Below are 144,179 nucleotides of genomic sequence, written 5' to 3'. Positions count from 1 at the left end.
TATATGATACATTATTAACATCTGGATTCATATTGGAACAGTAGCAACCTTAAATATTAAAGAAGTGTATACTTAAAAAAAAGGTTACACATCGATTTTTGTTCTCGGTGTCACAATTTTACTTGGTAGAACATAACCATTAACCTGTACAAATCTCAACCTAATATAGTTTCAATATAAGTTCAAAATAGGTGAACTCGTAACCTTAAAACTTCATATGAGTGAAATAAAAAACCCTAATAGTTTCCTCCTCTACACCAACCTTAAATTTAATGATCTACCTTGTAACAATTATGGTCATGGTGTTTGGCTCCAACACCATTAGCAGAACTATAGGGTAAATCATGAAGGAATAGTGAGAATATTTTGGGACCTAGAAATTTGAATTGAAGAGCAAGCATTGGAAGGAGACCCTTATGTTATTTTCATACCAAAGTAACAATGGATGTTACACACACAGTCCCTAATTCGTTAGCAACTATGTTATCCAAATTTGTAAAATGAAGGTAAACCTTTGTAAAGAAGAAAGAAATGAGAGTATCCTAACTTGTAAGGAATTTACCTGTGACGATGCTCCAAACTTCTCCACATAATGAGAAAATGAAAACTACCCCATGCATAATACAATGGTCCAATTAGAATAAGGGCCTTGAAATACTATATTGTGGATTAGGAAAATACTGTTGGAAGTAAGTCTATTGAGAAAAAATATGCTCACGGAGATGAAACCCTAGAAAGGTAGCCACGACAGAAACCGGATAACTCCATCATACCCTCTTCTTCTACACCATAACCCTACAATATCGAGGAGAGGGACAATATTAGGAGTTAGAAACCATAAACAAAACAATAGAGTTTGGGAGGAAATAAAAACCTTTGTCAAGGAAGCAAACTCTAGAAGAGGAAAAATTACCTGGTAATGATTATGCACTCAAGAAAATGCCTAGACAAGAAGTTCTGCTAAATTGAAATGTTGGGAAGTAACCTCAAGATGGTTTAGAAATTCATAATAGGTGGAATGCAAAAGAGAAGAGCCTCCTCTCCTTCCCTGTGGCGTAACAATGAATTTCCAAACCAAGGCTATTCCCCGAATACAGTTACACATGACTTAGGGAAAGTTATGTACACCTGTTGGATATTCTTCCCCAAAGATATAGAGCCAAGATCATTGGTCATATTTCCTTACAATTAATTATTCACCAAATTAATCTATCTTCTTGGCAAAGAAATAATAAACCTGGTTCTAGATAATTCGATTCCTGGAGTTAAAGCATGAGTCGTAAAGATTATCAAGTGACCAATGCATGACTAAGGTATAGTTAGCAAGGTTATGTATGGTGGTTAAGAAAAAACACTGAGAATCTCCAATGTTATCTCACATACACTATAATTGTAATGATAGAGAAACAAAGTATAGTCAAAGTGAATTACCCACAACAATATCATTAATGAACTGGACCAACGTGGCAACTTGGATATGAACATACCACCGAGAGGGATTTACAAACATAGGTTAAGAGTTTTCATGGAATGTCTCAATTAAAAAAAAAAGGTTTAATCGACGATAGTCAGTTATAATCTCATCAAACTTTACTTTATAAGTGAAAAAGTATGAGTCAACAAGGGTGAGAGAAGCCACCATCAACTTCCATAATAAGTGGTGGTAACGTTGATAATACATATACTATAGAAGTAGCAATAAAGAAAACACGAGAACACCTCACTTCACACCAAACATAGGAATATGATAACAATTTCGTACATCAAGGCGACCCACTTCTTTAGTAGTAAGATAGTATGTTGATGTTTTTGTGTTCATGGTATAGTTTTCACGAAAATCATTATTATAGTTACCATCATAATTTTAATTATCTTTTAAAACAAATTATGGTGATTAGTAGAAAAACTTGGTGATGTAACAAAGATAGTTTAATATTCCACATTCTACATATGTGGAAAATAAGATCAATAGCACCTTATAGTACAGTTACGTTCATTATAGAGGACCAATTCTTTTCATGTATGATATATATATATATATATATATATATATATATATATATATATATCTATATATATAGATATATATATATATATATATATGAAAAGAATGTATATGTGAATCTTTTTTTCATGGCATAGTCTTTTTGAGAACCATTATCATAGTTTTAATCATGATGTTTAATTTAATGATGAAAAAAAATTGGAAGTGGTAAAGAAGAATTGGTGATGTGAAAATTGGTATCAGCACTATAGGTTTAACTTTGAGGCTTAAGGGTCTTTCCTGAGTTGAAAGTTTAACACAATTATTGTTGATATTACACTAAATTAAGAGGTAAAAAGAATAGTAAGGGGAAGAGCCCCTGCTAGACCTTCTAGGGAAGGAGAGTAGACCAAGGTACACTTTGGAGAAGAGGTGTCACCTGTTATATCATAATTTCTAGAATTTGTAAAAGATGAAAAAAAAAAAGGTGAGCTGTCAGAGCATCCAGTAACCCCTTCCAAGAAAAAAGTTCATAAGTGGAACATGAATAATAAGTAATGATTGTATAAATGTGAATATATTTAGGATATATATAGTAAACGAGAGTGGAATCACTCAAAGTTATAACAATTCTTTTATTAGAACTTTGTAATCAGAGAGCTAATCCTCTAGGAGGGGGAGAAAATTTTCCTAAGGGAAGTAGTCCCTTAGAGGTTTGGTTTAAATCCTGTATATGGAATGATAATTATCAATGAAGTAATGATAAGTAGATATAGTGGTCCAAAAATAAGTTGTGTGTTAACAAAAGAGAAACTACTAGTAAAAAATACTATGAAAATCATTGGGCAGTGGTACTGAAGATGGATTATGTAATTATATTCAGCAAGTTCAATAAAATGTCATCAAAACAATAGAGTGTGGATAAATTTATATTATAAATGATTAATTGAGTAAACTACCATGGCCATCATGAGCATGTTTGGTCTTCAAAACTAATAATATTGTGGGAAGGTTAATAATATATTTGCCTAGAAAAGAGATAAAATCTTCGGAGAATTAAAAAAGGACTCTTTTGTGACCTACTTAATTGATAAATGTTAGGAAGTGACTCACTTACAATCTAAACTTTCAGTTCCATAAAATCGGAACAACCTAAAGACTAATGGCACAAACATGGCCAATAATATTTTTATTTTTCAAGGGAAGAAGAAGTGTGTGAAAGCAGGTATTTGCATGGTACAGAAGAAATCCTAGCTTAAAGACCCCGATAAAATTGTAGAAGTGTTGGTAAGATGGGATAGAATATCATGATAATTTATTGAGATAAAAGACTATATATATATATATATATATATATATATATATATATATATATATATATATATTGAGACTCTCCAATCAAAGGTGAGTAATAATATTATGTTGACTATGCTCAGAGAGTGAAAAGAAAAGAGGCATATGGAAGTAGTGCTAAATATAAGTAGAGGTGATGCTAGTGGGAATCAACTTAGATATTAACCTAACAAGAACCACATAACAATATATGCAGTAGACTACTTTTAACATGAGATTCATGATACATGTTAATAACCACATTAAAGGCTAATAAGTGGTAATGTCTACTTAATAATTTGTTAATGACATTTGAAGCTTTATCTGGAAATTTTAAAATGAAAATTACCTATATAGGAGATGTTAGTTATGAAATTTTTGCCAAATTTACTTTTACAAATTATGGGACCCACATTGAGGGTCATGTGTGAACGTATTATGTACAAAAAAATTCCTTTTGCTTTAATGGTAAGGTGCATATAGCTAGTTGTGTAAATTACAATGCGAAGAGGGTATTAAAGAGAATTTCACATACCAAACAATTATGGGTAGTTGTGAAGGCCAAGAGGCCCAAAGAGTGAGTTGTTGAGCTTTAAATTCCTTACAGGCTAGAGATAAATGATTAGAGATAAATGTCATGAGTTTAGATTTGGTTGGAATTACTATGGGAGAGAATTACATTAATTTCCAAACAACACAAGTGCGAGATAAACACTCGTGGAACCCTCAAATAAAACATAGGACGTTGGGGGAATAGGCAAGACCCTGCTAAGAGGAGTTTTCTATTAGACCAAATGTAATCACTCTCATAGAACTATCCTCAATGTGAAAATAGCTCAATCTGGTTGTAGAAAATAGTTCCCAATGGTTGGAAGGAGCATTCTTCTTCCCATTGTGGTTCTCATAGAAAAAAAAAAACTAACTAATTAAATAAATGATGTGCTAAAAATGAATTTTCTATGTGTTTGTGTAATAATTTCATGTACATCTTGACAAGAAAAGAGCCTAGTGTTTAAAAAGGAATTACTAGAAGTATATTTCCTTTATTATCTTACCAATCTTGTGAATGTCTCAGCAGAGGCTAAGACAATATGCATTTGATGCAGTTTTTTATCATTTTGAATATTGAAGAGCTAGGTGCTCTCTAAGTACTTGTAGAAGTACTATTATAAAAAATATCACTAGACATTACATGAATGATTGACATTTATGACTATTTCATTTTATTGTGAATGATGTGAATAAAAGAAATGTGGTTGTGGTTCTTGTGGTTATATGAAAATTTTGTATCACACATTACAGAGTGCTTGCCATGGAGGTTGATAAACCACTCTAGGAGCTTGTTGTTGGGTTGTTTAACCACTCTTATAGTGTTTTCCACATATGAGAAAACACTTATAGTTAAAAAAAAAAAACAACATAAAGTGACCATGATATCATTAGGCCGATATAGAGATTTGGTTTTTTTTTTTTTTTGAATAATAGCTAATTGATGAAAAGTAGAAATTGCATGAAAGAAAAACTATTGAGCTAGATTTATTTAAAAGAATACATGATTCTTTTTATTATTTTATTGAAAGAATAACATGAACTTATATACACAAAGTTATGTTGCTATGTTGTTAGGATATAATATGTGTGAGACGTACCAAAACAATAGTCACCATGTTAATGTTTCAAGGGATTCCTTGTCGGTCTACTACACAATCAATCAGGCCCAAATTATTTTCCCAAACAATATTTATTGTGCATGTGTGTATGAGTAATATTATATTTTTCTTTGTGTACATGACATTATGAATTAGACAGTTAAATAAAAAATGTGTTAACCTAGGATGGAATTAAGTTGATGCCACAAGATGGAGTGTTAGATGGTACATCCACAACTATGAAGAGGAATGTCTAAACCTAGTTTTTGTTAGTTAAAGTTTTCAGTTTGTTGAATATTATAAATCATGAAAAAGTGTCAAAAAATGACGAGGACCACAATAATATATTAACACAATATATGTGAGACAACCATTGTGTGTTTGAGTGCGAAAAGGGACAAATCCCATAGTTGTACACAAAAGTACAATAGTGTATAACCTTCATCAACAATATGCAATGCAAGGGGTATAAAGAAAAAAAAACAGGGGGTGCAAAATTGAAAAAAATGTTACAATGCAGACTCTCAGTTTTGCGCTAAAAGAGAATAGCAAGGAAACCAAGATGAATATAGCTAAGTCCACTTGGAAAAAATAGGTGGCAATACGATAATCATGAAAATGACACAAAAGGATATAATGCTAAACTTTACTAATGCATAACTAAGGCATACACAACATCTTAAAATTAAGATAAAAGTATAAATAATGTTATCTATGAGTTAAGACACTAGATGTTATTTTCATAAAAGGAAAGAAAAATAAATGATTCTTAGAATGTTATTATCACTATGTATATGGTGAAAATTGGAATATTATTTCTATACCTTGAAAACTTATAGTGGAACCACACGGTGGGGCCCATATCAGTTGGGATATCCATTGGACAAGTACACTAAAAAGGAGAAAAAAAAATTGCCACGGTTATTGTGTTTACACTAATGTTGCTAACCCTTATTAAAGGTAAACTACCAACCATTGTTGGGTTATATGCTTGTGGGTGACCCTATGGATGCACATTGTTGACCCTTGTTGGGTACATAAATAACATCTAATCGTTCTCGTCCAACATGGATGAAGACATACTATAAATGGAAGGTGGAATAAAAAAGGAGTCAATTTTACTCTGGAAATTAAGTCATTCCTAGAAAAATAAAGCGTTATGAAAGCACTTTTGGCCTGAAGTGGATACTCAGGAACGGGAGGAAGAAATAAAAAAGATTTCCCAAAATTATTCCAAAGAAGAAAGGAATGTCAAAACACCAAGGACGGTGTTCTTTCAAAGGGGGGAAGATGTAACATCCCCAATCATATTACTCTACTGATTTAAATAATCATTAAATTTGATTGCAATTAAATCTAGAATTAGAATTTTTTAATTTATTTATAGCAAGTATTTAAAATTCTTGCTATTTTATGATGAGAAATGATGACTGGGGTGATGGATCACGAAATTGTAAAGTTTAGTTGTGTTTATGTTGAATTTATACAAATTTAAATTATATACTACTTATTTGTTCAGAAAATAATTAAATGATATTCATATATAGTATTTTATAATATATATGTTTGTGTGTGGGTGTGTGTGTGTGATGTCAACAACAATAATTTATATGATTATGATAAGGCATACTTGGAGAGTTCAAAGTACCTTCTGTCACAAACAATTAAGAAAGTTAGTTAAGTCCCAAGGAAAGGGAATAACAAAAGAAAAATAATTTCCTCATTTCGACCACCAACTCACAAAAAGAAAAAAAAAAAAAAAAAAGAGGAAAAGAGGACATGATTCTAGAAGATGGTAGGAGAGAAATGCCAGTATTCTGGAAGAGGAAGAAATTAGAATAACCAAGACATAAACAATAAGAATACAACTGGAGATAAATGATGATAATTTGGTACTCTTGAAGGAAGTTACTATGAGAGGGAGAAAGACAGTGATTGCTTGGCACCAGTGGGAGATAAAGACTAGTGAGGCCCTAGAAAGAGAAGTTTATGCTCTAAAGAAAGAAGAAAAACCCTTGGTCTAGCTAATATTGTTATTATGACTAAAGGGACAACATCTCGGGGGTAGCCAAACAAGATATTTGGATTAAGATCAAGAGGACTGAATAGGCCTTGCATATATTTTTTTTGGAATTTGAGATCAGTTTTGCTAATTTTTGTGGCTTTGGATAAAAGAAATATATATTTAATTTGAATAAAATAGTAAACAAATCAGAATAAAAATCTACCCTATTTAGGAAAGAAGTGTAGAGACATTTACTTTCTTCCTTTCATTGAAAGAATTTGTGGAATAAATATGGATGATGTTACCTTCTTTTATTTATATAGTTACCAAAGGAAAAGGTTTTATGGAATAAGTGTAAATACAAGGTTGTAAAATAAGTGTAAAATTATGATATGCATGTTAACCAAATGAGAACCTATGACCATGAAAGGTAGGAACAATGTTCTTCATGGAGTAATGAAAGACAAAAATTGGGAACGGGAGGAGAGATTCTTCAAGAAAATTTGACTATGTAATCATTCGTTAATAGTGTTATACATATAGGAAAAGGTGAAAAGAGTAAATTAGGAGAAAAGTAGGAAATGAAAGTTGTTTTATAAAGGAATATTTTGTCATCAAATATCTAGATCTTCATAGGTAGAGTAGTAACAAGATTTGTGAAAAGAGAAAATAAGAAACTTTCTTAAATTGGTTAGGGTTAACACCAAACAATCAGGTAAAACTGAAAACCCTACCATCTGGCATTGTCCCTTAGGTAAAGGGTGAGGAAAACTAGGTAGTCTTTATAGAAATTTAGGAATGAAAAATAAAGATAGTTAAATGAAATATTTACGTTATCTAGGTTCATTGTCATCAGTTTTAATAGGAGGAGGGATCAAAGAACCCTTAGTTCTTGAATTTATAGATATATGGTTAAAAACTTAGAACATAGAAGATTAAGCATTATACTTCGAGTAGAAGAAATAACAAGATAATCAATTGAAAAATTTAACTCATTACAAGTCAATACATATGGCATATTTTTCTTTGCATACAATAAGAAGTAAGTATGATACGCTATTAACATTTAGAACCATCTTCGAAAAGTACCAACCTTAAATATTAAAGAAGTGCATACTTAAAAAAAAGTTGAGATACCAAGTTTTTTTCTTGGTGTCAAAGTTTTACTTGATATAACAAAACCATTAACCTGTACAAATCTCAATCTAATACAATTTGTATACAAGTTTGGCCAACTCATAACCTTAACCCTGCATATTAGTGAAATTGAAAACCCTTTAAAGGGTTTTTCTTTGCTAAATCAACCTTAATTTTAATGATCTATATTCTAACCGTTTATGGTCACAATGTTTGGCTTCGACATCATTAGCAGACCTGTAAGGTAAAAAATGAAGGAACAGTGAGAAGATTTTGGCACCTCAAAATTTTAATTGAAGAGAAAATGTTGGAAGGAATCCCTTCTATTATTTGCATACCAGAGTGATTAGGAATCCTTCATATACAATCTCCAATTTGTTAGCAACATCACTAGCCAAATTTATAAAGAGGAAGATAAATCTTTGTAAAGAAGAAAGAAATGAGAGTATCCTAACTTGTAAGGAATTTACCAATGACAATGCTCCAAATTTCTCCACGATATGTGAAAATGAAAACTAGCCAGTACATAATACAACAATCAACTTAGAAATAAGGGCCTTGAAAGACTATATGGTGGTTGAGGGAAATATTGTTGGAAGTAAGTAGATTGAGAAAAAATATGCTCATCGAGTCGAAACCCTAGAAAGGTAGTGTTATGAAACCAGCTCATAAAAAGATAGAAAAGATAGATCAACAACTTAAAAATCAGCGTCTTCAAGGGGCTAGCATCTTTACATTACACAAATGAACAATTTGTGGATGATACAAATGAAAATACCTCCTTTCTATATATAGGAGTCTAAGTGGTCCTAATATAATCAGAGCTTACATAACAATAATATTGTAGGGGCAAAACAATAAAAATAGTGGACTTCTATGGGGCACAAAAATAACAACATGGGGACTACATGGGCACACCAATACCAAAAGGGGGTTGCACTAATAACAATAAGGGGCTACACTAGTAGTATAGGGACCTAACATGCCCCTCTCCTTAAAAAAGTGTTGTCCTCAACGTTTGAGTAGTTCTGGATGCTTATGTATAAAATTCTCGTCCTCTCATGTGGAATATCCAACGGGTAAGTTCTTCCACTTGATGAGATAATATGAAATTTATTGATTTCATAACTGTCGAGTTCTTGTTTCTGTGACTACTTCAAGTTCAAATATGATTTTTCCTTCCTCTTGAATTTCCGACGATATTGTTTGAACTGGGACCTTGTCACCCATAACATTCTTTAAGCATGAAACATGGAAAACTGGGGGCACTCGGGAAGATATAAGAAGCTCCAATTTGTACACCATATTACCAATCTTTTGCAGCACTTTTTAAGGACCATAGTACTTTGGTGATAATTTATTATCCTTCTTAGCTTGCTTGAGTGGCATTTGTTTGTATGGTTGTAGTCGTAAAACTACCCGGTCACCTATGTCAAAACTTCTTTCGCTGTGATGTTCATATGCCTATTGTTTCATTCGATTCTGTGTGAAAGTGAGGTTATCCTTTTTATTCTTGATATGTCCTTCTATCTTGAGATTTTTAGGAGTGGTAATTCCTGCCAATGCATTACAATATATGGTTGGATTCATTTCTTCTTTCTCTGGGGTTGGTTCCTAGTGTATATCCTCTTCTTTTGATGTTTCTTGATCCTTTTCTTCCTCCTCTTCACAATTAATGTAAAATAATTTATTCTTAGCACACTTATGACCTTTAGTGTATTTTCTATCACAACTGTAACAAATGTGATTTTCTCCTTTTTCTTCCAATTGTTGTGGTGTCAAACTTGTAGGTTGTGGAAGGCTAGGAGCAATAACATTTCCATCCTTATAATTGTGAGTGGTAGGATTTCTTGTTGCCATAATTTTTCTTTCATTTTTTCTTTCCAACCTGAATGCCTTCTCCAATTAATCAGGTTCCCAAAGACGAACCTAATGTTGAATCTTATCCTTTAAAGTCCCTATGAAGACATCAATCCTCTATTTCTCTGGAATATCATTTACCATTATATTCAATTTTTGGATGTTCTCAATGTGCTCTGCCATTGAACCCTTTTGTTTCATATTTATCAATTAGCTAAAGAAGGTGTTTTTCTTTGTATCCTCATAATGTGTTATCATTTCCTTTGTTAAAATTGACTAGGTGACAAGTGGTTCACGAGAACAAATCCCTTTATACCATAAAAATTGATTCGGTTATAAATATAAAGATGCAATAGGTACCTTTTGTAACAGTTGCACGTCATGTAGATCAAAATATTTCTCCATCTATAGTATCCATGTTATGGGATCCTTGCCATCAAACATCCTCATATCGATCTTTGGAATGTGGTGGGTCTTCAATCCAATGTTAGATTCTATGAAATCATGATTAACATTTATTTTTTTCTCATAATGAGTTTCCTCTACTACCTTTTCGTCATTAGGAGGTCTTTCTTGTAGCAGCTTTGTCCCACCTTCCTTCAAACCTCCCATGTTTTTCTTCAAATATTCCATGTCTTTCTTCAAATATGCTTCCATACTATTAGCTTCCATGGCACATATAAAACTATTTATCTTAGCTTTGATTGCATTCTTCAAATCATCCATCCAATTTTTCATACTAGGTGTTTATATTTTCTTTATTCGAGTCATTCATTTTCTTTTTTTAGCAACTCGATCTTGGATCTTTTGTATCTTCGAAATTTCAAATCCGTAAGGTCTAAAATTTTGACTTGAATTATCCCTCTGGGTCCTCTTTCCAATGGCACTGGTCTAATCGAAATTGGATTCTCCAAGAAAGAGTTATGCCCAATCTCCAAAGATGACCTGATTATATACGTTTTCAGTAGATTAAAATTGTATGACGTGACACATGTCACAGTTTCAACCTTTGGACTTGAAAACAATAAACAATAAAGTACAGTCCATCCTCTTTCGATAGATTCTTACGGAATTTCAATCTGGTGCTCAAATAGAAATTTATGATGATTTTATAAAGGTCACCTTTTGGGATGTAATTCGGCAGCCTGCAGAAACCTTTAATGTCTTGGACCATATCTCCAAAAATATATGGAAACAAGATCTGAAATTTAGTTCTAGGCTTCATCGCGATTTTGGCTCAAATGGGTTTTAATTTTTGAGTCTCAACCTTTGTAGAAACAAAATTAGAGCGAAAATTCCATGATGACATGTTTGGGATGGAATTTTAGAGCTTGCAAAAACTCTAACTTCCACAGATCATATCTCCGAAAATATAGCGAGACAAGATTTGAAATTTCAACCCATGGTTCAGAACGATTTTGGCTCAAATGGGTTTTTTGTTTGAGCTTCTGAAACTTCACATAGAAAAAATTATATTGAAAAATCCACGATGACTTGTTCGGAGCAGTGAAACCCTAGAATCCAAAGCTCTGATACCAAGTGTTATGAAACCAATTCACAAAAAGATAGAAAAGATAGATCAACGACTTAAAAATCAACCTCTTCGAGGGGGAAACCTCCTTTAAATTACACAAATTAACAATTCGTGGATGATACAAATGACAATGCCTCCTTTCTATATATAGGAGTCTAAGTGGTCCCCATATAGTAAGAGCCTACATACCAATAATATTATAGGGGCACAAAAATAACAATAGTGGGCTATTATGGGGCACAATAATAACAACATGGGGACTACATGAGCATAACAATACCATAAGGGGGTTGCACTAATAACAATAATGGGCTAAACTAGTAGTATAGGAGCGCAACAGGTAGTCACGTCAAAAACTTGATAGCTCCATCATACCCTCTTCTTCTACATTATAACCTTGTAATATCGAGGAGAGGGACAATATATGGAGTTAGATGCCATAAACAAACCAATAGAGTTTGGGAGAAAAGGAAAACCTTTCTCAAGATAACAAACTCTGGAAGAGGAAAAATTACTTGGTGATGATTGTGCGCCCAAGAAAATGCCTCGAGAAGAAGGTCTGGTAAATTGAAACGTTGGCAAGTAACCTTAAGAAGGTATATAAACTCATAATTGATGGAACGTAAAACAACATATCCTCCTATCCTCTCTTGTAGCATAACAATGAATTTCCAAACCAAGACTATTCCCCGAGGATAGTTAAACATGACCTAGGAAAAGTGATGTACAACCATTGGATATTCTTCCCCACAGATGTAGGGCCAAGATCGTTGGTCGTATTTCCTTACAATTAATTATTCACCAAATTAATCTATCTCCTCGGCATTGGCGAAGAAATAATAAACCTAGTTCCAGAGAATTCAATTCTTCGAGTTAAACCATGAGTTACAAAGGTTATCACTAAGGTATAGTTAGTAAGGTTATGTTGGCAGTTAAGAAAAATTATTGAGAATTCCACTGTTATCTCACACACACTATTGCAATGATAGAGAAACAAACTATAATCAAAGTGCATTACCCATGGAGATATCATTAATGAACTAGACCAATGTGGCAGTGCGAATATGAATGTATTTCCAACAGGGCTTTACAAACATAGGTTAAGAATTTTCATGGAATGTGTCAATTAAAAACAAAGGTATAATCGATGGTCAGTTATAATCTCATCAAACTTTATTTTATAAGTAAAAAGGTATAAGTAGTTAAGAAGGGTGACAAGCTCCCAACAACATCCACAATAAGTGGTGATAGCATTAATAATCTATATAATACAGAAGTAGTAATAAAAGAAACCCAAGAACACCTCATAAAATTCCAAACATCGAAATATGATAACAATTTTGTACATCAAGGGGGCCCACTTCTCTATTAGTAAGCTAGTATGTTGATGTTTTTGTTTTCATGATATATTTTTCATGAAAATCATTATAATAGTTACCCTGTAATGTTAGCTCTCTTTTAAGAAGATATATGGTGATTAGTAAAAAAAACTTGGTGATGTGGCAAAGATAGTTTAATATTCCACATTCTATCATGAAAATCATTATAATAGTTACCCTGTAATGTTAATTCTCTTTTAAGAAGATATATGGTGATTAGTAAAAAAAACTTGGTGATGTGGCAAAGATAGTTTAATATTCCACATTCTACAGATGTGACAAATAAGCTCAAGAGCACCTTATAGTACACCCAACATCTAGAGGTGATAAGTTTTGTTCATTATATAGGACCAATTGCTTTAATAAAAAAGAAATATAATAGTGAAAATATAAGTGATGAATGTAAATCAGTATTGCAATCTTTTTTTCATGGCATAGTCTTTTTTAGAACCATTATCATAGTTTTTAATTATGTTGTTTAATTTAATGGGAAAAAATGGAACAGGTCAACTAGAATGGGTGATGTGATAGAGCAGGTGAAGAGTTTTGACCAAAAGAATATTGGAATTAATCGAGAAAGCTAAACTTAGATTACTATTATGATATGATAGGATTGAGACTCTAATCTTAGATCTCAGATCCTGTTATCTAGGGAGTGGTTGAAACCACCCTATTAGTGTAAAAGCCTATATGTACTAGGTTGTTCTCCTGATTGAGGATATAGTGTATTGTGTGTAGTGCTTGGGTACTCTCTAGGTATCTCACCTAGAGAGCCATTTAACTAATAAACTATGTTTTTATCATGGTATTAGAGCTTCAGGATTGTTGATCTTATAAGTTGAGTGAGGGCGCGACTATAGCAGAGCCGTCATGAGATTTTGGTGTACAGTTGCGAAGAGCTTCGCAACTTCCCTGTGAATTAAAGCGCCAACTATGGACAGTGCAAAAAGGCTGCGTGGTGACTGAAGGACTATGGTGGTCATGGAGAAAAACATTCCGTGGTGCTAGAGGAGCTGCGGAAACGATCGCTAAGCAGAGGAGCCTGCCCAACAGAGGAGCATATCGTGGCATTTGGCAGTCGCCCAACAAAGGAGCTGGAGCCTGCCCGTCATCGCCGGTCGGTGGCCCTGCGTGGCTGAATCGCACTAGGCGCACAACATGTGGTTGACCTACTTCAATGCAGAGTAAAGGTTGCTAATTTAAGGGTTGTGTGAGTCGAGTAAATCCTGGTGATGGCTCCATTTATATCTGGGAGGTCACGATTCCCTTCTAGAGGTTGCACAGTGGCCGAGATCCACAAATCGGTAGTAGTGGACAAAGCTTGACAGCGTGAAGGCGTGGCTCTGGCATGACTAGAGAGGGTTGTGTGGTGGCTTCCTATCTACTTGAGGGAGGAGCGTGGACGTGAGGTGTGGTGGTCGGTTGGCCCTGCATCGAGAAGGAGGCTTGATCGCCAGAGGAGGCCAACGAAGCTACGCGGAGAGTGAATTTTGGTTGTTGGTTGTGTGGAAGCCTACGTGCTTTGACCTCTAGAGTGTTGATTGAGAGAAGCTCGGTGGTTGTGGCAGCGTCGAGTGATTTAGGCTGCAAACCGGTGGAAATAAACTAGAGGACTGGTGCCGTCTGCGTGTTGGGCTGCCGTCTGAGAGGTTTACACATCAGAGGGGTCGTGAAATAAGAAAATTATGTGGAGGCAGTGTGGCCAGCAGATGCGTGTTGGACATTGGTCCAAGCTGGTGCCTATGCAAATAGGAATCTCCTTCTGCTTCGAGAGGAAGAATTCACTTAGATTTCCCAGAGGTTGCAAGAGTCGATGTTGTCGCATGCCTGAGAACTGTGAAGAGAAGAGCGGATCAATGCATAGTTTCGTGACTGACGAGTGGCATTGAAGTGGCGAGCATGACTGATCGGATGTCTTCTCATGGTGTAGTGAGCAAAGAATAGTCGAGTTGTGCTCATAGAAGATGTTTGATCCATCAAAGGCCAAATTATTTCACTAAGAAGGCCGAGTTATTGAAGGAAGAGTCTCCGAATTATTATGTCAGACTTGCTCATTGAAGTAGGGTGAAAGCACAAGGAGACCGAGTTTATTCCTACAGAAAGATCGAGTCTGTATTGCTAATCCTAAAAGAATTCGAATAGTGTAACTAAAGGAGGTTGAGTTTAAATCCTTGAAGGGCCAAGTTCTGTTACCCCTAGCAAACTGAATTCATTATCGTTTCTAGAGGACAAGTCAAACAATTGTTGGCAGGCCGAGATCCACTGAGAAATTATTCTATTCCTGAGAGGGGGCCGAGCTTAGAAGCATAACTCCAACTTGAAGAGGATGAGTTTCCTGTGCCAAATAGTCATTCCCGAGTCACATAAATTGCCATAGTCAGATCATAGGTTGAGTTGCCTTATCTTCACACAAGGCCGAATTTTATGAAGAAAAAGGGCTGAATCATTAGCTCAAAAGGAGGCTGAAACTGTCAATAAAGGAGAGGCCAAATTGGAATCATCATAAATCTCTGTTATTTATAGAGGCCGAATTGTGGAGTCTAAGTTCAATTTGGCGAGGGGGTCGTATCATCTCGTTTGCCAGAACGAGATTCTATTTGAACTGAGTTTGGAATATTTGGGAGTTGAATTATTGAGCTACGCCGAGAACTCTTGGAGGACAAATTTGCTGAAGATCATATTCATTGGTTGGACCGAGATTATTTCTTCCTTCAGACCATGTTATTCTATTTGTTGCTAGTGTTGTGACGCGATCTTAATCTTGTTGGCACATAATTGTTGCCATTGTTGCCATATCAGGTGTGTGTGGATTCTCTCACAGGAATTTGGAGTGAAATAAATGGTGTTATCAATATTGATCTTTTCGATGATGTTTTTTTCATGTGGCCATTTGGAGGCATTAGTATGAGTAGTATGTTCGAATCAGAAGAAATTTCAGAAAAATGTGGTTCTGTTGATGACCATGAGAATCAAGAGGCACAGTCTGTTGTGCAAGATTCACGAGTTGATCTTCAAGAAGGGTGTGAAGAGGAACAAAGTGTTGAAGAACAATTGGACGAACCACATGACGTTGATTGAAAAGACGTGGCAAAAGAAGACAAAGCTGGAGAGAATTTAAATTTAAATTTTGATGATCTCATTAATATTTCTGTGTGCAGACGTTACATCAATGAATGATGAAGACATCATAGCTGACTTTGAGATGGATGACACCCAGAATAGTGAGAGGAAAAATTCTTCTATCCAACCTGTCATAATCTTGACAAGGGCAAGAATAAGAATTCAAGCTTTCCATCATTGGGTAACATATGAGGTGAAGATACATCACTACCTCATGGCGAGGAAAGTGAAAATGAAGCCTCAGCTCAAGATGAACAAGTATGGGCTCTGTTGCAAGAAGACAAAAATGAAAACCTTTGTTTCCAAGTTGTTTCATGTTTTAATTGTAAGCCTCGCTAAGATTGAGACCAGCAGGCGTATGTTATTGTTCAGTACCCTTTCTCCATTAAGTAGGGGTGTTGGAATTAACAGAGAAAGCTAAAATTAGATTACTGTTATGATATGATAGGATTGAGACTCTAATCTTAAATCTCAGATCCTGTTATCTAGGGAGTGGTTGAAACCACCCTGTTAGTGTAAAAGTCTATATGTACTAGGTTGTTCTCCTGATTGAGGATATAGTGTATTGTGTGTAGTGCTTGGGTACTCTCCAGGTATCTCACCTGGAGAGCCATTTAACTAATAAACTCTGGTTTTACAAAGAAAAATATATGTCAAAATCATGCACCTTACCGAATTTGAATTCGTTGAATTATCACGGAATGTGAATTTGCGATTTATTTTTACAAGAAAAACTTAGTAACTATAATCTATATGCCTCCTTGGATTAGATTTTCATCTATTCGTATAAAAGTAAACCACATTAATTAAAATATTAATTTGAATAATTTCAAAATTTAATAAATTGTATAATTTCCAAAATAAAAAAAATCAAATCTCCCAAAATAAGATGTTGAATTCACTACTTATAATTATCCACTCAAATTCACAACTCTACACCGAATTCTATGCCCAATGACCAAATATACGTCAGAAATCGAAATACAAATATGGTCCATTTAAGTGGTATTGGAAAAATTAATTACTTCAGTATGAAGATCTATCAAAATCTAAGTCTAGTGATGTATGAAAAGTTAAGTATAGTCTCTAGTTAGAGTGTGACTTAATTGAATTAAGTGCGAGTCAAGTTGAGTTTACTCTAAATTTGGAGAAGTCCAAATTTAGTATGTGTATGTCAAATTATTTTAAGCCAGTAGCTAATCCAAAAAAGTTTAAAATGCCTTTCACCAAGTTCATTGTAATCAATCAAATTTTTGTGTGATGAATAAAAAAAAACTGCAACTCATATCATATTTTGTGTAATATTTTAGTTTTCTTCCTCTCTATCTTACCAACACATTGGTATCAAAGCCAATTTACAAAAATCAAAGCAAAAGTATCTTTAAAAGTAAATAATCTACAACCACATCTTGCAGAGCTGACAGTAACCTCTTAGCGCTTCACGAACAATAAGCTTTAGCGTGAGGGACGAAGCCGTAAGTACTTAAACCCGTTCGAGCGGAGGTGAGAGTCACCCTGTAAGGCCTCCGAGCGATGGTGCGACGGGCGCCGGGCGAGTCGCCGTGCACGAGGGCGCGCGCGGGCGCACGATGAGCGCGCGACGAACTGAAGTGCGACGAGAGTGCGAAAGAAATGCGATGATAAGTGTGACGATAGGAGAGCGACTTGCGACACTTGCGAAATGAGCGTGGAACGAAAGGTGACTTATACCCAATGATGCGTGGGCGTTCATAGGGGCTGGCCGATGGTACCATGGCAAGTTTGTGGGTGTGCAAGCCACATGTTAGGGGGTCGGCTTAATAAGCAACCACCCTTCACCCATGCGTATATATGGATGGCGCTTGGGATCATTTGATCATCAATTCGAACTCACTCATCACTTCTACGCATAGCTTGAGAGGTAAAAGAGTGCGCAGTTTTGGGTAGAGCTGCACATAGCTCATGCGCACTACTTGGAGGTGCACTTGGAGGTTGTCTTAAGCCGGTAGAGGTGTGGGCAAGGTGTGTCCGGGGTTCGGTGGATGTGCAGAATTGTGTAGGACTTGGCAAGGGGATTTAAGTGGCTCGAGTGAGCACTACCGTTCGTGCAAGAGGTGCACACGGTTGTAAAAGGCACGGTTGCCTCTCTTTGTAATATTTGGCTAAGTGTGAGACTTGGTTTGGCAAGACACACTTGTATGTTGTAAACTGATATTCTTAATATATTGTCGGGCAGACTCACATTACGGGGAGTTGCCCCTCCCCTTTATACTTGTTGCAATTGTTGATGTTCTTGTTATAATTGCTATGGATAATGAATGAGTATGGGCTTCATTAAGTATAAAGGATAATTGCATGTTTACTTGGTTGCGAAACACAAGCTAAGTAATGTTAATGTGAAAGTAGGCGTAGTCCATGAATGTTAGTATTGGTGAAAAGAAAGCATTCGGTGGTGCCGCACCTTGCTACAAGCGGTTGGAAGACTACCGCAGGTGTAGGGGCGTGACAGGTGGTATCAGAGCAGCCGATCCAGGTATTGAAGGGTGAAGCTGTTGGATGGTGGAGACTAGATCGCAAAGGAAGAAGAAGCTGTTAGAGATGGCAGCTGGGTCTCATGTTGGGTCTGGCCATGAAACCGAGACTTTATCACTTATGGAGAAGATGCTGTTGAGAATGGAAGCCATGGAGTCTTCCTGGGATACGAAGGTGGATTTGCTCACTAAGGAGCAAGAGGCCAACTCGAAGCTAAGGGAAGAATTTGATGAGCTCCGGACACAGCATGAGTACACTGATCTTATGTGTACACAACTTGAGATAAGGGTCAAGGAGGTTGAAGAAGCAAGGGATCAGGGTCTTGCAGAGATCGTGAACTTGAAGGAATCTCTTGACAAAGCAAACAAATCTCTTGATGAAGCCAAGGATGAGATCGCGGTGTTGAAGAAGGCCGTGAGGCATAACTCAGGTGGAGGAGTGCCTCATGTGAAGGTCAAGGAACCGGAATCTTATGATGGCACAAGGAATGCAAAAACTCTTGGAAACTTTTTATGGGACATGGAGCAGTACTTGGAACGGTTGAGTCTATCTGATGGTGAGACACAAGTCAAGGTGGCTGCTTAGTTCTTAACGAAGGATGCTAAGATGTGGTGGCGAAGGAGGGTGGACCAGATTGTCAATGGCAGTGCTGATGACATCACTTCGTGGGATGACATGAAGAAGGCTTTGCAGACCCATTTCAGTCCTCAGGATGAAACGTGGGAAGCAAGGACAAAGATTAAGTACATAAAGCAGACCAGGAGCCTACAGGCATATCAGCGAGAGTTTGCAAGTGCAGCTCTGGAACTTCCTGACATGGCAGAGAGGGACAAGGTGTTCAACTTCATCATTGGGTTGAAGCCTCGGGCACGCAATGAGGTGAAGAGGCAGAAGATTAGGACACTTGAGGAGGCTTTTGCTGCGGTTGATAGGTTGGTGGATCATTATGATGAGACTTCTGATGAGAAAAAGAAGTCCGACAAGCCGAAAGAAAAGAAGAAGGATGATGCTTCGAAATCGGATGATGGTTCGAAGACGAAGAAACCTTTGAAGTGTTGGATATGTGTAGGACCACACATGGTGAAGAATTGTCCCTCTAAACCAAAGGTGGCCGCTATTGCACAGTCTGATGGAAAGAATGAAGATGCTTCTGTGGGGATGATGCAGATACTTGGTGCTTCTGCTAATACGGAGGTGGCCTCTAAGAGGGATCCTGAAAGGAACAAGTTGGAGTATGTTCGAATGAAGGTTGGAGGTGTTGATGTGCTCACTATGGTGGATAGTGGGCTTCTCACAACTTCATGGGCGAAGATACTGCGAGAAGGATTGGGCTGAAATTTGTATCGGAAAAGGCACAAATGAAGACAATGAATTCTCCTCCTATTGAGATTCTTGGTATAGCTGAAAGGGTGGACACTACACTTGGTGAATGGACCGGGAAAGTGGACTTCACTATAGTGCGGATTGATGACTATGAAGTTGTATTGGGGATGGAGTTCATGAAACAATTTGATGCTATGATTTTTCCACATTTGAAGAAGCTCTACATTTATGATGGAAGGGAAGACGTACCCATTGGTGTTCCAACCATTGGTGTGACAAGGCCTGATTGTAAATTGGGAGTGATGCAAATGGAGGATAAGGAGAAGGTGAACAAGCGATTGTCTACTGTTGAGACAAAGCTTGTGGAGCAGTCATTGGTCATCAAGACACTTTCAGATAACATCTTGGATTTGACAAGAAGGCTAGAGTTGGTGGAGGATGATGATGATGATGATGAGGTATATGTGAGGCCGGATGTCCAGAGGGAAGACCAGGCTGCTTATCTACAAAGGATGGAGATTGAGGATCCTGATAGGTGGATCGAGTTGATTAGTGAGGGAGAGCCTTCAGGCTCTACTCCCTCTACATCTTCTTAGATGGATGAAGAAGATGGGGCTCATTGTTAGCTGCTCATGGCAGTGAGTCCTTAAACATGTTTGAGTAGGTATGACTGATGGTGCAGGGATAGCTTGGCATCAAGCATCATGACATGTTGCAGATGAGATGGATGGAGTTTCCATGGACCTGAGCATGGATTATGGAGGTAGATTCTTGATGATGTGGTAGATGTTTGAGCAACAGGTGATGATGGCATGAGGATGTTCACTCTCATGGATTAAGCGTGATGGTTGGATTAGCTACCCAACTAGTTCAGACATGGGGTCCGGAAGTGTGCAGAGATATGTTAGCATTGTGCTGAGTATCATGACAGAGGTTCACATGCGGACACATGATGAGGTCGACACGAGATGTTGCAGTGGAGATTGTGGCAGAGGGGTCGATGATCATGGGTCAAGATGATATCTGATGGAGAGAATACCGTTGAGGTGCATACCTTGGTATGGTGAGCTTGGTGGCAGTTGGTCACTAAGTCGAGACATGGTGGAGATGAGGCTCTACATATGTTGCAGGGATGTTTGCCTTATGTGGAGAGGTCGACATCATGGATGATGATGATCTTGGTGGATGGCTACCGAGATGGTATGTTGTCGAGGATGACAACGATTTCAGGTGGAGGAGGATGTAGGGCCTCCGAGTGATGGTGCGACGGGCGTCGGGCGAGTCGCCGTGCACGAGGGCGCAAGCGAGCGCACGAGCGCACGACGGGCGCGCGATGAACCGAAGTGCGACGGGAGTGCGGAAGAAATGCGACGATAGGAGAGCGACTTGAGACACTTGCGAAATGAGCGTGGAACAAAAGGTGACTTATACCCAATGATGCGTGGGCGTTCATAGGGGCTGGCCGACGGTACCATGGCAAGTTTGTGGGTGTGCAAGCCACATGTTAGGGGGTCGGCTTAACAAGCAACCACCCTTCACCCATGCGTATATATGGATGGCGCTTGGGATCATTTGATCATCAATTTGGACTCACTCATCACTTCTACGCATAGCTTGAGAGGTAAAAGAGTGCGCAGTTTTGGGTAGAGCTGTGCATAGCTCATGCGCACTACTTGGAGGTGGACTTGGAGGTTGTCTTAAGCCGGTAGAGGTGTGGGCAAGGTGTGCCCGGGGTTCGGTGGATGTGCAAAATTGTGTAGGACTTGGCAAGGGGATTTAAGTGGCTCGGGTGAGCACTACCCTTCATGCAAGAGGTGCACACGGTTGTAAAAGGCAGGGTTGCCTCTCTTTGTAATATTTGGCTAAGTGTGAGACTTGGTTTGGCAAGACACACTTGTATGTTGTAAACTGATATTCTTAATATATTGTCAGGCAGACTCACATTACGGGGAGTTGCCCCTCCCCTTTATACTTGTTGCAATTGTTGATGTTCTTGTTATAATTGCTATGGATAATGAATGAGTATGGGCTTCATTAAGTATAAAGGATAATTTCATGTTTACTTGGTTGTGAAACACAAGCTAAGTAATGTTAATGTGAAAGTAGGCGTAGTCCATGAATGTTAGTATTGGTGAAAAGAAAGCATTCGGTGGTGCCGCACCTTGCTACAAGCGGTTGGAAGACTACCGCAGGTGTAGGGGCGTGACACGCCCCGTCGAGACCCGTAGTTCTTGCTGCTGCTACAGCCGCATGTGATTTTTTTTGGGTCGAATGTGAAATCAACATCCAGGGTAAATTAAAAAAAATCAAGCATAAATTCAGTTTGAAAAGTCCACCGAGAGTTTGTGATGGTAAACGGTTTGTTCAGCATAAATTATAAAAAGCAATGCTAAAATTATTTACGCATTTATTAATTTCTTGAATGCCTTCGATCCATGAAGTCCCATGGTATTATGTTTTTTGAAGGGGCGTATTTAATGGCTATTAACTAGATTTTAAAAGAGTTTAAAAGGGTTCATAAAGTTTAAAGACCTTTTGACATATAAAAAAAGAATTATAAAGCTTTTACCTAAGGTGTTCTAAAGGGTTTTGAAGCATAACGGTTGTGAAAAGGGATTTTTATCAAATATTATAAAAAGGGTTTTGTTGAAATTTTTTAATTGGAAAGAAAGTTTAAGGTTTTGCAAAGTTCGTGAGTTTATAAAAAAATTTGGTGTTTTGTTAAGAATGTTATTTTTGGGTGAAGATTGTGCCTTACGAGGGTGTATATTAAAAATCATATTTTTTTCGGAGGTGATATGGAAGATAGCCTCATGCAATTAGTAAAGCATCTATAAGATAGAGGAAAGACAACAGTCATGGGTCGCAAATCATGACCTAAGAATAATAAGAAAATGGCTAAAAAAGAAGAGGCAGAGATTGTTGTTGTGTTTAGAGAGGTTCAAGCCACAGCTAAGGAACTGAGAAGTCTAGCAGAAGACAAAGAAGAAATCAAGTTTGATTGGAGTAGCATGGATCTACTACCACCTTTTATGTTTACTGGTGCCATAGTTTTGAGTTTCATTCAACAAGCAATGGATGAAGCAGTTATGTGTAAGGTAGCAATAACTATAGCTTCGAAGGAAGCATGGAAGATCTTGGAATAAGATTTTGGTGTAAGGGGGAGTGACATGTAGCAGCAAGTTATGTCACAAGTAGAGAAGGTGGCAGGATATATGAGAGTAGATGAACAAGACTTTGAGAGGACAACAATGCTTGGAGAATCTCACTCAAAAGTGGATGATGTTTGTCAAACCATAAAATTGAAACCCATTATACAAACATGCATATGGATGAAGAAGATGCAACAAAGATTGCAGAGAGAGAAGTTGAAGCCTCTGTGTGTGAAACAGAGCAAGAGCATATAAATGCTCAAGGACTCCACTGTAACGTGGATGGTGCAGATGATGGTGAATCCCACTATGATGAAACACATGTGGATGATGACTGCAAAGTGAGATGTGAATTGGTGAATCCACTCGCAACTGATGAATTTGGTGAAGCTGAAATTGTTAATGAGCACATGCATACTCGGATATCCCACAATAGAGTGGATGGAAATTATGTTGATGTTAAATTTGATGAAGAACCATTAACTGGTGATAAGTGGTTGCATATGATGCAACAAAAAGCTCTTATTGATATGTTGTTATTTGGTGAGAGAAACCCACTTGTTTCAAGAAGCCAAGTGAAAGACAACATGTTTGCACTAGCAGAGGTTTGTGAAGAAGTAGAGAAGGCAGAGAAAGAAGAGGTAAAGCAGGAAGCTCTCACTGAGGAGCATAATGAAGATGTTTTTAACTTTGATTTTTAGTGTGTAGAGTATATGAAAGAAGCAGCACTTCCTGATGATGAAAAGAAGGATATGGAAATTTCTGAAAATGGAGTCAACAAGAGATAATATTCTTGTATCAACAAATATGTAAAAAAGAAAGACAGGTATATGAAGCGCAAGAAGTAGATAAAATAAGATAGTTTGAAGATGCAATGTTGTGGAAGCAGTGCATGGTTGAACGAATATTTGAAGAGGAAGGTGTAGAAGACAATATTAGATTGTGTTTCAACACAAATTCAAGAAATTTCAAGAAAAATTGCAGTTATAAAAAGTAAAGAAATATGGAGCCTACAACAAGAAAGCCAACTAAGAGTGAAGCACTTTTGAGGATATAGAATATGGAAGCAGAGAAAAAGAAAATGCAAAATTGTAAAAATTTTGAGTCATTGTATGCCTAGTTGAGACATAGACCAACATGCATGTTTCAATGATAATTGAGTTAGTTTCTATTGTAAGCCTAGCAGGCATAGTTGATTCATGTTGAGTCATGCGTGAGTTATGTTGAGTCATACAGTCATAATTAAGGCGGATTGTTGGAAATAATAATTACTCTTGCATGAAGATCTATCAAGATCCAATTCGAGTGATGCATCTAGAGTTAAGTGCAATCCATATTTAGAGTGTGAGTTAAGTGACTTAAGTGTGAGTCGTTGAGTTCTGTCTATATTTGGAGAAGTGAAAATTTAATGTGAGTTAAGTGTGAGTCAGGTTGAGTTCCGTCTATATTTGGAGAAGTGCAAATTTAATGTGAGTTAAGTGTGAGTCAGGTTGAGTTCTGTCTATATATGGAGAAGTCCAAATTTAGTGTGTGCGTGTGCATGTCAAGTTATTTTAGGTGAGTCGCTAGTTGAAAAAGGTTTAAATACCCCTCACCAAGTTCATTGTAATCAATAAAGTTTTTGTATGATCAATAGAAAAACCGCAATACATATTGTGTTTTGTGTGATATTTTGGATTTCCTCCTCTGTGTTGTAGCATCAAGTGGCACTAATATAAGTGGAACTAATATTTTTCTGTGAGCATTAACCCAAGTGTACAACCTTTATCTTGAAAAGTCTTTGGCTAAGCTCTGTTATTCAACACCCTAGGAGGGGACACTTTGGCAGTGTAAGGCCAAAATTGGAAGAGTCATTCTTGACGCACATTAATTCCCAAAACTAATTATTTAGATGGACTTTAATATTTTTTTGTTGCCGCAATTGAATTGCTCCTCATGGACTTGACTTTAATAAATTTTATTTTTACTAGAAGATAAACCATATACATATATATTTCTTATAATATATTCAAAAATATGATTTAAGTGATGAATATTATAATTTTATAAAATATTTATATATTTTTAAAAGTAAAATTTAAAATATTTATATAATATTTTTGATAAATTAAATAAATAATAAAAAATTAAATACTATATATATATAGATATAAAATTCAATCATTTTTAATATTTAATAAATTTTAATTAAATTGAATTTAGGCGATTAACAATTATATGGGCTGATTTACTTATATTGATTTAATAATGTCAAATATTTACTAAATCCAAATGAGAATGAATCTCTAATAAGTAACTATCGAGCACTACCTATCTGAAACTGGTTAATATGCATATATTAGTTTAACTATTAATAAGTTGTAAATTTTCAAAATTCAAAAATTCAAATATCTCATATTTTAAATCAATAAAGTTCACTTCTTTCACACAAAATTGTATGTCAATGGTCAAACATATATCGAATATGATTAGTTAAACTAATAATCCGGAAAACTGTCCAAAACATATAACGATTAAACTTGATCTTTATATTGAAAGTTGGTTTCCCAATTCTGTTATTTAGCGGCCTAAGTGGGACACCATGGTAGTGTAATGACTGAATCTGCTATTTAGCGGCCTAGGTGAGACACCGTGGTTCCGGAAGAGTCTTTACTAACACATATTTCTTTTTATTATAATAATAATAATAATAATAATAAATCATGTTATTTTTATTTAAAAAATAAATATATACAAAAACAAAATTTTTATTTTATATTATATTTTACTTTATAATTTAAAAAAATATATAATATTTCTAAATACATTCAAAAATATAATTTAATTCACAAAATATTACACTTTAATAAAAAAATTGACTTATACCATTTTAATTAAAAAACCAAAACTTACATTAATTATACAACATGTTTTGACAGTATAATGCTACGAACACTTTAGACAGTTGTTTCGATCTAATAAACTTTTTTACAATCAATGATCGACTACATCTTCCCTCTCGCCATCAGATTCTGCACATCCAGTTTCTTGGAGTACGAGCCTCTCGTCATCAGATTCTGCATATCCAGTTTCTTGGAGTACAGTATTGCCTTTTGTCGAGCTAGGCGGTTTTTGGTTATTACTGCTGATTAGTTCAGAACAGCGTTTTGTACAGCTATCACTTTGTTCTTCTGGTTATATAGATATATTTACTTCTTGTAACTATGTCAATGTTAGATCTTTATGTAATTCTCACGTTTACTACTTTCTGGCTTTGTCTGCCAGTATGACTTAAGTTTTTGGTTTTAATCGGCTTGCCAGGATACTACTTTTGCTTAATGAAAATGATGATCTTTCTTTTCTCAAAAAAGAATCAATGATCTCTCTGCACTCTGTCTGAGAGTACTTATTATTCTGTTGTACACACGGTATTTACTATTTACACACCCAAGTTGCCCACCACAGACACAATGACGGTTATGGACTTCACATCCACAATTATTACTTTGCCATGAAGTAATTGAAGCTCGCCTTGAATTTCCAACCCGGGTTCTCACATATTATTTGGGCTGTGTGATGTTCATGACCAATAGAACATGCCAATATATAAAATGTTATATGACCATTAATGTGGGAGGCAGTATATATTATCCGATATAAGATTTTTCTAAATATAACCCTATGCATTGATAGCACTATAACATTGTATACATGGGCTGCCCGTTCATGAGTGTCCTGAGTTCCTTGGTTGTGACAGTAAAAAATCATTTGACCAAGACCATGGTTTGTTGGGTCATAGTAGTAGGATGATTGCATTATTTGGTTGTGTGAATGTCTGTATTTCGGAGAATTTCACACGCTTAGGAAAATAGTTGGTGGTGTTAGTAGGCCAGTTAGAAGTAGATCCACCACCCTTGTGGAAAGGGTTGCTTCAGGGGTCTTAAAAGAATGAGGTAGGGGTGAAGTAGGTTTGGGGCGGCAGGGGCACTAGGTTGACGTTGTGCAGAAAAGACAAGGAAATCTTATCACGAGGGGAATATGATGCCGATAGGTTGGCCACTTTGATTCAATGACCTGGCGCGTTGGTAGACAAAATTTTCCAAAAAGTATGTTGGCAGTAGCCACAATTATTTGCCGGCCATGTGGAGGTGGTGATGGGATGGGTAGTGTCACACCCCTACACTGGGAGTGATCTTTCAACCACACTATAGGAGGTGCGGCACCACCGACCCTTTTCTTTTTAACAATACTAATGATCGTGGACTACGCCTTACTTCTATACCTAAAATATTTTTCAACAGCAAAGTACAATCTTTCATTAAACACACAGCGGAAACTTTCACATCATAAACATATTATCACCATTAACATTCAAATGCACAACGGAATATCATGGGAGGGGCAACTCCCTGTAAGTATGAGTCTGCCCGTATCAATAATAACTTTCAGATTTATACATAAACTTTACAATGGAGGGAAACCCCAAGTTTCTCCTCTTACTTGCAAAATCTAACTTTCCTGCACTGTCGTGCAGCCTCGCCCAACCATCGGGCAAAGTCACACGAGTTGTTGCCCAACTCGTGCACCTGTCACACTTCGTCGTTTTTTCACGCCCGTCGTCGTTCACCCATACCTGGTTCATCCGCGCCTTCGCCCATCGCACGAACTCTTGTTTCGTTCGTGCGCGCCCACTGTGACCGCCCAAAACTCGTTCACTGTGCCAGAGATCGTCCACCAGACTCACCCTTTGTCGGCACATTCACCAGTCGTTCCATCGTGCCCAGGCGCGCTCACCCTGCTCGCCCTTCACCGCATTCACCAACTCTCATTCATCGTCGACCATTTCGTGTCGTCGCATCGGGCGCACCCGCCCTTCACCCGGTGCCCTTGTTTGGTTCCACCGCTCGACGTTCCTCCCGTTCAGCTCGCGCATGAGTGCTCGCTCGAGCTCACCTTACCTAGCTCGCCCGCTCCACCATTTACTCGCACTGCCAAACGACCTGTCGGTCACCAACTCGGCTGCCTACCGACAATGCCCATGTGCACCCACTTGCCTGCTGCCTGACTCACGCTATGACTGACCCACCGCCCTGTTCATCATTTCGTGTCTGCGCCTTGCGGCCTGCACGCTCCGTGGCCACCCACAGCTCGTCTTGACCTGTGGCTTAGGTGCTACGGCCCTATGTCCGACTTCACAGTTCGCCAAGATTTCAGAACACCAAGCTCGCACTTCCTATGAAGGCTTGTTCGCTTACTTGATTACTTGTTGGTTGAATTCATGATGAAGCTCCTCCCCATCACCATATACTTATACCGTTTGCCCGACTTTGTGGTCACGTCGGCCCTGCCAGCCTACCCACCAATTCAGCGTTATAACATTCCCCTGCACGTTGGCTTTGTGGCTGGGCACCCCCACCCGAGACCACCTCACCGTATAAACCTCCGTTCAGTGAAACACTTAGTCATTTTACTCATGACCTTGCATTTTCCATCTGTGGGTGCCCAGCTCACCCGTGCTCCTCTGTCGTGCACTCTCACCCAAACCATCCACAGCTCAGGGGCCTTACATCCTCCCCCACTCGAATTCATTGTCACCCTCGACAATTCTTCGTTCGAACAACCATCCGTCACCAAGATAACCATCCACACAACTATGTATATGGGTAATTCAGATGTCCACTACTCACCCTGCTTCACGCCTTAGATATGCCACTGTTATGTAAGGAATCATGTGTTGGTACCCCTGATGTCCGTGATTAGTTGCGTAGCTAATCCAACCATGCATCGCCTCCACAAGAACTCATGCCCCTACATCGTCATGACTGTCCACTGCATGCTACCTGTCAACTTGTGTCATCTCACCCCTAGATGCCTACTCAAAGTGTTTGGAGACTCACTACCATGAGCAGCTAACAATGAGCCTCATCCTCCATGATAGTCTAAGATGATGAGGAGGGAGCAGAGCCTGAAGGCTCTCCCTCACTAATCAACTCAATCCACCTATCTGGATCCTCCACTTCCATTCTCTGCAAGTATGCCTCCCGATCCTCCATCTGAACATTCGACCTCACATACTCTTCGTCATCGTCATCCTCCACTGCTTCCAGCCTCTTAGATAGATCCAAGATGCTATCTGACAATGTCCTGATAACCTGTGATTGCTCCACAAGCTTTGCCTCTGCAACAGACAACTGCTTACAGATCTCTTCATCTCGCTTCCCATTCTCCATATTCATTGTGTTAGCTTACGTTTGGGCTTAGTTATTCCCAAGGTTGGTACACCAATGGGTACATCATTTCGTCTATCGTAAATGTACAGTTTCTTCATATGGGGAACAATCATCACATCAAATTATTTCATGAATTCTATATCCAGTACAACCTCATAGTCATCTATCCGCACTACAATGAAATCGACTTTCCCTGTCCATTCACCAGGTGTCACATCCACTTTCTCAGCTACACCAATCACAGAATCTGGAGGAGAATTAACTGTCTTCATTTGTGCCTACACCGATACAAACTTCAGCTCAATCCTTCTCATAGTATCCTCGCTCATGAAGTTGTGAGTTGCGCCATTATCCACCATAGTAAGCACAGCAGCACTCCCAACCTTCATTTCGACATACTCCAATTTGTTTCTTTTCGGGTCTCTCCCTGAGACAACTTCCATAGCCACCATAGCTCCTAGAATCTGCATAACCCCTACGGAAGCTTCTTCTTTATTCTTCGCATTCGACTGTGCCAAGGCAGCCACCTTTGGTCTTGAAGGACAATTCACCATGTGTGGTTCCTCGCATATCCATCACTTCAACAGTTTCTTCGTCTTCGACTTGTCATTCAATCTCGAAGTCTCCTCTTTTGTATTCTTCTCTTTTGGTTTGTCATACTTCTTCTTCTTCTCATTAGAACCCTCATCATAGTGTTCCACCAAATGATCCACAGCAACAAAAGCCTCCTCAAGTGTTTTAATCTTTTGCCTCTTCACTTCATTCCGCACCCAAGGTTTCAGACCTATGATGAAGTTGAATACCTTGTCTCTTTCCGCCATGTCTGGAAGTTCCAAAACCACACTTGATAACTCTTGCAGATATGGCTACAGACTTCCCGTTTGCTTTATATACTTTATCTTCATCCTTGCATCCCATGTTTCATCTTGTGGACTGAAGTGGGTTTGCAAAGCCTTCTTCATGTCATCCCACGAAGTTATGTCTCCAACATTGCCGTTGACAATCTGATCCATCCTCCTTTGCCACCACATCTTAGCATCCTTCGCCAAGAATTGACCATCTACCTTCACTTTGGTTTCCTCATCGGATAGTTCCAGGTACTATTCCATATCCCATAGAAAATTGCCAAGAGTTTTCGCACTCCTCATTCCATCATAAGAATCTGACTCTTTGACTTTGACACGAGTCAGACCTCCACCTGAGTTATGTCTCACATCCTCCTTCAAAACCGCGATCTCATCCAGAGCATCGTCAAAAGATTGCTGCAATTTCAATATTTTAGCCAAACCTTGATCTCTTGCTTCACCAATCTTCTTGACTTCTTTCTTTTTTTGCGTATACTCCCATTCCGTATACTCGTATCGAATTTTGAGGTCTTCAAGTTCCCCTTTCACCTTCGCATAGCGTTCGTGAACCTACATGTTCTTGGCTTTCATCGAAGTCATATCGGAACCCAATTCTTCCATAGATCTAATACCTTGTCAAGGTAAGACTCTCTAGCATCTTGGCTAGATTCACCTATCATCACCTGAGGTTCTTCCACCATCTCTGCCATTTTATTTCTTTGTGATCTTGTGTAGACCATAAACTACAAACCTGAACCATCCGTCAAGTTTTGAATCACCAAAGCCCATGGAATACGGAGCTCTGATACCACTTGTCATGCCCCTACACTAGCGGTGGTCTTTCAACTGCACTATAGGAGGTGCGGCACCACCGACCCTTTTCTTTATCGTGGACTACGCCTTACTTCTATACTTAGAATATTTTTCAACAACTAAGTACAATCTTTCATTAAACACAGTGGAAACTTTCACATCATAAACATATTATCACCATTAACATTCAAATGCATAACGGAATATCATAGGAGGGGCAACTCCCTGTAAGTATGAGTCTTCCCGTATCAATAATAACTTTCAGATTTATACATTTACTTTACAGTGGAGGGAAACCCCAAGTTTCACCTCTTACTTGCAAAATCTAACTTTCCTACACTGTCGTGCAGCCTTGCCCAACCACCGGGCAAAGTCACATGAGTTGCTGTCCAACTCGTGCACCTGCAGCACTTCATCATTTCTTCGTGCCGCCCATCGTCGTTCACCTGTGCCCAATTCACATGTTCAGACACCCTCGCACGTCCTCGCCCGTTCAGTCGTTCAGCGCGGTGCTGTTAGGCCCCTATACTACTAATGTAACCCCTTATTGTTATTAGTATAACCCACCTATTATATTGATGTACCCATGTAGTGCCCATATTGTTACTATTGTGCCCCATAGAAGCCCACTATTGTTATTATTGTGCCCTTACATTATTATTGTTATGTCGGCTCTGATTATGTTATGACCCCTTAGACTCCTATATATAGAAAGGAGGTCTTTTCATTTGTATCATCCAAGAATTGTTCATTTATGCAATGTAAAGGAGGTTTCCCCCTCGAAGAGGCTGAATTCTAAGGCGTTGATCTATCTTTTCTATCTTTTCTTGAGCTAGTTTCATAACATTTGGTATCAGAGCTTTGGATTCTAGGGTTTCGCTGCTCCAAACAGGTCATCGTGGCATTTTCGCTATAAATTTTTTTATGTGACGTTTCAAAAGTCGCAAAAAAAACCCATTTGAGAAGAAATCGCGTTGAACCTTAGGTCCAAATTTCGGATCTTTTCATGCTATATTTGCGGATATATGATCTGAGGAAGTTGGTCTTTTTGCAGACTCCTGAATTACATTCCAAACAGGTGACCTGGGGAAAATCGTCATAACTTTCTCTCTGGGGATCGGATTGAAATTTCGTAAGAAGGTACAAAAAGAGGACAGACTATAGTTTCTTGTATGCATTTTTCAGATCCAAAGGTTGAAACAGTGACTCGTGGCACGTCATACAAGTTCGCTCTACTAAACTAGTCTATAATCAGGTCATTGTGGGAGATTGTGCATAACTCTTTCTTGAATAATCCAATTTGGATCATACTGGTGGCATTGGAAAGAGGACGCAGAGGGCTACTACAGATCACAATTTCAGAACTTAAAGATCCGAAAGTATAGAGTTACAGTCGTTTCAAGGTCGAGTTCCTAAAATCAAGAAAAATCAAGATGAGGAAGTTTGATGGCAAGGATCCGGTAAATTGGATACTTCAGATGGAGCAATATTTTGATCTACATGGTGTACAACTGTTACAAAAGGTATGTATTGCATCTTCATATTTAGAACCAGATCAATTTTTATGGTACAAAGGGCTTTGTTCTTGTAAACAAATTGTTACGTGGTCAATTTTCGCGGAGGAAATGATAGTACATTATGAGGATACAAAGAGCAACACCTTCTTTAGAGCAACACCACAACAATTGAAAAGAGTAAAAGGGCTTTGTGGCATAGTGGAAAGCAAAATTATGGAAACCAGGAAGCGTACCCCTCACAACTATAAAGATGGAAGTGTTGTTTCTCCTAACCTTCCACAACCTACAAGGGTTACACCACAACAATTGGAAGAAAAAAGAGAAAAAGGGCTTTGTTACAATTGTGATAACAAATGCACTAAAGGTCATAAGTGTGCTGAGAAGAAATTATTTTACATAGAATATGAAGAGGAGGAAGAAAAGGAGCAAGAAACAAGAAAAGAAGAAGATATACGCCAGGACCCCACCCCAGAGAAAGAATAAATGAATCAGACCATATCTTGTAAAGCATTGGCAAGAATTACCAATCATCAAACTCTCAAGATAGAAGGACATATCAAGAAGAAAAAGGTGCAAGAAGTGAAAGATCACAGCGAGAAAGAAGAAATGAATCCAACCATATCTTGTAATTCATTGTTCGAAATTACCACTCCCCAAACTATCAAGATAGAAGGACATACAAAGAAGAAAAATGTTCAAGAAATGAAAGATCACATCGAGCATCAAGAAATGAATCCGACCATATCTTGTAAAGGATTGGAAGAAATTACCACTCCTCAAACTCTAGAGATAGAAGGACATATCAAGAAGAAAAAGGTTCAAGCAGTGAAATATCACATCGAGCATCAACAACAAGTTCTCCAACTTTTAAAGGATAACGCCACTTCGGTGCAAAATCAAACGAAACAACAGGTAGATCAACATTGTAGTGAAAAATGTTTTGATGTAGGTGATTGGGTATTTTTACTGCTACATCTCAAGCAAGCTATTTATGAGAAGGAAATGTTGGCAATACTACATGCACTTAAAAAATGGCGACCTTACCGAATGGGAAGACTCTTCAAGAATGAGGATGTGGAAGCATTGTTTTGTGCTATTTATATTATCCAACCAGATTGGATAAACGAAGCAAGGGATGAATGGAAGAAGGAAGAAGAAGTATGGCCACTTATTCAAAAGTTGCAAAAGATCCCAATTCAAACAATATTTCCAGAAATTAAAGAGGAAGGAAAAATCATATTGGAACCTGGAGCAGTCACAGAAACAAGAACCCGACAGCTACGAAAGCGATCAATTTCAGAGTATCTCATCAAGTGGAAGAACTTACCTGCTGAATATTCCACATGGGAGGACAAGAATTTTATACAGAAGCATCAAAAACTACTCAAGCGTTGAGGACAACACTTTTTGAAGGAGAGGGGCATGTTAGGCCCCTATACTACTAGTGTAACCCATTATTGTTATTAGTATAACCCACTTATTATATTGATGTACCCATGTAGTGTCCATATTGTTACTATTGTGCCCCACAGAAGCCCACTATTGTTATTATTGTGCCCTTACATTATTATTGTTATGTCGGCTCTGATTATGTTATGACCCCTTAGACTCCTATATATAGAAAGGAGGTCTTTTCATTTGTATCATCCAAGAATTGTTCATTTATGTAATGTAAAGGAGGTTTCCCCTCGAAGAGGCTAAATTCTAAGGCGTTGATCTATCTTTTCTATCTTTTCTTGAGTTGGTTTCATAACATTTGGTATCAGAGCTTTGGATTCTAGGGTTTCGCTGCTCCAAACAGGTCATCATGGAATTTTTGATATAAATTTTTTTATGTGATGTTTCAGAAGTCGCAAAAAAAACCCATTTGAGAATAAATCGCGCTGAACCTTAGGTCCAAATGTCGGAGCTTTTCGCGCTATATTTGCGGAGATATGATCTGAGGAAGTTGGTCTTTTTGCAGACTCCTGAATTACATTCCAAACAGGTGACCTGGGGAAATTCATCATAACTTTCTCTCTGGGGATCGGATTGAAATTTTGTAAGAAGGTACAGAAAGATGACAGAATGTAGTTTCTTGTATGCATTTTTCAAATCCAAAGGTTGAAACAGTGACTCTTGGCACGTTGTACAAGTTCGCTCTACTGAACTAGTCTATAATTAGGTCATTGTGGGAGATTGTGCATAACTCTTTCTTGGAGAATCCAATTTGGATCAGACTGGTGGCAGTGGAAAGAGGACGCAGAGGGCTGCTACAGGTCACAATTGTGGAACTTAAAGATCCGAAAGTACAGAGTTACGGTCGTTTCAAGGTCGAGCTCCTAAAATCAAGAAAAATCAAGATTAGGAAGTTCGATGGCAAGGATCCGGTAAATTGGATACTTCAAATGGAGCAATATTTTGATCTACATGGTGTACAACTGTTACAAAAGGTATGTATTGCATCTTCATATTTAGAACCAGATCAATTTTTATGGTACAAAGGGCTTTGTTCTTGTAAACGACTTGTTACGTGGTCAATTTTCAAGGAGGAAATGATAGCACATTATGAGGATACAAAGAGCAACACCTTCTTTAGAGCAACACCACAACAATTGGAAAGAGTAAAAGGGCTTTGTTACATAGTGGAAAATAAAATTATGGAAACCAGGAAGCATACCCCTCACAACTATAAAGATGGAAGTGTTGTTTCTCCTAGCCTTCCACAACCTACAAGGGTTACACCACAACAATTGGAAGAAAAAAGAGAAAAAGGGCTTTGTTACAATTGTGATAGAAAATGCACTAAAGGTCATAAGTGTGCTGAGAAGAAATTATTTTACATAGAATTTGAAGAGGAGGAAGAAAAGGATCAAGAAACAAGAAAAGAAAAAGATATACGCCAGGACCCCACCCCAGAGAAAGAATAAATGAATCAAACCATATCTTGTAAAGCATTGGCAAGAATTACCAATCCTCAAACTCTCAAGATAGAAGGACATATCAAGAAGAAAAAGCTGCAAGAAGTGAAAGATCACATCGAGAAAGAAGAAATGAATCCAAACATATCTCTTAATTCATTGTTCTAAATTACCACTCCCCAAACTATCAAGATAGAAGGACATATAAAGAAGAAAAATGTTCAAGAAGTGAAAGATCACATCGAGCATCAAGAAATGAATCTGACCATATCTTGTAAAGGATTGGAAGAAATTACCACTCCTCAAACTTTATAGATAGAAGGACATATCAAGAAGAAAAAGGTTCAAGCAGTGAAAGATCACATCGAGCATCAACAACAAGTTCTCCAACTTTTAAAGGATAACGCCACTTCGGTGCAAAATCAAACGAAACAACAGGTAGATCAACATTGTAGTGAAAAATGTTTTGATGTAGGTGATTGGATATTTTTACTGCTACATCTCAAGCAAGCTATTTATGAGAAGGAAATGTTGGGAATACTACATGCACTTAAAAAATGGCGACCTTACCGAATGGGAAGACTCTTCAAGGATGAGGATGTGGAAGCATTATTTTGTGCTATTTATATTATCCAATCAGATTGGATAAACGAAGCAAGGGATGAATGGAAGAAGGAAGAAGAAGTATGGCCACTTATTCAAAAGTTGCAAAAGATCCCAATTCAAACAATATTTCCAGAAATTAAAGAGGAAGGAAAAATCATATTGGAAACTGGAGCAGTCACAGAAACAAGAACCCGACAGCTACGAAAGCGATCAATTTCAGAGTATCTCATCAAGTGGAAGAACTTACCCGCTGAATATTCCACATGGGAGGACAAGAATTTTATACAGAAGCATCAAGAACTACTCAAGCGTTGAGGACAATGCTTTTTGAAGGAGAGGGGCATGCTAGGCCCCTATACTACTAGTGTAACCCCTTATTGTTATTAGTATAACCCACTTATTATATTGATGTACCCATGTAGAGCCCATATTGTTACTATTGTGCCCCATAGAAGCCCACTATTGTTATTATTGTGCCCTTACATTATTATTGTTATGTCGGCTCTGATTATGTTATGACCCCTTAGACTCCTATATATATAAAGGAGGTCTTTTCGTTTGTATCATCCAAGAATTGTTCATTTATGTAATGTAAAGGAGGTTTCCCCCTCGAAGAGGCTGAATTCTAAGGCGTTGATCTATCTTTTCTTGAGCTGGTTCCATAACATTTGGTATCAAAGCTTTGGATTCTAGGGTTTCGCTGCTCCAAACAGGTCATCGTGGAATTTTCGCTATAAATATTTTAATGTGATGTTTCAGAAGTTGCAAAAAAAACCAATTTTAGAAGAAATCGCGCTTAACCTTGGGTCCAAATTTCGGAGCTTTTCGCGCTATATTTGCGGAGATATGATCTGAGGAAGTTGGTCTTTTTGCAGACTCCTGAATTACATTCCAAACAGGTGACCTGGGGAAAATCGTCATAACTTTCTTTCTGGGGATCGGATTGAAATTTCGTAAGAAGGTACAGAAAGAGGACAGACTGTAGTTTCTTGTATGCATTTTTCAGATCCAAAGGTTGAAACAGTGACTCGTGGCACGTCGTACAAGTTCGCTCTACTGAACTAGTCTACAATCAGGTTATTGTGGGAGATTGTACATAACTCTTTCTTGGAGAATCCAATTTGGATCAGAGTAGTGGCATTGGAAAGAGGACGTAGAGGGCTACTACAGGTCACAATTTCAAAACTTAAAGATCTGAAAGTACAGAGTTACATTCGTTTCAAGGTCGAGCTCCTAAAATCAAGAAAAATCAAGATGAGGAAGTTTGATGGCAAGGATCCGGTAAATTGGATACTTCAGATGGAGCAATATTTTGATCTACATGGTGTACAACTGTTACAAAAGGTATGTATTTCATCTTCATATTTAGAACCAGATCAATTTTTATGGTACAAAGGACTTTGTTCTTGTAAACCACTTGTTACGTGGTCAATTTTCACGGAGGAAATGATAGCACATTATGAGGATACAAAGAGCAACACCTTCTTTAGAGCAACACCACAACAATTGGAAAGAGTAAAAGGGCTTTGTGACATAGTGGAAAGAAAAGTTATGGAATCCAGGAAGCGTACCCCTCACAATTGTAAAGATGGAAGTGTTGTTTCTCCTAGCCTTCCACAACCTACAAGGGTTACACCACAACAATTGGAAGAAAAAAGAGAAAAAGGGCTTTGCTACAATTGTGATAGAAAATGCACTAAAGGTCATAAGTGTGCCGAGAACAAATTATTTTACATAGAATATGAAGAGGAGGAATAAAAGGATCAAGAAACAAGAAAAGAAGAAGATATACGCCAGGACCCCACCCCAGAGAAAGAATAAATGAATCAGACCATATCTTGTAAAGCATTGGCAAGAATTACCACTCCTCAAACTCTCAATATAGAAGGACATATCAAGAAGAAAAAGGTGCAAGAAGTGAAAGATCACATCGAGAAAGAAGAAATGAATCCAACCATATCTTGTAATTCATTGTTCGAAATTACCACTCGTTAAACTATCAAGATAGAAGGACATATAAAGAAGAAAAATATTCAAGATCACATCGAGCATCAAGAAATGAATCCGACCATATCTTGTAAAGGATTGGAAGAAATTACCACTCCTCAAACTCTAGAGATAGAAGGACATATCAAGAAGAAAATGGTTCAAGCAGTGAAAGATCACATCGAGCATCAACAACAAGTTCTCCAACTTTTAAAGGATAACGCCACTTCGGTGCAAAATCAAAGGAAACAACAGGTAGATCAACATTGTAGTGAAAAATGTTGTGATGTAGGTGATTGGATATTTTTACTGCTACATCTCAAGCAAGCTATTTATGAGAAGGAAATGTTGGGAATACTACATGCACTTAAAAAATGGCGACCTTACCGAATGGGAAGACTCTTCAAGGATGAGGATGTGGAAGCATTGTTTTGTGCTATTTATATTATCCAACCAGATTGGATAAACGAAGCAAGGGATGAATGGAAGAAGGAAGAAGAAGTATGGCCACTTATTCAAAAGTTGCAAAAGATCCCAATTCAAACAATATTTCCAGAAATTAAAGAGGAAGGAAAAATCATATTGGAACCTGGAGCAGTCACAGAAACAAGAACCCGACAGCTACGAAAGCGATCAATTTCAGAGTATCTCATCAAGTGGAAGAACTTACCTGCTGAAAATTCCACATGGGAGGACAAGAATTTTATACAGAAGCATCAAGAATTACTCAAGCGTTGAGGACAATGCTTTTTGAAGGAGAGGGGCATGTTAGGCCCCTATACTACTAGTGTAACCCCTTATTGTTATTAGTATAACCCACTTATTATATTGATGTACCCATGTAGTGCCCATATTGTTACTATTGTGCCCCATAGAAGCTCACTATTGTTATTATTGTGCCCTTACATTATTATTGTTATGTCGGCTCTGATTATGTTCTGACCCCTTAGACTCCTATATATAGAAAGGAGGTCTTTTCATTTGTATCATCCAAGAATTGTTCATTTATGTAATGTAAAGGAGGTTTCCCCCTCGAAGACGCTGAATTCTAAGGCGTTGATCTATCTTTTCTATCTTTTCTTGAGCTGGTTTCATAACATTTGGTATCCGAGCTTTGGATTCTAGGGTTTCGCTGGTCCAAACAGGTCATCGTGGCATTTTCGCTATAAATATTTTTATGTGACATTTCAGAAGTCGCAAACAAAACCCATTTTAGAAGAAATCGCGCTGAACCTTGGGTCCAAATTTTGGATCTTTTCACACTATATTTGCGGAGATATGATCTGAGGAAGTTGGTCTTTTTGCAGACTCCTGAATTACATTCCAAACAGGTGACCTGGGGAAAATCGTCATAACTTTCTCTCTGGGGATCGGATTGAAATTTCGTAAGAAGGTATAGAAAGAGGACAGAATGTAGTCTCTTGTATGCATTTTTCAAATCCAAAGGTTGAAACAGTGACTCGTGGCACGTCGTACAAGTTCCCTCTACTGAACTAGTCTATAATCAGGTTATTGTGGGAGATTGTGCATAACTCTTTCTTGGGGAATCCAATTTGGATCAGACTGGTGGCATTGGAAAGACGACGCAGAGGGCTACTATAGGTCACAATTTCAGAACTTAAAGATCCGAAAGTACAGAGTTACATTCGTTTCAAGGTCGAGCTCCTAAAATCAAGAAAAGTCAAGATGAGGAAGTTTGATGGCAAGGATCCCGTAAATTGGATACTTCAGATGGAGCAATATTTTGATCTACATGGTGTACAACTGTTACAAAAGGTATGTATTTCGTCTTCATATTTAGAACCAGATCAATTTTTATGGTACAAAGGGCTTTGTTCTTGTAAACAACTTGTTACGTGGTCAATTTTCACGGAGGAAATGATAGCACATTATGAGGATACAAAGAGCAACACCTTCTTTAGAGAAACACCACAACAATTGGAAAGAGTAAAAGGGCTTTGTGACATAGTGGAAAGCAAAATTATGGAATCCAGGAAGCGTACCCCTCACAACTGTAAAGATGGAAGTGTTGTTTCTCCTAGCCTTCCACAACCTACAAGGGTTACACCACAACAATTGGAAGAAAAAAGAGAAAAAGGGCTTTGTTACAATTGTGATAGAAAATGCACTAAAGGTCATAAGTGTGCTAAGAAGAAATTATTTTACATAGAATATGAAGAGAAGGAAGAAAAGGATCAAGAAACAAGAAAAGAAGAAGATATACCCCAAGAACCCACCCCAGAGAAAGAATAAATGAATCAGACCATATCTTGTAAAGCATTGGCAAGAATTACCACTCCTCAAACTCTCAAGATAGAAGGACATATCAAGAAGAAAAAGGTGCAAGAAGTGAAAGATCACATCGAGAAAGAAGAAATGAATCCAACCATATCTTCTAATTCATTGTTCAAAATTACCACTCCCCAAACTATCAAGATAGAAGGACATACAAAGAAGAAAAATGTTCAAGAAATGAAAGATCACATCGAGCATCAAGAAATGAATCCGACCATATCTTGTAAAGGATTGGAAGAAATTACCACTCCTCAAACTCTAGAGATAGAAGGACATATCAAGAAGAAAAAGGTTCAAGCAGTGAAATATCACATCGAGCATCAACAACAAGTTCTCCAACTTTTAAAGGATAACGCCACTTCGGTGCAAAATCAAACGAAACAACAGGTAGATCAACATTGTAGTGAAAAATGTTTTGATGTAGGTGATTGGGTATTTTTACTGCTACATCTCAAGCAAGCTATTTATGAGAAGGAAATGTTGGCAATACTACATGCACTTAAAAAATGGCGACCTTACCGAATGGGAAGGCTCTTCAAGGATGAGGATGTGGAAGCATTTTTTTGTGCTATTTATATTATCCAACCAGATTGGATAAACGAAGCAAGGGATGAATGGAAGAAGGAAGAAGAAGTATGGCCACTTATTCAAAAGTTGCAAAAGATCCCAATTCAAACAATATTTCCAGAAATTAAAGAGGAAGGAAAAATCATTTAGAACCTGGAGCAGTCACAGAAACAAGAACCTGACAGCTACGAAAGCGATCAATTTTAGAGTATCTCATCAAGTGGAAGAACTTACCTGCTGAATATTCCACATGGGAGGACAAGAATTTTATACAGAAGCATCAAGAACTACTCAAGCGTTGAGGACAACGCTTTTTGAAGGAGGGGCATGTTAGGCCCCTATACTACTAGTGTAACCCCTTATTGTTATTAGTATAACCCACTTATTATATTGATGTACCCATGTAGTGCCCATATTGTTACTATTGTGCCCCATAGAAGCCCACTATTGTTATTATTGTGCCCTTACATTATTATTGTTATGTCGGCTCTGATTATGTTATGACCCCTTAGACTCCTATATATAAAAATGAGGTCTTTTCATTTGTATCATCCAAGAATTGTTCATTTATGTAATGTAAAGGAGGTTTCCCCCTCGAAGAGGCTGAATTCTAAGGCGTTGATCTATCTTTTCTATTTTTTCTTGAGCTGGTTTCATAACATTTGGTATCAGAGCTTTGGATTCTAGGGTTTCGCTGCTCCAAACAGGTCATCGTGGAATTTTCGATATAAATTTTTTTATGTGACGTTTCAGAGGTCGCAAAAAAAACCCATTTGAGAAAACATCGCGCTGAACCTTAGGTCCAAATTTTGGAGCTTTTCGCGCTATATTTGCGGAGATATGATCTGAGGAAGTTGGTCTTTTTGTAGACTCCTGAATTACATTCCAAACAGGTGACCTGGGGAAAATCATCATAACTTTCTCTCTGGGGATCAGATTGAAATTTTGTAAGAAGGTACAGAAAGAGGACAGACTGTAGTTTCTTGTATGCATTTTTCGAATCCAAAGGTTGAAACAGTGACTCGTGGCACGTCGTAGAATTTTGCTCTACTGAACTAGTCTATAATCAGGTCATTGTGGGAGATTGTGCATAGCTCTTTCTTGGAGAATCCAATTTGGATCAGACTGGTGGCAGTGGAAAGAGGACGCAGAGGGCTGCTACAGGTCACAATTGCGGAACTTAAAGATTCGAAAGTACAGAGTTACAGTCGTTTCAAGGTCGAGCTCCTAAAATCAAGAAAAATCAAGATGAGGAAGTTCGATGGCAAGGATCCGGTAAATTGGATACTTCAGATGGAGCAATATTTTGATCTACATGGTGTACAACTGTTACAAAAGGTATGTATTGCATCTTCATATTTAGAACCAGATCACTTTTTATGGTACGAAGGGCTTTGTTCTTGTAAACGACTTGTTACATGGTCAATTTTCACGGAGGAAATGATAGCACATTATGAGCATACAAAGAGCAACACCTTCTTTAGAGAAACACCACAACAATTGGAAAGACTAAAAGGGCTTTGTGACATAGTGGAAAGGAAAATTATGGAAACCAGGAAGCGTACCCCTCACAACTATAAAGATGGAAGTGTTGTTTCTCCTAGCCTTCCACAACCTACAAGGGTTACACCACAACAATTGGAAGAAAAAAGAGAAAAAGGGTTTTGTTACAATTGTGATAGCAAATGCACTAAAGGTCATAAGTGTGCTGAGAAGAAATTATTTTACATAGAATATGAAGAGGAGGAAGAAAAGGATCGAGAAACAAGAAAGGAATTAGATATACGCCAGGACCCCACCCAAGAGAAAGAATAAATGAATCAGACCATATCTTGTAAAGCATTGGCAAGAATTACCACTCCTCAAACTCTCAAGATAGAAGGACATATCAAGAAGAAAAAGGTGCAAGAAGTGAAAGATCACATCGAGAAAGAAGAAATGAATCCAACCATATCTTGTAATTCATTGTTCGAAATTACCACTCCCCAAACTATCCAGATAGAAGGACATATAAAGAAGAAAAATGTTCAAGAAGTGAAAGATCACATCGAGCATCAAGAAATGAATCTGACCATATCTTGTAAAGGATTGGAAGAAATTACCACTCCTCAAACTTTATAGGTAGAAGGACATATCAAGAAGAAAAATGTTCAAGCAGTGAACGATCACATCGAGCATCAACAACAAGTTCTCCAACTTTTAAAGGATAACGCCACTTCGGTGCAAAATCAAACGAAACAACAGGTAGATCAACATTGTAGTGAAAAATGTTTTGATGTAGGTGATTGGATATTTTTACTGCTACATCTCAAGCAAGCTATTTATGAGAAAGAAATGTTGGGAATACTACATGCACTTAAAAAATGGCGACCTTACCGAATGGGAAGACTCTTCAAGGATGAGGATGTGGAAGCATTATTTTGTGCTATTTATATTATCCAATCAAATTGGATAAACGAAGCAAGGATGAATGGAAGAAGGAAGAAGAAGTATGGCCACTTATTCAAAAGTTGCAAAAGATCCCAATTCAAACAATATTTCCAGAAATTAAAGAGGAAGGAAAAATCATATTGGAACCTGGAGCAGTCACAGAAACAAGAACCCGACAGCTACGAAAGCGATCAATTTCAGAGTATCTCATCAAGTGGAAGAACTTACCCGCTGAATATTCCACATGGGAGGACAAGAATTTTATACAGAAGCATCAAGAACTACTCAAGCGTTGAGGACAACGCTTTTTGAAGGAGAGGGGCATGCTAGGCCCCTATACTACTAGTGTAACCCCTTATTGTTATTAGTATAACCCACTTATTATATTGATGTACCCATGTAGTGCCCATATTGTTACTATTGTGCCCCATAGAAGCCCACTATTGTTATTATTGTGCCCTTACATTATTATTGTTATGTCGGCTCTGATTATGTTATGACCCCTTAGACTCCTACATATATAAAGGAGGTCTTTTCATTTGTATCATCCAAGAATTGTTCATTTATGTAATGTAAAGGAGGTTTCCCCCTCGAAGAGGCTGAATTCTAAGGCGTTGATCTATCTTTTCTATCTTTTCTTGAGCTGGTTTCATAACACTTGGTATCAAAGATTTGGATTCTAGGGTTTCGCTGCTCCAAACAGGTCATCGTGGCATTTTCGCTATAAATCTTTTTATGTGATGTTTCAGAAGTCACAAAAAAAACCAATTTGAGAAGAAATCACGCTGAACCTTGGGTCTAAATTTCGGAGCTTTTCGCGCTATATTTGCGGAGATATGATCTCAGGAAGTTGGTCTTTTTGCAGACTCTTGAATTACATTTCAAACAGGTGACCTGGGGAAAATCGTCATAACTTTCTCTCTGGGGATCTAATTGAAATTTCATAAGAAGGTACAGAAAGAGGACAGACTGTAGTTTCTTGTATGCATTTTTCAGATCCAAAGGTTGAAACAGTGTCTCGTGGCACGTTGTACAAGTTCGCTCTACTGAACTAGTCTATAATCAGGTTATTGTGGGAGATTGTGCATAACTCTTTCTTGGAGAATCCAATTTGGATCAGACTGGTGGCATTGGAAAGAGGACGCAGAGAGCTACTACAGGTCACAATTTCAGAACTTAAAGATCTGAAAGTACAGAGTTACATTCGTCTCAAGGTCGAGCTTCTAAAATTAAGAAAAATCAAGATGAGGAAGTTTGATGGCAAGGATCCGGTAAAATGGATACTTCAGATGGAGCAATATTTTGATCTACATGGTGTACAACTGTTACAAAAGGTATGTATTTCATCTTCATATTTAGAACCAGATCAATTTTTATGGTACAAAGGGCTTTGTTCTTGTAAACCACTTGTTACGTGGTCAATTTTCACGGAGGAAATGATAGCACATTATGAGGATACAAAGAGCAACACCTTCTTTAGAGCAACACCACAACAATTGGAAAGAGTAAAAGGGCTTTGTGACATAGTGGAAAGCAAAATTATGGAATCCAGGAAGCGTACCCCTCACAACTATAAAGATGGAAGTATTGTTTCTCCTAGCCTTCCACAACCTACAAGGGTTACACCACAACAATCGGAAGAAAAAAGAGAAAACGGGCTTTGTTACAATTGTGATAGCAAATGCACTAAAGGTCATAAGTGTGCCGAGAAGAAATTATTTTACATAGAATATGAAGAGGAGGAAGAAAAGGATCAAGAAACAAAAAAAGAAGAATATATACGCCAGGACCCCACCCCAGAGAAAGAATAAATGAATCAAAACATATCTTGTAAAGCATTGGCAAGAATTACCACTCCTCAAACTCTCAAGATAGAAGGACATATCAAGAAGAAAAAGGTGCAAGAAGTGAAAGATCACATCGAGAAAGAAGAAATGAATCCAACTATCTCTTGTAATTCATTGTTCAAAATTACCACTCCTTAAACTATTAAGATAGAAGGACATATAAAGAAGAAAAATGTTCAAGATCACATCGAGCATCAAGAAATGAATCCGACCATATCTTGTAAAGGATTGGAAGAAATTACCACTCCTCAAACTCTAGAGATAGAAGGAGATATCAAGAAGAAAAAGGTTCAAGCAATGAAAGATCACATCGAGCATCAACAACAAGTTCTCCAACTTTTAAAGGATAACGCCACTTCGGTGCAAAATCAAAGGAAACAACAGGTAGATCAACATTGTAGTGAAAAATGTTGTGATGTAGGTGATTGGATATTTTTACTGCTACATCTCAAGCAAGCTATTTGTGAGAAGGAAATGATGGGAATACTACATGCACTTAAAAAATGGCGACCTTACCGAATCGGAAGACTCTTCAAGGATGAGGATGTGGAAGCATTGTTTTGTGCTATTTATATTATCCAACCAGATTGGATAAACAAAGCAAGGGATGAATGGAAGAAGGAAGAAGAAGTATGGCCACTTATTCAAAAGTTGCAAAAGATCCCAATTCAAACAATATTTCCAGAAATTAAAGAGGAAGGAAAAATCATATTGGAACCTGGAGCAGTCACAGAAACAAGAACCCGACAGCTACGAAAGCGATCAATTTCAGAGTATCTCATCAAGTGGAAGAACTTACCTGCTGAATATTCCACATGGGAGGACACGAATTTTATATAGAAGCATCAAGAACTACTCAAGCGTTGAGGACAACGCTTTTTGAAGGAGAGGGGCATGTTAGGCCCCTATACTAGTAGTGTAACCCCTTATTGTTATTAGTATAACCCACTTATTATTTTGATGTACCCATGTAGTGCCCATATTATTACTATTGTGCCCCATAGAAGCCCACTATTGTTATTATTGTGCCCTTACATTATTATTGTTATGTCGGCTCTGATTATGTTATGACCCCTTAGACTCCTATATATAGAAAGGAGGTCTTTTCATTTGTATCATCCAAGAATTGTTCATTTATGTAATGTAAAGGAGGTTGCCCCCTCGAAGAGGCTGAATTCTAAGGCGTTGATCTATCTTTTCTATCTTTTCTTGAGCTGGTTTCATAACATTTGGTATCAGAGCTTTGGATTCTAGGGTTTCGCTGCTCCAAACAGGTCATCATGACATTTTCGCTATAAATCTTTTTATGTGACGTTTCAGAAGTCGCAAAAAAAACCCATTTTAGAAGAAATCGCGCTAAACCTTGGGTCCAAATTTCGGAGCTTTTCGCGCTATATTTGCGGAGATATGATTTGAGGAATTTGGTCTTTTTGCAGACTCCTGAATTACATGCCGAACAGGTGACCTAGGGAAAATCATCATAACTTTCTCTCTGGGGATCGGATTGAAATTTCGTAAGAAGGTACAGAAAGAGGATAGAATTTAGTTTCTTGTATGTATTTTTCAGATCCAAAGGTTGAAACAATGACTCGTGGCACGTCGTACAAGTTCGCTCTACTGAACTAGTCTATAATCAGGTTATTGTGGGAGATTGTGCATAACTCTTTCTTGGTGAATCCAATTTGGATCAGACTAGTGGCATTTTAAAGAGGACGCAGAGGGCTACTACAGGTCACAATTTTAGAACTTAAAGATCCGAAAGTACAGAGTTACATTCGTTTCAAGGTCGAGCTCCTAAAATCAAGAAAAATCAAGATGAGGAAGTTTGATGGCAAGGATCTGGTAAATTGGATACTTCAGATGGAAAAATATTTTGATCTACATGGTGTACAACTGTTACAAAAGGTATGTATTTCATCTTCATATTTAGAACCAGATCAATTTTTATGGTACAAAGGGCTTTGTTCTTGTAAACAACTTGTTACGTGGTCAATTTTCACGGAGGAAATGATAGCACATTATGAGGATACAAAGAGCAACACCTTCTTTAGAGCAACACCACAACAATTGGAAAGAGTAAAAGGGCTTTGTGACATAGTGGAAAGCAAAATTATGGAATCCAGGAAGCGTACCCCTCACAACTGTAAAGATGGAAGTGTTGTTTCTCCTAGCCTTCCACAACCTACAAGGGTTACACCACAACAATTGGAAGAAAAAAGAGAAAAAGGGCTTTGTTACAATTGTGATAGCAAATGCACTAAAGGTCATAAGTGTGCTGAGAAGAAATTATTTTACATAGAATATGAAGAGGAGGAAGAAAAAGATCAAGAAACAAGAAAAGAAGAAGATATACGCCAGGACCCCACCCCAGAGAAAGAATAAATGAATCAGACCATATCTTGTAAAGCATTGGCAAGAATTACCACTCCTCAAACTCTCAAGATAGAAGGACATATCAAGAAGAAAAAGGTGCAAGAAGTGAAAGATCACATCGAGAAAGAAGAAATGAATCCAACCATATCTTGTAATTCATTGTTCGAAATTACCACTCGTTAAACTATCAAGATAGAAGGACATATAAAGAAGAAAAATGTTCAAGATCACATCGAGCATCAAGAAATGAATCCGACCATATCTTGTAAAGGATTGGAAGAAATTACCACTCCTCAAACTCTAGAGATAGAAGGACATATCAAGAAGAAAAAGGTTCAAGCAGTGAAAGATCACATCGAGCATCAACAACAAGTTCTCCAACTTTTAAAGGATAACGCCACTTCGGTGAAAAATCAAACGAAACAACAGGTAGATCAACATCGTAGTGAAAAATGTTTTGATGTAGGTGATTGGGTATTTTTACTGCTACATTTCAAGCAAGCTATTTATGAGAAGGAAATGTTGGCAATACTACATGCACTTAAAAAATGGCGACCTTACCTAATGGGAAGACTCTTCAAGGATGAGGATGTGGAAGCATTGTTTTGTGCTATTTATATTATCCAACCAGATTGGATAAACGAAGCAAGGGATGAATGGAAGAAGGAAGAAGAAGTATGGCCACTTATTCAAAAGTTGCAAAAGATCCCAATTCAAACAATATTTCCAAAAATTAAAGAGGAAGGAAAAATCATATTGGAACCTGGAGCAGTGACAGAAACAAGAACCCGACAGCTACGAAAGCGATCAATTTTAGAGTATCTCATCAAGTGGAAGAACTTACCAGCTGAATATTCCACATGGGAGGACAAGAATTTTATACAGAAGCATCAACAACTACTCAAGCGTTGAGGACAATGCTTTTTGAAGGAGAGGGGCATGTTAGGCCCCTATACTACTAGTGTAACCCCTTATTGTTATTAGTATAACCCACTTATTATATTGATGTACCCATGTAGTGCCCATATTGTTACTATTGTGCCCCATAGAAGCCCACTATTGTTATTATTGTGCCCTTACATTATTATTGTTATGTCGGCTCTGATTATGTTATGACCCCTTAGACTCCTATATATAGAAAGGAGGTCTTTTCATTTGTATCATCCAAGAACTGTTCATTTATGTAATGTAAAGGAGGTTGCCCCCTCGAAGATGCTGAATTCTAAGGCGTTGATCTATCTTTTCTATCTTTTCTTGAGCTGGTTTCATAACATTTGGTATCAGAGCTTTGGATTCTAGGGTTTCGCTACTCCAAACAGGTCATCGTGGCATTTTTGCTATAAATTTTTTTATGTGATGTTTCAGAAGTCGCAAACAAAACCCATTTGAGAAGAAATCGCGCTGAACTTTGGTTCCAAATTTCGGAGCTTTTCGCGCTATATTTTCGGAGATATTATCTGAGGAATTTGGTCTTTTTGCAGACTCCTGAATTACATTCCAAACAGGTGACCTGGGGAAAATCGTCATAACTTTCGCTCAAGGGATCGGATTGAAATTTCGTAAGAAGGTACAGAAAGAGGATAGACTTTAGTTTCTTGTATGCATTTTTCAGATCCAAAGGTTGAAACAGTGACTCGTGGCAGGTCGTACAAGTTCACTCTATTGAACTAGTCTATAATCAGGTCATTATGGGAGATTGTGCATAACTCTTTCTTGGAGAATCCAATTTGGATCAGACTGGTGGCATTGGAAAGAGGACGCATAGGGCTACTACAGGTCACAATTTCAGAACTTAAAGATCCAAAAGTACAGAGTTACAGTCATTTCAAGGTCGAGCTCCTAAAATCAAGAAAAATCAAGATGAGGAAGTTTGATGGCAAGGATCCGGTAAATTGGATACTTCAGATGGAGCAATATTTTGATCTACATGGTGTACAACTGTTACAAAAGGTATGTATTTCATCTTCATATTTAGAACTAGATCAATTTTTATGGTACAAAGAGCTTTGTTCTTGTAAACAACTTGTTACGTGGTCAATTTTCACGGAGGAAATGATAGCACATTATGAGGATACAAAGAGCATCACCTTCTTTAGAGCAACACCACAACAATTGGAAAGAGTAAAAGGGCTTTGTGACATAGTGGAAAGCAAAATTATGGAAACCAAGAAGCGTACCCATCACAACTATAAAGATGGAAGTGTTGTTTCTCCTAGCCTTCCACAACCTACAAGGGTTACACCACAACAATTGGAAGAAAAAAGAGAAAAAGGGCTTTGTTACAATTGTGATAGCAAATGCACTAAAGGTCATAAGTGTGCTGAGAAGAAATTATTTTACATAGAATATGAAGAGGAGGAAGAAAAGGATCAAGAAACAAGAAAAGAAGAAGATATACGCTAGGACCCCACCCTAGAGAAAGAATAAATGAATCAGACCATATCTTGTAAAGCATTGGCAAGAATTACCACTCCTCAAACTCTCAAGATAGAAGGACATATCAAGAAGAAAAAGGTGCAAGAAGTGAAAGATCACATCGAGAAAGAAGAAATGAATCCAACCATATCTTGTAATTCATTTCTCAAAATTACCACTCCTCAAACTATCAAGATAGAAGGACATACAAAGAAGAAAAATGTTCAAGAAGTGAAAGATCACATCGAACATCAAGAAATGAATCCGACCATATCTTGTAAAGGATTGGAAGAAATTACCACTCCTCAAACTCTAGAGATAGAAGGACATATCAAGAAGAAAAAGATTCAAGCAGTGAAAGATCACATCGAGCATCAACAACAAGTTCTCCAACTTTTAAAGGATAACGCCACTTCGGTTGAAAATCAAAAGAAACAACATGTAGATCAACATTGTAGTGAAAAATGTTTTGATGTAGGTGATTGGGTATTTTTACTGCTACATCTCAAGCAAGCTATTTATGAGAAGGAAATGTTGGCAATACTACATGCACTTAAAAAATGGCGACCTTACCGAATGGGAAGACTCTTCAAGGATGAGGATGTGGAAGCATTGTTTTGTGCTATTTATATTATCCAACCAGATTGGATAAACGAAGCAAGGGATGAATGGAAGAAGGAAGAAGAAGTATGGCCACTTATTCAAAATTTGCAAAAGATCCCAATTCAAACAATATTTCCAGAAATTAAAGAGGAAGGAAAAATCATATTGGAACCTGAAGCAGTCACAGAAACAAGAACCCGACAGCTACGAAAGCGATCAATTTCAGAGTATCTCATCAAGTGGAAGAACTTACCTGCTGAATATTCCACATGGGAGGACAAGAATTTTATACAGAAGCATCAAGAACTACTCAAGCGTTGAGGACAACGCTTTTTGAAGGAGAGGGGCATGTTAGGCCCTTATACTACTAGTGTAACCCCTTATTGTTATTAGTATAACCCACTTATTATATTGATGTACCCATGTAGTGCCCATATTGTTACTATTGTGCCCCATAGAAGCCCACTATTGTTATTATTGTGCCCTTACATTATTATTGTTATGTCGGCTCTGATTATGTTATGACCCCTTAGACTCCTATATATAGAAAGGAGGTCTTTTCATTTGTATCATCCAAGAATTGTTCATTTATGTAATGTAAAGGAGGTTTCCCCCTCGAAGAGGCTGAATTCTAAGGCGTTGATCTATCTTTTCTATCTTTTCTTGAGCTGGTTTCATAACAGGCGCCCTCGCACGCCCTTGCCCGAACAACTTCACACGACTTCGTCCGTTCATTTGTTTGGCACGTGCCCTCGCACGCCCTCGCCAGAACACCTTCGAACAACTTTTCCCGTTCGGTTGTCCGGCTCGGTGCCCTCGCACGCCCTCGCCCGAGCACCTTTGAACGAATTTGCCCGTTCGGTCGTTCGGCCCGGTGCCCTCACACGCCCTCACCCGAACGCCTTCGCACGACCTGCGGCTCCGTTTCCTGGGTTTGCTACGGCTCCGTGTTATGGCCCAAGAGTCCGCCTGCACTCGCCGAATTTCAGTCTTCCCAAGGAGCTCGCCCTCTTAGCTTGCATAAACACTTGGAAACTTTGCTTGAATGATTTTTTCCACCATTCCAATGCTTTACTTATATGGCGGTTGGCCCATTGGTTGGGGCGTCGACTCACTAAGCCGAACCACCGTTTCATCCAACTCGCCCCTCCGTTGCGTCGGCCCATGGTGTGGGTGCCCATGTGCAGGACTGCCCCCACTTATAAACTCACCACCATCCCAAGACTTAGTCATTTTTCAAGATCACTTTCGCGTCTCACGTTGACTCGTTTCCTCCGTTTGGCTCGCTGGTCACACCGTGCAGGCACACCCCAACTTGCTGATTGCCCCAAATCGTCGCACGCTCGCCCGTCGCGTGCCTACCACCAAATGCACCGCAACTCGTGGGCATTACATTCTCCCCCACTCTAAATGGTTGTCATCCTCGACAACATCGTCATACAACATCGCAAAGTGTCGCTAGCTACAACATCAAAAATGCTCATGCTGCCTGCCTCTACTTTGCCATCGCATAAACCATAAAGGCTTATGTCTTCATGGATCGGAAAGTCTCCTCAATCGATGATCATCAACCACATCCGTTGCAGTCCCCACATGCTATCCCATCATGGAAGGTTGGTCCCTCCAACTCAAGCTACATGCTCACTGTAACATATCATGTCGACCTCATCATGTATTGTCATTGTGTGAACTGCTGCCATGATACTCCAATGCAATGCTAACACATCTCTGTACACTGGCGTCCCCCATGACTCGAACTAGTCGGGTGATCAGTCCAACTATCACACTCAAACCATGAGAATGCACATCCTCATGCCATCATCAATCATTTCTCCTAGCCTCCTCTCACAACATCAATTCGATCAAGAATCCATCTCCATCTCCATCAAAATGTAAGCCATGCCTAGGTTCATGAAGTAAACTCCATCTCATCTGCAAATTGCTGCCCATGATGTTTGGTGTCAATGTGTCGCATGAAATCAGCCGCATCTATCCCAACATCATCATCCATATGTGTACAATCCATCTCCTCAAAATGAAGAGATCCTCTCATCAGACTGACTCTCGATGTGCCACATCCAGGTCCATGAAGCAACCTCCATCATATCTGTAATATGCCACCCCTCAAGTTTGCCAAGGAAACAAGTATACACCTGTCTCATCATCCATGTGCTGCCCATGATCATAGACCAATTAGCTCCCATGTGTAAAAAGTGGTTAAGTCTTGGCTCAACTCATGCCCAAGTGTTGCCACCAAGGCATCATCGTCACTGAAATTCCGTCACTCCATAGTGTCTCATATCGATCCTCCACATCAAGTCACTCTCTCAAGCACAACCATACATGTACTCAAAAGTACACACCCCATACTGCATCAAAGTCCCTGACCTCATCTCCTCAATGCAATAGATCCTCCAAGTCCACCATAATATGAAGTCCCCAAAAGTCACAACCTCATGTCATCATGAGCTCCATGAGTCATATCCAACCCACATCTTAGCAAGCATACATGTCTCAGCCCAAAGGTCCCTGCAAGATGCCTCGACTCTCTGTGTAGTAGGAATGCTCCATAATCTGCTCACAATTCCAACCAAGTCCAAGGCCTTGTTGTACAAGAGTGCACAACATCTCCATTGGCTCATAAGTAAAACATCTCCATGTCACATCAGTAAATCCACTTGCACAACATCCCTCCCTTGGCACTCCTCATTTGATGCCCATAAGTGACACCTCTACAAGTGCTCCTGCATAATGTCCCTACGTAAGGCTACTATGCTCCATGTCTCCAACTCGATGTCCATGACTCAAGTTGCCCATGTTGTCCAACTAAGTAGACCCATCACAACAATCGGTCATCCTCATCCAAGTCTGAAATTTGGTTTAGTGAACTCGGTCACCCAAACCATATCATCATCAAGTCATGAGTTTCTTCCATCATAGCTCCCCCACTAAAGGTTCCACCAAGACTTCCACTTGGTCTCGGCCATGAGAAGTCCACCCAAGTATCATCAAACTCAAGCATGTGCCCTTCTCCAATCTGTCCATGAGTCATGCTGGGAACTTAGCCAATTTCTCCATATGGCTAAAGCATGACCCATTCCTCCACAATGATCATCATGTTCCTCCCTTGTCATAGACATTTTCACCTTCTGCCATAAGGTCACAAACAACCCCAACAAGTTCTGCAACAGTCAATGGTCCTTGCTTCTCCATACAAGGTCTCATCGTAGACATCCATGGTAAGATCCTCCATCGCATTGGCAAACTGATTTTTCCCTTCCCTACATATGGCCCATCTACCAAAAGCTCAAATGAAACACAAGTATAAGTAGTACTTACTTCATCATGAGGCTCCTCCATGTGAGTATCCTCATCCACCAATGTCTGCAAATTGCACGATCTTGGTCCAACTTGATCAATTTCAAGTTCATCCTCCATCGTTGTCATATCTGCAACATCCTCAAACATCACGACTTCCTCTTCTTTGTAATCGTAATCTGAAGCTGCAACTTGCTCCATTTCCTAACCAAGTCGAAGAAGTTCGTCTTCAACATTCCTTTCCAAGACATCAAGTTCACCTCGAATTCGTGGGTTCTTCTCTTTCATCAGCTTCAACCTGTATAAGGTCAGCAAGAGCCTCCCTTCACATTCTTCCAAACCTGCCATGCCTTGTCATTCATCTTGGCCCAAGCATGAAGCTTCACCCCTGCTAAACCTGTCACGAAGTATCACACTTCCTTCAGTAAGCCTGATTCAGCTGAATCAAGCTCTGATACCACATGTCACGAAGTGCAGTGGGATCAACTCTTCTAAAAATCCGATTCTCTGAATTAGCCTTTGATACCACCTGTCACACCCCTACCCTGGAGGTACTCTTCCAACCACACGATGAGGGGTGCAGCACCACCACCCACTTTCTTTTTAACAATACTCGTAAGTGTGGACTACACCTACTTTCTATTCTTAGTTTATTTTTCAATTTTACTAAGTATAACATTCACATACATAGCGGAAATATTCAATTAATCATCTTCATTGTTATTACCATTTACACATATGCACATCGGATATTTTAATGAGAGGGGCAACTCCATGAAATATGAGCCTGCTCGATAATAACAATATTTCACAAAATATACAGTTTTACGGTCTTTGCAAGAAACCCCAAGTTTCCTTGGTATAATCTCTGTCACAACTGTGCAACCTGGCCTTCACCTTTAAGACTACCTGAACCACCGTTCGGAGTGGCCACCAGTTCTACTGTTCGTCATAATGCGTTCACCGTCGCATTGTTTAGCATGTCGTTCACTTACAACTTGTTTAGCCGAATGCCCTCAACTCGTTTAGGCGGACGCCCTCACATGCCTTTGCCCATTCAGTCGTTCGGGCGGACACCCTTGTACGCCCTCGTCTGTTCAGACGTTTAGACCAACCTCACCCATTCAGTCGTTTGGTTCGGCGCCTTCGCATGCCCTCACTTGAACACCTTCGCACGACTTCACCCGTTCAATCGTTCGGCCCAGTGCCTTCACATGCCCTCGCAAGAACACCTTTGAATGACTTCACCCGTTTGATCATTCAGCCTGTCACCCTCGCCCGAACACCTTCGAACGACTTTGCTCATTTGGCTGTTCAGCTCGGTGTCCTGGCACGCCCTCGCCTGAACACCTTCGAATGATCGTTCAGACAAACGCCCTCGGACACTCTCACCCATTCGATCGTTCGGCCCAACGCCCTCGCATGCCCTCACTCGAACGCCTTGGCACGACCTTCGGCTCCCTTTCCTGCATTTGTTGCGTCTCTGTGCTACGGCCCGTCCGCCTGCACTTCGCCAAATTTCAGTCTTCCCAAGTAGCTCACCCTCCTAGCTTGCATAAACACTTGGAAGCTTTGCTTGAGAAATTTTTGCCACCATTCCAATGCTTTACTTATATGGCGATTGGCCCATTGGTTGGGGCGTCAACTCACCAAGCCGACCCATTGTTTCGTCCAACTCGCCCCTCCATCACGTCGACCCGTGGTGTGGGCACCCATGTGCGGGACTACCCCCACATATAAACTCACCACCGTCCAAACACTTAATCATTTTTCAAGATGACTTTCGCGTCGCACGTTGGCTTATCTCCTTCGTTTAGCGAGCTCGTCGCATCGTGCGAGTGCACCCCAACTCACCGGTTGCCCCAGCTCATCGCCCACTCACTCGTCGCGTGCCCACCACCAAACGCACTGCAATGCGTGGACATTACAGGTAGTGTAATGTCCCCGAGTTGGAATCGCATGGTGACGGGCGCACGATGGGCGAGGGCAGCTAGCTAGAGCAATTGGCAAGACGACACGCCTGCATGGTGCGATGAGCCGGTTAACCGAAGCAGAAATGTGATTGTCGTTTGATGAAAAAATGACTAAGTGTTGGAGTCTTCGGGTGGTGGACTTATATGGCGGGGTGGTCCTGGGTGTGGGCACCCCTGCCATGGTCGACGTTGGAAAATTAACTAAATATGCCAAACGGTGGGTCGGTTTGACCGTGGGTGGACGCCCCCACATGGTGGCGAGTTGGTATAATCGTAGGTGAAGTGTTGGAGAGGAATTCAATCATTCAAGGCGAATCTTATAAGGAGGATGCAAGCTAGAGAGGTGAGTCTTGGTGCATGAAACAAGAGGCGAGGTGCAGGCAGTGGTCTAGGTTGCAACACTTAGTTGCAACAAAGGCAACGTTCGGTGTGGTGAACCGCAGATGGGCAGGATGCACGACGTAGTGACACGAGCAATTGGATGAGCCGAGCTGAACATTCGAAGGCATGGAGCGAGGGTCAGTTGGGTGAATGCACACGGAGGTGTCGGGTAGACCGCGGGCAGGCCTGAACGAGGGCGCTAGTTGGTGAGTAGGGTGGGTGTGCGGACTTGTGTCGAAACGGTGAGTCGGGCAAGCATGCCCATGCACGATGAAACGACGATGAGTTTGGGTGAGCGTGCGGACAGTTGACGAGTTGACGAGTTTGGGTGAACGCTGGTTGGTGGAGTCGTGCAGATGGTGCGATGACTCGTGCCAAATAGGCAAGTCGGGTGGAGTACACCCGTGCATGACGAAACGACGAACGGTGAACTCGGGTGGAACGCGTTAGCGAGTCAAAAAGAATGGGCGAGTTTGGTGGAACGCGCCCGAGCAGGGTGAAACGGTGCGAGGGTGAACGAAGTGGCATTGGGCGGGCGACACGATCGGTGGGTGAGCTGAATGGGAGTTCGGTGAGCGGGCAAACCGAATGGTGAGCGTGTGTGGTGAATGACACGAGTTTTTTTGAACGAAGTGCGACGGGCGAAAGTATCCTTGGGCACTCCGAACGGTGATTCGGGTGGTCTGAACGGTGCAAGGTGACTTCAGATATTGTACCAAGGATAGTTGGGGTTTCCTACAAAGACTATAAAACTGAATATTTTGTGAAGTATTGATATTATCGGGCAGACTCATATTTCAGGGAGTTGCCCCTCCCGGTTTATTATCCACTGTGCATATATGTTAAAACATAATAATGATGAATGATGTATGAAATTTTCCGCTGTGTTAATGTGAATGTAAACTTAGGAGAGTTGGAAAATAATCTAAGTATAGAAAGTAGGCATAGTCCATGAACGCAAGTATTGTTAAAAAGAAAGTGGTCAGTGGTGCCACACCTCCTATAGTGCGGTTGGAAGGGTACCACCAGTGTAGGGGCGTGACAGGTGGTATCAGAGCTCTGTATTCTGCAGGCTTTGGTGATTCAGAATTGCAGATTGAAGTGCTACACTTTGTGACAAGTTTAGAAGGGGTGAAGCTTCATGCTTGGGCCAAGCTGAACGACAAGACATGGGAGGTTTGGAAGAATGTGAAGGGAAACTCTTGTTGACCTTATACAAGTTGAAGCTGATGAAAGAGGAGAACCCATGGATTCGAGATAAACTTGAAGTCTTGGAAAGGAATGTTGAAGACAAACTTCTTTGACTTGGTTGGGCAATGGAGTAGGATGTAGTTGCATATTGCGATAACGAAGAAGAAGAAGCCGTGATGTTTGAGGATGTTGCAGATATGACAACGATGGAGGATGAACCTGAAATTGTTCAAGTTGGACCAGGATCGTTCAGGTTGCAAACATTGGTGGATGAGGATACCCATATGGAGGAGCCTCATGGTAAAGTAAGTACTACTGATACTTGTGTTTCATTTGAGCTTTTGGTAGATGGGCCATATGCAGGGAAGTGCAAAATCAATTTGTCGATGCAATGGAGGATCTTACCATGGATGTCTGCGATGAGACCTTGTAAGGAGAAGAAAGGACCATTAACTATTGCAGAGCTTGTTGGGGTTGTTTGTGACCTTATGGCAGAAGGTGCAAATTCCTGTGACAAGGGAGGAACACGATTATCATTGCGTAGGAATGGGTCATGCTTTAGCCATATGGAAAAATTGGCTAAGTGCCCGGCATGACTCATGGACAGATTAGAGAAGGGCACACAGTTGATTTTGATGATACTTGGGTGGACTTCTCATGGCCGAGACCAAAAGAAAGTCTTGGTGGAACCTTCAGTGGGGGAGCCATGGTGGAAGAGACTCATGTGATGATGATATGGTTTGGGTGACCGAGTTAACTAGACCGGAGACCAGACTTGGATGACGATGACCGATTGTTGTGATGGGTCTACTTAGTGGGACAACATGGGCAACTTGAGTTATGGACATCAAGTTGGAGACATGGAGCATGGCAGTCTTATGCAGGGACATTATGCAGAAGCACTTATAGAGGTGTCACTTATGGGAATGCAATAAGGAGTGCCAAGGCAAAGATGTTGTGCAGGAGGATTTGCTGATGTGACATGGAGATGTTTTACTTATGTGCCGATGGAGATGTTGTGCACTCTTGTACAACAAGGCCATGGAATTGGTTGGAATTGTGAGCAGACTATGGAGCATTCCTACTACATGGAGAGCTGAGGCATCTTGCAGGGACCTTTGGGCTGAGACAGGTATGCTCACTGAGATGTTTGTTGGAAGTGACTCATGGAGCTCATGATGACACGAGGTTGTGGATTTTTGGACTTCATATTATGGTGGACTTAGAAGATCTGATGCATTGAGGAGCCGAGGTCAGGGACTTTGATGTATTATGGGGTGCATACTTTTGAGTACATGTATGGGTGTGCTTGAGAGAGTGACTTGATGTGGAGGACCGATATGAGACACTTTGGAGTGACGGAGTTGCAGCAATGATGATGCCTTGGTGGCGACAATTGGGCATGGGTTGAGCCAAGACTTAACCACTTTTTACACATGGGAGCTGATTGGTTTCTAACCATGGGCAGCACATGGATGATGAGACAGGTGTATAATTGTTTCCTTGGCAGATTTGAGGAGATGGATTTTACACTTATGGATGATGATGTGGGGATAGATGCAGCTGAATTCATGCAACACATTGATACCAAACATCACGGGCAACATGTTTCAGACGGGATGGAGTTTACTTCATGGACCTGGGCATGGCTTACGTTGATGGAGATGGATTCTTGGTCGAGTTGGTGTTGTGACAGGAGTTTGAGAAATGACTGATGATGGCATGAGGTTGTGCATTCTCATGGTTTGAGCGTGATAGTTGGATTAGCCACCCAACTAGTTTAGATCGTGGGGCTCGAGTAGTGTATAGAGATGTGTCAACATTATGTTGGAGTATCATGGTAGCAGTTCACACGATGACGATACATGATGGGGTTGACACGATATGTTGTAGTGAGCATGTGGCTCTAGATGGAGGGATCAACCTTCTACAGTAGAGCATGTGAAGTTGCAATGGATGTGATTGATGGTCATGGATTGAGGAGACTTTCTGATTGATGGAGACATGAGCCTTTATGGTTTGTGCGATGGTAGAGCAAAGGCAGGTGGCATGGGCATCTTTGGATGTTGGAGCTAGCAACACTTTGCGATGTCATATGACGGTGTTGTCGAGGATGACAATGGATTGAAGTGGGGGAGGATGTAACGCCCCTGAATTAGAATTGCATGGCGACGTGCGCACGATGGGCGAGGGTGACGAGCTGGAGCAACTGGCACGTCCACACGGTGCGATTAGCCAGTTAACGAAAGGAGAAACGCAATGGTCATTTTATGAAAAAACGACTAAGTGTTGGAGTCTTTGGGTGGTGGAATTATATGGCGGGGCAGTCCTGGGTGTGGGTGCCCCCGCCATGGCTGATGTTGGAAAATTAACCAAATATGCCAAATGGTGGGTCGGCTGGGCCATGGGCTAATGTCCCCACACAATGGCGACTTGGTATAAGTAAGCGTAGGCGAAGTGTTGGAGAGGCATTCAATCATTCAAGGCAAATATTCTAAGGAGGATGCGGGCTAGAGAGGCGAGGTGCAAGTGGTGGTCTAGGCTGCAATACTTAGCCACAACAAAGGCAGCATTCAGTGTGGTGAACCGTAGATGGGTAGGCCGCACGACGTAGCGACACGAGCAGTCAGACGAACCGAGCTGAATGGTCGAAGGTGTGGAGCGAGGGTTGGTTGGGTGAACACACACGGAGGTGCCAGTTGGTGAGTTAGGTGGGTGTGTGGACTCATGCCGAACGGGCGAGCCGGGTGAGTGTGCCCGTACATGACGAAACGATGGTGAGTTTGGGTGAGCGTGAGGACGGTTGACAAGTTGACGAGTTCGGGTGAATGCCGGTTGGTGGAGTTGTGCGGATGGTGCGACGACTCATGTCGAACGGGGGAGTCAGGTGGAGCGCACCTGTGCACGACGAAACAATGAAGGGTGAACTCGGGTGGAACGCATCGGCAAGTTGAAACGAACGGGCGAGTTTGGTAGAACACGCCCGGGCAGGGTGAAACGGTGTGACGGTGAATGAAGTTGCTTTGGGCGGCCGAGACAATCGACGGGCGAGTTGAACGGGAGTCCTGTGAGCCCGCAAATTGAACGGTGGTCGTGTGCAGTGAACGACATGAGTTTTGTTGAATGAGGTGTGACAGGCGGAAGTATCCTTGGGCACTCTGAACGATGGTTCAGGTGGTCCGAACGGTGCAGGCCAACTTGCACGAGTTGACATATATTGTACCAAGTAAACTTGGGGTTTCCTACAAAGGCTGTAAAACTGAATATTTTGTGAAGTATTGATATTATCGGGCAGACTCATATTTCAGGGAGTTACCCCTCCGAGTTTATTATCCGTTGTGCATATATGTTAAAAGATAATAATGATGAATGATGTATGAAGTTTCTGCTATGTTAATGTGAACGTATACTTAGGAATGTTGGAAAATAATCCAGGTATAGAAAGTAGGCATAGTCCATGATCGCAAGTATTGTTAAAAAGAAAGTGGTTGGTGGTGCCACACCTCCTATAATGCGGTTGGAAGAGTACCGCCAGTGTAAGGGCGTGACAGGTAGGGTGAAGCAGACATTACCAAGAATAGGTCCTTTCATGATCATATGGTAATATTTAGATAGGAATATGGCAGATAGGAAAGATAATAATAATGTCATTTAAAAATTAATATATAAAAAATATAAATTATTATATTTATTAGTATCCAAATTTTATATTAAAGAATATGAGTTGGTATAATATAAAAAATATAATATAATATAATATTATATTATATTATATTAAGAATACAATATCATATATATTATATATATAATATTATATAAAAAACATAATACAATATATTAATTATAATATCTAATATAATATAATATTATATAAATAATATAATTATAATATGAAATATGAAATATAATAGAAATAATATAATACAATAGGTTAAAGAATATAGAATATTATATATTTTTACTAAACTCTAACAATATTATATGATATTAATTAATTAAAAAGTTAATATAAAAGAAGAAAGGGAAGGGGTTAGTTAGAGATAAATATCGAGTTTAGGGTGGGAATTCAATTTTCACTAATCTTTCAACTTTTATCTGTTATAGATCTGATCTGAAAATATATGAAATGATACCAATATACCCAATAATTGCAAATAATCACCAAAAATATCAAGATCTGAATATAGATAGGAATGCTTCTTTATTGATATCAAACCCTTAAGGTACGGCAACACCATACATTCACTCCTTAAGGAAGGAGAACACTCCACAAGCCATATGCCTGTTCATACAATAATCCTTGACATCTTTCAATGTGGAGTCTCTAGCCTTTATATAGGCCTCATACATACAATACCATGGTTCCCTCAATACCATCTATCTAATACCATGGGCCCATTACATTATTACTAACTACTTGTGGTCCCTTACATGATACGGGTTAACCACCTTATTTATTACTATGGCCCATCCCATTATTACATTATTCCCTTGGGTACCTCCCTTTGTACCCCATATTATCCCCCCTAGGTTTATAACATTCCACCGCCCTTAGCATGTTTCGTCCCCGAAACATGGGAAGAACACAAATAATAAGATCTACTCAAAATAGTAGTCCACTGGTACCATGCACGTGCATCTAGCCATCCAAGAGAAAGGTGAACCCTCGATCTCGTTGGTGCCTCGCTCGCTTGAGATGGAAGTTGACCGTGGCAGCTCTTCTGTGTTGATGTGTAGTAGGTGGATCTTCGCTCCTCTCTATATGTCCTGCGGGGGTTGTTGTCCTTGTGGCTAATTGGTTGCCATCTTGTTGGTTGTTGTCTTACGGGGTGATGTGGGTGATTATATGTTGAAGTTTTAACCCACAATGTCTTTTTCTTGAATTCACCCCTTACTGGACCCTGACTGTTATCTGGTGCATGTTGTGGTGCGTGCTATGGTGTCTTATCTTCCAATATTACTTCAACCACTGAGCTCTCATCTGATGTATCAGCACCTGTATTCTTTTCTACATTAGCCTCTGTTTGTGTTTGATTTTCGATCATCAATGGCTCATCATCTGATATGTCAGTCCCTGGAACATCTTCTGCTTCAACCTTCGTGGACTTTACCTGTTTATTGATGGAAATATCCTGTAATGTAATTTTCTTCTTTTTATACCAGAGCTTCAGGAATTTCTTTTGCACATTAATATTGATAGTCCCCACGGATTCCATCCAAGGATATCCCAAAACAACATCCATATTATCCATCTCTGAAGTATACAAATCACCATGTAACACATACTTATCCATAGAAATCTTCAAATCCTTATACACGTGAACATCCTCATCATCCACTTGTGTGTTTTCAATGTGTTTTGCTGGAACTTGTAATTTTTTTGCCAAGTTGACATTTATGAGATTTTTCTTGCAACTCAGATTTATAGACACAATGATCTTCTCTTTCTGAATCAATCCATGAACCTGCAATAAGGCGATATTAGCATAAAATAACCCTTTAGGTTTCTTGGTTTCCTTATTTCCTGTACCAATAAAATCTTTGCTAGGGTGTGTGTCGGTCTGTGTGAGCTTAGTAAGAGGACCCACAGAATTCGATTTATGGTTAAAGTGGTCACAAATAGATTTTGCGAACATCTGCCAAGTAGTTGTCCTTGGATGGCATTTTTGATGACACTGCCACCATTGCCATCTTTCGTGGTCCAAGTACACTTTTCCCACACTCAGTTGAGTCGCATCATCAAAGCTGTAATTCAATTTGAAAGATTTCTCCATTTGTGCTAGCCATCTAATGGAATGAGAGCCATCAAATTTATACAAGTCCCTCAAACTCTGATCTAGGCTCGCCATCACAAAAAAAAAATTGGCGAAAATTTGAAATTGTCACAGTTTAGTCAATATTTCTCAAAATCCCTATTATGACCTATTTTCAGAAATGAAACAACCATTCTGCATCTGCCCATGTGATAGAAATCCCTGATCCAGGCACTGGAATTTTAGATCTGCGCTACAAGTCTCTTGCCGTCACAAAAATTCTGAAAAAAGAGCTGATTTTAAATCAACGATATCTCCCTCATCCAGACTCCGATTTGACTGATATTTTTTTGAAATCAGGTATTTTTTCACAAAGAATATAGATCTACAATTAGATTTTGTAGGTCTTGCAACAGGACGTCTAGATCTACATCGCAAACTCGCTGCCCCGAAAAATTTTCTGCAACACCACTAATTTTTAGATCATCGATATCTCCTTCATCCAGACTCTGATTCGACCGATTTTTCTTTTGAAATCAGGTATTTTTTTCACAAAGAATTCAGATATGCAATTAGATTTTGCAAATTTTTCCCCAAAACATACAGATCTGATCTACAAACTCACCGACCCAAAAAATTCCTGCAAAAAACAAAAAAAATTCTCCACTTTTGCCCAAGAAAGTGTTCTGATACCACTTGTTATAGATCTGATCTAAAAATATATGAAATGATACCAATATAACCAATAACTGGAAATAATCACTAAAAATAACAAGATCTGAATATAGATAGGAATTCTTCTTTATTGATATCAAGCCCTTAAGGTAGGGCAACACCATACCTTCACTCCTTAAGGAAGGAGAACACTCCACAAGCCATATGCATGTTCATACAATAATCCTTGACATCTCTCAATGTGGAGTCTCTAGCCTCTATATAGGCTTCATACACACAATACCATGGGTCAATACCATGTTTCTCTCAATACCATCTATCTAATACCATGGGCCCATTACATTATTACTAACTACTTGTGGTCCCTTACATGATACGGGTTAACCACCTTATTTATTACTATGGACCATCCCATTATTACATTATTCCCTTGGGTACCCCCCTTTATACACCATATTATCCCCCCTAGGTATATAACATCATCTCTATTAACATTATTATGGTGCTTACCTATTTTGATGACTTCCCTATGATGGCAGTGATAAAACAACAAAATGCTCAAGGACTGGAATCTAGACGAAGCGATACAGTTATTCTATGCTCAGTCTGATAATCATGAATTGCCATCGGCTTCTACTAGTTCTAATTTAAGTAATGCTCCAGTAGTGGAAAGGCAAAGCCATGAGTACAGTGACCATACAGACTATGTACGCCCACCACTACCAGTTAAGAGGGAAGCATTATACGATGATGAGTTTATACGAAGAAGAGATCAACAATCGGCAGAACCTAATTCCTCCTGGGCTTTTTGGGATAAAGGCAATGATAGATTGGAAACTCTGTATCGCCCACCATTCGAATTGATGTTCAAAGGCAGTTTTGAGCAGGCTAAGGTGGAAGCTGCAGGCCAAGGAAAATGGCTCATCGCAAATATACAATCCCCAAAAGAGTTCAGCTCTTATATGCTTAATAGAGACACTTGGGCCAACGAAGGTGTGAGGGAGACTATTAGTGCATTTTTCATTTTCTGGCAAATTTATGACGACAATGAAGAAGGGCGAAAGGTGTCCACCTATTATCATTTGAGTGAGATTCCGTCAACACTTGTTATTGATTCTATCACTGGACAAAAAATGAAAGCTTGGACAGGCACCATCGATCCACAGGAATTGTTACAGGATTTGATACCTTATATGGATAAGGGCCCCAAGGAATTCAGCCATCGAAGGAGGAGGAGGGTGACATCAAATGTTAATAATAATATTGCACATGAACAGATAGTGACATCAAATGTTAATAATAATGCACATGAACAAATAGTACAAGGGAAAGACGTTTTAGCTGACTTTGCTTCTTTGGCAATCAAGGAAGATAATCAACAAAAAGCTGCAGTGAAACGAGAGTACCCAGCTCTCCCAGAGGAGCCACAAGGTGATAAAGGAGTGAACATCTGTAGGTTAGGTGTCCGTTTCCCTGATGGCAAGAGGGTGCAGAGGAGGTTTCTGCAAACTGATCCCATACAGTTACTTTGGTCCTTCTGTTCTTCTCAAGTCAAAGAAGCCAGTGATGGGCGGCAATTTAGACTGGCACATGCAGTTCCTGGTGCATCATCTAAAACATTAGAATATGATACCAACTTGACCTTCGGAGACTCTGGACTTTCCAATACACTCATTTCCATGACGTGGGAATCATAAATGGAAACATTCAACTTCAATGCTATAAACATTAACACCCTATAAAACTTTGGCCCTCAACCATTTTTTCACTCTACTAATTTCTTGACACACCATATTATAGATACTAATCTTGAACGTGAATGCTATAAAAGTGTCCACTCCCTAAAAACTGAAAAACTTACTCCTGTTACGCACATGGTTACACTAGAAATATGAATACACTTGAAACAAATTTTATATTTCAAGTAGAATAGAGTAGGATAGAATCAATGAATAAAAACCAAGTTTGTTGATGTGTTCCTTTTTAAGTTTTTAAGTTAGATTTCATTATATTTGTAATTTTATTTATTGGTGGTGCAATAAGATTCACCCATCTCACTAATCATTTGCATGAATATGTAGAAAGAGAAGGAACATTTGAGAAGAAGTAGATCAAAAAGAGTTTTGAGAGCCACAATTTGAAGTTTATTTCATTTTGTCTTTTAAATTTCACATTCTAAATGAATAAAGGGTCTCAATATAATTGAGCATGCTCTCTTCTTGCACTCCCTGCGATCTGGGAGATCACAAAAGAAAATTGAACAAAATTAGTTTCAAAATTTTGCAATAAAAATTGGATAAGAGATCTAAATTCATACTCAAAAGTATAATTACAGGATTTTACAAAGCTAAAACACGAAAAATATTGTCTCCAATGGATCAAGCACTGTTGAAAACCCCTATTTGACTCTTTTTGCACCTCATTTGGCCAAAAATTGAGTAAAATATCAGTGTTTCAAGTTTTTGCTCAATTCTGTTGTTAATAATCCTACAATTCGAACTAAACCTGACATGTGTGCCCTGAATGCGGAAACTACACACAAATCCGTAGTTTAATTTGTAGGACAGTTACAACTGCCATTAAGCCCAAATTGTTTCCATTGGTGTGGTCATATGGAGGGCCATATGACCCTAGGCTGGCCTAAAATTCTTCATCACACCCTTTTTCCTTTTGGGCTGGTCATATTACGATTCATAGAACCGTGGGCCGGGATAAGGCGTATCCCTTTACCCCTACCTGTGGTTCTATGGCACTGGAGTGGCTAAGGGCTAGGGCTTAGCCCTAGGCCCTTTCACTAATGATGTGCGAGTTAAATATAAATACATATTTGGGAGCTATATTTAATATGAAACAAACATAGCCGGATTGGGAGAGGCACTTTGTTGGTTTATATGAGGTCTTGGCTTTGATACTGGTGGAGGTCGTTCTACCTCACACAAAATTTTGTCCCACCATGAGGATGCCATGTGGTAACCATTGGTTGGTCCATGTGGCACTCCTTCGTTAAGCCACCACACAAAATTGTTAGCTAATAAAAAATAGCCATGTGTAAACCAATCAACTCATGGCAAATGTCAATCACTCATTAGCCAATGAAGGTCCAATCAGCTTTCCAAGTCATGACCGAGTCAGTGTATGGACTGCTGACTAGGCATTCCTACAAATCAAAATTCATTATTTTAGTTATTTCCTAAAATGAACAGAATGAAATTCCAAGAGAATCTGAAGTCGAATTTCAGTGAAATGAATGGCTTTGGCTTTAGGGCGACGAGATCTACGCTTTAGCGTTGGTTTCAAGATTATCCAATAATTTTGAATTTTCAGCATTTTCTTAATCCACTGGATCATGGACAAGGGTGGAGCGCTAAAGAAAAAGGACAAACACAGTTATAGGCTTCAAATTTCATAAAAACCTACAAATATTAAAAATCCAACTGCGATAATTGACAAACCACCATCCGAGTCTAATTGCAAGTTGTAAAGCGACAAGGCAGTGCAATGATCCAGATTTTTGGTAGTTGCAGAATCAATACAATTCAGTAGCTTATGCAAATTTGGTTTATGGTATATTAATAAAGCATTAAATTTGTGGAGAAGAGGTCTCAAACTAAAAAACTCAAAATTGGTTAGAAACACAATGAAGAAGGTACTACTTTCTAAATAGGTAAAAGTGCATTTAATTTTTCTAGAATTTGTTTTATTAGTACTATTTCTGAGTTTTTTGTGTATATATCAGATGAAGAGAGACTAATAATATCTCTCTCTCTCTAGATAGTCTTACATTTTATTTCACAAATTGATAAGTTATTGCAGGTTCCAAGATGGTGAAAGAAGATCATTATATGCACAAGTACATTTTTAAAGACCAAGTTTCTTTCAGAAGAACATGATCAATCCATGTCAAATAAGATCCACTACACCATTGCTACTAAACAGATACCAATTTTACCATTGCTACACATTTTAAGCCTACAGTCGATCCATAACTTTCCATATCCCTACTACCAAAAACTCATTTCCCTTTGCAATATTCAAACTTTCTTGCCTCATTTTCACTCACCCCTAACCCAAAAATAAAGTCATTCAACTCCCTTACAAACCTAAGTCACCCCAATTTTCATTTTCCTTGCTGTCAAATAAACCTTACTTCAATGAAAATTTTCCATCTATAGTCCGTCAAATTGTTATCTTATACTTATGTTAGACGATGGAGGATTCATTAAGGCCTCCCTTCTAACAAGTCTTGACCCATCCATTCTGACACACCATCTGGGATCAAGACTAGAGCTCTTTCAAGTACCTTGTGGCTTGCATGCCTTAATGGAAACTTCTCTCACCAATAATCAGTGTGAGTACATTAATGTCCCCTGTTTGTCAAATCTCCTAGGTGACTCGACAACGACACATCTATTCATGCCTAGTAAGATGTACTTAGGCACTGGACTATCATTGACATCAATGGTGAGTAGCTTCGTGTTGGTTAATGACATTCATTAATGGCCAGTAATCTAACAACTTATTTTCTATGTTCGACATCGACACATCTATTCACATAGATAATAATTGTGCCACTAAGTGGGAACAAATGAAAACTACTTGATTTCAACAGTTTGCTACAAGTCTTAATTTAGAATTCGTCAGCCATAACAATAAAGATTCCAATCTCATCCTCTATTCATACAACCAAGAGAAAGAAAAAGAAGATTAGATTATTTTACTTCACATTCCATGATCCAGTAACAACGTCCACATTCTTCTATATACATAGCTTGTCCACCTTTCAAGTAAGTGAAGGTATGTTGTTTTCTAATCTTTAATCATGTAACTCCTTAAACGCTAAAATCATGATCTTGGAAAATACCTCACCTCATTTATATTCCCTTTCCCATTTTCCAAAAACAAAAAACACCTTTAGTTGGGGGGAAGGGATATTCACATTTCATGCCACATGTCACATTTCATTTCATCCTAACCAGCTTATTTTTCCCAATCAACTATTAGATCATTTTGATTCCAAAAGTTTATATGTTTTGAAATGATCAATTGATGAGCACATTAAATGGTTGATGGTCACTATTAGACTTAAAAATGAATTCTCAATGTTTTCAATTATTTTGATGCAACAAAAATAACAAAAGTATTGTTACACAAGAACAAATACTCATAAAATTTTGATTGTCACGCAAGAAGCAACCATAAAAAATATATATGTTGCAATCAAATATTTTTCAAAGTACACTTTGCAAAAAGAATAAAATTGTTGAATGGTATGATTGTGCAAAGTTAAAAGAAAATCATTACAAAGCCAAAGCTCATAAATAAGCAAAACATTTCAAGAAGACCAACTTATGATTAACGAAATCAATGCAATAATTGCATGAGGACATGCAACATCTTCAATTGGGGGGTATGTTGGGTCTCCAAAATTTCATCCACTGTTGCCCACATTTCCATCATTTTACACTCATTTGTTACTATATAACCCCATAACCTTATATTAAGTAGCCATATTCATGATTGTATGGTTTTATCATTTTTATTTTCCAAGTCATTGATTTTAAGTATTTTAAGAGAATTTGTGATTAAATATTAGGAAATTAACATGTTTTCATATATATCTATAAGTGTTTTGATTTTTGTGATATTGTAGGCCTACTTGGAAATTCTATAAGGGTCCTACTTGGCCACCCAACCACAAATTCGAATTTCAAATTCCAACTCATAAAGATTTGTGGAATAATTGTAGAAGATGTGGATCATTAACTATGCACGTTCAAAGTAGAAGCATCATGGATGAGAGGATTTGTATCTTACATTTTTAGAAGATTGGTTTTAACCATAAGGGATAAATGTGGATTTAGGAGAGATCTAAGGCTTTATATGTATTGAATAGTTATCCTTATTTTTTCTATAAATAGGACTACACCCTTCATACAAAAGGTTGTAAAAATGTTAGTTGTAAAAGTAGCTAGTGGTTAAGTGTTAGTTGCTAGTTGGAGGTTCTAAGTTCCATCGAAGATGTGATTTGTAAAGTGAGGAGAGAGAATTATTGTAATATCTTGTAACTTCATTTTATGAAATACATATTTCCACTTTGATCTCCAAGATGTGATAGATTTTCAGTGTGCCTATTGAGGAATGGAGGCCCCCCATCAACCATAGCTTGCACACCTTTGTACATATTGGTAACATACTGTAGTTGTTTTATTTAATCTATTTTCAGCAAGTGTGTTTTCATTTTATGCAAGTGTTCTTTTCCTTTCAGCAAGTGTGATTTCAATTCAGCAACCGTGATTTCAATTACGCAAATGTTGTGTGATTTCTATTCTGCAAGTGTGATTTCATTTATGCAAGTGTGGTGAGATTTAATTTATGAAAGTGTGATTTTCATTTTCAATCAAGTGTGATTTTCTTTATTAAAGTGTGATTTCCATTTCTTTATGTTTGGAATTAGACTGGATTAATTTAATTAACTTTGTAATTAGTTTTAATTGCATTAGATTAATCTATTCTTATAGATAATCACCTAGTACATATAGTACTAGTATACCTCATCAGTTTATGAACCCCAGGTTGACAATTAATGATAGGGAATTAACCCACAATTAAATCACCCAACATTTTGGTGTCGTTGTCGGGTAGGTATACATAGGTGTGTATTTTGAAAGTTTAGACAACTCATTATATTTGCATTCATTCTTAGATGCATGGTTAAAAGCATATTAAAATTAGTTAGGATGCATACTAGATTTCAATAATTTTCAAAACTTTGTACTAATCTGTGTGCACGATAGGAATTATCAACCAGTTGGAGTAATTCACAAACAATTAAGAATTTGAAGAATGTTTTTCCAAGAAATTTCTCGAATATTAGCAATAATTGGGATATCCGCCTCTCAGTGAGAGTATATTTTAATTGCATGCATAAACTTGTCTATCTCTCCACCTCCATAAGAAGATGTTCAAGTTTCTTTTGATTCCTTTTGTCAATCCATTGAAGAGACTGAAGAATCATGCAATACTTTTGATGGGGAGAAACCAGTAGAATCTAAGATTGAGGAATGCATAATAAATGAGGATATTAAATGTGATCTAAACCAAGAAAGGAATCAGGAATTTCATGGCCTTATTGAAAGATGGTTCCAATACAGGATCAAATCACATCACTCTTCCATTCTTCCTTAATTCTTGATTATATTATCAAAACAACTGGTTTTTCATGTTGTGATGTATTTTAAAGCATATTTTTCAAAACTAGGCATGAATATATTTTTTCTCCTGTTATGCACATGGTTACACTGGAAATATGCGTACACTTGAAACAAATTTTCTATTTCCAGTAGAGTAGAGTAAGATAGAATTAATGAATAAAAACCAAGTTTCGTGATGTGTTTTTTTTAAATTTTTAAGTTAGACTTAATTTTATTTACAAATTTATTTATTCGTGGTGTAGTAAGAGCCACCCAACTCACTAATCATTTGCAGGAAGGTGTAGAAAGAGAAGGAATATTTGAGAAGAAGGAGAACAAGCAGAGTTTTGAGAGCCACAATTTGAAATTAGCGATCAAATCATTTCATTTTTTCTTTTAAATTTCACATTTCAAATTAATAAATAGTTTCAATATTGCTGAGTATGATCTCTTCGTGTGCTCTCTAGAGTCTGGAAGATCAAAAAAGAAAATTGAACAATGTTAGTTTTAAAATTTTACAATAAAATCTGGACAAGAGATCTAAATTCATACTCAAAAGTATAATTACAGGCCTTTTCAAATCTCAAGAGAAAAATCTAGTGTATCCAAAGGATTCAACACTATCGAAAACCCTTGTTTTGACTCTTTTTACACCTCATTTGGCCAAAAATTGAGTAAAATATCATTGTTTCAAGTTTTTGCCCAATTCTGCTGTTACTAATCCTCCAATTTGAACTAAACTTGGCCTATGCGCCCCGAACGTGGAAACTGCATGCAAACCTAGCTGATATTCCCAATCCATGGTCGAAATTGTAAGGCGATTAAAATTGCCATCAAAACCCAATTTATTCGGACGTCGTTGTGGTCATATGGAGGGCCATACGACCTTGGGTTGGCTTGAAATTCTCTGTCGCGCCCATTTTCCTTTTGCGCTGGTCATATTATGGTTCATGGGACCGTGTGCCGGCCTAAGGCCTAACTCTTGGTCCCTGCGTGTGGTTCTATGGCACTGGAGTGGCCAAGGGCTAGGGTTTAGCCCTAACCCCTTTCACTAATGGCGCACAAGTTAAATATAAATACGTATTTGGGAGATATACTTAACAAGAAACAAACATAGCTGAATTGGTAGAGGCACTTTGTTGTTTTATATGAGGTCTTGGTTTTGATATTGGTGGAGGTCGTTCAGCCTCACATAAAAAAATTATCCCACCATAAGGAGGCCACGTGGCAACCATTGGTTAGTCCATGTGGCACTACCTTGTTGAGCCACCACAGAAAACTATTACCTAATGAAAAATTGCGATGTGTAAACCAATCAACTCATGACAAGTGTCAATCACTCATTGGCCAATGAAATTCCAATCAAGTTGCCAAGTCATGACCCAATCAGCATAAGTACTGCTCACTGGCATTCCTACAAATCAAAATTCCTTTTTTTAGTTGTTTCCTAAAATGAACAGAATGAGATTCTAGGAAAATCTGAAGTCGAATTTCAGTGAAATGAATTATGTTGGATTCATGGCGATGATATCTACACTTTGGCGTTGGTTTCAAGATTATCCAAGAATTTTGACTTTTCAGCATCCACGGGATCATGAACAAGGGTGGATCGCTAGAGAAAAAGGAAAAACACAATTACAGGCTTCAACTTTCATAAAAGCATGCCAATATTAAAAATCTAACTACGATAATTGACAAACCAGCATCCGAGTCTAATTGCAAGTTGTAAAGCGGCAAGGCAGTGCGATGATCCATATTTTTGGTAGCTGCAGAATCGACACAATTCAGTAGCTTATGAAAATTTGGTTTATGGTCTATTGATAAAGCATTGAGTTTATGGAGAAGAGGTCTCAAGATCAAAATTGGTTACAAACACAATGAAGAAGGTACTTCTTTCTAAACAGGTAAAAGTGCATTTAATTTTTCTTGAATTTGTTTCTGGAATTTGTTTTATTAGTACTATTTCTGAGTTTTTTGTGTATATATCAGATGAAGAGAGACTAATAATCTCTCTCTCTCTCTCTCTCTCTCTCTCTCTCTCTCTGTCAATAGGCTTTTTCAGTTTCATGGATGATGAAATAAGATCACTATATGCACAAGTACATTTTTAAAGACCAAGTTTATTTCAGAAGAGCATGATCATTCCATGTCAAATTAGATCCACTACACCATTACTACTAAATAGATACCAATTTTACCATTACTACACATTTTAAGCCTGCAGTGGACCCATAATTTTCCATCTCCCTACTACAAAAAGCCCATTTCCTTTTGCAATCTTTATACTTTCCTGCCTCATTTTCACTCACCCTTAATCCAAAAATAAAGTCATTCAGCTCCCTTAAAGAGCTGAGTCACCCCATTTTTCCTTTTCCTTTCTATCAAATTAACATTGCTTCAATGCAAATTTTCCATATGTAGTCCATCAAATTATTATCTTATACTCGTGTTAGATGATGGAGAATTCAATAAGGCCTCCCTTATAACATGTCTTGACCCATCAACTTTGATGGATCATCTGGGATCAAGACTAGAGATCTTTCAAGTACCTTGAGGCTTTCATGCTTTAATGGAAAGTTATCTCGCCAATAAATAGTGGGAATACATCAATGTCCCCTATTTTTCAGATATTCTAGGTGACTCGACTATGAAACATCTATTCGTACATAATAAGATGTAGTTAGGTATCTTGACTCTCATTGACATCAATGGTGAATAGTCTCGTATTGGTTAATGGCATTCATTATTGGCCAGTAATCCAACAATTTAATTTTTTTGTTAGACATCGACAAATGTATTCACATAGATAAGAATTATGCTATTGAGTGGGAACGAATGAAGACTACATAATTTAAGTAGTTTGCAGCAAGACTTAATTCAAAATTCAGTAGCTATAACAATAAAGATTCCAATCTCATCCTCTATTCATAAAACCAAGAGAAAGAAAAAGCAGATTAGATTATTTTACTTCGCATTCCATGATCCAGTAGCAACAACCACATTCTTCTATATACATATCTTGTCCACTTTTGATGTAATTGAAGGTATGTTGTTTTCTAATCTTTAATCATGTAATTCCTTAAATGCTAAATTGTGATCTTGGAAAATCCCTCACCTCATTTATATTCCCTTTCTCATTTTCACAAAATTGAAAACACCTTTAGTTGGGGGAAGGAATATTCACATTTCATGCCACAAGTGACATTTCATTTCATCCTTACCAACGTATTTTTCCCATTCAACTATTATTACATTTTGATTCCAAAAGTTTATATGTTTTGCAATGATGAAGTGATGAGCACATTAAATGGTTGACAGTCACTATGGGACTTAAAAAGGAATTCTCATTGTTTTCAAGTATTTTGATGCAACAAAAATAACAAAAATATTGTTACACAAGAACCAATACTCATAAAATTTTGGTTGTCATGCAAGAACCAACCATAAAAAATATATATGTTGGATTCAAATATTTTTCAAAGTACACTTTGCAAAAATAATAAAATCGTCAAATGGTATGATTGTGCAAAGTTAAAAGAGAATCAATAGAAAGCCAAATCTCATAAAGAAGAAAAGAATTTCAAGAATATCAACTTATGATTAAGGGAATAAATGCAATAGTTGCATGAGGACATGCAACATCTTCAGTTGGGTTTTATGTTGGGTCTCTAAAATGTCATAGTCTTTTACCCACATTTCCATCATTTTACCCTCATTCCATAACTCTATAACTTCATAATCTTATATTAAGTAACCATTTTCATGATTGTATGGGTTTATCATTATTATTTTCCAACTCATTTATTTTAAGTGTTTAAAGAGAATTTGTGATTAAATATTAGGAAATTAACATGTTTATATATATATATATATATATATATATATATATATATATATATATATATATATATTTGTTTTGAGTTTTGTGATATTTTAGGCCTACTTGAAGATTCTGGAAGGATCCTAGTTGGCCACCCAACCACAAATTCGAATTTCAAATTCCAACTCATAAATATTTGTGGAATAATTGTAGAAGATGTGGATCAGTAACTATGCACATTCAAAGGAGAAGAATCATGGTTGACAAACTTTTGAGAGGATTTGTATCTTACATTTTTAGGAGATTGGTTGTAACCATAAGAGATAAATGTGGATTTAGGAGACATCTAAGGATCTATATTGATTGAATATTTATCCTTAATTTTTGTATAAATAAGAGTGCACCCTTCATACAAAGGGTTCTACAAATGTTAGTTGTAAAAGTAGTTAGTGGTTAAGTGTTAGTTGCTAGTTGGAGGTTCCAAGTTCCATCCCAAATGTGATTTGTAAAGTGAGGAGAGATAATTCTTGTAATATATTGTAACTTCATTTTATGAAATACATATTTCCACTTTTATCTCCAAGATGTGATACTTGTTCAGTGTGCTTGTTGAGGAATGCAGGGTCCCCATCAACAACAATTTGCACACCTTTGTACATATTGGTAACATAGTGTAGTTTTTTGATTTCATTTATTTTCAGCAAATGTGTTTTCATTTTATGCAAGTGTGCTTTTCCTTTCAGCAAGTGTGTTAATTCATTTCATGCAACTGTGATTTACCTTTTAGCAAGTGTGATTTCATTTCAAGCAGGTGTGAGTGTGATTTCAATTCAGCAAGCGTGATTTCAATTATGCAAGTGTTGTGTGATTTCAATTTTGTAAGTGGGATTTCAATTCAGCAAGCATGATTTCTATTATGCAAGTATGGTGTGATTTCAATTCAGTAAGTGTGATTTGAATTATGTGCGTGATTTCATTTATGCAAGTGTGATTTTCATTTTCAAGTGGGTATGATTTCAATTTCTTTATGTTTGGAACTATATTGGATTTATTTAATTAACTTTGTAATTAGTTTTAATTGCATTAGATTAATCTATTCTGATAGATGATCACCTAGTACATATAGTACATGTATACCTCATTAATCTACGAACCTTAGGTTGACAATTAATGACAGGGATTTAACTCACAATTAGATCACCCAACAACAGTAAGGAAAGAAACAACAATCATAAAATATTGAAAATATAACTAGAACATATACCTATCCACACAATTGTGTCCAACAACACCTGATCGAGAGAGCAGGCCCAACTCTCCGCTCAGCGCTATGGCTGGGAATTAGAGATCACATGAAATTACAGTAAGCTGAAATTCACATGAATCATAAAATGGAGTTACAATATAGAGTTTTGTTGTTACACCCGAAAGCAAGCATGTCATTCTTCTCCTCTAATCCGTACTGATACATCCATCATTATGTTAATAAAATCTAACAAATTCAGAAATTGTGGTAATCGCGTCTATCCAAAAATATACAATAATTTCTCAAATAGAAACAAAACAAAAATATAGCAATCAAAGTTGGTTTTGTCAGCGATTCGGAAGTTCAACAGTTTAATGGTTCACTCCTTAAATAGCGTTGCCAGCCCACAGTAAAAAATATCGTGTTGGGTTTTGTTCCGTTGAACAACATCTGATATGAATATGCAGGGAATTTTATTAGCAAATTGTCTAGGCATCGTTCCCCTAGGATTATGCTTGATTAATTAACAATTCAAGAAGACATGCTAATATGATATACCTTTTCCTTGATTGGGATCTAAATCGACCTCATAAGATCTATGAAATTGATAAAAAGGAACATGTAAAAGTGGGTAAAAATACGTACTTTTATCGGCCTACATAAAAAAATCATTTTTATGCTTATGATAACGCCTAATTGTAGAGTTTAAATTCTCTTCAGTTAAAAATAGTTGAGAAAGTTAGTTAAGACCCAAGGAAAGGGAATAACAAAAGAAAATTAATTTCCTCATTTGGGCCACTAACTCAAAAAAAAGAAAAAGAGGAAAAGTGGGCAGGATTCCAGAAGATGGCGGAAGAGAAATATAACTAATTTGGAAGAGGAAGAAATTATACTGATAGAGAGACCAAAATTAAAAATACGGTTGGAGATTAATTATCTTAATTTGGTACTCATGAAGGGAGTTACTATGAGAGGGAGAAAGATAGTAATTGTCTAGCACGAGAAGGAGATAAATATTATTAATACCTTTGAAGGAGCAGCTTTTGCTGCAGGGAAAGAAGAAAAACACTTATTCTAGTTAATATTGTTATTTTGACTGAAGGGACAACAAATAGGGGGTAGCCAAAGAATATGTTTGGCTTAAGGTATGGAGGACCGAGTAGGCCTTACATATAATTTTTTTGAATTTTATATAAGTTTTGCTCATTTTTCTAGTTGCGGATAAAATAAAATATATAGTTAATTTTAGTGAAATAGTAAACAGATAAGAAGAAAAATCTTCCCTCTCTAGGAAAAAATTGTAGAAAGAGTTACTTTCTTCCTTTTGTTGAAAGAATTTGTGGAATAAATCTCTATAAGGATAGTGTTTCCTTCTTTTATTTATATGGTTACCAAAAAAAAAGGTTTGTGGAATAAGTGTAAGTAAATGGTTGTAAAATAAGCGTAAATTTTCAATATACAGGTTAACCAAGTGAGAAACTATGACTAAGAAAGGTAGGAGCAATTTTCGACATGGAGGAAAGATTAAATAAAAAAACTAGAACAAGAGGAGAACTTCTTCAAGAAAATGTCACTGAGTTCAAAATAATAAATTGGCAGAAAAGTAGGAAATGAAAGTTGTTTTATAAAAGAATAATTTGTCATCAAATATTCATATCATCGTAAGTAGAGCAGTAACAATATTTGTGAAAAAAAGAAAAAAAATCTTAAATTGGTGAGTGTTAGCACCAAACTGTTAGGTAAAACTTAAAATCCAACCTTCTAGCATAGTCCATTGGCTAAAGGGTGAGGAGAATTAGGTAGTCTCTATACAAATTCATGAATGAAAAAAGAATAATAAATATGAGAAATATTTACGTTATCTGGGTTCAATGTCTTCAATTTCTGCGAGAGGAGGGGGCAAAGAACCCTCAGTTCTTGAATGTATCTATATATGGTTAAGAAATCAAAACATAGAAGATTAGGCATTATAATTTGGGTAGGAGAAAGAACAAGATAATCAATCAGAAAATTTAACTCATTACAAGTTAATACATAAGCTGGATTTTTCTTTGCATACAATAATGAAGTAGGTATGATACGTTATTAACATATAGATCCATCTTGGAAAATTAAAAACCTTAAATATTAAATAAGTGCATAAATAAAATAAAAGGTTACAGATCGAGTTCTGTTGTCGGCGACAGAGTTTTAATTAATAGAGAAAAACCATTAACCTGTAAAAATCTCAACCTAATACAATTTCTAAACAAGCTCAAAATAGGGCAACTCATAACCTTAACCGTAAGGGTTTCTTCTTCTAAATCAACCTTAAGGGTTTCTTCTTCTAAATCAACCTTAAGTTTAATGATCTACATTGTAACAATTTATGGTCACATTGTCTGAATGCAACATTATTAGCAGACGTGTAAGGTAAATCATGAAGGATCCGTGAGAATCTTTTGGCACCTAGAAATTTGAATTGAAGAGAAAATGTTGGAAGGAAGCCCTTATGTTTATTGCATACCATAGTGACCAAGAAGCTTGCATATACAATCCCCAATTCGTTAGTAACCTCGCTAGCCAAACTTGTAAAGAGGAAGATAAATCTTTGTAAAAAAAAGAAATAAATGAGAGTATCATAACTTGTAAGGAATTTACCTCTGACAATGCTCTAGATTATCCATGCCATGTGAAAAACAAGACTACCATGTGCATAATACAATAGTCGACTTAGAAATAAGGGCCTTGAAAGACTATATGGTGGTTGAGGGAAATATTATTGGAAGTAAGTAGATTGAGCAAAAAATTGGTAACCGAGTTGAAACGCTAGAAAGGTAGCCATGTTGGAAATCAGATACCTCTAACATACCCTCTTCTTCTACATTATAACCCTACAATATCGAGGAGAGGGATAATATATGGAGTTAGAGACCATAAAAAGAATAATAGAGTTTGGGAGAAAAAGAAAACCTTTGTTAAGGAAACAAACTCTGGCAGAGGAAAAACTACCTAGTGATGATTGTGCGCCCAAGAAAATTCCTCAAGAAGAACGTCTGCTAAATTCAAATGCTAGTGAGTAACGTCAGGAAGGTATAGAAATTCATAATCTGTGGAACAAAAAGAGTAAATCCTCTTATCTTGGCTTGTGGCGCAGCAATGAATTTCCAAACCAAGACTATTCCCCATGGACAGTTACACATGACCTAGGGAAAGTGATGTACAACTGTTGGATCTTCTTCCCCACAGATGTGGGGCCAAGATCATTGCTCGTATTTCATTACAATTAATTATTCACGAAATCAATATATCTCCTTGGCATTGGAGAAGAAATAATAAACCTAGTTCCAAAGAATTCAATTCTTGGAGTTAAACCATGAGTTACGAAGGTTATCATGTGACCAATGCATGACTAAGGTACAGTTAATAAGATTATGTATGGTGGTTAAGGAAAAATATTGAAAATCTGCAATGTTATCTCACATACAATATTGTAACAATAGAAAAAAGAATTATAATCAAAGCGCATTACCCACGAAAATATCATTAATGAACTAGACTAATATGACAACGCAGGTATGAACATACCGCCGAGAGGGCTTTCCAAACATAGGTTAAGAATTGTCATGAAACATCTCAATTAAAAACAAAGGTACAATCAATGGTAGTCAAACTTTATTTTATAAGTAAAAAATATAAGGAGTCAAACTTTATTTTATAAGTAAAAAATATAAGGAGTCAAACTTTATTTTATAAGTAAAAAATATAAGGAGTGAAGAAGGATGAGATAAACCTCCAACAACTTCCATAATAAGTGGTGATATTGATAATAATTTGCATACTATAGAAGTAGTAATAAAAAAACCAAAGAACACCTCATAAAACACCAAACATCAAGATATGATAACAATCTTTCACATGAAGAGGGCCCACTTCTCTAGTAGTAAGTTAGTATGTTGATGTTTTTGTTTTCATGGTATAGTTTTCATGAAATTCATAGTGTAATGTTAATTCTCTTTTAAAAAAAATTATGGTGATTGGTAAAAGAACTTGGTGATGTGAAAAATAAGCTCAAGAACACCTTATACTACACCCAACGCCTTATAGTACACCCAACATCTAGAGGTGATAATGAGCAATTACTTTAATAAAAAAGGAAATATAATACTCAAAATATAAGTGAAGAATGTAGGTCATGTTGGAATATTAATTCCTACTTGTCTCAGTTGTGATTTTCTATGTAAAGAGTCTATTTCTATTCTATATGAGTGGTTTCCCTAGTTTGGTGTGTGGTTGAGATATTCTCTCAACCAACAGATTGTATGTCCAAGATAGCTTTCCCATCTTGAGACAATACTCCTATATATATGTAATATGATATTTGATTAATAATGAGAAGATAGTTTTCACTATCAAGTTTTATCATGGTATCAGAGCCACTGAGGGCCTAGCCCCACCTCGGCTTGGCCCATCCTAGGCTGAGGCAAATAAGATAATATATTTATATTATTTTAGTATTATTTTTGGGTTTGTCCATCGAATTACTAAAATTCTTGTGGAGTTGATTCTAGAGGAATCAAGTTGAGTTGATGTATTCCTTCGAGGGATCCATTCCACTGGAGATAGGGAGTTGCTCGAACTTGCAGCATCTACACGTTGTGAATAGCACAAGACCTGTGTGATAAAGCCTTGGATCGATTTAGCAGACCACACGACTCTGTGTTCGAATTGAGCTCTTGTTTTTTTTTTCATTTGGGCGAGAAGCAGCAGATCGATGGAGATAATTCGGCACACAGTGTTGGGATATACCAAGCAGAATTGTGGATTATCTCAGATCAATGTGGATCTACACAGTGGAAGCGTGGATCTGACCGTTGAAGCATAGGAGGTTCTCCCAATCTTTATTCTTCTCTGTTAACTCAATATTTATTCTCCTCTGTTAACTCTTTTGTGTGAGAAATTTGTGGTGTGTAATCCATGGCGGAAAAAGCGTTCCCATCGAACAGGTTGGGCATCCAGAATTTGAATGGCGCATACACAAAGGGCCAGATGCATAGTGCCACCCTTCCTACCTTCCACCTAATGCCCCCTAAAGAATGAAAAACCATTTGCTACATCAGCTTCATCGACCTCATCGCGTTCATCCTCGCCATACTTTTGCTTGCGAGCATCACAAGCTTTGTTTTATGGGTTATTTAAAGGCTACATCAGCCCAACTTTAATGGGTGGAATCTATTTTGCATGTGGAGACCCGAGCGGAGCAGTGTTGCCTCCAATTCTAACAACCAATTTTAAGGGAACGGTATATGGAGTGCCTGTCGATGTGGGCGGGAATCGTGATCTTGCAATCCAACACCATCGTAGTTCTTCCTTAGTTGAAATGTCGTGGGAAGGAGCCAGGCGAACCAAATGTTGGTGAAATTGCTACTTCAATTTTGGATTTCAATAGATCTTTGATATTTGTTAAAATTTGAGTAGAGTAAGCCATGAAAACAGGGATTCTTGCAGTTGTAGTCCTCCTTGTGGTGGGCAACAGTGCTATTGTGTTGGCGACAAGAGATTTCTTAATTTTTGGGTACGATCCGAATGATCTGGACTCGGATGATAAAGTCTGGAAAATGTGTGAATCACGGTTGATCAAGTACAGAAAGGCAGACAATTCACTGGATGAGAAATGCAAGAGATTTATTGTTTTCAAGGTTTCTGTTCAATCAAATCAGAAAAAAGTTAGTAACCAAGCTGGAAGTTCTATTCAAGAGACCATGTATAATGTAGCACCTAGTTTAAATGACAAAATTGGTGCTTCAGATAGAGCTAGGATTGTTCTTCAGAATTATGAACGAGCTAATGAAGGGAAGATGACAAAAGATGAGGAATTGCAGTATAGCATCGCAAGTTGTGTAAGAAGCTACAACATGCTAAATTGGAGCCATTGAAGGGGTATTATTCTTCTGTCCTTTGAATTCAAATTTTATTAAGTGTCATTAATGTAAATCTTGGTGAAATAATGAGACATTTTGTTGTTGTGATATTTAATCTGGCCAACTATTATCACATATTTGAGTCTATGTTGGAATTGCCATTCCAACAATAGAAAATTTTATTTCCAAGAATGCTTAACAACCAGATATAATGAATACATGACACTAAAAATGACAATGTCACAGAATGGAGGATGATGGACAATCAAGTTTGTGTGAATTAGTGTGGGTTTGTGGAATAGACGCATGTTGTATTATGAGTCACACATTTTATTTGTAATAAAGTCTAGGATGTTCTGTAGTGGTCTTTGTAATGTATGTACGTGGTAACTCCAAAAGTTGGAGTTGTGTTGTAAGCCTTGTAAGGCATGTATATCCCCATACAATTCGTGGTAATATAAAAACCACTTTGTATTTGTAGTGTCGGTTTGCGGTAAGCTAGAAACCACATGTAAGAGTGAAGTGGCACAGAGATTCCTGTTGGCATGGTTTAGGGTTAACTGAGAAAACCCTTGGCCTGGTTGAGTCGGGTCTTTGGTGAGCCTTAGTGGATGGAGTGCCCTAATGGCAGGTTTGTAGCCCAGAGTGGTTGGAGTGCCCTAGTGGCAGATTTGTGGCTCAAAGAGGCTATGGTGAACCTTTGACGCTATGTTAGAGCCTTCATGGATGAGTTGAGCCTTCATGGTTGTGTTCAACTTTCATGGCTGAGTTGAGCCTTGGTGGCTGAGAGCCCTTGGTGCCATGGTTGAGGGTGATTTGATAAAACCCAGAGCATGGTTACAGGTAATATGATAAAACCCATGTTGATATTGGAGGGGAATTTACAGGTACAGGTACATGTATGAAATTATAATGGTTGAAAGAACCATGTATGTGAAGGGCATCCTACAAGACTGATGGTTGTAGGGGTTGGCACCCATGCATTCCAGTGGATGGTTGCTCCTTTATATGAACATCAACATATTCTTTTATGTTTCAACACAACCAGACTTTGCAGATTGATATCGAGACAAGCACTCATTAAGGGGGTGTGTTGGAATATTAATCCTACTTGTCTCAATTGTGACTTTCTATGTAAAGAGTATATTCCTATTCTATAGGAGTGGTTTCCCTAGTTTGGTGTGTGGTTGAGATATTCTCTCAACCAACAGAGTGTATGTCCAAGATAGTTTTCCTATCTTGAGACAATACTCTTGTATATATGTAATATGATAATTGATTAATAATGAGAAGATAGGTTTTACTATCAAGTTTTATGAAGTCACTATGCCAATGTTTTTTCACGACATAGTCTTTTTGAGAACCATTATCATAGTTTTAATTATGATGTTTAATCTAAATAAAAAAAATGCAAGTGGTAAAGTAGAATTTGTGATGTGACAGAATTGGTGGAGCATTTTGACAAGAAAATTATATGCTAAAACACCATACCGAATTCGAATTGGATGAATTATTAATATACCAAAAATTTGGAATTTTTTTTCTAGTATAAACTTGGTAGTTATGATTTATATGCCTCTTAGGATCATATGTTCATCTATTCGTATAATGATGAACCACATTAATTCAGTAATTAAAATAAGAATGTGATAAATTTCGAAATATAATAAATTGTATAATTTCCAAAATGCAAAAAAATCAATTCTCTACACAAAATTCTATGCCGAATGACCAAACATATATCAGAAACTGGAATACAAATATGGTCCATTTAAATGGGACTGATATAAGTTGGACTAATGTCTAAAAATCTATAAATTAGTCCAAAAAATAATAGAAAATTTGGCAAGATTATGATAAAAATTGTCAGAATCTTTTTAAAATATGAGTTAGAGTCGTCAAACTTCAAGATTTTGGGTGCCCTAGGGATTTTTTATGGTGTTGAATCCATTCCCACCATTAAAAAAAAAAAAAAAAAAAAAATCAAACCTTCTAACATTTTAATTTTTTGAATATTTTTAAACCAAATTTCGGGAGATTCGGACGAATTTTTCACATCGGTAGACAATGCCATATTTGCTTGTGCCCGTTAACCCAAGTGTACAACCATTATCTTGAAAAGGCATTGGCTGAGCTCTGTTATTCAGCGGTGTAGGAGGGGACACTTTGGTAGTATAAGGATGAAATCAGAGGAACCATTAATGATACACATTAATTCCAAAAATAAAATTATTGGAGTTTTCTTTAGTGCAACTTTTAGGACTTTCCAGTGCAGTAATCTGGCAAAACAATTTGAGGTGAAATCTTAATTTGTGTTATTTAAATTGGTTTTTTACTATGTATATGGATTCAACACTCTGAAAAACCCCTAGGGCACTACGATTGTGAAGGGATTGCCCATCATTCTTGTTATTTCAATAAATTCCTACTGGATTTTAGAGAAATTAGACGGGAAAAACCCACCAGAAAAGCTTCCAAAAAGTCTCAATAAAGAGAACTTTAATGATTTTGTTTTGGTGGGCCCAATTGAATTGCTCCTCATGGGCTTGACTTTAATGTATTTTATTTTTATTAGAAGATGAACACAAAATGAATATATATATATATATATATATATATATATATATATATATATATATATAGATATGTATATATATATATATGTATGTATATATGAATTTTTTATAATATATTTAAAAATATAATTTAAGTAATGAATATTACAATTTTATAAAATATTTATATATTCTATTTTATTTAAAACACAAAATTTAAAATAATTATATAGTAATTTTTAATAAATCAAATACATCTTATAAAATTAAATAATAAAAATATATAAATCAAGAAATTTGATTATTTTCAATATTTAATTAGTGCTACGTAGTAGCTAGTACCTGACGCTTAGTATAAATATGGTTAATTAGAGTATGAGCTACTAACAAGGTGTGAGATGATCAATTAAATCATTTATAAAAAGTAGAAATGAAAGTGAAAATGCTATGCTAAAATGTTGCTTTTTGGTGAGCACGCTATCTCATTGGTTGTAATGAAGCTTTATAACTTTATTTTTTTGGCAGTGTTTGGTTCAAATTGATATGGAGATGCAATGAAGCTTTATAACTTTGTTTTCTTGGTAGTGTTTGGTTCAATTTGATATGGAGATGTAATGAAACTTTATAACTTTATTTTTTTGGCAGTGTTTGGTTCAAATTGATATGGAGAAACTTAGTTTCAACTTAGTGAGATATCAATTCCAAGAAGCTTGTTTTGCACAACCCATTGTCTCCTATAAATTTCATGGGAATTGAACATGATTAAACACAATTGTGTTTGTGGCATTGAAGGCATGGGAATATGAGACACAACTTTTATTTTTATCACTCAAATGACATGTATTTCTTTTGCAGAGCAAAATTGAATTGAAATGATCTATAATTTGTGATTTACTATTAAAAAATCCCTCTTATATACCGATCTAGCGGGCAAATTTTTTTATGAGCTCACATTATTTAAACGTTTTGTATAGTAATTATTTTTTTTAATTTTTATATTTTTGTAAAAATTTTATTTTGGCTGACATGAGCAAAATTTCAACTTTGATGATGGACGAATAGGGTTACACATCATATTGGGCTATAGAATGAGCCTCTCAACTCAATAAATTTAAATTAAATTGTAAAGAAATGTTAATTAATATTTATAAATAATTTGTAATAACAATTATTTTATTATTAATTTAACAACTAAATTATAATTAGCATAATTATATAAATTAAATTACTAGTAATTATAGATGGATATCAAAATACAAAGTCTCTAATCAAAACACTTAGTTCATAAAATATTTAGTGAAAAAAATCATTTAAAAAATTGAATATTAAAATAAATAAAATATATTGTTAGCCATTTTTAAAAAAATTCTTAGTATTATATGTTTGTCTATGATTTATGATTTAGTACTTAATTGATTGAATTTGACAATGACTTTGAATGAATAAAGTTGAAGTAGATTAAACCTTAAATTGAAAATATGGAGAAAAAATATAATTAGTGAAAATAGAAATAATACAAAAATAAAAAAGTTAAATAGAAAGGAAATAAAACTAAAAACAAAAATTTAGTAACAATAGAAATGGAAGTTACTAAAAACCCATAATAAGACCTCAACCAATCACTTCACAAATAAATAAATTTAAATAATAATAATAAATAACAAAGAATGAATAAGTGGATAAATTTTTGGTCAAAAACAAACTATTGATCAGTGGCATAAATTTTTGGTCAAAGACAAATTAATTAGTAGTTAAAAGAAAAATTGAATGTGTAATAACATACATGAGGCGGGTATAATAAATTTGAGTTAAACTAAATTTAGATTATTAATAATTATATATATATATATATATATATATATATATATATATATATATATATATATATATATATATATATATAGATAGATATATATATATATATATATATAACATACATGAGGCGGGTATAATAAATTTGAGTTAAACTAAATTTAGATTATTAACAATTATATGTATATATATATATATATATATATATATATATATATATATATATATATATATATATATATATATAATTTGATTTACTTATATTGAATCAATTAAGTCAAATATTTACTAAATCCAAATTAGAATGACTCTACAATGAGTAACTATAAACTACTACCTATCTAGTTGATATACATATGTTATTTTGATGATTAATAAATTGTATAATTTCAAAATTCAAGAAATCAAATATCTCATATTTGAAACCTATAAAATTCACTTCTTTCACACAAAACTGTATGCCCAATGACGAAATATTTATCTAATCTAATATTCGAGAAAACCTTTCAAAACATTTGACACTTAATCTTAAACTCTAAAACAAACACAACATGATTCTGGGAGCTTCCGTAGTCATATTTCAGTGAAACAAATTGCGTTGGATTCAGGGCGATGAGATCTATGCTTTGGAATTGGTTTCAAGCTAATCCAAGTATTTTGAATTTTGAGCATCCACGGGATCATGGACAAGGGTGGATCGCTAGAGAAAAACGACAAATATAATTCGAGCTTCAACTTTCATAAAAACCTATAAATATTAAAAAATCCAACTATGATAATTGATAAACCACCATCTGAGTCTAATTGCAAGCTGTAAAGTGGCAAGGCAGTGCGACGATCTAGATTTTTGGTAGCTGTAGAATCGACACAATTCAGTAGCTTATGAAAATTTGGTTTATGTCCTATTGATAAAGCATTGAATGTATGGAGAAGAGGTCTCAAGATCGAAATTGGTTAGAAACACAATGAAGAAGGTATTTCTTTCTAAACACGTAAAAGTACATTTAATTTATTTTATTTTTTTTTTGAGTTTTTTGTGTATGTATCAGATCAAGAGAGATAAATAATCTCTCTCTCTCTATAGTCTTACATTTTATTGCAGAAATTACTAGGTTTTTGCATGTTCAAGGACGGTTAAAGAAGATCACTATATGCACGAGACATTTTTAAAGACCAATTTTATTTCAGAAGAGCATGATCATTCCATGTCAAATTAGATCCACTACACCATCGCTACTAAACATATATCAATTTTACCATTACTACACACATTAAGCCTTTAGTCGACCCATAACTTTCCATCTCCCTACTACCAAAAACCCATTTTTGTTTGCAATCTTCATACTTTCCTGCCTCATTTTCACTCACCCTTAACCCAAAAATAAAGTCATTCAACTCCCTTAAGAAGACGAGTCACCCAATTTTTCCTTTTCCTTTTTATCAAATAAGCCTTGCTTCAATGAAAGTTTTTTGTCTGTAGTCCTTCAAATTATTATCTTATACTCATGTTAGATGATGGAGAATTCATTAAAGCCTCCCTTATAACACATCTTGACCCATCAAATTTGACAAATCATCTGGGATCAAGACTAGAGATATTTCAAGCACCTTGAGGCTTGCATGACTTAAATGCAAGTTCTTTCACCAATAAATAGTGGGAATACATCAGTCTCTGTTTTGTCAGATATTCTAGGTGACTCGACTATAACACATATATTCGTACCTAATAAGATCTACTTAGGCATCTTGACTGTCATTGACATCAATGGTGAGTAGTCTTGTCTTGGTTAATGGCATTCATTATTGAGCGGTAATCCAACAATTTATTTTCTGTGTTAGACATTGAAACATCTATTCACATAGTTAAGAATTATTCCACTGAGTGGGAACGAATGAAGACTAGATGATTTCAGCAGTTTGCAGCAAGACGTAATTCAAAATTCAACAACCATACCAACAAAGGTTCCAATATCATCCTCTATTCATAAAACCAAGAGAAAGAAAAAGTAGATTAGATTCTTTTACTTCACATTCCATGATCCAACAACACCAACCACATTCTTCTATATACATAGCTTGTCCATTTTTAAGGTAAGTGAAGGTATGTTTTTTTCTAATCTTTAATCATGTAATTCCTTAAATGCTAAAATTGTGATTTTGGAAAATCCCTCACCTCATTTATATTCCCTTTCTCATTTTCCAAAAACTGAAAACACCTTTAGTTGGGGGGAAGGGATATTCACATTTCATGCCACATGTCACATTTCATTTCATCCTAACCAACATATTTTTCCCAATCAACTATTATTGCATTTTGATTCCAAAATTTTATATGTTTTGCAATGATCAATTGATGAGCACATTAAATGGTTGACAGTCACTATGGGAATTAAAAAGGAATTCTCAATTTTTTCAAGTATTTTGATGAAACAAAAATAACAAAAGTATTGTTACACAAGAACCAATACTCATAAAATTTTGGTTGTCATGCAAGAACCAACCACAAAAACTATATATGTTGCAATCAAATATTTTTCAAAGTACACTTTCCAAAAATAATAAACTTGTCAAATGGTATGATTATGCAAAGTTAAAAGAGAATAAATACAAACCCAAAGCTCATAAAGAATCAAAACATTTCAAGAATATAAACTTATGATTAAGGGAATCAATGCAATAGTTGCATAAGGACATGCAACATCTTTAGTTGGGGGGTATGTTAGGTCTCTAAAATGTCATCCACTTTTACCCACATTTCCTTCATTTTACCCTCATTCCATAACTCTATAACCTCATAACATTACATTAGGTAACCATATTCATGATTGTATGGGTTTATCATTATTATTTTCCAACTCATTTATTTTAAGTGTTTAGGAGAATTTGTGATTAAATATTAGGAAATTAACATGTTTTAATATATATATCTAAAAGTGTTTTCAGTTTTGTGATATTGTAGGCGTAGTTGGAGATTCTGGAAGGGTCGTAGTTGGCCAACTGTTATGTGGAATTTTGCATCTACGGATAAACACAACTTCCCTAAGTAAAAGGTTTAACCATTTCCTGTAGAAGATAAATAAGACAAGAGACCTACTTGTTATCTTTCGCTTCCCTTTGTCTCCATTGAATAGCTCCCGTCAATCCTTCTCGAACTGAATCTGCTCGATCAGTACCTGCAATCATAAACAAAGGACAAAAACCAATCAAAGCAAGAGATCTATCTACTATAAGAAAATGGAATCGAAAGCATTTACACATATAATCATCATACATAAAGACAAGAATATGGGAAAAGGTGTAAACAACTTTATTAAGTAGAAGGAAGAGTTACAATCCAATAAGTCTGATCCCATGTCACTCATCCAACTTGAGTTTCATCCTTCATCACACCAAAAGCACAACAGTCTGGTAGCATAACAATACTTTCTTATGATCTCAAACCTCAAACCAACAGTATCTCCTTACAATTCTTCAAAGTCCAGCCCCTAATCACTATGATGAGTGCTCAATTTATAGGGAAATGCGGGTGGTTTTGTCATAAATTGGGCATTGAATGGCTTTCCAATTTAGGAGTTAGTTTCCATGGAGGAAGGCATGAGAGGATAGGAGGTTATTTGATTCATTCCCTATCTAATTTCGAGCTCATAAGAGAGGATAAGAGGTGGGAATATTCTAGAATGGTCTAGAATGTAGGAATATTCCCAGAACCCTATGAATATTTCGCTCAATCTCGCCCAGCGCAGGTCAAAGTGGGTCTAGGTGCTTTGCAGAGTAGGCTTGAATGGGCCTAAGTGATCTGCAACGCATTTACTTCTGACCAAGGTTGCGCTGGCCCCTCAAGGAGTCATTTCAGGATGTCTTTGAGCTAGGAAACTCTCAGGAATGATGGCATTCAATGTGATGACTTTTCTAGGGCATGTAGCAATTGAATTAGGGTTTCATGAGCCCTAATAGTATTGACTTGAATTTTGGGAGTGATGTGCCCAAATAGACCTGTAACATCTACCCCTTAAAGCATGAAGTCGAAAATGATAATGTCAAGTGGTATGCTTTATGATGTGATGAGGAGGTTCTGAAGCGGATGGTGACTTGCATCAATTACAATATATAATATCATGATATTTTGGTTTTTTCATGAATCGTTGAGGGAAGGCATACCCATGCTCAGTAATAAACTTTTCATTACATGTACATAAATCAGATAGTCATCTACAGATATAGACCCATGATAGGAGGACCAACTGAATAAAGCCATCGTAGAGATGATTTAGTACTCTCCTGCAATCGCACCCCGAATGGATGAAACTAGATCTGGGGCTTCTATCTCATTCAATCATTCGCTCGAGTACGAGTCTAACCATGTGAATATGTGATCTGGAATCGAATATGGGAAGATAGTGCCTGATTACTAGCCAATGATGTAAGATGTTAACAGACACGAGAGGAATCACCTATAATGATAATGATTCTAAAAGTACTGCAGTGCATTCTGCATGGTGTGAATGGATGTTTTGATGTCGGACACCATACAAAGTCTTTCGGTCGAAGGCTAGCGATGTCAACCTATCGTCGAAAGCGAGAAACTTGTCATTGATGTATGCAAGCCTCAAGGTACTGGAAGGGTATTTCTAAGTCAAATTCTTGGATAATGTGCTGACGTCGACAAGAAGCGACTCGTCACAAGAGGGCCTTGATGTATCCCACATCAATGACACGAAACGAGTGTAATGATTTTTGGAGACAGAATGTGACTCACAACACAAGGTTCACGAATGGCAGTCATGAAAATGAAGGTTTATGAGTATTTCAAAGGATGAATTTAACTGAGTGACTTCTCTTGAACATGTCAGCGACAATGAATGAATTGGCAGCATTGACCAAAAACCAAAGTAATGGATGGTATGATAGACCATAGATATGATAACCATCAAGCAAATAACCCAACCCAAGTAGTCATAGAGATGAAGTGAAAGTGTCATGTTCAAGAGTGACCTGCTAACATTAAGTGGTTTACCCCTTTTCCCATTTCCCCAGTCATTGCTAACCAATACCTCTTTATTTTTTATCAAGATTGAGGAGGATAACATATACTTGTTGTATGATTCCACCCTTCAGGTGAATCCATCGCTATGTGATGTTTTAACGAGTCTAGTGAAGGTGAAACTCAGTATTGTCACAATGGACAAGTTTGTCGCTATTTGATGTTTTAACGAGTTTAACGACAATGATAACTCAGTCCTTTTCATGTTTAGAGAGTTTGAAAAGGGACAAAAAGAAAACTCCACAAGTTCTTTTTCATATATTTGTCTCTCAAGTCCGAAAAAGAGTAAAATAATACATGAGAGAACCTATTGACCATGTTCAATCAACGTATTCCTTTTTCGTAAGTAATCTATCTCAGTCTGGAAAAGGGTTAAACTTATACTGAGTAGATGTCATTTCCAATCCATTTATGAGTTGAAAAGGACAAGCACCCGACAACCTTTTCATATTTTGAGAGTCTTAAAAGAGCTCAAAGAGGACTCCACTTAGAGGAACGAGTGGTGTCTAAGATAGCAACTAGTTCGGGTGATGTTGGAACTTCTCAAAACGTGTTGATTATGTGAATAGGGTGGATAATAAGACCACTCATTGCAATTTTTCCTCAAAAAGGGTAAAGCAACCAATTGGAAGTGTATGATCAGCCAAGCATATAGTGATGATGGAAGGAGAAAAACCAAGGCTCATATGATGGAAGAGGCTGATAGAATGGAAATCATGAGGGTTAAAATGGAGATGGGTTCATTTTCACACAATATTGAACCATAGGGAACTATGCTTGGATTTAGTTTCATGTTTACATGAGCTTGAAATGAAAAACTATGCTTGGATTCAATTTCACTTTTACACAAGCTCGAAATGAAAAAATATGCTTGGATTCAGTTTCTATTTTACACAAGCCTGAACCATGAAAAAACTATGCTTGAGATTGGTTTGCATGCCCCCAGCATGATGACTCGATTCTAGGTGCATGCCCCCCAAGCTTCATTACATTCACCTAAGTAGACTACTCGTGGCTATGAGGTGGATGGAATTAAGGTTCATTTACGAGATCAAGTGAAAGACTCAACTGGGATTTTACGAGATTTAATCAAAGACTCAAATTGGAACTTTGCTCCAGGGGACCTTGTTTCATTTTTTAATGAGCTTGACACAAGACAAGGAACTCTGCTTAGATTCCTTGTTTCAGTTTTTAACGAGCTTGACACAAGACAAGGAACTATACTTTTCTTCCTTGTTTCATTTTTTAATGAGCTTGACACAAGAAAAGGAACTATGATCTGGGACCTGTTTCATTTTTTAATGAGGTTGACACAGTAAAAGAACTATCCTCATATTCCTTGTTTCGTTTTTAACGAGCTTGACACAAGACAAGGAACTATGTTCATGCCCTTTGTTTCATTTTTTAATGAGGCTGACACAAGACCAGGAACTATCCAAATATTCCTTGACCAAGACCCATAAGAGGTCATGACTTCCACAAAGTTCTCATCAGATGGGATAACAATTCTCTGGAAGGGATGCGTAGCAAGGAATCCATTAGGGAGATCTTGTTCCAATGGCCCCAATACATAATGCACAACATCACTCAATTATTCGTTAGTTGATGTAGGCATGGAACGGGTTGCCACATAATTGACCCGTGGGGGGAAGATACCATTGGGACAAAAGGACCATCTAGGGAAGATGGTTGACTAGAAGCCATATTTGGACTGGGAAATGAAAGCTGGTCAATGGTGACAATTTTTCCTTCATGCGGGAAACACATCACTTGAAAGAGTGTTGAAACAATACCTCCCATGTCATAAACATAGTCACGCCCAAGAAGTAAATTGTAATCAAAAGGGCCTGGGACTACCATCATATTGAGATAAACATTTTTTTCTCCCAAAGTAATAGGCAACTAAGGAAGGATCCCTAATGGTTGACTGATTCCTCTGTTAAAATCCAGCAGATTCTGGGTAATAGACACAAGTGGTGGTTAACCAAGCCTTGCCAAGTAGTGGAGGAAAGGATACTCACTAATGCACCTTCATCTATAATAGGGCCAGTTACAACCATATTACAAACATGTACTATGATCTGGAAAGGCACATAAGAAGGAAGACGACATCCTGTTAGTCGATTCCAATCAAAGGAAGTGACTAAACTACTTGGAGGGGGTACCGTAAGAATGTGAGAATTACCCCCTTGAGTTACGAGAATGGGAGGATTTTCCTCATGTCTTAATGGAACAGGAGGGTTTCCTCCAATCTCATTGGAATTTGAAGAAACAAAAAGAGCCTGAGTGGTATCATACTCACTCTCTACAGGAAAGGTACGATTAACTTAAGGTGAAATCGAATCAACTATTTCTTCGATGTATGATTGGTTAGGTATAGACTCATGGGATTCACATTCAGAGAGAGTGGGCTTGACCTACAGTTGATTTGGGTTGATCACTTCATCAACTAGTGAAGGATTAAGGGAGAGTCTCCTGTAACCAGATGGAAGTCGCTACGGAGAAGCAGGACGGTTATCCAACACTTTTTGGGCTTCATCCAGATAGGGACAAAGGTGAATGGGGTGATTCCCTTCACATAACCTACAGGGAAACTTAACTTTACCCTTCTTTCGATGAACTTTACTACCACTAGTTGATGATGTGTCACCAACATGATCTCCAGAAGTTGATGATACAGGATGATGTGAACAAGAAGACCATTCTTATAAGATCAGAGGAATAAGAAGATGGTCTCCTGTACAAAGTTTGCAAGGATATCAATGTTTGTGAGGCTTATTGGACAGTTTCTCATGAGAAGTTGCATTTGAAGTAATGGTTTCTTGGTTGCCCCCCTATTGAATTTGCTTCTTCTTCTTCTTCCCTTTCTTCTTCTTCTTAGCCACCTGGTTACTAGTGCCAATACTTTCACTAGGTGAAGAGGAAGAAGGGGAGGAAGAAACAACCGACAAAGAAGGCAAAGGGTCAACTTTAGGATCAACTGGAGGTTGATTTTGTCTAGTTGTAGGAATATTCAGTTGCGGGGCCAAGGAGGTTGAGAACAACCATACTAGCAATCTGATGGTAAGTCCTGGAAGGGACAATGTAGCCATATAAGGAGCACCAATATTTCTGAAAGGAGGAAAAGGACTAGGATTCCCATCAAAAGGAATTCCTTGATCGGTGGACTCTGGAGTTGTTGCCATATGTTTCAACCTAAGATCAACTAAGGAGTGACGTGGAGGATGTTATCCACGGTCAATTAATTTATTTTAATCAAAATAACATAACAAAACAAAAGAGGGATAATCTAAGCAAAAGGATTACCAAGCAACTGTGAACTGCAATATACTACCTCAGTAAACCAAGGACTTAAAATACGCGTAGGAAATCTCCTCGAACGTTGTGTTCAGTGTATCACAATGTACAAGGTGGCCGATTCGGTTACCTAAGGATGGATAGAAACCTAATGTAGTCCTCTCATATATACCATAAAGTACATGGATACCCAATCCATGTTAGCGCTGTCTAATGCGAAACCGCACAGTGAGAGCATTCCTTTATACTTTTCATACTATAACACTGCCCTATATACCCGAAGGTACGTGGACAAGTTACGATATACTTATGTACGTGGAATGAGGTATCATAATCAGAATGTATCGCAAACAATTAACGACAGCTACTATGTTTTACGATGCCGAAACATATCTCTAGCCTAGAACCTCTAAATTTTATGCGTTAAGTTACAATGCTCCATTAGGTTAATTGAGATAACTTTTAAGTTGATCTTGATTAAAAATTTTCCTTTCACGTTCGCCACGCTATGTTTTATGAAATTCCTAGAATGCAACTAATATGATAAGCATTCTTTTCATTCAATTTGAACAATGAAAACCTTAGCTAATAGGGAGAGCAATCAGATTCTTTTCATCAAAGAGAATAGAGCACATCTAATGCAATTTCCCTAAATTATTCCTACAAGAAGACACAAACTTTTTATTGCACGATGCATGTTTTTCTTTTCAATTCCCTTAATGTTTATATGAAGAAAAGGAAACTAAATGCACAAACAAATCAATCAATAATTTTCTTCAAGAAACGAAGGCTTTACGACAGTTTCTTTTGCAAAGAAATCAAGACTTTACGACAATTTGTTTTGCAAAGAAATGACGACTTTACGACACTTCCTTTTCAGAAAAGACTAATCAATATAAACTAACTTTGACAATGAACTGATAATGATAAAGAAATAATTTAAGGAACACTAAACAATCAAGGCCAAAGTAGGGCTAGGAAAGGAAACACAAATTGATTTCAGAGACACAACAATCATTGATCTTTTAGCGAGCAAAAGCATAAGGAAATTTGGAAAAAACAAACCAAAGGTAGGATTTTTTACTTGAGGAGGATCAGTGCAGCCCTGAACGGGATTTAGTAACTTCGCTAGCCAAATTTGTAAAGAGGAAGATAAATCTTTGTAAAAAATAAAGAAACGAGAGTATCATAACTTGTAAAAACTTTACCTCTGACAATGCTCCAAATTTATCCACGCAATGTGAAAAAGAAGACTACCATGTGCATAATACAATAGTCGACCTAGAAATAAGGGTCTTAAAAGACTATATGGTGGTTGAGGGAAATATTGTTGGAAGTAAGTAGATTGAGCAAAAATTTGGTAATCGAGTTGAAACCCTAGAAAGGTAGTCGTGTCATAAATCAGATACCTCCAACATATCGTCTTCTTCTACATTATAACCCTGCAATATCGAGGAGAGGGAAAATATCTTGAGTTAGAGACCATAAACAAAATAATAGAGTTCGGGAGAAAAGGAAAAAATTTGCTAAGGAAACAAAATCTAGTAGAGGAAAAATTGCCTGGTGATGATTGTGCGCCCAAGAAAATTCCTCATGAAGAAGGCTTGCTAAATTGAAATGCTAGCTAGTAACCTTAGGAAGGTATAGAAATTCATAATCGGTGGAATGCAAAAGAGTAAATCCTCTTATCTTGGCCTATGGCGTAACAATGAATTTCCAAACCAAGACTATTCCCCATGGACAGTTACACATGACCTATGGAAAGTGATGTACAACTGTTGGATCTTCTCCCCCACATATGTAGGGCCAAGATCGTTGGTCGTATTTCCTTACAATTAATTATTCACCAAATTAATCTACCTCGTTGGCATTCACAAAGAAATAATAAACCTAGTTCCAAAGAATTCAATTCTTGGATTTAAACCATGAGTTACGAAGGTTATCATGTGACCAATGCACGACTAAGGTACAATTAGTAAGATTATGTATGGTGGTTGAGGAAAAATATTGAAAATATCCAATGTTATCTCACATACTTTATTGTAACAATAGAGAAACAAATTATAATCAAAGTGCATCACCAACGAAAATATCATTAATGAACTAGAACAATATGACAATGCAGGTATGAACATACTACTGAGAGGGTTTTACAAACATAGGTTAAGAATTGTCATGAAACGTCTCAATTAAAAACAAAGGTGTAATCGATGGTAGTCAGTGATAATCTTATCAAACTTTATTTTACAAGCAAAAAATATAAGGAGTGAAGAATGATGAGATAAACCTCAAACACCTTCCATAATAAGTGATGATAGTGTTAATAATCAGTATATTACAGAAGTAGTAATAGAAAAAACCCAAAAAAACCTCATAAAACACCAAACACTATAGAAGTAGTAACAGAAAAAACCCAAGAAAACCTCATAAAACACCAAACACTATAAAAGTAGTAATAGAAAAAACCCAGGAAAACCCCATGAAACACCAAAGATCAGGATGTGATAACAATTGTTTACAAAGAAGACCACTTCTCTAGTAATAAGTTAGTGGGTTGATGTTTTTGTTTTCATGGTATAATTTTCAAGCAACTCATTATTATAGTTAAGAGGGTAATATTAATTCTCTTTTAAAAAAATTATGGAGATTGGTAAAAGAACTTGGTGATGTGACAAATAAGTTCAAGACACCTTATACTACACCCAACACCTTATAGTACGCCCAACATCTAGAGGTGATACCGACCAATTGCTTTAATAATAAAAAGAAATAATGGTGAAAATATAAATGAAGAATGTAAGTCACTATGCCAATCTTTTTTTCATGGCATAGTCTTTTTATGAACCATTATCATAGTTTTAATTATGATGTTTAATTTAGATATAAAAAAATGCAAGTGGTAAAGTAGAATTGGTGATGTGACCGAGCCGGTGGAGAGCTTTACCAAAAAAAATATATCCTAAAACACCCTACCGAATTCGAATTGGATGAATTATTAATATACCAAAATTTTTGCTAATTTGCTTTCTTGTACTAACTTGCTAACTATGATTTATAAGCCTCTTTGGATCATATTTTCATCTATTCGTATAATGATGAATCACATTAGTTCAATAATTAAAATAATAATGTGATAAATTTCAAAATTTAATCAATTGTGTAATTTCCAAAATAAAAAAAAAAATCAAATTTCTACGCAAAATTCTATGTCGAATGACCAAACATATATCAGAAATTGAAATACAAATGTGGTCCATTTAAATGGGACTGATATAAGTTGGATTATTGTCTAAAAATCTATTATATAAGTTGGATTAATGTATAAAATTTATAAATTAGTTCGAAAAATAATAGAAATTTCAGCAATATTATGATAAAATATGGCAGAAATTTTTGAAATATGAGTTATAATTATCATATTTCAAGATTTTAGGTGCCCTAAAGGTTTTTGATGATGTTGAATCCATTCTCACTATCAAAAAAATTTCAAACCCTCTAACATTCTAATTTTTTAAATTTTTTTAAACCAAATTCCGGCAAAAAAGGTGACATCGGCACGAATTTTTCACGTCGGTAGACAACGCCATATTTTCTTGCGTGCGTTAACCCAAGTGTACAACCATTATCTTAAAAAGGCCTTGGCTGAACTCTGCTATTCAACCGTGTAGAAGGGGGCACTTTGGTAGTATAAGGTTGAAATCCGAAGAACCATTAATGACACATATTAATTATAAAAAAAAATGGAGTTGCTTTTAGTGTAATTTTATTTGACAAAAATATTTAGGTGAAATCTTGATTTGTGTTATTTAAATTGGTTTTTTATTGTGTATCTAGATTCAGCACTTTGAAAAACCCTTAGGGCACTACCATTGTGCACGGGTTTCCCATCAAGCTTGTGATTTCAATAAATCCCCGCAGAATTTTAGAGAAATTAAACCCAAAAACCCACCAAAAAAACTTCCAAAAAAAACTCACTAAAGATAACTTTAATGATTTTGTTTTGATGGGCCTAATTGAACTGGTCCTCGTGGGCTTCAATTTAATGAATTTTATTTTTACTAGATAAACACAAAATGAATATATATATATATGTGAGAACTTTTTATAATATATTTAAAAATATAATTTAAGTAATGAATATTAATATTTTATAAAATATTTATATATTTTATTTTAGTTAAAACACAAAATTTAAAATAATTATATAGTAATTTTTAATAGATTTTATTTTAGCTAGTGAATATTTTGAAACGAAGAAAATTATACAAATAAAGTAGTTGTTTGTTTATTAGACCCGCTGCTATAGATGTTTCCTCCGCGGATTGCCGCTATGTCGATTTGTTTTGATAGTACAATGCTACGAACACTCTAGAGTCTAGACAGTTGTTTCGATCTAATAAACTTTTTTAGAATCAATGATCGACTACAGATTCCCTCTCGTCATCAGATTCTACACATCCAGTTTCTTGGAGTACAGTTTTGCTTTTTGTCGAGATAGGCGGTTTTTGGTTGTTACTGCTGATTATTTCAGAACAGCTTTTTGTAAAACCATCACTTTGTTCTTCTGGTTATATAGATATTTTACTTCTTGTAACTTTGTCAATGTTAGATCTTTATGTAATTCTCACGTTTACTGCTTTCTGGCTTTGTCTATCCGTATGATTTAAGTTTTTGGTTTTAAACGGTTTGCCAGGATACTACTTTTTGCTTAATGAAAAGGATGATCTTTCTTTTCTTAAAAAGAACAATGATCTCTCTGCACTCTGTCAGACTACTTATTATTCTGTTGTACACACGGTATTTACACACCCAAGTTGCCACCACAGGCACAATAGGGTTTATGTGAGTTCCCTGGTCGCGACAGTAAAAAATCATTTGACCAAGACCATGGTCGGAAAATTTCATACGCTTAGGAAAATAGTTGGCGGTGTCAGTCCGCCAGTAATGGTGGTGGACCACTGGTATAACTTGTGATTCGATACGTTGCCAATAATTGTGTAGTGCAAATGGATAACCCATGGGATATCTAACCTAAGACAGCGTTGATCTCGTTATCATCGTTGCTTCTTGTACCTATTATGCCCCGAAATGCATCGATTTAGTAGTTGTTATTATGCCTGCACCCGTGGATGCACTTTAAAGAGGCAAATATTATTCAAAAATCTCCATAACTACCATGGATATTCCTCGTACCAAACAGTTCTCAAAATCATCAAAGTTCATTTTCAAATTCCAACCATGCGTGCATCCTCTACCGAAACGCGGCGAACCTTTTCCAACTTGAAAATAAATGGATCTAGTTGTCATCCCTGCACACTCTTCTCAAATGGGGCAAACTCATGCAAAGTTTATTCGGCCTCGTCTAAGTAGGCGGAAGAATAGGCGGAGGAATTGGTTGGATTGTCAAAAGTGGCTGTAATTTGGGCAAAAATTTTCAAAAAATTTTGTAGAGACACTGTTTGAATCGTGTTTTTGATGGTGGAAATGGATTCAGCACCATCAAAAAGTCTAAGACACCTAAAATTTTGAAGTTTAACAACTATAAATCATATTTACAAAAATCATTACTGGATTTTCTCTAAATATAACCCAAATTTCCATAAATTCCCCCACAATTCCTCAGGCTAGTTAGACTAGGGCAATTTACTCATTAAAAGTTAACCTGAGCACATTTCTTTAGGGGGTTCCGACGGAAAAGCCTCAGACTACAGGTTTAATCACTATGGCCTATAGTTGTTGCCGTCAAAACAAGCTATTATCATCTTCCATTTTTCCTTTCTTTATCAAGAAATTGCGCAAGCTGCTTCCTCAAAACAATCCATTGTCAACCTCCATTCTGCTTCTTGTTTCATTCCTCTCAGAAATTGCGCAAGCTGCTTCGTCACAGAGTGCGTATGCCCTATATCGTTAACCGACCGAAAAAACACATGGACTATTTAAGTTGCTTCCGATTGTATAACATCACTTCAACGATAGCTGAACACTCTGTCGGGCTTCACTGTGACCAAATATGAAGAAACCTTGGGGGGGAACATGCGTATGCTATACCAAACGAAGATTGCAGACAAACATGCCGGCAGTTTAAAGGAATCCGGATCCCGAAATCGAGAGACAAGATCTATCTGGGTTCCTACAATACCCCCCAGCAGGCTGCCCGGGCCCAACCGTAAATTCAACTTCCCCGGCTCTGTGCCTGCGATTCCATCTGCGTCTTCTCTTTCTCCTCAGCAAATTCGCGAAGCCGCAACCAAGCATGCCTTGAACGAACTCCCTTCATCTTTGCCCTTTCCTTACCACAATATAGACAATAATAGTAAAGACCAGCCTTCGCAGTTATCTTCTGTTTCTGAAATGGTATTGTCGACCGGCGAGCAGCAGAAATCGGATGAGCTAGCCTTTTGGCAATCTCTGTTTGCGACATCAGATCCCGATGGGTACCTTAATTTGGAAAAAAATCCTGTCCATAGACGAGGCGCTGGCGTTGGAACTCGTTCCAACTTCGCAGGACGAGGAGGTCGACAACTTCGTTGATGATACAGGCCTGTGGAACTTCGAAGACGTTTAGAGTTTCTAGGACCACCACAAAATCCAAATCCAAACTCTGCTCTGCAAATTCAAAGGGTTCTTTCCCACCGTGTGACCAGTTTAATTTTAAAGTAAATTCTACGTTTATTTAGAAAAGACTTTTTATCTTGGCTGAAAATAACCAGCCTGATTTTCAGCCGGCCAACGGGCCATAAATATACTCGGCTGTATATGTTTACTCTTAGATTTTGGTAAGCCAGTGATCTGCGGGCAAATATATACACCATTGATCTACACGCAAGTAGGCAAATACAGCCTCCCACATTGATGATTCAAAATCTGGTAAAAATAGTGAATTTATGAATATAGTTTTATATTGTACAATATATAACATTTCAAGTAATATCGAATTCACAAATTTAGTTCTATGCGGTATGCTATATATTATTTAAAAATAAAATTTAAAGTTAATAAAAGGTTAGTATTTTTCTTGGGTTGGGGTTTTAGTTCTATGCGGTATGCTATATATTATTTAAAAATAAAATTTAAAGTTAATAGTAGGTTAGTATTTTTCTTGGGTTGGGGTGATGTTTTGAATGTTGTTTGTCATAGTTTAGTTTTCTCAAGAACTTGAGACTTAATTGGGGCTAAGTTTTTAATTGAGAGCAAGTCTCACTCAAATATATACACCATTAATCTACACGCAAATAGGCAAATACAGCCTCCCACATTGATGATTCAAAATCTTGTACAAAATAGTGAATTTATGAATATAGTTTTATATTGTACACCACATAACATTTCAAGTAATATCGAATTCACAAATTTAGTTCTCTGTGGTATAATATATATTATTTAAAAATAAAATTTAAAGTTAATAAAAAATTAGTATTTTTCTTGGTTGGGGTGATGTTTTGAATGTTGTTTGCCATAGTTTAGTTTTCTCAAGAACTTGAGACTTAATTGGGGTTAAGTTTTTAATTGAGAGCAAGTCTCACTCTAATATATACACCATTGATCTACACGCAAGTAGGCAAATACAGCCTCCCACATTGATGATTCAAAATCTTGTACAAAATAGCTGCCCACATTGATGATTCAAAATCTTGCACAAAATAGTGAATTTATGAATATAGTTTTATATTGTACAATATATAACATTTCAAGTAATATCGAATTCACAAATTTAGTTCTATGTGGTATAATATATTTAAAAATAAAATTTAAAGTTAATAAAAAGTTAGTATTTTTCTTGGGTTGGGGTGATGTTTTGAATGTTGTTTGCCCTAGTTTAGTTTTCTGAGAACTTAGAGACTTAATTGGGGCTAAGTTTTTAATTGAGAGCAAGTCTCACTCAAACCAATTTGTTTATGCTTATTAATGTTATTTTGTAAAACATATTTTATCTTAATTTCCCATGATTATTACAATAATACGTGTAATCTTTTTAAACTATTATAGATCCATTTTAATTACAAATATACTAAGGGCCTAAAAGAATCAAATCTCTTGCAGTGTAAATCACTTTTAGTGTGTGTTGGGGATTTTTCTGATAAAATCCCAAAAACAAAGAAAATAAACTCCACAGAGGCAATGCTCTGTTTCACCTCCACAGAATCCTTTTGCACAGGGAAGCTTAAAAAAAATTTACTGAGGAACAAAGTATTTCACCACCATAAAATGATTGATATTCATTTAAAATAAAAATGTTTGAAACAACATATTTCTTCCTCTTTTACTGAGAGGGATTTACCAAAAAAAACTTTGCCTCTTTTACAAAATGATTTTTACACTGCTGTGTAAAACAAATTTACATGGATTTACTGCTGTAAAAGAGCTTACATAAACTGTTGTAAAAAACATTTTTCACTTACTGGTGTAAAACTATTTTACCCATACTGCTGTAGAAAAAAAAACCATTACATATGCAACACCCAAAATCTCATACTTCCCGCACTGCTGTGCATATACTTTAGTTTCGTTTCATTACATCAGAGAAAAATTACTCACGCCCCTGTTCTTGTTTTTCTACACGCTGCTGTGTGTTTCCTTGCTCATACAATGAACAACACCCGAGCATATATGTTTTTGGCTCATTAAAAAACATAATACTAAAACATTCTATACTACCGTGGTTTTTTTTAATACTTATGGTCAACGCTCCATAAAAAAAATAACACGTTCTTTATGAGTATTAATATATGCCGTATGAAAAACTAAATGCATTACCTACACCTATGACAATTTATTAATAACATGTATGGTCAACCGAAAACTTGACTTTTACTTCACGCATGATTTTTAATTCAATGCAGGTTCGTATGCATCTTGGAGCAATCGACGGCGGAGGTTGATGAAGTAAATCGGACGGTGGACGGAGATATCGGGAGGCATCATATGACTGAACATTAGCACCCGAGAAATCTGAAATGGTGACGTATGGGGACAGCCACGCGTCAACTCTAAATTTTCTCGGGCCCTTGTGTACGGAAGATACCTTTGCCGGAAAGTGGCCCGAGAACTCTCAGGCGGGTTTGGTGAACGGTTTCTGGCGATATACATCAGCGTTGAAATTACACATTCAACACTCCCCTTTAATTTCAACTGCTGGGCATTCAGTCATACCCAGACACTTTCTAAAAAATTCAAAGCTTTTCTGATCTAGTGGCTTTGTCAAGATGTCTGCAACCTGTTCTTGAGTCCTGCAATGTTCTAGGACAATTTCTCCATTGTTCACCAATTCTCTGATGTAGTGAAACCTTGTATCAATGTGTTTCGTTCTCTTATGAAACACTGAATTCTTTGACAATGCAATAGCTGAGCTATTGTCACAAAAAATCACTGTCGCTTTTGCTTGCTCTTGGCCTAAACTTCTCAACATTCTTCTCATCCACGCTGCTTGACATGCTGCTGCTGTAGCTGCCACATATTCAGCCTCTGCTGTAGACAATGCTACAATGGACTGCTTCTTAGAAGCCCATGAAATGGCTCCTGAACCCATATGAAAGACATAGCCGAAAGTGCTTTTCCGATCATCTACACTTCCAGCCCAATCACTATCAGTGTATCCAACCAAATCTGAATGTTCTGAGGCATTATATAAAATTCCAAACATTTTGGTACCTTTGACATACCTTAAAATTCTTTTTGCTGCCTGCCAATGTGCCTCCTTTGGCCTCTCCATAAATCTGGAAATTAAACTAACAGCATACATAATGTCAGGCCTAGTTGCTGTTAAATACATAAGGCTGCCAACAATACTCTTGTACAAACTAGGATCAAAATCCTTGCTGCTGTCCTCTCTACTGAGTTTTAATCCCATTACTGTAGGAGTGATCGCTGCCTTGCATTCTTGCATGTTAAATCTGCCCAATACTTGATTTACATATCTTGCTTGTGAGATAAAAATTGCTTTTTCATTTTGATCTACTTCTATGCCTAAGAAGTATCTCAAGAAACCCATATCAGTCATTTCAAATTCCTCCTTCATGATTGATTTAAAATTCTTAATGAGCTGATAATCATTACCTGTGAAAATAACATCATCAACATATAAGACAACAATCAAAATTTTACCATCTTTTTCTTTGATGTAGACATTGGGTTCTCCTTCACACTTGTCAAATTCATTATCCAGTAGATATGAATCTATTCTGCTGTACCATGCTCTTGGCGCTTGCTTCAGCCCATAAAGAGCCTTCTTCAATTTGCATACTTTGTGCTCTTCACCTTTCTTCTCATAGCCGAGAGGCTGTTCAATGTAAACCTCTTCTTTTAACACTCCATTTAGGAATGCTGACTTCACGTCCATTTGGTAAACTTTCCATTTGTTTTGTGCTGCTATGGACAGCACTGCTCTCACGGTTTCCATTCTTGCAACCGGTGCGAAAGTCTCCTCATAATCTCTCCCATACTGCTGCTTGTACCCCTTGACAACTAGCCTTGTCTTGTGCCTTTCTATCTTGCCTTCAGCATTGTTTTTGGTCTTATAGACCCATTTCACTCCAATAACTTCTTTACCTTTTGGTAGCTCAACCAAATCCCATGTTTTGTTTCTCTCTATGGCATTCATCTCCTCATCCATAGCTTCTATCCATTTCCTATCTTTAATTGCATCCTCGAAATGAATAGGATCATCAACATGACAGTACAAGGCAAATAAGGAATTCATTCCTTCATCATAAATGTCACTTAAATTTCTAAACTTCTTACCTCTTTCATTTGGTGTGCAAGTGCTTGAAAATGCACTTGAATTTCCTCCTTGTGGTGTGCTTGGAGAAGCACTCTCATTTATCCTCAATGGTGTCCCTTGTTGTCCTTGTGTTGGCGCTGCTGTTTGGGGATGCATTTCAGCCACCTCCTCATCATCTTCATCATGAGACAAACAGTTTTTAACATTCACTGTTTTCTCTATGCTTCCATCCCAAGCTTCCTCTTCAATGAATTGAACATCTATGTTGACAAAAAACTTCTTGGTGGATGGGATATACAACCTGTAAGCTTTGGATTCCTCACTGTATCCAATGAAGATACATTTCTCCCCTTTGCTGTCCAACTTCCTCCTTAGCTGATCTGGAATGTGTGCATAGGCCACACATCCAAAAACTCTCATGTGGGTGACTCCTTGCTTTCTCCCACTCCATGCTTCTTCTGGCACCTTGTTCATCACTGCTTTTGTAGGACACCTGTTCAAAATATACACTGCACAATTTACAGCTTCAACCCAATAATCATTTGGCAAATGCTTTGCCTTCAGCATGCTCCTCGCCATATCCATGATGGTCCTGTTCTTCCTTTCAGCAACTTCATTTTGCTGCGGAGTGTACCTTGCTGTAAACTGTTTGTGAATTCCATTTTCTCTACAAAATCTTAGGAATTCCTTGGAGATATACTCACCTCCTCTATCAGTTCTCAAAACTTTAATGTGCAGCCTGCTTTGGTTTTCCACAAATGCCTTGAAATTTTGGAATTTCTCAAACACTTCACTTTTGTTTTTAAGGAAATATACCCAAGTCTTTCTTGTAAAGTCATCAATGAATGTTAGGAAATATTGGCTGCCTGCTAATGATGGAGCTTGCATCGGTCCACATAAATCTGAGTGGATGATCTCTAAGGTTGCCTTTGCCCTTATGCTCTTCCCTGATGGAAAACTTTCTCTGTGTTGTTTTCCTAATATGCAACCTTCACAAAGGCTGTTCGGTTTGTCTATCAATGGTAATCCTCTTACCATTCCTTTTCTACTTAACAAGTATAGACCTCCAAAATTGAGATGTCCAAATCTCAAGTGCCACAACCAATTTTCATCCTTTGGCACGCTTTGGAAAGCCTCTTGGGTAACTGCTGCAATTTCTCCTTTGTTTTTCAAATCTGCCCTTATCCTGAGAGGGAACATCCTGTTCCTTGTCATCTTCACTTCAGCAATGCATCTTTTGCTGGGTGCTATATCCATGATGGTGCATACATCTTTTTTAAAGAAAACATTGTACCCCTTATGGACAAGCTGTCCAATACTCAAGAGGTTACATCTCATTCCAGGGACATAGTAGACATCTGCTATGGTTTTCTTTTCTCCTTGCTTTGTAAATATTTTTACCTCTCCTTTTCCCATAACAGAAATTTTGCTATCAGTTCCTAGTGTGACTTCTGATTTCACTTTTTTATCTAGGGCAGAAAAGAAAGCTATGTTCCCTGTCATATGGTTGCTGCAACCTGAGTCTAAAAACCATATGTCTTCATTGTTTGTTTCAGCCATGTTACAAGCTAACAACACATTATTTTGGCTGATGTTTTCTCTAGTGACATTTGCATTTTGACTATTACTCATATCATGCTGCTTCTTCCTACATTCACTGGCATAATGCCCATATTTTTTACAATAATAGCATTGAACATTGGACTTTTCATACCTTTGTCCTTGAGCATGATGTTGTCCTCCTTGTTGGCTGCTGCCTTGGCCTTGGTTCTGATTTGGATTGCTGCCTCTTCCTTGTGCATTTGCTGGGATGTTCCTTCCACCTTTGTTCTGGCTTCTGCCTCTTCCTCTTTTGTTTCCTCTTCCTTGACCTCTTCCTCTTCCAAAGGACATCTGGGTCTTGAAGGCTTGCTCTAGAGATGAGTTTTCATTCCTACTCAACCTTTGCTCATGTGTTATCAGTGATGCATGTAGCTCATCAACTGAAAATTTTGAGAGATCCTTTGTCTCTTCAATGGTGGTGACAATCGCATCGAACTTTGAGGGTAAGACCCTCAATATTTTCTCCACAATCCTCCTATCTTCAAGGGTTTCTCCGTGAGTCCTTATCTGTGTGACTAAACCAATTACATGTGTGAAGAATGAGTCAATGTTGTCTGACTCCTTCATGCACAGATTCTCAAAATCCTTCCTCAGCAATTGTAGTTTTGCTGTCTTCACTCTCTCCATGCCTTGATAGGCTGTCTTGAGGGTTTTCCATGCTTCATTGGATGTCTTAGCTGCTGCTAACCTTGGAAACACACTTCCATGCACTGCTTGATACAAGAAGAAAAGGGCTTTTGAATCCTTCTTCTTGCAGCTCTTTAATAGATCCTTCTCTCCTTGAGTTAATGCATTAAACTCATTTTCATCTGCTGGTTGTTCAAAACCTTCCTCAACTATTTCCCATAAGTCTTGGGAAGCAAACAAGGCTTTCATTGTTATTGCCCAATAGTCATAGTTTTTACCATCAAATAATGGGAGCTGCATACCCATGCTATTACTGGTGCTTGTGCCAGCCATTCTTGTAGCCTCAACTATGCTTCAATTTCTTGACTGTGTATTTTAAAACAACTAACTGCTTCTTCAGCAACACATAAAAAAACTTTTTGAAATACCTGAATCCTTTGCTTGAGACTTTACTTTGCTGGAGAAGGTCTACTGCTGCAACAAAGACACCTCCCTTCAGCTTCTTTGTCACCTTCAAAGAGCCTAAGCCTGGCTCTGATACCACTGTTGGGGATTTTTCTGATAAAATCCCAAAAACAAAGAAAATAAACTCCACAGAGGCAATGCTCTGTTTCACCTCCACAGAATCCTTTTGCGCAGGGAAGCTTGAATTTTTTTTACTGAGGAACAGAGTATTTCACCACCATAAAATGATTGATATTCATTTAAAATAAAAATGTCTGAAACAACATATTTCTTCCTCTTTTACTGAGAGGGATTTACCAAAAAAAACTCTGCCTCTTTTACAAAATGATTTTTACACTGCTGTGTAAAATCTTCATTCACTGCTGTAAAACAAATTTACATGGATTTACTGTTGTAAAAGAGCTTACATAAACTGCTGTAAAAAAACATTTTTCACTTACTGGTGTAAAACTATTTTACACATACTGCTGTAGAAAAAAAAACATTACATATGCAACACCCAAAATCTCATACTTCAGAGAAAAATTACTCACGACCCTGTTCTTGTTCTTGTTTTTCTACACGCTGTTGTGTGTTTCCTTGCTCATACAATGAACAACACTCAAGCATATATGTTTTTGGCTCATTAAAAAACATAATACTAAAACATTCTATACTACTGTGGTTTTTTTTAATACTTATGGTCAACGCTCCATAAAAAAAATAACACGTTCTTTATGAATATTAATATATGTCGTATGAAAAACTAAATGCATTACCTACACCTATGAAAATTTATTAATAACATGTATGGTCAACCCAAAACTTGACTTTTACTTCACGCATGATTTTTAATTCAATGCAGGTTCGTATGCATCTTGGAGCAATCGACGGCGGAGGTTGATGAAGTAAATCGGACGGTGGACGGAGATATCGGGAGGCATCATATGACTGAACATTAGCACCCGAGAAATCTGAAATGGTGACGTATGGGGACAGCCACGCGTCAACTCTAAATTTTCTTGGTCCCTTGTGTACGGGAGATACCTTTGCCCGAAAGTGGCCCGAGAACTCTCAGGCGGGTTTGGTGAACGGTTTCTGGCGATATACATCAGCGTTGAAATTACACATTCAACAGTGTGCAAAATTTGAAATTTGGACCTCGAGAAGTTTGATCCTTCTAGCCAGATGGATCTATAATAATTCTCTCTCATGTATAATTTGTCATTGTTTAAATTGCATTTTTGAATGTATAAATGGATTCAATGCCTTGAAAAGCCTCTTAAACCCTTCGATTGTATAGACTATACAACGTGAACTTATCTTTGCTAGATTTCATGTAACCTAAAGATATACATGAAAAAGAGCCAAAGCCTAGAATATTGATAATGATATATATCTTTATACTAAAACTTGAAAATATAATATATTATTTTAATTTTAATTAGTTTATTTTTTTAATGAATATAAATTTAAGTAATTTTACATGGACATATAAATATTTCTTTACATTTAAGAGTAGGAGTAAAATATATTTACCACATGTTGTGGGAGTAAAATATATTCACCACATATCCTTCATACTAGGTTGTAGCAATCATAGTAAAAGTGAGATTTTTTATGTTTAATAATGTTTTTAACTAAATTAACCAAACATGTATATTCATTTATTTTTTAAAGACACTTGTCATTAAGCTCTAAATGAATAACATCCATTTTATAAAGGAATTACGCATCCCTGTTATATTCTGTTATATTCTTCTCCACTTAATGATAAAAAAATACATATAAAATAAATAATACATATACAAAAATGAAGTAGCTCATTATTTTTGTTTATTATTTGTCATGCAGAAATTCTCACACATAGACATTCTTCCTATGAATTATTCATTTATATTCCATATAAACCATACAAATTTTCTCCTCTTTTCTTAAACCAAAAGTCATTACAAAAATCCCCATACATATATTCACATATCATAAAATTGAAAATCCATTTTATTTTTACTTTAAGTCAATAACATGAAATGAAAATCAACATGTATTTATTTTATTGTTCATTCATATATAGTTTTAAAGTAAATTTAGATTTATGTTTTTGAGTTTGAATTTTTTTTGAAAATATATTTATTTTCAAAATGATTTTTCACTTTTACGATGTGTGTGTTTTGAAATACTAGGAAGGGATAAGTTAGTATTATAGTAATTAAAAAATTTATTACAGATGTGTATTTTCAAATATCTTCAATATTCAATTACATAGTCAGCTCATAAACATTATACATATGGACATACAAATTTTTTGGTGGAAACTCATAAAGGAAGAAAAAATCCATCCTTCTTATCTTCCTTATCATCAATCTTTGCTTACATAAATTAACTGGAACCATCTAGTAGGGAGCACCCACTCCCTTACAAAGTTTTGTTGGCACCAACTAGCCGAAAGTACCCACACTCCTGCAATGTTTTGTTGGCACCCACTAGTAGGAAGCATCCACTCACTTGCAATGTCTTGCTGGTACCCACAAGAAGGAAGTACCCACTCCCTCACAATGTTTTTCCAACACCTACCAGTAGGTTGCACCCACTCCCTTTGCAATGTTTTGTTAGTACCCACCAACCAGAAGCACCCACTCCCTTAAAAGTGTTTGATGACACCCAACAAGCAAAATCATCTGCTCCCTATGATTAGTTTACTAGCATCAACTAGTTGGAGACACTGACCTCCGAATCAGTGTCAACCTTCCTTTTATCTTATTTTCAATCTGAATCCAAACCTATTAATTCAATCAATTTCAAATAGATTTTACCTTGTTGATCTTTTCAACTTTCTCTTTTTTAAACAACACGCTCATTATGGCATTAATAACACATCATTAGTATCCAACTCAACAATATATCTGGACAATAGAGAGATCAACAATTCAAACGCTAACTGTTAACTAGTATCTTTGGTCGTCAACAAACATTGTCATTAGTATCATCCTTACAACATGAACCTCTATGAATAGCTTTGCTTAGTATAGAATTTGACATTAGCAACACGAAAATGCTTTAACTCATCATACTCAATAGATAATCAAACCTCACTAGCTTACTCAACAGGTAACAACTTCAATAATCATCAACACCAATATCTTCATTAGTAGGTATTTATGACATATCCATGTAACACAAACCCTAGATTCCACATAGAACCTTAAACTACTGAGCAACATAACAAAAATCAATTTTCAGCAACAAAGTCATTGAATTTTGCAACAGACATTACTACATAATTTCAAGCCCTACATTACCTTAACTCTTAGCAGTAGGATTGAATCAACATTATACAACACAACTCATCCAACATTGTCACAAAATTAGGATTTTGAGTATAAATATTAGACCAATTGTAGTCTCTATCATCATCATACCTTTGCAATAGTAATAAACCAATTATGGATTTCAAGCAACAGTTCTGCATACTTTGTCATCAACCACACACTCACTCTATCACCATTATCAATAACACATTATTAACATCAAGCTCAACAACAAATTAACTGATCACCAAAAATTTCATTAGAACAAATCATACTTTAGACTGATAAGTATCCTGTAGAGAAAACCCTCAATAGGTATCGTATAGCACAAACCTAGAAGTAATGACAAGAGACTTCAATTGATTAGCAAACTAAAAAACCTTGGCCTAAACATAGGTGTAACCTTAGAATTCATCATGAAAAAGGGTGATTAATGAACAAAACAACAATTTAAGCTCTATATGAATTCAAACCAACTCAGCCAATCTTTAATGTTGTTTGAAATCTTCACAAATATGTTGTCTGAATACACTCCACAACACTACATCGCTTTAAATTTATGTTCTCAAAAAGGTATACCAACACTATCACTTCCAAAACAAATATTCTAATAGGTCAAACTACTAGGGTTTCTATACATCACTAGAAATCCCTTATTATCTTCCCAATGCAATAACATAGGCATTACACTTTACTGATAACACATGATCCTGAGCAATGATTCAAAATGAAAAATTGTAGATCCTACAATAGTATTTAGTTTCATCCCTTTAGAAAGATAAAGGCCAGATGTCTCCAAATTAAATGGCAAAAATATTGTGTTTCAACACAAAAAAAGACCCCTGCAATTTCATAGCACGCACTAATCACCACAAGGATTCACCATAGTGCGAGATTCGTAGTCGTATGCACATACCATAAAATTGCTTGACAAATTATGATTAAATCACTATGCTAAACTTTTTCTCATAGACATTGCTCAAATCATGTAGTTAATAGATCTATCATTGCAGCAATTGAATTCTCATACACAAATCAGGGCAAACAATCATACATTTATGTACCAAATCCAACGCTTAGTAATTTCTACAACTAGAGGATAAATGTTTGTTTGATTCAAGTTGTGAGAATATATGTTGGGTCCCTATAATACTAGTGATTACCCCATTACTATTGTAGTTATACCCCTTATTTATATTGTTGTGCCCCTATTACCCCCATATTGTTATTTCTGTGCCCCATAGAATCCCTCTATTATTATTTTTGTGGCTTTATATTATTATTGTTAGGTCGGCTGGATTACATTGTGACTCATTAGGCTCCTATATATAGAAAGGAGGTTTTGTCATTTTAATCATCCAAGAATTGTTCATTTATGTAATGTAAAGGAGGTTCCCCCTCGAAGAGGTTGAATTCTAAGGAATTGATCTATCTTTTCTATCTTTTCTTGAGCTGGTTTCATAACAATATACTTACTATCACTCTGAAAAATGGATATTCACTGGTCGAGAGAACTCATTTGATCCATTGTATCATGACACAGGGTACTATGTATCAATTCATAGATACATATCTGATGATCTTAGCTTACAACATATTTAACTTCACAACCAAGTTTCTGAACCTTAATTATAAAACAATACTCTCATCTTGGCAATGTTCTTTTGCTTTTGTATTTTTCATTATTGTGCCACAAAACACACATCAGATCATAAAATACTTGTTTAACACATGATTTCCCACTATGATTGATTCACTCCATTCATGACAAACCACTTAATCGATTATGCAATTTATTACATACATTAGATCATATCATATCACACCATAGTTATAAATCACACTTACTAACCACAATCACATATTTCATACTAGATTGCCTTGAATGCTAATCATGATATCAATAAACATTAGATGGATAGAACTACACAACCCTGATTGATGCTTTAATTGTGATTTTAGTATAGTATTTACAAGGTTTGATACCTTGACTTAATTAAGACCAATGAGAGTTATCATCGGAATTTTCCATGGTAAATTCTATGGTAATTAATTTGACATGAAACGAAGGGAGAATACCATAAAAAAATCCATGGTTTTTTAAGCATAGGACAAGGAAAATCCTTTACCGTGATTGCTAAAATTTATGTGTACTACAAGCAGGAAAATTGCTTAATTAATTCAGTGTGTAAAATAATAATCTACATAATTATGTGGACTAGACATTGCTAGCCAATGTAAATGTTGTTATCAACAATATTTTAAAAAACATCATTAGTAGTGTCTCTTTAATATTTTCCCTATATCATAAATTGTTAGACAAGCAATGGAAATATATCAAATCCATTATTCTTGATGTGAGTCAGTTGAATAAATGATCCACCAAGCATGAATAAATCACTACCAATAAACTTCATTAAAGCAGAATATTAGATCCCAACCAAGAAAAATATCCATCCCACAATTGACATCAATGAAAGCATGACAATGCTAACAATCTTCCCATTTGGCATTGATGGAAACTCATAACCAAACTTGTGGTTGATGTTTTTGTTCCACTTTGACATAAATGGAAAAGGGAAATGGTGTTTCTCTGTATACCAAATTGATCATAGATGAAACACTTGATTGATACTATCAATTGCAATACACCCGCACACCAATCATTACAAATGATAATGCTAGCAACTATCTCTTTTGGCTCATGTAAAACATTTTGATATCAATGTCAGACAATACCAAACAATTTTCCTTGTATATGTTGATCCATTCTCTTGCTAGAAACATCTAATATGCTCCCCAAGAATACATGTCTAGTTCTTGACATTACACAATTGTCCATGCTAGTTGTCATTCATTATCTGGGATCCTCCCTTCAAATGGCTAATTGATCTCATCCATTGTTCATGACTCCTTTTAAGAAGAGTTATGCAATATACAAGTCTTTTATTTCCTTCTTTCTTGAGAATTAAACTCTTCTTGGAGTAGATTGATGATGTTTTCTTTTATTGATTATGTGGATCCCCTTGAATTTATGCATTATCCCTTCATGTCGATCTCCTGACATTTTCCTTGATGTTCATTCGAGCCATCATATCATGACATAGAGGACTACATATCATTCCATATATATTATGCATTATACCACGAGCTCAACTTGCTATAAATTCAACTCTCCAACCAAGTTTTTGATCTTGAAATATAAAATAATACTATCATATCGACTCTCTCATTCCTTCTTTTGCAATTTTCATTATTGTGTGACAAAATACATACTAGATCACAAACTGCTAGTCCCATACATGACCACCCACTTTTATCAATTCACTCCATGCACACCAAACCACTAAATTGATTATGCAATTTTGTACATGAATAATATTATATCATATTGCACCATAGCTTATAGAAATCACACTTACTCATTGTGGGCATGAATTCCATGCTCCTTCGGTTATAATACTAACCACCATATCGATGCACGTTGGATGGATACAAATAAAAAACCATGATTGATCCTTCAATTATGATTTTGATATAATATTTATAGGATTTGATACCTTGAATTAATCAAGACCAACAAGAATTATCATGGGATTTAACAATGGGAATTTTTATGGTAATTAAGCTAACATGAAACCAAGGGAAAATAGCATAAAGAAAAACATGGTTTTTGAGGCGTAAGATGGGGAACATTTATTCTAATGTTTGCCAACATTTAAGTGGACTACAAGTAGGAATATTTCCTAGTTTATGTGTGTGTAAAGACTACTCAGCATAATTATGCGAACTAGACAACACTAGCTAGAGTAAATGTTGTTATCAAAAAAATATTTAAAAGCATCATTAGTAATGTCTCTTTGATATTTTACCTTTATCATAAACTTCTATACAAGCTTTGGAAATATATCAAATCCATTAGTCTTCATGTCAATCCAATACATAGATGATCCACTAGTGAAGAATCAATAAATCACTCCCAATACACTTCATTCGAACACCTGCCAATACATTACATCAAAGAATAATATCAGGTCCCAACTAAAACCAAGATCCATGTCGCTCTTGACATCAATGCCAACAATCTCCCCATCTAGAATTGATTGCAACTCATCGCCAGACTTGTGGTTATTGTCTCTCTCCCCCTTTGACATATATGGAAAAGGGAAACAATGTTTCTTTGTATACTAAAATGATAATGGATGAAACACTTAATTGATTCTATCGGCTGAAATACACATGCAAACCAACTATTATAAACAATAATTCTTGCAGTTACTCTTTTGGTTCTTGCAAAACAATGTGACATTAATGTCAAACAATTCAAACAACTTTCCTTTTATTTGTTGATCCATTCTTTTGCTAGAAACATCTGACATGCTCCCCATGAACATATGTATATTTATTGAAATTATTTGGTTTTCCATGCTAGCTCTCATTCAATGTATGGCCTCCTCTCTCAAAATGGCTAATCGATCTTCTCATTTTCTCATGTCTCCTTTTCAGAAGAGTTATGGAATGTACAAAAAAAAATTTAGTTCCTGTTTTTTTGAGCAATTAACTCTTCCTGGATTAGATTGATGATGTCTAAATTTGTTGATTGTGTAGCTCCCAGTGCACTTATGTGCTATCCTTTCATGTTGATCTCCTAACATCCAACAACTTTGCTTCTTCTTACATCTTTCCATGTGGACCTGTCTTTGTTTTTAGGCCTTTGTACACATATCACCTTTCTGTTGTAGCTTCATATTCAATGGTTACTACCTTGAGATGCAGTTTTGTGCTCCCCTATAAGACCATACTGACTTCATTCTTTCTTCTATAGTGCTCCTTGTGCATATACACATTAATAATGGACCACAACTAGGTTTTTCCTCTTCTATTTAGAATTTTAAGATGAGATTTCTTCATTTCTTATTTATTCCTTTTCTTCCCTTTGGTAGATATACATTATCTGAGGTTCTAATTCGTTTTTCCATTACTTTTATTATGCCTTATTTTCTAATGTTACATGCTTTTGAATTGAATGTGACTTCATTTCTTATATCAACTATCTAACTCACACTCATAATGTTGTGTTTTAACCCTTCAACAATTATTACATTAGAAAAATTTGCATTTCTATCCTCGAGGTTGGCCTTACCTTTTCCTCTCACCATGGCTTGTGCATTATTTCCAAGAATAACATTTCCACATTTTTTTTTCTTTTAAAGAGATAAATCTACTCTTATCTCCTGTCATATGATGAGAGCACCCACTATCTATGTACCAATAATAATATTCCTCTATAATACACAATACTAGGGCACACTTTCACTTGTTTCTCTTCCTTTTTCTTCCATACTCTGGTACATTGACTCTGATAGAGGCATATTCTTCTATCTTTTTTTTTTAGCCTGCTTTGGATAGGTTCTTTCTTTTGCCTAGATTTTCTCAAGGAATTAAATAACTTAAAATATTTTGCCATGTATCCAATATTATTGCATATGTAACATATTATGTGACCAATGAAGGCGTAAAAAGATTAATGTATTCTAGAACTGTTGTACATATATGATTTATGCTTTATATTCCTTTCATTTCCATATGATTTACATTTTATTTATTTGTGGAAAAATATATTACATGAAAAAAAATCTATGAAAGAAACTTGTATACCTAGGAACAAGTGGTCTATTTGAAGGAGTTTTGTTTCCTTGTCTTCTTTTGAGGGAGATCTTTTCATCTATTGCTCATTTTTCTTGCGCATTCTAATATTTATGCTTCTACCATCAACTACAATTTTTATATAATTATTAGGATAGTAACACTCAACATAATTCATTAATGGAGAAGAGGGATTGTTTTTCCTCATTTTGAGGCTTGCATTTCTTCACTACTCATCTCTTGAAAAAAATGATATTCTTGACAAAGTCACATTCTTTAGCTATTCGTTTTGTTGCTTGCTTCCTATATTACTTTTTTTCTGTATCTTATTATTTCTTTCTTCTTTAAAAGGTTCTTCAGATTCTACCTTATTATCTTCTACATTACCTGAAAAAACCTTTGAGCTAGATTCTCCTTTAACTATTTCATGAAATCCAAGGCTTAATTTAATGAAGGGATGCCTTTTGGCCGTTAGGGGAGATTATCTAATATCTTGGCACTATCGTGAAATTTAAACTATTTGATATTTTCTTCTAAATCACTTCTAAATGAGACAAACCTAGTTTCTAATATTTCACAATGATCCTCTCTTTCTTTAGTTGGCTTCTTATTGCTTCTTCAACTCATCTTGCTTCTACTAACTGGGTTTTTGACCTAATAATTTCTTCTTTAAGCTCATACACTTTGTCATGAAATTTTTAAATCGTTTTCATCTTATCTATGTTTTCTATCATGAGTGTTTCTATTTATGTAAGAGTTTTATCAAGATTAACTTCAAGGATTACCATTTTATCACACTTATGAGCATCTTCAGTAACTTGAATATTCATAGCTAAGTGACTATCTTTAGAAATTTGTAATGAACAACTCAAATTCATTTCAGATACATCTTGGCAAATGGGTATCTTACCTTCAAGATTTTGTTGTTAGATATCATCCGGTTCTTCTAGTTCTTCATCTTCATTCTCCGAGTATGATTTTTTATTATGACTAGTTTCCTGCACACTAGGGGGATGATTCTCAACCTATCAAGTATCTTTCTTATGAGATTCCTTCTTCCACTTCTTCTTCCTTTTATTATGCTTATATTTAGACAAACCTTCACCTTGAGTCCTTTCTTAAGAGAGTCTTCTTTAAGGTTTGGATCATCCTAAGGGAGGCAGGGTCTGTTAATCTCTACTGGAGCCCATGATTTTTTGTTTCATGGAGTATTTGTAGCTTATCCCACACGTCCTTTGCATATTCATAATGAATAATTTTCTAATGTTTGAATGATATATATTTTTTTAAATTACACTCATATCCATAACATTCCACTGCACTACCTGCTTCGATGGACGTTTTTCACCATATGAATTCTTCACTACATTCTAGACATTATATCTAGTACCTATTAATTCAAAATTCACCTTTTCTTTCCATGCTTGATAATTTGCAGCATTAAGTAGAAGTGTTATGATGCAAGAGCATCACTCGCTTTAAAATTATAGAATTGAAATAGAGTCCTAAAATTTCCTCAATTTGTTATTGTAAGTAGTGAATTTCCTGCAAATATAGGTCTCCTACTTCTAGAAGAAACTGAGACCTATGTTTGTTAGTCGGTTTGATGATCTCGGATAATTAGACCTTTCCAATTATAATAAATCTTAGTTAAGGTGTTAGGAAGTTAGTAGAGGGATAAGTGTATATTTTTAATGTTTTTAGGTGTCTCCATTTGTTCAGACATGTTCTAAAATAACCTAGGTGTGAGGCCTCACTAGAAGAAACCTCTCACTCATTGTGATGGAATATTCTCATGAAAAGATGTTCATATCACTACTTTTGTAACAGATTAGAAGATGGAAATAGTGGATATATTAGGAGTAGAAGCTCGTGAAGCGAGCCATGAATCCCCTGTAAATATTCCTTTTGATTTTAATAGAACTAACTTGATTTGAGAAGACCTAGAAAAATGAGTCACTACAGTGCCCCTGTAGATATGTGCCCCAGGTATAAGTGATGCTAAAGTAGCATTTTGTAAAACAAGCCCTTGAGAATTAACATAGTATATATGGATATATGTGTTTGGAATTCATCCAAGGGCATATGGAAAACATCTGAAGATTTTTATCCTCCTGCTTTGAAGTCAATTCAAACACTGTAATATTATGAAGGATAGAATCGTAACGAAAATTGAAGGAATCTTTCGGATGCCCAAAAGGGATCTCGTGGAGGAGAGAGGCATGACAAACAAATAAAGGCTACTTTTGCATTGAGCCATACAAAATTCTTTGTCCATATCACTATTCAAGATTTAAATCCTTCATGCCTCACTTTACATATTTTTCTTATCAAAGGTGTGGCAGTAGTGAGGAAAAAGCACTGAGTGAAGCACTATATTAAACACATGGCCTGGACATGGGGCAGGTTCCATTTTAAAAGAGAGTGAATGGAGAAAGAAGTACAGGGAACGTCAAACACAAGAAGGAGTCAACCCTCATAACAAAGAAGGAGATTCAAAAGGATTTAACTCCCCAACTGGAATCATCATATCAAACCCCAACTTGCATGGCCTACTCAATGAAACAAGGTAAGATAATCAACATAGTTGGGTTCATGATAAGTTATGGAAGGGGTTATTGAATCCCGATATTTGACCCAAGTTGGCATGTTCGGACTTTGGTAAAGTCAAGTATAGAGAATAAAATTGCAAGGATACCCTGTTTTGAATCTTTTTGTACCTCATTTGGCCAAAAATTGAGTAAAATATCACTATTTCAAGTTTTTGCTTAATTTTGTTGTTAATAATCTTAGAATTCGAACTAAACCCGATCTGTGCGCCTTGAATGCAGAGATTGCACACAAACCTGGCCTATATTAATGATCCGCGGTTGAATTTGTAGGACGATAAAAACTGCCATTAAGCCCCAATTTTTTCTATTGGTGTGGTCATATGGAGGGCCATACGACCCTGAGCTAGCCTGAAATTCTTCGTCGTGCCCTTTTTCCTTTTGCACTGGTCATATTATGATTCATAGGACTGCGGGCTAGAATAAGGCATAACCGTTCACCCTTGCCCGTGTTTCTATGACGCTGGAGTGGCCGAGGGCTAAGGCTTAGCCCCGCGCCCTTTCACTAATGGTGCGCAAGTTAAATTTAAATAAATGTTTGGGAGCTATATTTAACAAGAAACAAACATAACTGGATTGTTATAGGTGCTTTGTTAGTTTATATGAGGTTCTGGTTTCGATACTAGTGGAGCTCGTTTGACTTCACACAAAATTTTGTCCCACCATGAGGAAGCCACGTGGCAACCATTGGTTGGTACATGTGGCACTCCCTCGTTGAGTGACCACACAAAATTTTTAGCTAATAAAAAGTAGCCATGTGTAAACCAATAAACTCATGGCAAGTGTCAATCACTCATGCCAATGCATGACCCAGTCAGCATACAGACTACTGACTGGCCATTCCTACAAATCAAAATTCATTTTTTTAGTTGTTTCCTAAGATGAATAGAATGCAATTGTGGGAGAATCCAAAGTCGAATTGTAGTGAAACGAATAGTGTTGGATTCAGGGCGACGAGATCGACCCTTTGGCGTTGGTTTCAAGATTATCAGAGAATTTTGAATTTTCAACACTTTCTTGATCCACAGGATCATGAACAAGGGTGGAGAAATAGAGAAAAATGACAAACTCAGCTATAGGCTTCAACATTCATAAAAACTTGCAAATATTAAAAATCCAACTGTGATAATTGACAAACCATCATCTCAGTCTAATTGCAAGTTATAAAGCGACAAGGCAGTGCAAGGATCCAGATTTTTGGTAGTTGCAGAATCGACACAATTCAATAGCTTATGAAAATTTGGTTTCTGGTCTATTGATAAAGCATTAAATCTATGGAGAAGATGTCTCAAACTCAAAATTGGCTAGAAACACAATGAAGAATGTACTACCTTCTACATAGCTAAAAGTGCATTTAGTTTTTCTTGAATTAGTTTCTAAAATTTGTTTTATTAGTACTATTTCTGAGTTTTTTGTGTATATATTAGATGAGGAGAGACTAATCATCTCTCCCTCTCTAGATAGTCTTACATTTTATTGTAGAAATTGCTAAGTGTTTGCAAGTTCTAGGATGTTAAAAGAAGATCACCATATGCACGACTATGTTTTAAAGACCATGTTTCTTTGAGAAGAGCATGATCATTCCATGTCAAATCAAATCCACTACACCATTGCTACTAAACAGATACCAATTTTACCATTGCTACAAATTTTAGGCCTATAGTAGATCCATAACTTTCCATATCAATACTACCAAAAACTCATTTCCCTTTGCAATATTCGTACTCTCTTGTCTCATTTTCACTCACCCTTAAACCAAAAATAAAGTCATTCAACTCCCTTACCAAGATAATTCACCCCAATTTTCCTTTTCCTTTCTGTAAAATAAACCTTTCTTCAATGGAAATTTTCCATATATAGTCCTTCAAATTATTATCTTATACTTGTGTTAGATGATGGAGGATTCATTAAGGCCTCCCTTCTAACACGTCTTGACCCATCAATTTCGACATATCATCTCGGATCAAGACTAGAGATATTTCAAGTACCTTGAGGCCTGCATGACTTAATGACAAGTTCTCTCACCAATAAATAGTGGGAATACATCAATGTCCCTTGTTTGTCAGATCTTCTAGGTGACTCAACTGCGACACATCTATTTGTACCTAGTAAGATGTAATTACTCATCTTGACTCTCATTGATATCAATGGAGAGTAGTTTCATGTTGGTTAATGGCACTCATTATTGGCCAGTAATCCAACAATTTCTTTTCTGTGTTAGAGATTGACACATCTATTCATATAGATAAGAATTATTCCATTGAGAGGGAGTGAATGAAGACTACATGATTTCAGTGGTTTGCAGCAATGCTTAATTCAGAATTTAGCAGCCATAACAATAAAGATTCCAATATCATCCTCTATTCATATAACCAAGAGAAAGAAAAAGAAGATTAGATTATTCTACTTCACATTCCATGATCTAGTAGCAACAACCACATTCTTCTATATACATAGCTTGTCCACCTTTCAGGTAAGTGAAGATATGTTGTTTCCTAATCTTTAATCATTTAACTCCTTAAATGATAAAATTGTGATCTTGGAAAATCACTCACATCATTTATATTCCCTTTCCCATTTTCCAAAATTTGAAAACACCTTTAGTTGGGGGGAAGGGATATTCATATTTCATGCCACATGTCACATTTCATTTCATCCTAACGAGCTTATTTTTACAATAAACTATTATTGCATTTTGATTCCAAAAGTTTATAAGTTTTACAATGATCAATTGATGAGCACATTAAATGGCCCACAGTCACTATGAGACATAAAAAGGAATTCTCAATGTTTTCAAGTATTTGATGCAACAAAAATAACAAAAGTATCGTTACAAAATAATCAATACTCATAAAATTTTGGTTGTCACGCAAGAACCAACCATAAAAAATAAAATATGTTGCAATCAAATATTTTTCAAAGTACACTTTACAAAAAGAATAAAATTGTCAAATGGTATGATTATGCAAAGTTAAAAGAGAATCAATACAAAGCCAAAACTCATAAAGAAGCAAAACATTTCAAGAAGATCAGCTTATGATTAACGAAGTCAATGCAATAGTTGCATGAGTACATGCAACATCTTCAATTGGGGGGTATGTTGGGCCTCCAAAATGTCATTCACTTTCACCCAAATTTCCATCATTTCACCCTCATTTTGTAACTATATAACCCCATAACCTTACATTAAGTAACCATTTTCATGATTGTATGGGTTTATCATTATTATTTTCCAAGTCATTTATTTCAAGTATTTTAAGACAAATTATGATTAAATAATACGAAATTAACATGTTTTCATCTCTCTCTCTCTCTCTCTCTCTCTCTCTCTCTCTCTCTCTCTCTCTCTCTCTCTATATATATATATATATATATATATATAGATATATATATATATCAATGTTTTGAGTTTTGTGATATTGTAGGCCTACTAGGAGATTCTGGAAGGGTCCTAGTTTGCCACCCAACCAAAAATTCAAATTTCAAATTCCAACTCATAAATATTTGTCCAATAATTGTATAATATGTGGATCATTAACTATGCACATTCAAAGGAGAAGAATCACAGATGACATTCTTTTGAGAGGATTTGTATCTTACATTTTTAAAAGACTGGTTGTAACCATAAGAGATAAATGTGGATTTAGGAGAGATCTAAGGATCTATATTTATTGAATAGCTATCCTTAATTTTTGTATAAATAGGAGTGCACCCTTCATACAAAGGGTTATAAAAATGTTAGTTGTAAAAGTAGATAGTGATTAAATGTTTGTGTTAGTGTTAGTTGCTAGTTGGGAGTTCCAAGTTCCATCGAAGATGTGATTTGTAAACTGAGGAGAGAGAATTCTTGTAATATCTTGTAACTTCATTTTATGAAATACATATTGCCACTTTGATCTCCAAGATGTAATAGTTGTTTAGTGTGCCTACTGAGAAATGGAGGGCCCCCATCAACCATAGCTTGTACACCTTTGTACATATTGGTAACATAGTGTAGTTGTATTATTTCATTTATTTTCAGCAAGTGTGTTTTCATTTTATGGAAGTGTGATTTTCCTTTCAGCAAGTGTGATTTCATTTCAACAGGTGTGAGTGTGATTTCAATTTAGTAAGTGTGATTTCAATTAAGTAAGTGTGGTATGATTTCAATTTGGCAAGTGTGATTTCAATTCAGCAAGCATGATTTCAATTCAGCAAGCATGATTTCAATTATGCAAGTGTGGTGTGATTTCAATTTTGAAAGTGTGATTTCATTTATGCAAACGTGATTTTCATTTTCAATCAAGTGTGATTTCCTTTATGAAAGTGTGATTTCCATTTTGTTATGTTTGGAACTAGATTGGATTGATTTAATTAACTTTGTAATTAGTTTTACTTTCATTATATTAATCTATTCTGATAGATAATCACCTAGTACGTATAGTAGAGGTATACCTCATCAGTCTATGAACCCCAAGTTGACACTTAATGACAGGGAATTAAGTCACAGTTAAATCACTCAACATTTTTGTGTCGTTGTCGGGGAGTTATGCATAGGTGTTTATTTTGAAAGTTTAGAAAACTCATTATAGTTGCATTCATTCTTAGATGAATAGTTAAAAGAATATCAAAATCATTTAGGATGCGTATTAGATTTCAATAATTTTCAAAACTTTGTACTAATTTGTGTGCACAATAGAAATTATCAACCAATTGGAGTAATTCACAGAAAATTAAGAATTTGAAGAATGTTCTTCCAAGAAATTTCTCGAATGTTAGCAATAACTAGGATATTTGCCTCTCAAGCAGAGTATATTCCAACTGCATGCAGAAACTTCTCTATCTCTCCACCTCCACAAAAATATCCTCAAGTTTCTTTTGATTCCTCTTGTCAATCAGTTGAAGAGACTAGAGAATCATGCCATACTTTTGATGGGGAGAAACCAGTAGAATCTAATATTGAGGAATGCATAATAAAGGAGGATATTCAATGTGATCTAAACCAAGAAAGGAATTAGGAATTTCATGGCCTTATTGAAAGATGATTCCAATACAGGATCAAGTTACATCACTCTTCCATTCTTCCTTACTACTTGATTGTATTATCAAAACAACTGTTTTTCATGCTTTTGATGTATTTTAACGCCTATTTTTCAAAAATAAGAATGAATATCTTTTTAATCCTATTACACACATGGTTACCTTGGAAATATGCATACACTTGAAACAAATTTTCTATTTCCAGTAGAGTAGAGTAGGATAGAATCAATGAATAAAAACCAAGTTTCGTGGTGTGTTTTTTTTTAAGTGTGTAAGTTAGATTTCATTTTATTTATTGGTGGTGTAGTAAGAGTCACCCAAATCACTAATAATTTGCAGGAAGATGTAGAAAGAGAAGGAATATTTTGGAAGAAGGAGAACAAACAGAGTTTTTAGAGCCAAAATTTGAAGTTAGAGATCAAATCCTTTCATTTTGTCTTCTAAATTTCACATTCGAAATGAATAAAGAGTTTCAATATTTCTCAATATGCTCTCTTCTTGCACTCTCTACAGTCTGGAAGATCAAAAAAGAAAATTGAACAAAGTTAGTTTTAAAATTTTGTAATAAAAATTGGATAAGAGATCTAAATTCATACTCAAAAGTATAATTATAGGATTTTTCAAATCTCAAACAACAAAACTAGTGTCTCAAATGGATCTAGCACTATCGAAAACCCTTGTTTTGACTCTTTGTGCACCTCATTTGGCCAAAAATTGAGTAAAATATCATTGTTTCAAGTTTTTGCCCAATTTTGTTGTTAATAATCCTACAATTTGAACTAAACCCGGCCTATGCACCCCGAATGTGGAAACTGCACGCAAACATGGCCGATATTCCCAATCTATGGTCGAACTTGTAAAACGGTTAAAACTACCATTAAACCCTAATTTTTTCTGCCGTTATGGTCATATGGAGGACCATACGACCATAGGCTAGCCTGAAATTCTCTGTCGCACCCTTTTTCCTTTTGCGCTGGTCATATTATAGTTCATGGGACCATGTGTCGGCCTAATGGCTAACCCTCGGTAAACACCCATGGTTGTATGGCACTAGAGTGGCCAAGGGCTAGGGCTTAAACCCAACCCCTTTCCCCAATGGTGTGCGAGTTAAAATGTAAATACATATTTCAGAGCTATATTTAACAAGAAACAAACACAAACAGATTAGTAGAGGTGCTTTGTTGGTTTATATGAGGTCTTGGTTTCGATTCTGGTTGAGGTTGTTCCCCCTCACACAAAATTTTGGCCCACCAAGAGGAGACCATGTGGCAACCATTAGTTGGTCCACGTGGCACTCCCTCATTGAGCCACCACACAAAACCGTTAGCCAGTAAAAAATAGCCATGTGTAAACCAATCAACTTGTTACAAGTGTCAATAACTCATTGGCCAATGAAGGTCCAATCAACTTTCCAAGTCATGACTCAATTAGTGTATAGATTTCTCACTAGTCATTCCTACAATTCAAAATTCAATTTTTTAGTTGTTTCCTAAAACAAATAGAATGTGATTCTGGGAGCATCCATAATCATATTTCAGTGAAAAAAATTGCGTTGGATTCAAGGCGATAAGATCTATGCTTTCACATTGGTTTCAGGCTGAACCAAGTATTTTGAATTTTGAGAATCCATGGGATCATGGACAAGGGTGGATCGCTGGAAAAAAAGGACAAACACAATTATAGGCTTCAACTTTCATAAAAACCTATAAGTATTAAAAATCCAACTGTGATAATTGATAGACCATCATCCGAGTCTAATTACAAGTTGTAAAGTGGCAAGACAGTGCAACGATCTAGGTTTTTGGTGGCTATAGAATCGACACAATTCAGTAGCTTATGAAAATTTGGTTTATGGTCTATTGATAAAGCATTGAATGTATGGAGAAGAGGTCTCAAGATCAAAATTGGTTAGAAACACGATGAAGAAAGTATTGCTTTCTAAACACGTAAAAGTGCATTTAATTTTCTTGGATTTATTTTTGGAATTTCTTTTATTAGTACTATTTATGAGTTTTTGTGTATATATCAGATCAAGAGAGGCTAATAATCTCTCTCTCTCTCGATAGTCTTATATTTTATTGCAGAAATTGCCAAGTTTTTGCATGTTCGAGGACGGTGAAAGATCACTATATGCACGAGACGTTTTTAAAGACCAATTTCATTTTAAAAGAGCATGATCATTCCATGTCAAATTAGATCCACTACACCATTGCTACTAAACAGATACCAAATTTACCATTACTACACATATTAAGCCTGCAATCGACCCATAACTTTCCATTTCCCTACTACCAAAAACCCATTTTTGTTTGTAATATTCATACTTTCTTGCCTCATTTTCACTCACCCTTAACCCAAAAATAAAGTCATTCAACTCCCTTAAGAAGATGAGTCACCCCATTTTTCCTTTTCCTTTCTCTTAGATAAACCTTGCTTCAATGCAAATTTTCCATCTGTAATACTTCAAATTATTATCTTATACTCATGTTAGATGATGGAGAATTCATTAAAGCCTCTCTTATAACGCGTCTTTACCCATGAAATTCGACAAATCACCTCTGATCAAGACTAGAGATATTTCAAGTACCTTGAGTCTTGCATGACTTAATGACAAGTTCTCTCGCAAATAAATAGTGGGAATACATCAATGTCCTTGGTTTTTTAGATCTTCTAGGTGACTCGATTACAAAACATCTATTCATACCTAATAAGATGTACTTAGGCATCTAGACTCTCATTGAGATCAATGGTGAGTAGTCTTGTCTTGGTTAATGGAATTCATCAGTGAGCAGTAATCCAACAATTTATTTTCTATGTTAGACATCGACACATATATTCACATAGATAAGAATTATTCCGTTGAGTAGGAACGAATGAAGACTAGATGATTTCAATAGTTTGCAGGAAGACCTAATTCAGAATTCAACAGCCATAACAACGCCATGATCCAACAACACCAACCACATTCTTCTATATACATAGCTTGTCCACTTTTCAGGTAAGGGAAGGTATGTTGTTTTCTGATGCTTAAGCATGTAATTCATTAAATGCTAAAATTGTGATCTTGGAAAATCCCTCACCTCATTTATATTCCCTTTCTCATTTTCCAAAAACTGAAAAAACCTTTAGTTCGGGGGAAGGGATATTCACATTTCATCCTTAACAACATATTTTTCCCAATCAACTATTATTGCATTTTGATTCCAAAAGTTTATATGTTTTGTAATGATCAATTGGTGAGCACATTAAATGGTTGACAGTCACTATGGGACTTAAAAAGGAATTCTCAATTCTTTCAAGTATTTTGATGCAACAAAAATAACAAAAGTATTGTTACACAAGAACCAATACTCATAAAATTTTGGTTTTCATGCAAGAACCAACCACAAAAAATATATATGTTGCAATCAAATATTTTTCAAACTACACTTTGTAAAAAGAATAAAATTGTCAAATGGTATGATTATGCAAAGTTAAAAGAGAATAAATACAAAAACAAAGCTCATAAAGAAGCAAAACATTTCAAGAATATAAACTTATGAGTAATGGAATCAATCTTATAGTTGCATGAGGACATGCAATATCTTCAGTTGTGGGGTATGTTGGGTCTCTAAAATGTCATCCACTTTTACCCACATTTCCCTCATTTTACCCTCATTTCATAACTCTATAACCTCATAACATTATATTAAGTAACCATTTTCGTGATTGTATGGGTTTATCATTATTATTTTCCAACTCATTGATTTTAAGTGTTCTAAGATAATTTGTAATTAAATATTAGGAAATTAACATGTTTTCATATATATCTAAAAGTGTTTTGAGTTTTGTGATATTGTAGGCCTAGTTGGAGATTCTGGAAGGGTCCTAGTTGGCCACTTGTTATGTGTAAATTTTCATCTACGGATAAGCACAACTTCCCTAAGTAGGTAGCTACACTTAGAACAACATAATTAAAGAGTTTAACCTTTTCCTATAGAAGATAAATAAGACAAGGGACTTACTTGTTATCTTTCGCTTCCCTTTGTCTCCTTTGAATAGCTCCTGTCGATCCTTCTCGAACTGAGTCTGCTCGATCAACACCTACAATCATAAACAGAGGAAAGAAACCAATCAAATTAAGAGATCTATCTACTATAAGAAAATGGAATCGAAATCATTTACACATATAATCATCATACATAAAGAAACGAATATGGGAAAAGGTGTAAACAACTTTATTAAGTAGAAGGAAGAGTAACAGCCAAAGAAGTCAGATCCCATTTCACTCATCCAGCTTGAGTTTCATCCTTCATCATACCAAAAGCGTGACAACACTTTGGTAGCATAACGATACTTTCTTATGATCTCAAACCTCAATCCAACAGTATCTCCTTACAATTCTTTAAATTCCAGCCCTTAATCACTATGATGAGTGCTCAATTTACAGGGAAATGGAGGTGGTTTTATCATAAATTGGGAATTGAATGGCTTTCCAATTTGGGAGTTAGTTTCCATGGAGGAAGGGATGAGAGGGTAGGAGGTTATTTTATTCATTCCCTATCTAATTTCGAGCTCATAAGAGAGGATAAGAGGTGGGAATCTTCTAGAATGGTCTAGAATGTAGGAATACTCCTAGAACCCTATGAAGATCTTGCTCAATCTCGTCCAAGTGCAGGTCAAAGTGGGCCTAGGTGCTCTATAGAGCAGGCTTGAATGGACCTAAGTGCTATGTAGTGGATTTACCCCTGACCAAGGTTGCGCTGGTCGCTCAAGGAGTCATTTCAGAATGTCTTCAGGCCATGAAACTCTGAGGAATGATGGCATTCAATGTGGTGACTTTTCTAGGCATGTAGCAAATGAATTAGGATTTCATGAGCCCTAATAGTACCAATCTGAATGTTGGGAGTGATGTTCCCAAATAGCCCTGTAACAGCTACCCCCTAAAGCATGAAGTCGAAAATGATAATGTCGAGTGGTATGCTTTATGATGTGATGAGGATGTTCTATGCAAATGGTGAATTGCATCAATTACAATACATAATATCATGATATTTTGTTTTTTTGATGAATCACTGATGGAAGGAATACCTATGCTCAGCATATAAACTTTGCACAACATGTACATAAATCAGATAGTAGTGTATAGATATAGACCCATGATAGGAGGACCATCTGTGTAAAGCTATCATACATATGATTTAGTACTCTCCTGCAATCACAACCTGGATGGATGAAACTAGATCTTGGGCCTTCTATCTTGTTCAATCATTCACTTGAGTACGATTCTAAACATGTGAATATGTGATCTGGAATCAAACATGGGAAGACACCGCCTGATTACCACCCAATGATGTAAGCTATTAACAGACATGAGAGAAATCACCGATAATGATAATGATCCTCAAGGTACCGCAGTACATTCTTCATGGTGTGAATGGATGTTTTGATGTCAAAAACCATAAAAATTCCTTCGGTCAAAGGCTAGTGATGTCAACCTATCGCCAGAAGTGAGAAACTTTCCATTGATGTATGCAAGCCTCAAGGTACTGGAAGGGTGTTTCTAAGTCAACTTCTTAGATAATGTGTTGACGTCAACAATAAGCAACTCATCGTAGGAGGGCCCTGATGTATCCCACATCAACGACATGAAACGAGTGTAATGATTTTTGGAGACAGATTTGATTGACAAAACAAGGTTCAGGAATCACACAGTCATGAAAATGAAGGTTTATGGGTATTGCAAAGGACGAATTTAACTAAGTGACTTCTCTTGAACATGTCGGCGACACTGAATGAATTGGCAGCACTGACCCAAAACCAAAGTAATGGATGGTATAATAGACCATAGGTATGATAACCATCAAGCAGATAACCCAACCCAACTAGTCACAGAGATGAAGTGAAAGTGTCATGTTCAAGAGCGACCTGCTACCATAAAGTGGTTTACCCCTTTTCCCATTTTCCCCGGTCATTGTTGACCAGTACCTCTTTATTTTTTATCAAGCTCGAGGAGGGTAACATATGCTTGTTGCATAATTCCACCCTTCGGGTGAATCCATCACTATGTGATGTTTTAACGAGTCTAGTGAAGGTGAAACTCGATCTTGTCATGATGGACAAGTTTATCACTATTTGATGTTTTAATGAGATTAACGACAATGTTAACTCAGTCCTTCTCATGTTTAGAGTGTTTGAAAAGGAAAAAAAAGAAAACTCCACAAGTTCATTTTTGTAGATTTGTCTCTCAAGTATGAAAAAGTGTAAAATAATACAAGAGAGAACCTATTGACCATGTTCGATCAATGTATTCCTTTTTCGTAAGTAATCTATCTCAATCCAGAAAAGGGTTAAACTTATACTAAGTAGATGTCATTCCAATCCATTTACAAGCTGAAAAGGACAAGCACCTGACAATCTTTTCATATTTTGAGAGTCTAAAAAGAGCTTAAATAGGATTCCACTTAGAGGAACAAGTGGTGTCTAGGATAGCAACTGGTTCAGGTGATGTTGGAACTTCTCAAAACATGTTGATCTATGTGAAGAGGATGGATATTAAGACCACTCATTGCAATTGTTCCTTAAAAAGGGTAAAACAACAAAGTGGAAGTGTATGATCGGTTAAGTATATAGTGACGATGGAAGGAGAAAAACCAAGGCTCATTTGATGGAAGAGGCTGATAGAATGGTAATCATGAGGGTTAAAACGGAGATGGGTTCATTTTTACACAAGATTGAACCATAGGGAACTATGCTTGGATTCATTTTCATGTTTACACAAGCTTGAAACGAAAAACTATGCTTGGATTCAGTTTCATTTTTACACAAGCTCGAAAAAATGCTTGGATTCAGTTTCTATTTTACACAAGCTTGAACCATGAAAAAACTTTTCTTGAGATTGGTTTGCATGCCCCCATCATGATGACTCGATTCTAGGTGCAGGCCCCCCAAGCTTTATTACATTCACCTAAGTAGACTACTCGTGGCTATCAAGTGGATGGAATGATGGTTCATTTACGAGATCAAGTGAAAGATTCGACTGCAATTTTACGAGATCTAATCAAAGACTCGAATTGGAACATTTCTCCAGGGGACCTTGTTCCATTTTTTAATGAGCTTGACACAAGACAAGGAACTCTGCTTAGATTCCTTGTTTCATTTTTTAACGATCTTGATACAAGCCAAGGAACTATGCTCTGCTTCCTTGTTTCATTTTTTAATGAGCTTGACACAAGAAAAGGAACTATGCTATGGGATCTGTTTCATTTTTTAATGAGGTTGGCACAGTAAAAGAAGTATCCTCATATTCCTTGTTTCATTTTTTAACGAGCTTGACAGAAGACAAGGAACTAAGCTCATGCCCTTTGTTTCATTTTTTAATGAGGTTGACACAAGATCAGGAACTATCCTCATATTCCTTGATCACGACCCATAAGAGGTCACGACTTCCAAGAGGTTCTCATCAGATGGGAGAACAATGCTCTGGAAGGGATAAATAGCAAGGAATCCATTAGAGAGATCTGGTTCCAATGCCCCTGTTACATAATGCACAACATCACTGAATTGATCGTCAATTGATGTAGGCATGAAACAGATTGCCACATAATTGACCCGTGGTAGGGAAGATACCATTGGGACAAAAGGACCATCTAGGGAATATGGTTGACTAGAAGCCATATTTGGATTGGGAAATGAAAGCTGGTCAATAATGACAATTTTGCCTTCATGCGGGACACACATCACTTGAAAGAGTGTTGAAACAATAGCTCCCATGTCATAAACATAGTCACGCCCAAGAAGTAAATTTTAATCTAAAGGGCCTGGGACTACCATCACATTGAGATAAATATTTTTTCCTCCCAAAGTAATAGGAAATTTAGGATGGTTCCCTAATGGTTGACTGGGTCCTCTATTAAAAGCCAACAAATTCTAGGTAACAGACATAAGTGGCAGCGAACCGAGCGCTTGCCAAGCAGTGGAGGAAAGGATACTCACTGATGCACCTTCATCTATAATAGTGCTAGGTACAACCATATTACAAACCTATACTATGATCTGGAAAGGCACATAAGAAGGAAGACGACATCCTGCCAGTCGATTCCAATCAAAGGAAGTGACCAGACTACTTGGAGGGGGTACCGTAAGAACATAAGAATTTTCCTCCTGTCTTTATGCAACAAGAGGGTTGCCTCCAAGCTCATTGGAATCTGAAGAAATGAATAGAACCTGAGTTGTATCATACTCACTCTCTATGGGAAAGGTATGATTAACTGAATATGAAATTGAGTCAACTGTCTCCTCGACATGTGATTTGTTAGGTACATTCACATTCAGAGAGAGTGGGTTTGACCGATGGTTGATTTGGGTCGGTCACTTCATCAACTAGTGAAGGATTAAGGGAGAGTCTCCTATACCTAGATGGAAGTCACTGTGGAGAAGCGGGACGGTTATCCAACACTTTTTGGGCTTCATCTAGATAGGGACAAAGGTGAATGGGGTGATTCCCTTCACATAACCTACATGGAAACTTAATTTTACCCTTCTTTCCGTGAAATTTACTACCACTAGTTGATGGTGTGTCACCAGCATGATCTCCAGAAGTTGATGACACTGGATGATGTGAACGAGAAGACCATTCTTCTAAGATCTGAGGAATACTAGAATAATTTCGAAGAAAATGGTCTCCTGTACAAAGTTTGCAAGGATATCAAAGTTTGTGACGCTTATGGGACGATTTCTCATCATAGGTTGCATTCAAAGCAATGGTTGCTTAGTTGTCCCCTTGCTAATTTTTCTTCTTCTTCTTCTTCTTCTTCTTCTTCCCTTTCTTCTTCTTCTTAGACACCTAGTTACTAGTGCCAATACTTTCACTAGGTGAAGAGGAAGAAGGGGAGGAAGAAACAACCGACGAAGAAGGCAAACGGTCAACTTTAGGATCAACTGGAGGTTGATTTTGTCCAATTGTAAGCATATTTAGTTTCGGGGTCAAGGAGATTGAGAACAACCTACTGGCAAATTCGATGGTAAGTCTCGGAAGGGACAATTTAACCATATAAGGAGCACCCATATTTCTGGAAGGAGGAAAAGGACAAGGATTCCCATCAAAAGGAATGCCTTGATCAGTGGACTACGAAGTTGTTGCCATATGTTTCAAGCTAAGATCAACTAAGGAGTGATGTGGAGGATGTTATCTGTTGTCAATTAATTTATTTTAATCAAAATAACATAACAAAACAAAAGAGGGATAATCTAAGCAAAAGGATTACTAAACAACTGTGAACTACAATATATTGCCTCAGTAAACCAAGGACTTAACATGCGTGCAGGAAATCTCCTCGAATGTTGTGCTCAGTGTATGACAGTGTACAAGGAGGCTGACTCGGTTACCTAAGGATGGATAGCAACCTAATATAGTCCTCCCATATATACCCAAAATTACATGGAGGCCCAATCTTTGTTAGTGCTGTCTAATGCGAAACCACACAGTGAGAGCATTCCTTTATACTTTTCGTACTATAACACCTCCCTATATACCCAAAGGCACGTGGACGAGCTACGATATACTTATGTACATGGAATGATGTATCACACTCGGAATGTATCGTAGACAATTAACAACATATGCTATGTTTTACGACCCTGGAACATGTCTCTAGCCTAGAACCTCTAAATGTTATGCGTTAAGTTATAATGCTCCATTAGGTTAATTGAGATAACTTTTAAGATGATCTTTATTAAGGATTTGCCTTTCAAGGTTCGCCACGCTATGTTTTATGAAATTCCTAGAATGCAACTAATATGATAAGAATTCTTTTCATTCAATTTGAACAATTAAAACCTTAGCTAATAGGGAGAGCAATCAGATTCTTTTAATCAAAGAGCGTAGAGCCCATCTAATGCAATTTCCCTAAATTATTCCTACAAGAACACACAAACTTTTTAATACGCGATGCATGTTTCTCTTTTCATTCCCTTTAATGTTTAGATGAACAAAAGGAAACTAAATGCTCAAACAAATCAATCAATACTTTTCTTTAAGAAACAAAGACTTTCTGACAATTTCTTTTGCAAAGAAATGAAGACTTTATGACGCTTCCTTTTTAGAAAAGACTAATCAATATAAACTAACTTTGGCAATCAATTTATATTGATAAAGAAATCACTTAAGAAACACTAAACATTCAAGGCCAAAGTAGGGCTAGGAAAGGAAACACAAATTGATTTCAGAGACACAACAATCATTGATCTTTCAGCGAGCAAAAACAGAAGGAAATTTGGAAAAAACAAACCAAAGGTAGGATTTTTTACCTAAGGAGGATCAGTGCATCCCTGAATGGGAGACAGTGTACTTCAGAGCACTGTCATCAAGCGAATGGTGCTCTACAGCACACTGTGTCCAAACCAAGCCTGCACTAGTGCTAGAGAGGCCATTCAAGGGACATTCAAGCATAATGTTTTATCAACAAACACTTCAAAAATGTTGAAATAAGATCAATGGGGGCAAGTAAAGTCTACTAGGGTGTACTAGGATGAATATAAACTACTCGGAACAATGATCATCCCCAACGGAGTCACCAATTTGTTATGTGGAATTTTGCATCTATGGATAAACACAACTTCCCTAAGTCGGTAGCTACACTTAGAACAAAAAAATTAAAGAGTTTAACCATTTCCTATAGAAGATAAATAAGACAAGGTACCTACTCGTTATCCTTTGCTTCCCTTTTTCTCCTTTGAATAACTCTCATCGCTCCTCCTTGAACTGAATCCGCTCAACCAGTACCTGCAATCATAAACAGAGGAAAAAAACCAATCAAAGCAAGAGATCTATCTACAATAAGCAAATGGAATCGAAATAATCTACATATATAATCATCATACATAAAGATAAGAATATGGGAAAAGGTGTAAACAACTTTATTAAGTAGGAGGAAGAGTTACAACCAAAGATGTCTGATCCCATGCCACTCATCCAGCGTAAGTTCCATCCTTCATCACACCAAAAGCACAACACTCCCGCAGCATAAAAATACTTGCTTATGATCTCAAACCTCAAACCAGTAGTATCTCCTTACAATTATTCAAAGTCCAGCCCCTCATCGTTATGATGAGTGCTCAATTTATAAGGAAATGGAGGTGGTTTTGTCATAAATTAGGCATTGAATGGCTTTCCAATTTGGGAGTTAGTTTCCATAGAGGAAGGGATGAGAGGATAGGAGGTTTTTTGATTCATTCCCTATCCAATTTCAAGCTCATAGGAGAGGATAAGAGGTGGGAATCTTCTAGAATGGTCTAGAATGTAAGAATATTCCGAGAACCCTATGAAGATTTCACTCAATCTCGCCTAGCGTAGGTCAAAGTGGGCCTAGGTGCTCTGCAGAGTAGGCTTGAATGGGCCTAAGTTCTCTATAGCTCATTTACCCTTGACCAAGGCTACACTAGTCATTTCTGGATGCCTTCAGGCCAGGAAACTCCGAGGAATGATGGAATTCAATGTGATGACTTTTCGAGGGCATCTAGCAACTAAATTAGGGTTTGATGAGCCATAATAGTACTGATCTGAACGTTGGGAGTGATGTGCCAAAATAGACCTATAACACCACCCAACAATAAATTCGAATTTCAAATTCCAACTCATAAAGATTTGTGGAATAATTGTAGAAGATGTGGATCATTAACTATGCACATTCAAAGGAGAAGAATCATGGATGACAAGCTTTTGAGAGGATTTGTATATTACATTTTTAGGAGATTGGTTGTAACCATAAGACATAAATGTGGATTTAGGAGAGATCTAAGGATCTATATTTGTTGAATATTTACCCTTAATTTTTGTATAAATAAGAGTGCACCCTTCATCCAAAGGGTTGTAAAAATGTTGGTTGTAAAAGTAGATAGTGGTTAAGTGTTAGTTGCTAGTTTGAGGTTCCAAGTTCCATCCAAGATGTGATTTGTAAAGTGAGGAGAGATAATTCTTGGAATATCTTGTAACTTCATTTTATGAACTACATATTTCCACTTTGATCTCCAAGATGTGATAGTTGTTCAATGTACTCACTGAAGAATGGAGGTTCCCCATCAACCACAATCTACACACCTTTGTACATATTGGTAACATAGTGTAGTTGTTTTATTTAACTTATTTTCAGCAAATGTGTTTTCATTGTATGCAAGTGTGCTTTTCGTTTCAGCAAGTGTTTTTTCATTTCATGCAAGAGTGTTTTTCCTTTCAGCAAGTGTGATTTCATTTTAGAAGGTGTGAGTGTGAATTCAATTCAGTAAGTGTGATTTCAATTATGAAAGTGTGGTGTGATTTTAATTATGCAAGTGTGGTGTGATTTCAATTTTGCAAGTGTGATTTCAATTTAGCAAGCATGATTTCAATTATGCAAGTGTGGTGCGATTTCATTTATGCAAGTGTGATTTTCATTTTCAAGGAAGTGTAATTTCCTTTATGCAAGTGTGACTTCAATTTATTTATGTTTGGAATTAGATTGGATTGATTTAATTAACTTTGTAATTAGTTTTAATTGCATTAGATTAATCTATTTTGATAGATGATCACCTAGTACATATAGTATAGGTATATCTCATTAATCTACGAAACTCTGACAATTAATGACAGAGATTTGGCTCACAATTAAATCACTCAACAACAGTAAAGAAAAAAACAACAATAATAAAATATAACAATATAACCAAAACATATACGTATCGACACAATTGTATCCAACAACACCTGATCGAGAGAGCATGCTAAGATCACACAAAATTACAGTAAGCTAAAATTCACATGAATCATAAAAAGTAGTTACAATATAAAGTTGTGTTTTTACACCCCAAACAAAGCATGTAATTCTTCTCCGATAAGCCTTAATTATACATCCATCATTACATGAATAACATTTAACAGAATTGTGGTAATCACGTTTGTCCAAAAATATGAAATAATTTCTCAAATAGAAACAAAACAAAAATATAGCAACCAAAGTTGGTTCTGTCAGCTATTTGGTAGTTGAGTAGTTTAGTGGTTCAGTCCCTAAATAGTGTTGCGAGCCCATAGTCAACAATATCGCATTGGGTTTTGTTTCGTTGAACAACATCTGATATGAATATGCGGGGAATTTTGTCAGAAAATTGTCTAAGCATCGTTCCCATAACACTACGCTTCATTAATGAGCAATTCAAGAGGACATGCTAATACGATATGCCTTTTCATTGATTGGGATATAAATCAACCTCATAAGAGCTATGAAATGGATAAAAAGGAACATTTGGAAGTGGGTAAAAATAAGGTAATTTTATTGGTGAACATTAAAAATGATAAATTTTATGCTTATGATAAGGCCTAATTGGAGAGTTTAAATTCTCTTCAGTCAGAAATAGTTGAGAAAGTTAGTTAAGACCCAAGGAAAGGGAATAACAAAAGAACAATAATTTCCTCATTTCGGCCACCAACTTGAAAAAAAGAAAAAGAAAAAGAGGAAAGGATTCCAGAATATCGCAGAAGAGAAATGGCACTGATTTGGAAGAGGAAGAAATTATACTAATAGAGGAAGAAATTATACTAATAGAGAGACCGAAAATAAAAATACGCTGGAGATAATTTATGTTAATTTGATACTCATGAAGGGAGTTACTATGAGAGGGAGAAAGATAGTAATTGTCTGGCACCAGTAGGAGATAAAGATTATTAAGGCCTTAGAAGGAGCATTTTTTGCTCCAGGGAAAGAAGAAGAACACTTGGTCTAGTTAATATTGTTATTCTCTCTAAAGGGACAACAAATCAAGGGTAGCCAAAGAATATGTTTGGCTTAAGGTAGGGAGGACCGAGTAGGCCTTGCATATATCTTTTTCTAGAATTTGAGATAAGTTTTGCTCATTTTTCTAGTTACAGATAAAATAAAATATATAGTTAATTTGAGTGAAATAGTAAATGGATAAGAAGAAGAATCTTCGCTCTCTAGGAAAGAAGTGTACAGACAGTTACTTTTTCTTCCTTTCGTTGAAAGAATTTGTGGAATAAATATCTATAAGGACAATGTTTCCTTATTTTATTTATATAGTTACCGAATGAAAAAGGTTTCTGGAATAAGTGTAAATAAATGGTTGTAAAATAAGCGTAAAATTTCGATATGTAGATTAACTAAGTGAGAAACTATGACTAAGAAAAGTAGGACCAGTTTTCTTCATGGAGGAAAGATAAAAAATAGCCTTTAATGAGAGGAGAACTTCGTCAAGAAAATATGGCTGAGTTAATAGTGTTATACATAGAGGAATAGGTCAAAATAATAAATTAGCAGAAAAGTAGGAAATGAAAGTTGTTTTAAGAAGGAATAATTTGTTATCACATATCCATATCATCGTAAGTAGAGCAGTAACAATAATTGTGAAAAAGGGAAAAAAAATCTTGAATTGGTGACGGTTAGCACCAAACTGTCAAGTAAAAATGGAAATCCAACCTTCTCGCACAGTCTGTTGGGTAAAGGGCAAGGAGAATTGGGTAGTCTCTATACAAATTCAGGAATGAAAAAAGAATAAAAACTATGAGAAATATTTACGTTATCTGGGTTCATTTTCTTCAATTTCTGCAAGAGGAGGGGGAAAAGAATCCTCAGTTCCTGAATGTATGTATATATGGTTAAAATATCAGAACATAGAAGATTAAGCATTATATTTTGGTAGAATAAAAAACAAGATAATCAATCAGAAAATTTAACTCATTACAAGTCAATACATAACCTGGATTTTTCTTTGTATACAATAAGAAGTAGGTATGATACGTTATTAACATATAGATCCATCTGGATTTTTCTTTGTATACAATAAGAAGTAGGTATGATACGTTATTAACATATAGATCCATCTTGGAAAAGTTAGAACCTTAAATATTAAAGAAGTGCATACTTAAAATAATAGGTTACAGATCAAGTTCTGTTCTCGGTGCCACAGTTTTACTTGATAGAGAAAAACCATTAACCTGTACAAATCTCAACCTAAGACAGTTTCTAAACAAGTTCAAAATAGGGCAACTCGTAACCTTAACCCTAAGGGTTTCCTCCTCTAAATCAACCTTAAGTTTAATGATCTACGTTGTAACAATTTATGGCCAGAGTGTCTAGTTGCAGCATTATTAGTAGACTTGTAAGGTAAATCATGAAGGATCAGTGAGAAGATTTTGGCACCTGGAAATTTGAATTGAAGAGAAGTGTTGGAAGGAAGCCCTTCTGTCTTTTGCATACCATATTGACGAGGAAGCTTGTATATACAGTCCCCAATTCGTTAGTAACTTCGCTAGCCAAATTTGTAAAGAGGAAGATAAATCTTTGTAAAAAAGAAAGAAATGAGAGTATCATAACTTTTAAGGAATTTACCTCTGACAATGCTCGAAATTTATCCACACTTACCATGTGCATAATACAATAGTCGACTTAGAAATAAGGGCCTTGAAAGACTATATGGTGGTTGAGGGAAATATTGTTGGAAGTAAGTAGATTGAGCAAAAATTAGGTAACCGAGTTGAAACCCTAGAAAGGTAGCCGTGTCAGAAATCAGATACGTCGAACATACCCTCTTCTTCTACATTATAACCCTGCAATATCGAGGAGAGGAAAAATATCTGGAGTTAGAGACCATAAACATAATAATAGAGTTCGAGAGAAAAGGAAAAACTTTGTTGAGGAAACAAAATCTGGTACAGGAAAAACTACCAGGTGATGATTTTGCGCCCAAGCAAATTCCTCGAGAAGACGGTCTGCTAAATTGAAATGCTAGCGAGAGACTCTCAAAGCTCATTGAGGAAGGTGGAGGAGAGTCGATCGGATATCAAGCTATGAATTGCTAATTTGTGTCGTCGTGGTGGAGATTGGGATTGGAGGTGGAGAATCCATTGGCCAAGCCTCTCTATTTGGCCTGTCATCAATGGCCGCCTCGATATTGTACTATTTCTTGCCACTCGATTCCCAGTACACCATGTCGAAATTCTACAATCTGAGTGGCGTTGGGAATGGAAGCTGAGGAGACGTCGTGGGTGCTGTTTGCGGTGGACATGAGGCCTCGAATGGACCCCCAGCTCCCCAGAGAGTACGCTGGTAATGCTGTGCTTCCTGCTTATACTTCTGCAAGTGCTGGAGAATCAGAGGAGGCAGACAGAGTAAAGTGCCCTGCTCCTGCGTAATCTGCTGGGATGTGCAGATCCGTCGATATATCTATGGCTGTGAAGGCATAACGTTCATGAGGGAGATCTCGCATATTCATATCTACTTGCAATCTTGAGTTTTGGACGTTGTGGGCCATCTAAACAAGGATCAAAAGATCTATAGTAAGCACGAGTGATGTGTAGTTCCTGGTTAAGAAGCTGCATGTAGTGTGAAGAGCCTGCAGCAGACCTGTGGTTGGAGTTGTCAGGCTGCTTGAAGTTGTGTCGTGGACCTGAGTGCAGGGTGAATTCTTTGGTTTCATTTGTCGTATTCATGGGCCAGCAGTTAATGAGCAGATCCATTGTTGTACGGCAAAGATTGTAGATTGGTTGGAATTCTTGAAGAGATAGGACCTGCCATACCTGTGCGTTGAAATTTAACATGGTATGGAGTCGGCCTACGCAGCGGAACCATGGAAATTATTATGGTTTTTGCGCCAATGGCTGGTTCTGCAAACGTTGTTGTCTGCGGAGGTGGTTGTGCACACAAGCGGTGAAGTTGTCAGCCAAAGTGTCAAAGGTGATCACTATTTAAAGGTTTTAAGGGGTTTCATGATTAATTCTGAACGTATAAGGGTTTTAGGAGTGTTTATGCTTAATTTTGAGGCGAAATCGGTACAGATCTAGAGTTTTCTGGAGTTCAACTGGAAGGCCGTGTTATTGCTTTTGTTTATAAATAGTGGTCAAAAGTCATGTTCTACAGAGATAGAGAAATTTGATATTTTTTCAACTTGAAAGTTTATTTTTTAATGTAGGTCTTGGATAAAATTATTGTGTCTTATTGAGGTTAGCTAATTTAATTTAGGTAAAGTTATTTTGTTAGAATTCACGACTCTAACAAATCATAATAGGTTAATTATGGAGTCAAAGATTTAATTGACAGAGAAAAAGATGTCCAAGATGTGAAACATGCAACAACAACGATTAAACAATGAAAGTGTGAGTTTGTGGAATACACTGTATTATGTTGTAATACAAGTCTAGGATGTTTTGTAGTGGTCTTTGTAATTTATGTATCTGGTAACTCCAAGAGTTGGAGTTGTGTTGTAAGCCTTGTAAGGCATGTGTATCCCCATACAGTTCGTGGTAATTTAAACACCACAGTTCGTGGTAATCTAAAAACCACTTTGTATTTGAAGTGTCGGTTTGTGGTAAGCCAGAAACCACATGTAAGAGTGAAGTGGGACAGAGATTCCTGTTGGCATGGTTTAGGGTTAGTCGAGAAAACCTTTGGTCTGGTTGAGTCAGTGTTTGGTGAGCCTTAGTGGCTGGAGTGCCCTAGTGGCAGGTTTGTAGCCCAGAGTGGCTGGAGTGCCCTAGTGGCAGGTTTGTGGCCCATAGCGGCTGAAGTGAGCCTTCATGGCTGTGTTTAGCCTTAGTGGTTGACAGCCTTTGGAGGCATGGTTGAGGGTGATCCGATAAAACCCAATGCATGAAGTGAGCCTTCGTGGCTGTGTTTAGCCTTAGTGGTTGACAGCCTTTGGAGGCATGGTTGAGGGTGATCCGATAAAACCCAATGTATGGTTACAGGTAATCCGAAAAAACCCAGGTTAATAATGATGGAGGGGGATTTACAAGTACAGGTATAGGTGTGCAGTTATAATGGTTGGAAGAACCATGTATACGAAGGACATCCTACAAGATTTGCGGTTGCAGCGGTTAGTACCCATGCATTCCAGTGGATGGTTGCTCCTTTATATGGACATCAACATATTCTTTTTGGTATATTTTACCACAACTAGATTTTACAGAGTGATATGGAAACAAGTACTCATTAAGGGGAGAGTGTTGGAATATCTAATTCCTACTTGTCTTAGTTGTGATTCTTACCAAGTAAAAGAGTATGTTCCTAGTAGTTAGGATCTATTTCCTAGATTGGTGTGTTTTTGAGATAGTCTCTCAACCAACAAATTGTGTGTCTAAAATAGCGTACCTATCTTAAGACAACACTTCTTGTATATATGTAATTTCATTTGATTGATAAATTAATTTGGATTCTCATATTTTATCACATAATCGGTGGAATGAAAAAGAGTAAATCCTCTTATCTTTGACTGTGGCGTAACAATGAATTTCCAAACCAAAACTAATCCCCATGGGTAGAGAAAGTGATGTACAATTGTTGGATCTTCTTCCCCACATATGTAGGGCCAAGATCGTTGGTCGTGTTCCCTTACAATTAATCATTCACCAAATTAATCTACCTCCTCGGCATTCACAAAGAAATAATAAGCCTAGTTCCAAAGAATTTGATTCTTGGAGTTAAACCATGAGTTACGAAGGTTATCATGTGACCAATGCACGACTAAGGTACAATTAGTAAGATTATATATGGTGGCTAAGGAAAAACATTGAAAATATCAAATGTTATCTCACATACACTATTGTAACAATAGAGAAACGAAATATAATCAAAGTGCATCACCCACGAAAATATCATTAATGAACTAGACCAAATATGAGAATGAAGGTATGAACACACTGCCAAGAGGGTTTTACAAACATAGGTTAAGAATTGTCATGAAACATCTCAATTGAAAACAAAGGAATAATGGATGGTAGTCAGTGATAATGTCATCAAACTTTATTTTATAAGTAAAAAATATAAAGAGTGAAGAATGATGAGATAAACCTGAAACGACTTCCATAATAAGAGGTGATAGTGTTAATAATCAGTGTACTATAGAAATAGTAATAGAAAAAACCCAAGAAAACCTCATAAAACACCAAACATAAAAAACCCAAGAAAACCTCATAAAACACCAAACATCGGGATATGATAACAATTTTTTACAAAGGGGCCCACTTCTCTAGTAGTAAGTTAGTATGTTGATGTTTTTGTTTCTATAGTATAGTTTTCATGAAACTCATTATTATAGTTAAGAGTGTAATGTTAATTCTCTTTTAAAAAAATTATGGTGATTGGTAAAAGAACTTGGTGATGTGACAAATAAGCTGAAGAACACCTTATACTACACACAACACCTTATAGTATGCCCAACATCTAGAGGTGATAACGACCAATTTATTTAATTAATATCTATATATATAAAAGTGAAAATATAAATGAAAAATGCAAGTCAGTATGCAAATCTTTTTTTAATAGCATGGTCTTTTTGAGAACCATTATCATAGTTTTAATTATGATGTTTAATTTAAATAAAAAAATGCAAGTGGTAAAGTAGAATTGGTGATGTGACCGAGCCGGTGGAGAGCTTTGACCAAAAATAATATGCTAAAACACCCTACTGAATTGGAACTGAATTGGATGAATTATTAATAAACCAAAAATTTGTTTTCCAGTACTAACTTGGTAACTATGATTTATAAGCCTCTTTGGCTCATATTTTCATCTATTCATATAATGATGAACCACATTAATTCAATAATTAAAATAATAATGTGATAAATTTCAAAATTTAATCAATTGTGTAATTTCCAAAATCCAAAAAATCAAATCTCTGCACAAAATTCTATGTCGAATGA

At 36.6% G+C, this 144,179-nt stretch overlaps 1 pseudogene; it reads left to right on the top strand.

Annotated features, from left to right (window-relative positions):
• Nucleotides 1-64,237: 64,237 nt before the first annotated feature.
• Nucleotides 64,238-65,380, top strand: LOC149176213 (plant UBX domain-containing protein 7 pseudogene; annotated as a pseudogene).
• The last annotated feature ends 78,799 nt before the right edge of the window (nt 65,381-144,179 follow it).

The sequence above is a fragment of the Pinus tabuliformis genome, chromosome 4_1 (assembly GCF_031772625.1).
Source record: "Pinus tabuliformis cultivar Carrire ecotype Pingquan chromosome 4_1, CPIR1, whole genome shotgun sequence".
NCBI classification, from domain to species: domain Eukaryota; kingdom Viridiplantae; phylum Streptophyta; class Pinopsida; order Pinales; family Pinaceae; genus Pinus; species Pinus tabuliformis.
Note: the sequence above shows the minus strand (reverse complement) of the source record. Positions and strands in the feature narration are given on the sequence as shown.